The 142,498-nt window shown below is 49.3% G+C and overlaps 1 protein-coding gene across 3 annotated transcripts; it reads left to right on the top strand.

Moving 5' to 3' along the window:
- The first annotated feature begins 32,558 nt into the window (after positions 1 to 32,558).
- On the top strand, positions 32,559 to 136,567 carry NECTIN1 (nectin cell adhesion molecule 1). 3 transcript variants are annotated; one of them, XM_075116434.1, is made up of 10 exons: positions 32,559 to 33,118; positions 80,949 to 81,299; positions 81,951 to 82,253; positions 82,677 to 82,794; positions 86,961 to 87,112; positions 120,061 to 120,208; positions 122,238 to 122,325; positions 122,820 to 122,930; positions 130,538 to 130,582; positions 135,988 to 136,567. In XM_075116434.1, exons 1-10 carry the CDS (start codon positions 33,034 to 33,036, stop codon positions 136,204 to 136,206), a joined length of 1,620 nt encoding a protein of 539 aa, XP_074972535.1. In that variant the 5' UTR covers positions 32,559 to 33,033; the 3' UTR covers positions 136,207 to 136,567. The 3 variants fall into 3 exon arrangements, with proteins under 3 accessions (XP_074972535.1, XP_074972536.1, XP_074972537.1); XM_075116435.1 differs by lacking the exon at positions 130,538 to 130,582 and having other exon boundaries at positions 135,988 to 136,288; XM_075116436.1 differs by lacking the exons at positions 120,061 to 120,208; positions 122,238 to 122,325; positions 122,820 to 122,930; positions 130,538 to 130,582; positions 135,988 to 136,567 and adding an exon at positions 97,068 to 99,301.
- The last annotated feature ends 5,931 nt before the right edge of the window (positions 136,568 to 142,498 follow it).

The raw sequence follows: 142,498 nt of genomic DNA, 5'->3' as shown, positions 1-142,498 counted from the left end.
GAAGGAAGCAGAGTAGAGCAGATAAGAAAATCACCTCACACCTACAGCAAGGTGCAACTACAAAATAAAAAAACAGCTAAAAGCTCTAGCTCAAACAGAACATCAGACAAGAAGCAGCACCACATTAGCAATACAAAAAACCTATGAGGAGGCTGTGCTACTCAATAAATAGCTTTCCTGCAAAGGCGGTGCCCCCAGGTGCTGGTGCTGGTTGAGGCATCATGGCCCTAACAGAAACAGCTGGGTAAAGAATGCCTAAAACATGGTTTGTTCACAATCATAAGAGCTCACTCCAATGCCATGCATAGATCTCAGATGGAAGGTAGCATCTTCAGGTAATTTTTAATAGACTAAAGAAAATGATACATTAATATGGGAGAAAATATTTTCCCAAGGAAAAGTGTGAGGAGAAAGCTTTATTTTCCTAATTGCCTGAATCAGCTGCATGCCCAAGTGAGGCTTAGGACTTCTCATATCACTTTCACCTGATTCTCCATAAAACGATCATGCTCTCTGTGCTTCTGCTGGTTTGCTGTTTATCCCACAGAACTCCTGAAATCCCTGTCCTGTTTCACTCAGTTTACAAGAGACAGGACAGCGTGCAAGAGTAAGTTCTTATGGATTTCTGCATCTCAGGGCTGGAGGGAGGAATTGTTCTTAGCACTGTCTTTACTCAAGGAAAAGCTGCAGCATAAGTCCATTAGACACTGAAGAAGCTATGCAGATGCTCATCCTTTAGAACTATGAGTCCATAGGCTCTGTGGTGCAAGGACCTATTTAATAATGCATTTGGGTTTGCAAAGTGAGCAGGGTTTCCTTGCTCTTATTCCTTGCTTGGGTGAGTGGAAAATATTCCCCTATGCCGAGCTGATTCTCAGAGGTCCCTAGGGAGTAGCCGCAACTATTACCAAAATTGCACCATGATACAAATGATGAGCATTTGAAATGATGTGCGTTTGAAATTTTCCATCTATTAATGCCCATTGAAAAGACTTTAAATTCCTTAATTCCCACAAAAAGACCTGGGAAAATAATGGCTTGAGCAAAAGTGTCTCTTCCACTCTGTGTTGTACTAGCTGAATTCCTGAACCACAGCTGCAAAACTGGCATCTAGACCCAAGCCTCAAATGAGCTTCGGTTCATGCCCATCTTTTGATCAAGCTCTGGAGTGAAGGAAAGAACAGCCGCAAGGTCTAAATAACATTCAAAGCGTAGGGGTAGCAAGGGAAATGCTTTATGCTGATCACATGGAAAATAACATCAAAGCCTGCACAATAAAGTAAATTTATTAAATTGGTCAAAAAAAGTTTATTTTAAAATCAATTTGCACTGAACCTCCATAACAAAGAAATCATAAAGTCCTTGTGTAATGGATTTGAATTGACCTCAGCCACTCATCCTGAAAGATGCGAAGCCACTAGTCAACACAGACAGCCCTCTCACCTGCTTAATCCATACCCTGCTCAATTCATAAAAGCAGTAGCTCTATAACTCAGAACACAGTCTTTCCAATCTAGAAGTAAACAGCCCTCTAAGCAATCAAATTCAGAAACCACTAAACCAGTCCATTCCCCATTCTAAGTACATCACTGGTTTAGAACATAGTGACTGTTTTATCTATAAAGTAGTAAATGGTGTAAATCTAATACTCAGTAAAATACACTTTCAGAGAAAGGATGCTGTGCTATCAATTTGTACTGTCTACCAACTAGCACCTAGAGACTCTCTCTCCAGCTTGGAGTTTATCATCTCTGGACATTAGAATCAACAGATCTACCCTGGATCCAAACTAAAATCACAACCCACTCTAAAGCTTCATGTCTGACCTAGTGAAAAAATGCATCAGCCTGGAAGAGCACTCTTCCTTTTTTTTTTCTTTTTCCTGTTTGCTGAATCCTTAGAATTTTCTCCTGGAATTGCAAATCCTTGTATAGAAAATCTAAGCCTACTGTCAATGAGTTTGTTTTCACCAAACACCCAGAAATAGTCAGTGGGTTGCCTGGAATCCACAGTCTGCAGCTTGAAAGTCAGCACAGATCTAAACTGATGTGAGACACAGCAAAACATATCCTGGCATACCTGCTGACCTGCCAGCCCTGTGGAAATGCTCAGAAGGGACCAAAGCTCCTTGCTCAGGAATAAAAGGCACTGCTGGATTTGGAATACAGGATCAAATCAGAAATTTTTCCAAGTGGCCAGAGACTTGGGTGCCTGTCTAAATGCCATTTTCAAAATGGGGCTGGGACATCTAACAGTTTAAAAACGTGACCCCAGATTTAAGATATCCATCTGGCAAAAAAGAAGAACTCTTGGGAGCTGTGCAGCTAATATAGCTTTAGTTATTTTCTGAGGTTCAGAGCTGCACAGATTTCCTATAACAAATGAGTTGCAAGCTCTGACTGAAGGTTTTCTCAGGGCTGAGCAATCAGCGTGTCACTGGCCTCTGTGGATTCTCTGGTGCCTATTACTGCTGCTGTGCTCACACCACAGCTCTTCCTTTAGCTGAGGAAGTAATTTTGCTCTCATTCTCCCAGCTAGCAAAACCCATCAGAACTTCACTGGGGATCTGCTGAAATCAGCCGATAGCTCAAACTGATTAAGAACAGGACTGGCAGATAGACACAGAGAGAGAGAGAGAAGTAGAGGGATTCAGGCTAAAAAATGCTGCCGAGTTTGACTGTAGTAAAGAAAAAATAGAATATATAACAAATATCCATATACATTTCTATAAAAAGTCTTAACCCCCTTATATTCAAGAAAGTCTTTACTAAGCAAGCCTCCTAGACTGAAACCCTGTAACCTGTGTTTGGCTCTGGAGCACCCCAGGGACAGGGAGTACCACGTCAATACCAATTACAGGCAAAAGGACAGAGGTTTGCCCTGTCAGCACTTTTACATGCACAATTAGTCTCCCTAACTGTCTTCTGGATAGGTGAGGCAGCCTACTGCTCTCGGCGAAAGGAGAGGGATGCTGTGTGCATTACGAAAGGGCCGGACCTTGCTCTGGGCTCCAGCCTTTCACAGAGGCAAGTGGCTGCTTAGAACCACATTAGTGCCTCAGGAAAGTGCTATAGCAAGGGAAAACTGGAGAAAAGAAATTGGCATTGCTCTTCCCCTTGCCTCTGGGTTCCTGCATCGGGAGTCCATGGAGCATACAAGCCAAGCCCCCAGCTGGATGCCCCCCTCCCAAAAAAAAGAAAAAAAATATGAAAGATCCAGTGAGAACAGAGAGGAAGGACTTCTTTATCCACCTGCTGCTAGAACGATGTTTCTTTCCCAAGCCTTCAGGAAATGGTAGGAGACTTGGGTCTAATGCCAGCTGGGCACATCCCAGATGTGTGACCCTTGCTTCCAAGACTGACCTTTCTGCAGCCTTGCAGGTGCCCCAGTGAGCTTTCCCTTGCTCTGCAGCGCTGAGTGGCAGCACACTGATGCCCTGAGTGAGGGGTCTGCAGTGATCTCTAGAGAATCAGGGGCTTATGGACACTGAGAGGTTTCACAAAAACACCAGCAAAGCTCTGTGTGCAGAAAAGTACTGGAAGCAAAAATTCAACCACATGCCCAGAACAAGTGTTTAGGGCAGGCAGAGCTGTCTTTTTCCCAGATGTCTGCCAGACTTGGCTGGCTCTGCTTCCCAGGAAGTTGCTAAGAGTGGCAGGGAAAGCGGTATTTGATGTGACAGTTTGAAATTAAGCATTAGACTTCTCCACCTTCCACCTAGCCATCACAGATCCACCAGCACTATTCATTTCTATGACCAGATCCTGGCCAAAACCCTTGGGAAGTGCTTCTCTGAGGGCTGTGGCCAGATGGTTGATAGCTGCACGTCACTAGGGCCAGGGTTATGAAGAACTAGTTTGAGATGCTGATTTATTTTGCTACATCTCAGGTACTGGAACAAAACCAGCGTGCTTGGACAAATGGGATTTTCTGAAACTTACGGGAACTTCATACCTCAGAGATACCTCTCCTTCTGTAAGAGTCAGAGGAAAGAGGCCAATGACAGCAGAATTTATTAGTGCTGCATACCAGAAACACACAGCAGGCTGCATACACCTTGCTTCCCTTGGGAGTCAGGCTTAATTTTTAAAAAAGAAGAAACCAGCAGCCCAATATTTTCCCTACAAGCCCCTTTTTTTTTCTTAGAGCTGCAATCAGGAGAACATTTTGTCTCCAAATTGGATCAGAATGTCTGGAAATGTACAGGGGGCAGCTCGGCTCCTTTTGTCTTCTTTTATAAGTGGAAGGGTGGAAGCAGTGAAAAGAGTGGGAGGAAGGAGGCAAACGTGCACCTCGGTGCTGAAATGGCCCAGCGAAGCAATCGTGCTGTTATCAGCACCGTTGTGCTTTCTGTGAGTGTGTGTGGAATAATGGAGAGGCACACAAGGCAGAAGAAAAGCTTCATTTAGAAACGCATTTCATTTACATTTTTATAACAAAACTTCAAAGTTCTGATTGATCATAAGGGCTTCGCTTAGTACAAAGAGCAGAATGATTAAAGCTCACATAAGCAATGATTGTGAGCCAGAATTGAAGTCATTTTCCCTTACTGATGGAGGAATTGTTTATCCTGCTAAGGTTTACACCTTCTCCTCAAATAAGAAAAGAGCTTCTCAGCACTCTGTATTTATATTGAAACCACATGTGTGCAGGCAGGGTCTCCAAGACTAAGGAGACAAAACGCAGCCTCGTTTCCAGCTGTGTGTTTAATAAACAGCCCTGCAACCGGAAGCATAGATGAACCTGTGAAGGAAAAGTTTCCATACATGTTAACAAATGAACACTAATCTGTGCTGAGAAACAAAAGCCAAAGGGCCACAGAGACGGTGGGTGTGAGCAAGCATTGCCCATTGGTGCTGTGCAGATTTAAGCCTGCTGAAGTCCTGATCCCTTATCTGAGTGGGACGAGGAAAATCCACAGGGCCCTGCAGGGCTCCCACCCTGGAGAAGGAGTAAAGCACTGGACAGCAAGGCTGTGGGCAGAGCACTTAATCCTGCTGTGCCTCAGAGCCCCCAGCTGTACAACAGGGGGAATAACACTCCTTTCTGCACATCTTTTGCCTCCCTCCTCCTCTGAGATTCCCCAAGGCACCTCTGGGTGCCTGTACAGCACTGCGCACAATGAGGCCCGGGTTGCCATTTAGGCAAAAACCCCAATGTTATACAGAGCAGACACATTCTGAATTAGTCCTACCACACTGGTAGAGCTATCAAGATATCAGTATAGCATTCACAACTCTCACAATGGACCAACACACAAATGCAATTAGAAGTTGTCATCACCCAAATGCACAGACCCTTTTGCTTGTAAATCTGGCCTCTTCAGCCTCAAGAGAAATTAGTACCACACTAAAACCCATCTCATAAGCCTTATCAGGAAAATGGATCAAAGTTGGATAACAGCTCTCTTCAGATTCAGGAGTCAGGTATTTTAGAGAATTGGTTTGGAAATTATCCAAATGATATAATTAAGGAATCAAGATCAAGTTAAGCTAGACTTAAATAGCTCTGAAGCTTTATCAGATACATTCAAGTACAAAATAGTTCTGCATTGCGGCACCATTTGGAGGTCCTGGCAAAGAGGTCCATGTTCTGCTATAATGCTTGTCTATATATTAAGATAGGGCTTAAATTCCTCAAGCCAGACAGGTCTCTGTTATTTTACAGGCTGTCCAGACCTCTACTGAGAAGCAGTCGTGGCCACAGTGACTTTAGTGACTACGCAGCTTTCACCTTCCAGTTGCAGACCCCTACAAATGTACCAGTAGAAGTGTGGACCCAGGGTAACAAATTTAAGCCTGGTAACAATGGCTTTTGCTTTCCCTGATCACTTTGGCAGATCCTTTAAAAGTAGCCTAAGAACTGCCTAGACTTGCAGAACAGAGTTTTAAACCAGCAGATGAAAAAAAAATTAGGTGGATTGCACATATCAGAAAGGAGGTATCATTGTTAGATTGTTTTGGTGTTTAGGATAAACCTTCTTTTTATTGGCAAATGGTCATTTTGCCAGGAAACCTCTGCTCCACATCAGAACCTGCAGCCTAACCCATATACTAACCTGGAATAATAAGAGGTAAAAGGACGGATATTGTAGAAGTCAGGACCTCAGGCATGAAATTCTTGGCTTACAACCATCCTTGAAATTTTCAGCCTGCATCAGGCAGAGCAAGAGTTAAATCATCCCATAATGATAAAGTTCTATGCGTGGGGACAGCTTAAAACTGTTCAAAGGTGATGAGCAACACTGACTGCCTTAACTAGTGTGATACTGGAATTTAAGAAAGCTGGGATTCAGTCTCAGTATTTGAGGCACTCTGAATTACTTACCCCACTTAACAATCTTTGCTTGTTCCAACAGCTTCTTCCTTGAACATCAGTTGAAGAACTAGCATTTGGAGACCTGAATGATTTAGAAAGTGCCCGGATTTTTTATCTTTTTGATTCCTGAACGTAAGTCACATCTTGATTTAGAGTGTATCAGATCTTGAATTATACATATTTTTCTCCTGATTGAGAATACATTTGTGGTGAAAGGAGCACCGTGTATTTTATTTGCAATGCCATGACTGGGTTTAAGATTGGCCAAATACAGTGATATATGCCTGCTTTGTTCTCCTCATAACATTTTTCTGGCTCTTTAGTGGGAGGATTATGGCCTCTTTTTTTTTGTGCATTATGAATTCAGCAGCCTGTATGTTTTTTTTAAATAATAAATACAACGTTTACAAGAATGAAACCTCAATTTCAGACAGAAATATGCACTCGCATATATATATATCAGTGCCAGAGGCTCCGATCTCTTCCCATTGGTGAGTAAACTCACAGATGCACACAATCTTAAACAATGCTTAAACAGCTGTTCTTGCCTTGCAGGGAGCTTCACAGACCTGTCCCTGGTGTGGCTTACCCCAACAGAGTAATATTGTGCAAGACCTGTGTGAGAAGGGGGAAGGCTTCTTCTCTCCCGAGGGATCTGTCAAGTTATAGGCACTGCACTGCACACAGGGGTCACGCCTGGGAGGCCAACAGCTGGCATGTACCGCTTGTCACAGCACTCCTTGAAAGACGGGTCCCACGAGGTGACGCTCAGGCCAGCAGCAGCACCACGCAGCTGCCTGTCCCCTGCTCTGTGACCCAGGCACCCGGCATAGCTGGTCAGCAAGGTGACAGGCCAGCCCAGCACACATGAAGGCACTGGTGCCAACAGCCCCAGGAGGGATGCAAGCTGGAAGATGACTGCTAGCACTAAACCTGCCCCTTGGAGCTCGGCTTGGAGTGAGGTATATCTTACACCATGGCCCAGGAGGAGTAGGAGTAGCTCCTGATTCCACAGATGTGCACTGGTGCCATGCGCCACCAAAAGGCATGGAAAAGGGATTCAGAGCAGGTCTCAAATCCCCATGGCTTCATTAGTTACCACAGCCCAGCCAAAACACAGCAACCAGCTGGACACATCTCAAATGCAAGGCTGGATGCATTAGAGCTTTCATCAAGCTCTGAGCTAACACATTTCCCTCCCAGTTGTGGTGCCAGATAAAATTTCAGTTGCCAAACTTCAAAGGGGGTTTAAGGTGTACTACCACCGTGAAGGACACAGCCTGCTGAAAAAAGTTTTGTGTTTAGCTCACCTGGTACTCCGCTGCCCAGGAGCAGGGAACCCAGAACCAAGAAAGTACAGGTTTTAATACACTTTTTACTCCTAAGTGCAGTTATAACCCAGCCATCATAAGTGTGATTACCAAAACCACTTTTAAACCAAAACTGCAGATGGGGTCTTTTACTGCCACATCCCCTTTATAAATGTATTTGGAATAGTAAAGACAAATATACGATGCTGTAGAAAATTACACTGGAGAGGCTACAGAGAGGCTGTAGCCAATGATCAGAACTAATGGATCACTATTTAATAGTAACACTTAGAACTTGAATATGTTTGAAGCTTCAAAGAGCTGTGCAAACGGTACCTAATTAATGCACACAAAATCCCAGCCAGGTATTACCGGATTCTTCCACTCCTTACACAACGCTCAGAAGATTACAGCCACTAATTGTCCCCACAGTCACAGTGGAGAAGCGTGGAGATTGCTAAGATAGGAGGAAGCGCATTCATGCTGATGTGAACCCCACAATGCAGAAAATGAGAGGTTTAGGCCCTTGGGAACATTACTGGTGCTAATGATTCATCCCCTTCCAATGATCCTAAGGACTACTATTATTATTACACTAATTTTCACAGGGAGGAGAGAAAGGAACATCAGAAGATGAATTGCTCATATAGGAATTTGGTAGAGGAGCAGGGTTAGAAATCAGACCTTGATAGTCATTCCTATGCTGGTGAGCAGCAGCACTGCTCCACTGAGCAGCAGAGGCAGTGGTGTGCATGCAGCTGAAATTGTATACTGAGATCTGGCTGGGGAGGGGGGGACTCCATGTGCGTATTCCCCATCCACTTTGCTTGAATGTAAATATTTAGCCACGCTGGGTCCGAAACACCAGCTGTCCAGGTGATAATACAGCTAAATCCCTCCTCAAATATCCAGGCACCTCCTCCCTCCGGAAAGGCCATTTGGCTAATGCAATGTTTGCACATGTTAATCTGAAGCAGGCTGACACAGAACCACCCCCTCCAGGGCAAGGGCTGTGCAGATGGACAACAGGGTGCAGGAGCTGCGATTCAGCCGGGAACAGCGCTTGCGGGCCCTGCCAAGCCCTGTCTGGAGGATAAAGCAGAAAGCAGGAGCATAACCCTCCCATCCCCGGGGGTCTGGCAGCATGGGGAAGAGCAAAGGCCCCAGAGAAGAGGCTCCCAGCTTCTAGCACTGACGGTACAGCTGCTCTCCTTGTGGGGCTCCAAGGCAGGCACCCTGCCCAGGCACATGGGACTCTCTGTGGGGCGAGGGGCAGAAGGCTGCCCCAGCCTGGCCATGGTCACACCACTGAGCACCTGGGAAGGACCAGGGAGGAAGAAGCAAGGGGTCTTCACCAGCTCAGAGGGCAGCATTTGGGGTCTCTGGCTCATTTACTGACCAGGCAGAGTTTACATCTGTTCTGCCACTGGCACACTGGGGGACTGTTTCACCACTTACCTACTGTTCTCACCTTTTTTTATATTTATGGTATAATTTCCTGAAGGTAGAGGATGTCTCCTGTTAGGGCTACGTGTAGCACCTTCACTGTGGTCTGTTACTGATGGGCTCCCATCTCTCCTTCTCTACTGATACCATATGTGGCTGTGGAGTCACCGTCAGGGGCAGAAGCAAACGTACCAGCCAGGAGATTACAGACCTGACAGCTGATGTGGTTTGTTCCCTGTGCTGTGATCCAGACTAGCTGCTGTGTCCTGCAACTGGAAAACCCAGAGCAGGCAAACACTTCTGTCACACAGAGAAACTTTCAGCACATTTCCTTCCTGGCTGCTCTTCAGGACCAGCCCAGACTATTTCCATCTTCAGTCACAAAACACTAGGCTTGACAGATCTGAGCTCTCCTGAGTCATCACAGCTTTCTCCAGACCCCTCACTGTGTTGTTCTACAGATTAAAAAAAAAAAGCTTACCTTTCCCATTTTGCATGTGGTTTGTGACCATTTAGTTGGGGGTCACAGTACAACTAACTGATCTTCAGGCTTACAGAACATTTTGCCATCAGCAATTCAGCACGGGATGGAGAACAAAATTATTTATTTTCTGTCACTGTCCCTCACACTAATATCACAGTACTGAATGGGATCAATGAGAATGTGCTGCTACACTTCCTTAATGCTTTATTACAGGCACCAGAGTCCTGCTAAACAGCATAATAAAATATCAATAAATAGACTGTTTGCTGTAAAGGCTCTTTATGCTTCTGCAATTTCTCCACCTCATGCACGACTTCTGCAGCTTGGTATGTTTCAGCTTAGCCAGAGAGTACCCCAGTATGCTGGGAGAGATGGGAATGGATAGGTGGATGAATGAATGGACAGACTGGTAGCAGGCACAGGGGTGTCTGTTCTCAGAGGCTGGAAAGAAACATGCACGCTGATGCCCACTAAAATTGTTCTGCTTTCAGCTTCCTACAAACAACAAAACCCAAAATTGTTCATGAAAAAGCAAGACTGATTACCCTCACTTAATGACAATCCCAGAGAAAAAGAAACATAGCAGTTTTTTTCATCCAGTTTTTAAACCAAGATTTTGAGGATAGTGGTATCAAGGGACACTTCATTGGAAAGGTAGTTAATACAGATACAAAAGTAGTAGGGAAAAGAAAATAAAAAGTCCTACATGAACCTGAATCATTGTGATTAAGCACAGGCAAAAATGGGTTTCGATGATTGATGAAAACCACCAGGATTTTCATTTGGGAAAAAAAGGCTTTGACCTTCCCCCAGAGCAGGAAATCCTCTACCCATCCTGCTCTTCTAACCTGCTCCATTTTTGATATAATCTTTTCTTTAGTGCCTCTGCCTAGAAAATCTCAGCAAAGCTCCTCTGCTGAGAGACAGCTGGGTTTGTGATGCAGCATGGTATAACACAGACCTCCTTTTTTATTAATAGCTAGCGGTCTACCCAAGCCTTTGGGTTAGCGAGGGCTCCATGCAGCCCGACTCTGAATCTCAGCCAGTCTGTGCCTGAAAAATCTCTGCTGACCAAGGTCTGTCCTACAGCTTCCCCCTGGGGGCTTTGGCAAAGCACCTGATAAAGATGTCTTCATCGCGTCTGACATGAAGCTATCATGCTGTTTACAAGAGATCTGTTGCAGACAAGTGCCTTCTGTACAGAAGCTGTTTCCTCCCCAGGCAGAGAGCAGAGGACATTCTAAATTAGCTCCTGAGGATGGAGTTATTCCAACACACCCAGGCACTAACTAAGCTGTACTTCAAGCTGCACAGAGCTGCATCCTATTATGAGTTTGGCTTACGACCTGTAAACTCTCTCTCATTTCTGATCCCTTCCTTCCTTGTTTGTCTTCCTGATCTTGCAGTTTATCCAGCAGTTCAGCTGGAGAGAGGGCAAAATTTGGAGCAGAGGAATAGGAGATGGTGAGGCTGAGAAATGATGGCTGGAAATGGTTTGGAAATCACCCAAAAGTAGGAACACATCATAGTTTAGAGGACTGTTAATATGAAACAAAGCAGTCAGGAGCCCTGCCTTGGGCTGCAATTCACTCCTCCTCTCAGATATGCATGCAAAACCCAGGAGTCCAGCTTACAAGAGTGGCTTTAATGGGAGCTTGAAGATCCACAGGCAGAGTCCAGGAACTTGGCCCTTGCCTTTGCCAAATCCTTTCACTGAGGCCTTCATGAACTAGGGTCTTCCATGGCCTTTTTCTCCCCTATCACTGTCCCGTGGAGCTGCGAAGCAGAGTGATACGCACGCATGTGTGCGCGTATGTGTAAAGAAGTAGGGGCAGCACGAAGTGGTGAAGGGTTCATTTCTGTAATCATAAATTCAGCCACCTGTAAATTCAATTCTGTGATGCTGTGTCTGTGACGTCAGTAAATCACAGCCATAAAGAAGGGAAGGCAACAGCAGCATGCAAAGTGAATATAAACGCATCCAGAAAGCCAGGACCATCACTCACACTGGTTTCCGCTGAGCTCAGCCACGAGAGGCAGGTCTGGATGCTGCACGGGCAGAGATGTCCATGCCAGCTCCTATCCTGCGAGAGGGGCAGCACCCTGCATTCCCATCAGCTGCTGGCTTCACCCAGCAAAGGCAGCATCTTGCAGGAGATGGGAAGTGTCTCCCTGGAAGCTGATTCAGCTGAACGGACCTTTGGGTTCAGTGGAAGATACCTTGCATCTCCAGCAGGCTTTTAACAGCCGGGTCCCATCAGCTCTGTCTTTCTCCATAAAAGCTGATATTCTTATTGTTTCACTGACCAAATTTTCCCCAGAGGAACAGGATTTACTGCATGCTTGACACCTGTAGTACAGAGCTGGGCGCACAGCTGTACAAGATGGTGGATTGTTCCTGTTCATAACCCGTGAGTTTCTGCGTCCAACAGCATCCTGACACTCCCACTGAAGGTGCTCCTGCCCCATGTATTGCAACACATAAAATCCCTTCACATCTCACTAAGTGGGAAGGGACTGCAGATATTCTTGGGGGTGAAGAATGAGGCATTTGTGACCCGGAATGACGCTGAGACCTCTGCCTCCCCACGTGCACTGAAAACATCCTGATCTGTTACCATGGCTGAATTCACCCTGCACGGCTCTGCCCAAAGCACTTGCTTCTTCAGAAGCAGATCCCAACTGGCTTTCACATCCAGGTGACCTTCTTCAGGGACGTTTCCCCCTCCCCACCCCACTGCCTGGCCATCACATGCGTGGCTCTTGGCAGCCCAACGTGATGCTGTCCTGAGCTTCCCTCCTGCACAGGCTGCTGCTCTGCAAAGCGGAGGCCAGTCCAGCAGCGGCTTGCTGACAACCCCGCGGATAATCAAGATGAGCAGGGAGAGCCAGCCGTGCCCTCTGTGCGTACAGCACTCCGGCCTCCTCCACCTCCTTCCCGGTACCCCCTCTTTGAGTCCCCTGCTACTCCCGCACAACCTACGTGGGATTTGGCTCCCTCTGCTTTGCCTCCCCCCTCCCCTCCCCCGCCTTGCAGGGTGGCTTTGTGAGCCCCTGAGCTGTCACAGCGCGACTGCCGGCCGCCTCCGCCCCACCGAAAGTGAAGCTAATGCGGTGTGACATCTCACTCCCAGCACATCACACACCGAAGACGAGACCAGCTGAGGCTGCTCCCTGCTTCCTGTCCTGGAAACTTCCAGCACCAGAGACCTAAGTCTCCCTGCAAAGAGCTTTTCCAGGGTGATGGAGGGGGTTTTTAATACATCTAAAATCAACCTGTCACAGTCTTCTCCGCCTCCTTTCTCCCCAGAGCAGGGTGACTAACTCAGCTGCAGCAGATCGGGTCACAGGCTGATTCCTACTCTGATCCAACCAAACCAGGAGAGGCATTGTTAGAGGATATTCAGGACCACCAGGAACAGACAGTCTCAACGGCTTCTCCGTGCCAGCGGCTGGCTGTATCGCCCTTGGCTGTGCATGGCAAAAATCATCAATAAGGTCTGCTAGCAAGGAATTCGGGTAAAAGTTTCTGTCCTCCTCTCCTGCTTCTCTGCAAAAATCTCTCAGCCCTGAAGGCTTCTTTTAGCTGCTTCCATCCCTCCTCTGTGGAGAGACTTTGTGCAGGAGTCACAGACAGGCAGGGGCCATTTCTATTTGCAGCCATCCCACTGCCTGTACTTCATCCACTTACACCACAGAAACAAAGAGCGGCTTCTAAAAAAATACCCACCCTCTACCTCCAAATCACGCTTCACTTCTGATTGACAGCTGGGGAAAGTTCCTAATTATGTCCCCTGGACACTTTGGAGGCAACCCACCCCACAGCATGATTTGATGGCTCAGCGAATGGATGGCCTCGTTTGTACCGATTTATATTACAGAGCCAGATCTAGCCTCATCAGCCTGGCTTGACCTAGTTTTTCTCTTGCATAGGTCAATAAAAACACAGCAAATAGAGCTAATCATACACAGAGGATGCACAGTTAATTTGGGCTTGTACAAACTTACAGGAAGACTGCAAACTCTGCTGGCATGAGGAAGGAGAGGATAAATCGTTCCCTAACAAGTCAAAGGGAACTGTACAAAGACCATGCTATTTCCAGGACACATAATGCATGAGGCTTCTTTTTTTTTTTTTTTGCTTGCTTCCCTTTTGGTCTGTCTGCATCTGGTAGATGCTGCACGATCCTCCTTCCCCTGAAAGCAGAGAGGATTGGTCCCTTCTCTGCACTGGCGTTATAAGCAATCACCAAAAGGGCATGAAGTCACACAAAAACCAACCAAAGATGCGTGCAGCTGGCTCTAGAGCATCCAAATAAATCCTGGGTAATCGCCAGGCTGCCTTAGTCACTGGCTCTGGTGGGACAAGGACGACCTCCTTTAAACTGCCTGCATAGTGAGAGGAACAGTAGCCACATTAGAGGGCTGGCTGCATTGTGGCATTGTGCCATCGCTGCGGGCGTAGAGCCAGCAGGACCTCAGGCAGGGCTGGGCCAACAGCGAACAGACACATGGGAACACACACACTGCAGAACGTGCCTTAAAGAACAAACATGTGTTAGGCACATACAGCAGGGTAACCCACACACAGAGTCAGGGGCATCCTAACCAAATGCTTAGCTTTTGTGCAAACACTGACTCACATGGGACATATTAGAGATCTGCAGACAAACACGTATGCCATCCAGGATGTGAAGAGACGTAATGCCTTACAGCCACACACATGCCATCCCTCCTCAGCCCATCACACCACACGGATGTGATGTCTGCATTCAGATATCAGCATAAGCACGTCCAAGGCAGAATGCTTACATGTATCACCCCTGCACAGACGTGGTGTGCTCAGACCCAGCCATTTTCTGCACTTGTACGGCCATTGTGTCCCTCTCTGATCCCACTGCAAACACAGCACAGCAAGGGTGTACTCTGTGCAAATGTATTTCTCTGTATAGTCACACTTAAGCATCATAGTATGTGTGTTAGCCTGTGTCACATGCAACACAGCTGCATGAAAGAAAATCACAGATGGGTGTTACACAGACCACATAGGTGCATATAGTACAATACATATGCATTCCTATCCCACAAAGCCAGAGTCCACAACCTAGTCAATGGCTCTCACTCCGCAACCTGCATGTTTCGAGCACCTCCACTAGCCCTTTTCCTCCCCAAAGCAGCCACGATCTACCAGGAGCCCTGACAGCAGCACTAATGAAGGACCATACCTATTAAGGTGCTCCAGCCCTTTGCCCTGCTGGAGTGGCATACCAGCCTGTGCTCTTGTCCCTCCTTTTTCCTGGATCTCTCCTCATGTGGAGATTTTCATGCGTCAAGTGAAGGAGCCCATGCCTGAGCAATAGCCTAATGAGGGCATATCACATCCACCTGCTGATGATTGCCACACACAGTGGCTGGCGAGCGGAGCCTGCCCAGAGTTCAGGGCTGGCTTGGTCTGGGGCTGAGGTCAAGAGTGTTCATTTCCCTAGAAAAATTAATAGTTGCATTCTCCCATAGCAGACACGTGCAAGCACACTTTGCAAGGGGGGCGGGAGTCAGTGCCTTTGCCAGGGAACGCTCCCTGCAGGCAGCTGCGGGAGAGCCTGCCTCCCTGTCTGCAGCCGCTGCTGCCATTTCCACTCAGGGACTGCGGCTTCAGCACTGCAGGCACTTGGAAGCAGCCTCACAAGGGCAGGCAAAGGGGCCAAGGTCACCTGTACCCATGCTTGCACTCAAGTAAGAGCAGTCTGCGTGGTGCTCCCATGAGAATAAGAGCTGGCACAGACATGCCAGTAGTGATGAGGTTTCCACTTCTGGACAGAGCTGCCATGCTCAAACTGGCCTCAAACCACCCTGGGAAAGAACATCAATCCCTGCAGGCATTGAGCAGCTGACTCCCCAAAAAGAAAATAGCAGGGCTGTCTGCACAGGGGAGAAGCAGGGAGAAAAGCAGGGCTAGTGCGGGGTGGGCAGAGGCTGAAGTGGCCACTACAGGGCAGTGTGACCGACTCTGGTGAGCAAGTTGCAGAGGACTACAGGGCAGAACAGGGAGGGAAGGAAGGGCTTCCAGACCACCGCAAGGTGTGCAAAGCCCACTTGCATGCTCCCCTGAGCCTGGATGTGTGGGGACCAGGCACCATCCACCACCATGGGAAGAGGGTTTACATGCCACCAGAACTGCACCGAGTACCTTCACTGGAGAGAGGGGGAGAAGCAGCACGCTCCAGTTCTGTCTGTCCATGTGCTGGCTGCTCTCTCAAGGGATGCTCGCGTGCTTGCAGTGAGGGAGAAATGGCAGCTGACAAAAGTTATTCCCAGGCAATCAGCCCCAAGAGGCCCGTGAAGGCTGCAATTACTCTGCTACATTGCATCCATGTTTTACTGTACCATTGCCAGGGCAGGGAGAAGGAGCAGGAGCTGAATGCACAGAAATACGCTTCTGTATGTGTAGGAGCTCCCACTACTCTCTACAACGCGTGAGGGTATTTCCACATAGGGATCCAGTCCTCCTCCTGCTGCACAGGAAAACTGCAGCTCTGAGACTTGGCCCTTGGCTTCAGCTTCCTACGTCTTGGCCCACTCATTGCAGCAACTAGAAAGAGTACTCGCTCCTTAGGGAGGGAGTTGTGCAATCCCAGATGCTTGCAGTGACACAGCCTAGCTTTCTTTGGTTATTCAAAAGATTGCAGAATTTGATGTTAGCTTGGTAGGGGAAGGTCTATCAGCAAGGTTAAGTTCCTAAGCCACATCCTTGCACTGATGCAAAAGCAAGTGGGATATGTCCATCCAGAAAAGCAAAAATAGACCACTGTTTAAGGACATTGGAGATATCTGCATTTCCCCTATTTTACCACCATACACCCTTGGTCCCTTGGTAAGCAGAGCAGGGCCAGGCACAGAAATGCAAGAGCCTGATGACACCACCAGCTGATGCCAGCACCCATGAGAGGCTTGCTCTCCCCCCCCCCTCTGCCTCCAAGAAAACCCTGCTTCAGTGTGCCATGCTGCTAGGACTCCAGAGAAGAACCAGTATTTGCAGAGCAAACTGATCTTACTGCCTGCTGGCCCTCACCACATCCCACTCCACAACATTGTCCCTGTGTCTCTGGTGCTGGAGCATCAGTGTAATGTGATGTGACACCTTCCCCCACACATTGTTATAAATATCATGTTTCACTGTAACTGTGTCTGACACCCCCTTGGAGGCATTTTCTCATGCTCCTAGCCAAGATGTGGGCATGTGCAGATCCCCCCCAGCGTGCACTGCCTCTGATGGTAGGGGACTGCCGTCCATACCCCCTCCTTCCCCACCACCTGCAGCAGAGATATTAGTGGCAGCAGGACGGGGTCGTGTAGGGTGAGCCGATTGCAGAGATTCCTTTGCATTCAGTCTGACTCTTCAAGAAATAACGCTGCTAGATCACAGACCTCTCCCTCTCTTCTTCCATAAGATAGATGCCAGTGCAAGGGACAGGGGCACTGAAGTCTGTTATTTATTTGGAGAGCAGAACCATCTCCTTACCACCATGACCCACCTCTTCCCCGGGCACCTCCTTCTTAGCCATACGTGCTTGTAGTTATAGTAAAATGCCACTAGATGTCTGTCAGGGTCCTAAAGATTGCCTGCTAGGGATAGCCCTGGTAAACAAGGGAGACAAGGCTGGGATGCGAGTTGTGCAGAAAGCTGTGTCTGTTCCTCACTCCATTTTCCCAGTCAGGATTTCTGATATTTTTGCACCTGTGGAAGAATCTTGATTTTACATTTATTTACTTCCAAGAAATGTAGAATACCTGATTATTATATCTCTGTACCATAAACTTTTATCCAGTTTTCTTCCAGCTTTTTTGAGACAAGTTTTGGAAAGCTTCCCCTCAGGACATGACCTCTAGGTATGTACCTCCATTAGGACTGCTTAGAAAGGCCTTTTTCTATACCCCAAAAGGGGACATGGACGAGAAGAAGATGCTGTTCCCATACCAGCCAAGAGCAAAATCAGCTGTGCCACCGTTGAAAAAGCCCTTCCTTGTAGCAGGACTGGTCATCCAAAATCAGTGTTGCAAGGACAAAACGTTTATGCAGCTCAAGTTCTTTGAAGAGCTGAAGATGCCTTGCAAGGGCTACATCACTTTTTTGTCATCCCGCTCACAAATGAATGTGACCTGTCCTGAACTCGCCAGGCCTGAGCTGACCTCCTGAAGACATCCCTGAGTTCATCCCTCTCTCACCTCTCCAGTCGCCTTTTAACCCTGCATTTCTCACCTTCCTCTTGCCCTGCCCTGCCCAGGCCTGGGAGGCCTGTTTTGGTCGCGCTGGCAGTCACGTCCCTCCATGTCAATGGGGGAGATGAATCTGGCCTCACTCTGTTAATGCTGCTGCAGAACGTGAGCCACAGTGACAGGAGCCCTCAGTAGTTCTTTTGCAATTTACCATAAACCCTGCTGCCCTGAAGCCTCAACACCCCTGGGAGGGTCAGCAGGCTCAGGAAGGTGGCAGCCTTTCTGGAAGGAGGGGCAGCCACCTTCACACAAACACATGTGCCTATTTATTCCCCAGTCGGGTTCTCCTTCCTGCCTGCGGGAGGGTGGGAGCCTGGGAGCGTGTGGCAGGGGAGTTGGAGCTGCGAGGTGCAGCGCTCCCGGATAGGAAGGGGCAGTAACTACATCTGCCTCTGCTTGTGGAGTCACCCCTGGTGCTGGAAGCAGAGGTCAAGTCATGGAGCTGCTGCCCAAGAGCCATCACTGAGGCTTCTTCCAGCAAAAGGGCAGCTGCAGCTTTATGACTTCACTTCTTGGGTAACTCTGCAGCAGATGCCATGCAATTACCATCACTGATGTAAGTGCAATTACTGCTGGAGCTGCTTGAGAAATGTCAGTTATTTTTCAGAGGAAATTTGGGAAGGAAGTAATCTCTTTTTGTGTTTTGGGGAACTTTAAATTTCCACTAGCTTCTTTTTCTCTCAAAAGAAAAGTATGAGAAACGTGCTTTTCTTAATACTGTTGATGTAAAAACATATTAAGGAAACACATTAAAATAAAGAGAGATTTGTAAAAACGAAGCTGTTTTTGGAAAAGAGAGCATTTTATATAGTTTATTTTTTTAAACTTGTAACCAAAAATATTTTATTTTTCTATTCCAAGGGCATTTATCTTTAACAGAATCACAGAATGGCGGGTATTGGAAGGGCCGTGTGGAGATCTGCTTCTCCAACGCCCCCGCTTGAGCAGGCACCCCCAGAGCAGGGGCACAGGGCCACGTCCAGGCGGGGTGTGAATGTCTCCAGGGAAGGGACCCCACAGCCTCTCTGGGCAGCCTGTGCCCCTGCTCTGGCACCCGCACAGGGAAGAAGTGTTTCTTCATATGCAGGTGGAAGTTCCTGTGTCCCAGCTTGTGCCCGTGGCCCCTTGGCCTGGCGTTGGGCACCACTGAAAAGAGCCCGGCCCCATCCTCCTGACACCCGCCCTTTAGATACTTATAGGCATTGATGAGATCCCCCCTCAGCCTTCTCTTCTCCAGGCTGAACAAACCCAAGTCTCTCAGCCTTTCCTCAGAAGAGAGATGCTCCCATCCCCTGATCATCTTGGCAGCTCTCCGGTAGCTTTCCCTAGTCTTTCTTTTACTACTTTATTACACTTTCTGTGTAATAAAGGTAGTTTGAAAAAAATACTAACCAGCTTTACATCCAGGTCTATCCTGTAGATGTCAAGGTAGCATATGAGCCTCTGCAGTCAGAGCTGTCCCTCCCCATGGCCTTGCTGCTCAGCTCCTAGCCAAGGAGACTGTGAGTGTCACGAAGAAAAGCAAAATTCCTTTCCTTTTGTTTCACAGCTTCTTCCCCTTTTGCTTTGCAGCTCACAGCCCAGTATGGGACCAAAGTGTTCCCTGATAAAATCTCCCAGAAAGACAGCTGACTGAGCACTGGCTGGGAGAAAAAATGCAAAAGGCAGTTAAAAAATAATGGAGAGGACAGAAGAGACAGAGATAGGCAGTTGGCTCTCAAGGTCTACAACTGTAACGAGCACAAAGCATTTGGAAATGCTCAGAAGATGTGTCCGAAAAGCTCCCCTGGCTGATATGTCAAGGAGCTTCCAATTCCCTTTCAAAAGCTTCTCTTCTCTCTGCTGCCGCTTGCTCCCTTTGTAATGGGTGGCTGTTTCTAATTATCTGTAAATGTTAAATGTTCTCTAATTCAATCAGAACAACTTGTTCACAGATGGAAAACCCTTCATCTGCTCAGCTTTCAGTGGAGTCTCTGACTCAAGAGCCATTGATCCCTTCCCTCCCAGAGAAGCTGGCTTGAGGCATGCAAGGGTTCAGAGAGGAAAGGAGTGTGTAGCATACAGGAACAATTCCAGGTCTTTCCCTTTTTCCCTTGACAGCTCTCACGCCATTCTCTGCTCCTGTGTAACCCAGTACTCTCTCCTGTGCAGGACACTTCAGTCATGATGCTGGCAGGTGCATGCTTGGGTTCAGTCCCTCCTGCTCTCCCCACTGCTCCTTGTCTCGTCTGAGCGAGCAGTCCTGTTCAGTGCCACCGCATCCCACCTTGCAATAGGTACACAGTGTGGTATCCTGGATCCTGATGCAGTTATGTCACAGGCCTGTGGTTTATCTCACCATGTATCCCAGCTCCTGTTACCAGTACACTAGCTCATGTCAAGCTCATGCCCAGCTGATGCTGATCCCATTGGACTCTGCATTTCTTATCTTGTTGCCTGTTGGTGAATAGTACGTGCCAACGCTCTGTGTCCTTTCTCATTCCCTGCTCCTAGCACATGCACTCATTCACATCTATCCCCCTCAGCTTCAGCACTTTTTCCCTTGCTACTGTCCAGACTTGTTGGTTACGGCAGAAAACTACTGCCCAATGCCAAGGAATAACTGTAACATGGATCCTAAATCACGTATCCCCATTCATTAAATCATTAAATTCATTAAATTCACTAAAATTTGCAATTTACACTACAGAAGCCAGGGGGCATGGGGGACAAAGGAGGAGGGTGGTGAGGTTTTCTCATTAAACCCAAGGGAAACTCTCTTTACTGCCAATTCCTAATGATTTATTGAAGCATCTAGTCTTCCTCTCAGACCTAGAAAAGGGTCTTGCCTTTGATCAGCCAGTGACTCACCATCTGCAGCCGAGGTGATTTACGACAAATGCAAGCTATTTCTGCACATGGTAGGGGAGAAAAATAGGCCTCATCATCACTGAGAGGGTGGAAAGGATAAAAAACAAGCCACCCACAGGATAATGCTGGCTGGGCTGCTCCTCAAAGCTTTGCTGCTCCCCTGGCACCTCAGCGGAGTCCCTGGCTCCCCACAGCAAAAATGCTGCTGCAACGGGTTGTGTGTGGGAGACTCTTACGTCTCAAACAAATGGCTCCACGCCAGGGTAGGAATAGAACAGCTTAAATTATACTCTTCGTGTTGCATCGCAGGGCTGGGCACGGGTCTCCATCAGCCATGCCAATAGAGGGGGCTGCAAGAACAGCCCATGGGGTGGAGAGCATTGACAGCCACTAATGAGCATGGTCCTGATTCCATGTCTGAACTTGCTCTTTTCAATACCCATCCTTTCCTTCCTCATGGCATAGCCAAAATCTAATCACTTCCAGATCACGAAACTGTATTTTCTGGAATTTTTCTGATTTTTTTTTGCAAAGACCTCCAACCAAATCCTGGTACAAAAATGAAATCCTTAAAGACCTCTGAACCCTTTGCATGACATGCCTAAAGCCTGAAGTATCACCTCTACCATTCCCCTAGCCTTCACTTTCTGACTCTGCAAAAATGCCTTTAGCTTAAAAAAAGACTGTACCCTGTTTAGAAAAGGAAAATGTTTCGTTGTTCAGGACGTGAGCAGATTCACAGCTAACATCCAGCCACCCATGAGAGACTCCCGGCACAGCAAGCATTGCAGAATCACTGCTCCATATCCTCCAACAACTGGCTAAGGAGAAGCAAAGTCATTATAGTGCGCATTATACTTGCTGGAACAATCCTTGGGCAGAAGCTTCATGCAAAGCCCCACTGGGCAAAGTGCTCCACTGCTCAGGAGCAGTGATTAGGGAGTTTGTTAATGAAGCAGATTTTAGTGACTAAAGACAAGTGTAGAGAGAGAGAGAGCAGACTCTTCATCAAATGGTATAATGTGGGCTTGCTGCAGCTGATCTTTGGTGGACGTAAGTCAGTTCAGTTCTCCCAGCTTTTATCAGCTGAGGATCTGACCCATGGGATGTGCGAATTTTTGAAGGGCATAGCACCGATCATATCATAATAAAACTGCTCATTTTTGGCAACCGGCTGCTGCAGATCTCAAAGCATTTTGCAGACATCCAAAGCTGCTTCAGAGCCATAAAGGTTTTGCTCACATTTCCAAAATTGCCTTTTTCATACACTCCCTGAAGGTTCAGCTGCTTTAAATCAGGGCGATCCCCCTGAAGCGGAAGAGTAAAGGGACCCTGAGTAAAAGCATAGTCAGCCCTGCTGTTCTGATCTCACTGGGCTATCCACCTCTCTAATGAAAATCAGCATCACCCTGTGGATACCAGCAGAACATGACCAATTTATCATCTGCGGCTCCATTCCCAGCCCTATGGTACATGTTTTGCCCTGCGTGAGAGACAAAAGTGTGGATCAGCGCGCTTAAAAGACCCAACACGGTTTTATCAGTGCTCAGATGGTGTGTACAGGAGGACCGCACACACAGCATCCCCAAATGCAGAAAAATATGCTTCCTGTTCCCTTCTTCCTCTTCTGATTTCTCATCCTCCTCCCCACCTTCATACCCTTCCCCTCACGCAGGAGCAATGTGTCTCCACAGCCACATAGATAATTCCCATTTCCTGAAGCAGATTGCCAAATAGCCAGGTATGACCTTCTGCCCTTTACACCTTTCCCTCAGTAATGTAACTCTACCACTCCAAGCACCCTTGGAGTTGCAAGTCCCTGTGCATATACAACTTCAGCATGAGGCAGGGGAACCTGGGTCCCTGTTGCAGTGCAGAAAGGCCAGTGAGCTGGGACTGGAGAGGTTTACCAAAGGGAGAAGGGCAGAGAGGCAAGTGTCCCAAAATCACTGGAAAGTAAGTTCATGGGAGTTTGCTAGCCCAAGTGAAGGCAAGATCAGCATAACCCCTTCCCCAAAATAGGTCCTGTTGGATGCAGGACCCAGGCACCTGATGCAAAGCTTTCCAATGGCTTTCTGTTAGTGCCAGCCTTTATCCTCTGTTATTACCCATAGTGTGATTGCTTCCAGGAGCTCTAGTGTCCCTCCCTATACTGAATCATTTGTGACAGGAGGAGAATAGGTTTGATGGGAACAGGGATGGGTGGTTTTAGAGAGACATCTCTCCTTCCCAGAGAGAAACTGGGAAGGAAGGGAAAGAAGACCTACCATGGTGCTAGGTGGTGTGGTGTACAAGCATGGAAAAGAGAAGTAGAGAGATTGGAATCAGATCTTACACGGGCTTTCCAGGTGTCCTTCAGGCAAAAGTACCTCAGTTTGGCAAGCCCTTCTAAATCTCTGCAGTTAGCAGTAAAAATGACGCATTTTCCCAGCCACCAGCAGATCCTCTTTATCAGTCACTGCTCTGCACTGCCTGCCCACCCACCCATCCCTCCTCATCTCAAGGATAAAACCCACTTAGCCAAGCCCCTTCCCATACAGCCCTTCATCACTAGGAATTGATTTCCTATATTGACTGAGCAGGCCCCAGCCATTAATGAGTTCATTTTCCATCACTTAAATGCAGATGGATTCCCTCAGGAGCCCCAGGGTCACCGAAGTTTCATTAACAGACACTGTAAAAGTATTTAAATACATTAAAAAAAAATCACTTGACAAATGGAGTAAGCCCATAGCCCTACTCTTCTCAGGTTATCTTAGAAGATAAAAGAAACCTTTGCTGCCCGCAGAAAGATAGAAAGCCCATAACATCTTTTCCCTGATATTACCCATCTCACACAAAACATCACCTTTAAAGAGGCACGATTTCCCATAACGCTCCAGATGGAAATTATCTGTTCATTTATCCAAGCTCTGGCTAAGCATGTTCCAGCAACTAAGGGCTTTTGGCCTCCAAACTTTCCTGAGGCATGGAATGATGAAGAGTCAGACACAGACCTGGGTGCTTAGATACACTAGCAGCATACATACCATAGACAGGCATTGGTAGCTCTGCTGCAAAGTGAATTCTCATCCCAATTGTTCATATCAGGGCACAAAATAAACATAACTGAGCCCTATCTGGCCTTGAACACCACTCAGGAGATTACATGGGGAAATATGTGTCAGAAATACAGGCTGAACTAAGGAGTCTATTTCTGCTGCTAAAAGATTTCTGTCTTTTTGCCAGAGATCTCTAGAAGGCATGCTGAACTTCACTACCATGAAACTCCAGGTAGATGGTGGCTTAGCTGTCACTCCATGAGGGGGGGTTTGGAACCAGAAACACCACCAAATCTCCACCAAATACATGGCCATGGAAAATTCAGCCCTGCAGACAGTTTCCATTCTAAGCTCATTTATGTCAAGAACTCAAGCTACACATTTGAAAAATTTGCAAACAGAAATTTAATGTGACATTTTTCTCCCCGCTTGGAAAGAGATGACTCATTAAGTGAGTCTACAACTCTTACTGGGTGTCCAGGATGGCAGGGTCTCACAGCACTTTGAAGTATAGTCACATTATCCTCAAACACTAGGAGGAAGGGCAAATAAACCTGGCTCCCCTAAGTCCCAGGCCTGCATGAATCCCTTCTCCTCACGGGAAGGCTGTAAAGTACCATAGATCTACCAAATTTTTCCTAGAATCTTTTTCCATCATCACAAAAAAAGAACAACCCACCCAAACAGCTAGTAGGAATTAGCAGGCAGAGCCTGGCTCCGGCTGGTTGAGTGGAAGTTTGGGTAGACTTGCCATGGGGACAAAAGCTCACGCTCAGTGCAGGGCCAGCAGCTCTCCCAGGGAGATGAGCAGACTCCCTGTCCAGTGTCTTTGGAAAGGTCCCATGATCTCCTAGGAGCTCAGCATAAGGAAGGTGACCTCCTCCCTCCAGCATCTGCTGAAGAAAGCAGAATCTCATGGATGGAGGAGATAGATTGCTCCCACAATTAGACAGGAGGAGGAAACTGGCCCATGAGGAGAGGTTTGTCCTCTGAGAGAGAGGGGTAATGTCATTTCCCTGGCCCCTCTGCAGTTACTCCAGGCTGACAGAAACATTTCCCTTGGAGTCCCTCCAAATTCACATCGCTGACTCCTCAGGCTGCAGCAAAATTCCTCTGAATAGACATCAGCCAGATCCAGTTGGCATTTACAAAACAGGCTGCAAGAGGGATTACTCTAGGTCCACAAAATCACTGTTTGGAATGAAACCCCTTGCCTTCCCTGGGATGGTGGAGGAGCACGCACAAGAGACCTCCACTGCATGCACAGCCTGGCAATATTCCCCCTGCACACCAACAGGAGATTCATTAATGCTGACAAGGTAAACTCAGGCTGTGTTTTTCATATCTGTATTTATCAAGTATTTATGCTGACAACCTAGAGGGCGATAAATCAGCATCACCAGGATGTGTTGATTCCTGTGGCCGATTCTGATGCTGACAAGGCTGATGCCTGCTCTGCCTGGCAGAGGGGGGCGGAGGGCCCTGCTCACAGAGAACAGCTCGTTTGTGACAGACGGAAATTAACGGCCTGGCTAGAGGAGGGGGGAGAGAAAGGACAGTCTTTGCTGGATGTACCTCAGAAGCAAATGGCAAGGATTGAATGGGGAAGCTCCTTGTGCAGCAGAAATGTTTCCCCACCTAGATGTGGATTTTAACAAAGCTTCCACCTGTGTACCAGATGAAAACAGGTCTGGGGCTGCCTTCTGTGTCCAGCCACTCCAGCAAAGACAGGGAGGGGGCTGCCCTACTGTCCCGCTCATGGGGCTGCTCCATGTTGACAGCAGCAATTGTGCTCAACTCATTCCAGATTTACACCACAAATTCCCATGTCTGGGCTGGATTTGCTGCAGATTTGCTGAAGTTAATGCATTGGAGTTGCTCCAGAGGTACACCTTGACAGCGGGGAGTTGATCTGGTCCAACTCCAGGGAGGTCCAAACTCCAGGGACTCCAGCAGGGTGACAGTTACCCCACTGATGGCAATGTGCCCCTCCAGACTCATTGTGGTGGCTGCAGCGGTATTGCTCCCTGTTCACAGCAGCACTTCTACTGCCGTAGCATCAAATTTGCACTCCCATGCTATTGACAGCCTGCAAATGAGACAGGCCTGCAAACTTCTTGATTTTCCACCCTGTGATCCAGAGATCAGGTCCCAGAAGAGCTTTTGCAAGATAAGAAGCCTATTTGTCCAACTACTAAAAGCAAAGGGCTTATTTCCACTTGTAAATTTACACCAAGTTCTGGTCCTGATTCAAACCCGAAGCAGAGCATGTCAGTGAATTTCCAGTTCAGAAGAATCCTCTCTGTGGCTTTTCCCTCATGGATGACTGCACAGCAGCTTCTAAAACCCTCTGTCAGAAGGCTATTCTGGGTATTGGTTTGGGACTCTGTGTCCTGCCTTCCCTGCCATGCACGGGCACTGCCAAGGCACTCAGGAAGGCAGGGCTACAGTGCTGATCAATAATGCATGCTAATTTCTAATACAATAACTGCTGAGGCTTGTGCACGCTCTGAATGAGCTGTGCCAGTGCTGGAGAGTGTATCAGCTCAGACGTTGGAGCTAAGAGACAAGTCTTGAAGAGAAGAGAGAGCATTCCCCTTGCAGGATCTCATTAGCAATGCCAGGAACACATGCCTTTTGAAATATTTCTGTTGATTTCATGTCATATTTCTCCTCTATATTTTCTTTCTCTATGCCTATCTCTGTAAACGCTGTGTCCATTCTCCTGCCTAGCACCGGCCCTTTATGCATACATACGCACACATGCAACCCAAGTGCAAGGCTGCGTGTCTGTGTGCGTGTAAGACAGCCCTTCCAATTCCTTCTCAGATGTCAGCTTCATCAACAAAGATGACACCTCCTTCCATCAAGCATTTAAGCAGCTTTGCCCAAGCAATTGATCTTTGCCGACGTGGAGCACGCTCGCATACCCCCAGACCCCTCCGCGAAGCCGATACCCGGCGTCCGGGAGGCAGCGCTCCCCGGTGCTCCCCCGGGCCTGCCGGGGCCGCGGCGACGCGCCGGCGCTGGGACGGGGCGGCTGCACCGGGGCTCGGATGCGGGGCGGGCGTCGGGCAGCCCCGGCCGCGGCCTGCACGCCCCCGCGGGGCCGCCGGCTGCTCCCAGCGTGCCGACGCCGCCCGCCCGCCCGCCCGCGCTGCGGCTGCGGGGCTGCGGCTGCGGCTGCTCCGCGGGGCGGCGGCGGCCGAGCCGGCCCTGCTGACGCTAGGTGGTGCTCGGCGGTTGTGCTTGGTGCGGCGGCGCCGGCGGCCGGTTTCGCCTGCCTTCTCTCCTTGCAAGGTGTTCGGCCCGTCTGCTCCATTAGAAACGCTCTCCTGCCGTGCAACGGGCATGCATCTGCCCCCACGATCCCTGTCCCGGGACGGGTGGGATCCGCCGCGCCCACTCCTCCTGCCCCGGCGCTGCCTGCACCGGGAGACGTGACCCCCGCTCCTGCAACGTAAGCCAGGAGACACCTCAAGAGCACTCACAATGTTTGGCGCCCTTTTCCTAAGGAGCCTCCATCCCCTCCTCTGCCTGGCTCAGAAAAGACCCCCAATTAAAAACATCTCCCAGCAGTAACATTACTGTTGATGGCTGGAGTGGAAGGTGTGTGTTGGCACAGAAAGCCAAGAAGGAAAGAGTGGACAAAAGAGCTGCGTGGCACAGTTGGTTTGAGCAAGACACTGATGCTGCTTGCCGCAGTTTTACCCACGCAGGAGCACTCCAGCCCAAATTCACCCCCAATTTGTGGCTGATTGGATTGAAAAGTGTGGCTGATTGGATTGAAAAGCATTCAGATCACCCGTTGTTGGGCATTTCCAAAACGTGGGTCCTCCTAAGCTCATCAGCCTTGCACTTCCAGCCACTTTCCACTGAAAGCCCGTAGCAGAACTCATACTGCTTTCTGCAAGGCTGGGATTCCTAATCTCCTTTGGCTTCTTTTGTCCATGTATAATGAGGATTATGGTTTAATTCCTGCCTCACAAGGGGGTGCTTTGGGGACTGAGAGGGTTAAGGCACTCAGCATTGCAGCAAGGCTATTACAAACCCTTCAACAGAGGGGGCAGAAATACCCCACTGCTGTTTGCAGGCTGCTTACAACTTGCATCAGCTTCCATTAACTGGGAAGCAATTTTCTCACCAGTTCAGATTTAATTTCTTCTCCAACTGCTGGCCCTGTCCAGGGAACAGCAGGACAGGAGTGACTACCACCACTGAACTGTATTTTAGAAGGATGGTGCTTTCAGATTCAAAGGAGTGTCTGCTGTCTGTACAGTGTGTATGTGTGCGGATCTATGTGTGTTCATGTAAGCATGTAGGAGGCTGTATCAGGAGAGCTCAGAAGTGAATTCAAGCAGAGAATCAGCTCAGGAAGCCCTTTGCACCTTTGGTACCTCATTGTTGACTGCGCTGCAGACACATTATGTGTGTTTACAGATGAAAAAGCAAAAATAAAACTGATGCTGGCTTTAAAATTCTGTTCAGCACAGCCTTCTGCACTGATGCAAAATGTTTATAAACACAGAAGTTAATGTAATCAGCACTGCAGCAAATACACTCCAGGTATACAGCAGAGACAGGAGTGTCAAATGGGCTTCCAGCTCAGAATGACAGGCCTATGCTTTGGGGTCTTCGTCAAACAAAAGCAGCTGAAAAAACCCACTGAGGAACGTTTTAAAAAGCAGTTCCTCTCCCCCTTCTTCCCTCCTTCCAACCCCCTCTGGTCATCATAACTGTAAAAAATAATATAACATGTCCATTCCCACTGAGCCTTTCAAGTCACAGGGCCTTGCAAGACTGTGTGTGTGCAGGGAGCCACTGCAAAGCGGCCACTGCTCAGGAAGGGGAGCGGAGGCACAGCCCCAGACATCAGTGGAGGAACATCAGTTCACCGGTGTGGGGGAATTCCTGGGTGACGTTTCCTCCTCCATGGAAACGCAGTGTCCTTTGAGGGCTATCCATCAGCCCAGCCCTATTGTTCCTGAGGATGTGCTGTGCTCATCCCAGAGCAGATAGGAGCTGCATTTACAAAGATCTGGGGGAGCAATTTTGCCCTGACTCCAGCCCAGTGAATGTTCAGCCCTGGGGAAGGATGTGTATCAGCTTGCCAGGGAAGACCCCATCCAAAGGAGTTGCGTCATCGCAGAACCCTTACCAAACCCATCCCGTGTCATCCTGCACATGGCCAAAAGACCATGCTCAACCACGTTAGCCAGTGGGAAGGACTTTGGGAGGTGCGCGTGAAACGTGCTATTACAGCAGGTTGCTGCAGAGACATTACCTCACATGTCAGCATCAGCAGAAAACTCTTGTACTGGCTGAACAGCCAAAATGCTGGGCGGACAAAACAGTGCTTGACTACAAGCAAGCCTTTTGTGTTTTTTTTTCAGCCAAATGTTGTTTCATGCTTTAATTGCAATTTTCAAGAACTATATTAGCATGACAACTTATATAAGTGTCAGCCAAGTTACTACACCATTTCTAGTATTTGTGCCTAAACCAGATTTCACAGGGGTGTAGAGGAAGGGGCTTGCATAACTTTTGGATCTCTGTTCTGATGGCTCGTTGCCATCCAAAATGAGACTTCTGGCATCCCTAAAAGTCAAGAGGGGGTAAATATCACTTCTGTACAGTATTAGGAATTATTTTCCTTGAGGAAGGGGGGATTTGTCACTGCCCAGTCCTTCGGACTCTGAAGCACCAGGTGGGTTGGGGTATTTTCTCTTTGTTTCTAGTGGAATATATTTATAGATTTATGAAAATGAATTCTGAGCCTCAGAGTGGTTCATGTGTTCCTGTACTCGGAGTGGAAAGGATGGGCCACCGTTGGAACCCCCTCCTCTATTATTGCAGGCACCATGGTATGTAAAGCAGTTAGGGCTCCTCCTCCATGTCTCTGGCTGGGACGTACTTTAGAAACCTACTGCTGCGGAGGTTAGAAACAAGGAAAGAAACAATCAGCTAAACCAGCTGATATAGCAAAGCAGAAGGCAGCCCCATCAGCCCCTCAGAGGACATGCACAGAGATACCTCCCCAAATCAAAAAAATAAGTATGATGCAATTAAATATGTTACATATTATGACCTTCCTTCCTAGAAATAACAAAATTTGCCAAACCAAAGTATTCTACTCCTGACTCCCCTTGGGCTTCATGGAAATCTTGGACTCACAAAAAGCTGCAGAACAGAGGCCCCATGGCACAGTATAATAAATCTTAGAAATTAACAGCTAGAACTGTGCCAAATGGGATGGGTTTTGCTTTGTGTAGGATCATGAAAATAATACATTCTGGCTCAATAAGTTAGGCCTGATGCACCAGGGCTAATGGTCTGCTGCTGCTGCTGCTGCTGCTAATGGATTTACATTTTTGTCTCAAATGTTTGAGGTCTGTGATTTGGGAGGCCAAGGCCCAAGGCTCTATCAAATCTCCCCATATTCTTGAAGGGGAATCTCAATCGTACCCCAGAGGTAGCACTGAAATGTCACCTTGCTTAGATCAAGCTATGATCAATCCTGAGTTTTTCTTTCTGTGGTTGATTTCAGATCTGAGTTTGCAACAAACCGGCTGGGAATTTTGTGTGCTTACCATGCCTGTTCTGTGTCACCCACAAGCCCCCATTCACCTTCCTAGCCCTCATAGTGAATGACTCGGGCAATTTTGGTGTTTGCCAAACCATTACTGCTCCCCATGGCCAAGCAGTGCACCAAAAGGTTGCCAAGGGTGAGAACAGACGTGCCTGGTGTACTGCATAATCACAGCTTTGGCTATTCTCTTTCCTTTCACAGAGGAAAACCTCTAGCTGCTGGCCCTGTGAAGGAAACCCTGAACGTGTGAAGCAAGGGTAACCATCCCAAGATGTCTTTGCCTGGATTTGCAGAAAGCTTAAAATGATTGTGCTGAGATCTGGCCTGCCTCAGGCATCTCAGCAGAGGCTAGCTCAGGTGCCAGTCACAATACATTAAAAGAGAGACAGGAGAGTGTCACACTGGGAGAAATGTAAGTTGGAACATTGTGTAATGTGGGGGACTTGGTCACAACTTACAGAGGCCTGCCCAGGGGAGTAATGTCTCATCGGAGGTATCTCTTTAATGGAGTCGGGAAAAGAAATAATGAGATCTTATGGATTAAGGGTGAAACTAGCCAGATAAACGCTCCAAGGACAAGAAAACCAACCACTGAAACAACAGTTGCAAGGATGCTGGGGGCTCTCCATAGCTTGCCTGTCCACAAGGACAGGGGGTTGCGCTCCTAAGCTCTGGCCTGCAGCTTTACAGAAGAGGCAGGAGGCAGAAATAATCAGGGCAAGTTCAGCAGCCTTCACTCCACAAGCAGGATGACCAGAGCAATCCCAGTGGCCTTGAAGTCTGTGAATCTATTAACTAAACCTCATTACTACGTAATAACTTCTGTTATTTTGGAACAAACCTTGTATCTGGCTAATCCGCTTTGTTACAGAGCTGCCCATCCTTCCCTTGAACGGGAATTATCTTCTAAAGGAATTAAAAGGAGGAGGAGACTGCTGAAGGGGTCCTTAGAGGTATCTTTTTATAGCTGCTGGCTGCCCCCCCTTTCCCTTCTCCACTACGTGTGGTATCCTTCCCCACTGATTCTGTCCTTTTCTGCTTGCAGGCATTGATTTGTTCCTGTGTTGTTCTAATGGCGTTTGAAATCAACATGACTTTGTTATTGGTTGTTACCATTGTTGTTCACATCTTTGTTTGGGGTTCAGCATCCTTGTGGAGGCCAGGGCAGCTCAGGAGCTGGCATTAGCAGGCTAAATACCTCCTTTAGCAGAAGAGCCACAAAGGCTGTGTCTGTGTCCACATGCTAAGGGCTGATAGAAACCACGGCAAACCAGTGCCTCCCTCCTCCAGTGCATCAGCCCTTGTGCTGATTCTGAATCCCCTCGCTTATCAGTGCACGCGGAACACGTCCAGAACAAGCTGCTTCTTTCCGTAGGCCCCATGAAAAAGCTGTGTATTACTTAGGTTCTACATCCAAAGCATTTGTGAGGGTAAATCTAGGTTCCATGATAGCCATGTCTATTGACCAGGCAGTTTGCGCAAGGTATTTTTATATGTCGCAGCAATAGCCAGATAGGTAGGCTGCTGTCACTGCCAGCAGCCACGGCCCAGGCGTTCCACCACCCGTAAAGGAATTCAGAAAACAAGCTTCAGGTCCACAGAACCCGGGTGCTGAGGCACAGACCAAGAGCATCTCAGGAAACCTACGGAGAGGCGCGCTGGGCTGCCAGATTATCCCCTGCAAGCACGCCGGACGCTCGCCGAACAAAAGACAGCGGCCAGCAGCAGCCAGCTGGAGCGGGGAAGAGGCGAGGGGCGAGGCCGGGTCACCCAGGCCACCCCCACCCCTCCCGCACGCCGAGGCGGGCGGGCCCCGGGGAGCGGCGGTCCCCGCGGCGGCGGGGCGGCTGCCGGAGGGCCGGCGGCGGCGTGCGGGGCTGCGGGGCAGGCAAAGAGTTAACGCTGCGCCCTCCTTCCGCTGTGCACTGACATCACGCAGGAGGGCGAGCGCCGCCGCCGCCCCGCCCGCGAGTGTGCGTGTGCGTGTGCGAGCGGGCGGCCGCGCCGTCCCCTGCCCCGCCGCGCCGCCCAGCCCAGCCCAGCCAGCGCGGGCAGCCCCCGCTCCCCCCACCCCCCACACCCCCGCAGCCGGCCCGGCCCCGCGCCCCCCGCCCGGCCATGGAGCGCCCCCGCCGGCCCGCCGGCCCCGCCGCCCCCGCCGCCTGAGCGCCGCCGGGCTCCCGGCGCCCCGGGACGCGGAGGGCAGGCAGCGGGCGGGGGCTGCCGAGCCCCGCCGCCGGAGCCACGGGACCGCCGCGCTGCGAGCGGCGGCGGCAGCAGCCCGCGGAGGGCTCTCCCTCGTTATTTGTTTTTCCTCCCCCCTTCTTTTTTTCTTTTTTTTTTTTTTCTCCAGATTTTTTTTTTTTATTACGTTTTTCTCCTCCCCTTCTCACTCGCCCAGCTCTGCGGACGTGCTTGCTCCCGGAGGAAGGCGCCCGCAGCCGGCCAAAGCGGGAGAGGGGCCCCGCGCCCCGCCGAGCCCCAGGGCCCCTGCGGATGTGCGAAGCTCTCCTCCGGCCGCCTGTCCTCCCGCCGGCTTGCCTGCTGGGTGCACCACCTCTTTGTCCTCCTGCATCTACAGTTTTCAATTTTAAAAAAATTTTTAAATTTTTTTTTAAGCAGACCTGAGCATCACCGGCAGCGGGAAGGGGGGGGGTGGGGGTGGGGTGGGCCAGCGACGCTGCCAGACCGACCCCTGCCCATTTCTCCTAAGGAACTCTCATGGCTTCACAGCTGCAGACAAGTTGCCGTGCATCTTGGTGGACTATCGGAGTTTGCATCCTGCTGGCGGCCGCGCTCCTACCAGGTGAGCCGCTGCCGGCCGGTCCCCGCAGGAGGCGGTGGGCTCTGCCGGGGCGCTGCGGGGATCGGGGCAGCCCCGGAGGAGGGCTGCGGGGTGCCGGTGGGGGAAAGGGGTGCGGGGGGTGCTGCGGAGCGGCGGCGAAAGACGGCATCGGCTTTTTGGGGTGCGCGCCCGGGTCTGGAGCAGGTGTGGAAGCATCTGCGTGACGGTGGGAGAGAGTCGGGGCCGATTTCATCTCTGGCTTGGAGAGAACAACACGATCGTTTGTTTTGGAAGCAGCTGCAGGCAGTGGGCTCCGGAGTCCTGGGAGCTGAGGCGGTTTGTTTGCTTTTTGGATCGAGCAACGTCTAGCGAGGCATAGCAGCCAGGCTTCCCAGGAAAGGGAGCCACAAGGCTGGGTAATGAGCACAGATGTTTCGTAAGGAGAGATGGAAGGTTTCAGCTGACTAGCACCCCCGAAATCCCTGCTCCTCTCAACACACACGCTTCCCACGGGCTCTTTTGCAGAGGGACTGGACTGGTCCCAGGTTTCAGACCTTCCTTTCACTGCTTTTGCACTGGGATGCCTGATGGCATCTGATCCATCCCTTTGGTTCTGATCCATCCCTGGAAAGGAGAAGATGGGCAAAGATTTGGACTGACTTCTCCCCAGCTCATTCGACCTACCTGGGCGGCTGCAGAACAGCCAGCGTGTCCCCACCCCAGGGCTTGGTCCTGCCCTGGGCTCTAGCACAGCTCGGAGAAGCAGGAGAGTGACCCACTTTGTGAAGTGCCCCGGGGGAGACTTTTATCCTGCTCCAGTGCAGAATGGGTTAATGCCATCCTGGACGGCTCTCCGGAGTAGTCTGCTGGGGACATGGAAGGGGGACCAGCAGTCTGGGTTTACAGCACTGGGAAATGAACTGGGAAATGCGAATAGAACCGATTTTTGCCTTTTTGAGGCTGAGCTCCTGGTGGCTGGGTCTGGAGTGCGTGGCAGCGGGTGCATGTGCCACCCCCATGCTGGTGTCCAGCCTTCTGCAGGGGTAAGAGGCAGCCTGTGCCTGCAGAAGAAGGGGGGTCTGCAGCTGGAGAGGAGAAGTTGCAGTGAAGGCAGGGTGGAATTGCGTCCGCTGCCCCTCTCATCAGGCTGGGGCAGCATCCTAGAAGAGCAGCCAGGCTGTGATGCTGAGATGTGGCCACACTTAGCAAGGTCTGGGCCAAAAGACCGGCCATCCAAGCAAATGCCAGGGCCCAGGGCTCCCCATGCTAGCAAAGACAGAGATGATAACATCCAGGGCATGGGAGATCAACAGAGCACAGTGACTGGATGGTCCAGCTAAAATGGATAGGACAAAGGTGAAATGGGAGGGGGTGGTGCACAAGAAATCAGGGAGGCTCTGAGAGGGAAAAGGTTAGCACAGTGATGAGGAACCAGGTCTGGGTGTATACCTCTGTATTCCCAGGACAAAGGGATCTGCTGTGCACTGTGAAAAGAGCTGATGGAAGGGACAGCCTCGGGCTCCCTGCGCTTTGTGCTTCCAGGCAGGTGCCTGGCTGAGCTCTGGCTCCTCACAAGAAGCCTCAGAACTTTCCATGCCGTTCTTCACCTGGTCTTCTCACCCCTCCACCAGGCAGCCCCATGCAGGAAACCTTCCCCACAACCCCTGGGAAAGGCACTGGAGGCAGAGTAATGCTGTGGTAACTGTGCTGGGTAAACCAGAAGGGGTTTATGCTCCCCCAGTCCCTCTAGGAATTGCTTTCACCAAGGAGACACATAGACAGTGACACTGGGGCAGCCTGGCATCTCACCTTGTCCTGCCAAGAGAGACTTTTTTCCCCCACTTATTCTATTTTTGGCTGTTGCCAAGGCTTTGCTGCCAGCAATCAGGCAATCTTGTCTCCTGCCGCTCTGCAATAGTCTGGTAGTTCGTCTTGCACTGTCCCGCTGACAGCTTTGCCAGGATAAGACAGTGGTGCATCTAGTGGTGCCTTGCCAAGGAAAGAGTACGACCAGCTCTGCAGTGCTCCGGGAGGGTAATCCTTTCCGAACCCGGTCCATGATCACCGAGTACCCTGAAGGTTGTGTGGGCGAGATTCTCGGCTGGACCAGTTTAGTGGTGGATGCGCCACATTTGTAGGAATGGCTGATCCCGTATTACATATTTATTCATTTGTTTCATTCGTTTGTGTGCTTATTTGTACTGTGGATGCATCCCAGAGCTGCAGGGAAGGACCAGTACAATACTGTGCTAGGTGCTGCACAAAGCCACAGCAGACTGACAGTCCTTACTAAACCACAGATCTGAGTGCTGTACTGAGGCAGGTAGTTCCTCAAGTTTGCAGTGCATTGTGCCAAAATCAGCTGAGGGTGTATGTTTAACAAGCCATATGTAAGCTTTGAATGCAGAGAGTCTTGCTTAAAGAGAAGGGGAGAGGGGAACTTAGGATTCTATATTATGAACTAGTGGCTGTGGACTTTGCTGGAAAATGTGGTTTGGTACCTAGCACCCACGGATGGGAGGAAGGCAGGAGACACTACCTGCTTTTTGGAAAACCTTTCATGCTCATCTGATCAATGCCATTTCATTTTGTTCTCATCCACGTATACTACCTCCCCGTTCTGAAAATGTCAGCCTTTTTTCTGATAAGGAAGTAAAAGTTCCTTGCTGTAAAACCTGTAAGGAGTCCCTTATAAAAATCTGCTTTACAAATTCTCTTTCTGGATGATTGAGCCGATCACATTAATGGATTCAGTTCAGGGTTTCTGCAGCCTTCCATGCAAATCTGCCTGCCTGTCCGTTTGGAACCATTAGCCGGGCTATGGCATTAGGGCTTCAAGATATTAATATGAATAGGGCTTATTGAAAAGCCATGGGGTAGTAGGGAGGAGGGATCCAAGGCGGCTGATCTTCAGAGGTTAGGAACACTTGCGGTTAAATTTATGCTTTACAAGTCTTAACAATCTGTCTGTTTATCCCTGCCGTCAAACTCGGTACAGCTTGAGATGCAACCACACAGAGCAGAGGCATTCATCTTGTGCTTGGTCCTGCATCTGCAGATCGGGGCCTCTGTTTCCAAATGCTCTCCTCTGGGGACAAATTCCTGTCTGCTATAACTGGGCTGCCTCTTGGGCTCTGAGAGGGCCCTGTGAGTCTTTCTTTGCAAAGTGCTTTGAGATCCTCAGCAGGGGAGAGCTGGAGAGGTGTTTGAAGCTTTGACACAGGGTTTTTCCATCAAGGCGCTTGAAAGCAGCATTGACTGAGCTGTAGTGACCTGGAGGCCTTAGGTCAAACTTGGCTGCAGCTGGAGGGAGGGTTCCTTTTTGGGGAGGAGCGACCGCTCTCTGGAGTGCTGGGTAACAGTCAGATTTTGTCACTGCAGGATCTGGTCCATCCTGTAGTCTATAGAACTGCTTTAATATCCACAGCAGCTTCCAAAAGGCAAAAAGTTGCCAGAGTTTTGTTCAGCCTTTGGTTTGAGTTCTTAGTTGTTATTTTTTCTTTCCCCTACCTGTCCCCTCCCAAAACTCAGAAATGACAACATCAGTCTATTTCAAGAAGCAAAAGTGTGTCTTTGGCTGATATTTTCTCATTAAACCATGCTTGTTGCAGTGGAACCGACCCATCGAGTTTTAACCTGGTGTGAATTTATGAGCTCGTGTATGTATTGGTGTGGGTAAGGCGACAGGCTGTATTGAGAGCCAGCTCAGCCCACAAGCAAGAGGGTGTCTGCCCCGTGGCCAGAGCCAGGGGACGACCATGGTTAATGCTATTTGCTCTCTGAACCGGCAGCGTTAATCAAGCGAGAGCTCCCAGCCTAGTGCACATGGATCCATTTGCCAAGAGATGTACAGAAGCAGGGGCATTACCACATCCAGCAACACATCTAGCGTGACGCAAATGCTTGCAACTAACTGGTGGCTGACAAGATGCCGATGCTGGCGGAGCCTGGCATCTCTCCTTGCATTGCCCCTCCTCTGGGCTGCTACTGTACCAGCCACAAAGCCAAGTTTACAGGGAGGCACCAGAAGGATCCTTTGGGCACCGCTCACACCTCAGCTGAATCATGAAGGGAACCAGAAGAGCCGGTTGTCGTGACCTGCTTCCCAGGCTTGCGTTTCCACTGGCACCCCTTGCCCTCTGCTAGCACCGCTAAGGCTGGGGGCAGCGGGGACAGCTCATCGTAAGGTGGGATGAGAGCAGCGAGTGGCCACCACTAGCCAGGGTAAGGCTCTTTCCCACCTCCAGCACCCTGGGGAGATGGTGGGGCAGCACCAGCGGAAAAAGATTTTTTGGAAGAGCAGAAGTCGGGCTGCCTGTGAATGCTGCAGGGATGAGTAGGTAAGTCCTCAAATGGATGGTCACAACCTTCAGGGCCTCTGAGAAAAGGTTTGCGTCTTGCAACATCAGTGCTCGAGGTCGTGATGACTCCTACTTAGTCCTTTTCACAGGCCAGTAAGGCATATTGGTGCAAAAAGCAGAAACATATGAGAGAGGGGCAAAGGTAGTCCAATCTGAGCAACCCCTAGAGATCTTCTTGCTTTTTCAAATGTGTCAGATTGAATCAGGGCAGCTCTGATGCGGGGTGAGTTGGTGCCGCCAGCCACTGGAGCTGGGACCCAGTTTGCATTTGAGACACCTATTGTGTTAATTACCAGAGCACAGCCATCCCAGCACAGAGAATTCACAGCTCTGCGGTGAGGGCTCCCTAACCCAGATTATCGTTTCAGGTGAAAATTTGTTTAACTAAGGAATGAAACCTCTCATGATACATCCCCTTGCTTTTCCCCTGGCGGCTGTTGAGCTGAAGATGTTCTTCTGGCCTTACAATTTTCTTCGCTTCTGCCAGTGAAGGTTTAGTCCAGACTAGATTGATGAACAGATCCTCCCAGCACACATGCACGTACCCTCCCAGCATGGTTTTCAAGGGGAACCCCTTGGCTCTGTAGCAGAAGAGAGACTCATTCCCAGCTGCTCAAATGCAGAAGTATCATCTCTGGGAGGAAGGACACTTTCCCCTCAGTCTGCAAATGAGAGCCCGTGGCAGCCAAACAGGCGTCTCCCTGTCCTTCCACTGTGCCACCCTGCTAGGTTTAAAGTCCTGCGTTTACAGTCTTGTCTCATTACACACAGAAACGGGAAGCAAAATTTGCAGACGCAAGGGCTACCCTTCCCAGCACTGTGTTGTTTTATACGCCCCATGCTGTCACTTCTGTGTGTCCCTGCCTCGACGGGCACCCAAGGAAGCATGGGGAGTTTAACGCCTTGCTGTCCATGCGCTGTTTCTCCCTGTCTCTGGGGCTGATGCAGGCTGGCATCATAAAAGCTGCAGCAGCTCTCGGCTCTGCAGCAATCCGAAGGCAAACAGCAGCTGGTGGGCATGAGAGGGGGAGAGTGAGCTTCAGTCCCTTGCTGTTTGCCCAGAGCAGGAGGATGGGTTCCCAAGCTAGGGGGGCTGCTTGTGCCCTGCGTGCACAGGTCTGCAGTGGCTGGTCCCGCAGGGAACCTGGCCAGCGGTCTCCTGTCCCTTCAGCATCTCTGTGGGGTGCTGGGGATGGATAGGAGGAACTGACCCAACTTGATGAACTGTCTCTTCTCCATTCCCCCATGATAAAGCTGTCCCTGCAGGAGGTTTATAATCCTCCCTTGACATTATTTGGTGTGATGCAGGAGGAAAGCCTTTCTAAGCACTATCCGCCCAACTCCGCCTCTCTCCCTCACTCTGCTCCAGGCCTGCCCTCCCTGGCTCTAAGCCAGTCCAGTTGGAGACTGGTGTACAGCACTGCTTTCCATCTTTTTTTGACCTACAGGTAGGCAGGGGGAAGAGCTTAAGGAGAGGCAGGATCCGTGTGACTCCTCCCTGAAAGAAAACACAGGGATGGGGTTTTCTGTTCCCCATTCTAGCCTATTTGCCTTTCTAACTGCAGGAGATAGCTAAGTGCCTCCATCTGCTCCTGAGCATGCAAGAATGCTACAGAAGGACCTGCAAATCACATCACTGCCTTGAAGCAGCCGCAGATACCAGATGGACCACCTGGCTATGAGACAGCAGGTGCTCCCAAGCCTGGTTAGTCAAGAGGACTCTGCCTCCATCTCTCTTCCCAGCAGTTCTCTCTCTACCTGGGAACACCCTGTAATCAGACTGATCTTGAGTCTATTTTTCTTTTCCCATGGAAGATCCACTCCTCCCCCCATGCTACAGCGAGGCATCCAGAGGCATGGCCAGGAGTGACAGAGGGTCCATGCAGCTCCCAGCCAGTGGCTAGCATCCAGCGTTTCTGCTCTGGTGACAGGCGAGAGTGGTTCCCAGCACAAAGGCCCGTCTGTGTGGGAGATGAAGGGGCTGGAGCAAAGTGCTGTGTGGCCACCTGAGAGCAAAACCAGCCTTGTTCTTTGTGTGAGGCTAAAGACACGATACCAGAACAGGCTGCTGTAGCAGAGGGTCTGTAGCCACATCTCGGAGGGACGCTGGATTTCAGCTGGCGTTATAGGTATATACTTTTTGCACTCATGATCCCGCACTTGGCAAAATCAGGTTTCATTTCTTTTCCACTGGCAAGATACCCTATGGACTGAGGGGGATACTGCTTGAGAAGCTTTTCATTGGCCATTTTCATTGTCCCTAGGAAAGACAGCCCAAAGGGTCAGACCTGGGGGCAGAGTTCTGGCTGTGGACTCAGGGTCTAATGCTAATGTGTAAAAGAGGCTGGTGGGACCCAAGAGTTCAAGCAGAGGCCTATAATTAGAGGCTGTTGTGCTGAGTGTCCTAACAAAGCCAGGAGTTACAAACGGTCCATGACAGGCAGAAGTCATAGACCTAGGGTAGGGTTTGATATGATGAACAGGGTTTACTGGGAGGTGCATACAGAGAGCTTGATAGTTGAGGAGGAAGGTCAGGGATTCTGTCGCTGTCTTCTCCAGGTTTCTGTGTAGAGCAGCTTGATACATGATGGTTATGCTGGCCTGTGCAAGGCACTGTGGCACTCGGGGCAGGGGAGAGCAACAAGGGAGGAATGAACCCTGCCCCATCCTTGGAACAGCCCAAACAAGTGAGCTAGCCGAGCTCAGAGACTGGCCACGTGAGTTATCAGCACACTGTGGAGTCATAACTCACCCCTGACCCAAACCTATGGCCATGACAGAGGTTCCCCTGCCTTGAAACATATCCTCGCCCTCCCCTGGGCTGGGACTAGAAATAGAGACTGTCCCAGTGTCTAGGTGTGCTATGGCCCCAGCTTTCCTAACTAACTGCTGGAGCCACGCTGCTTCACCAGAGACTGATGAGTGCGACATGCCCAGCAAAGTGAACGCTGGCATGGGCAGGAGAAGGGTGTGCACTGCTGCTAGCACATTGAACATCCACACAGAGCCTGCAGTCAGGAGTGCACTGGTTTCACTGGAGAATTAAGCTGCACCAAGCTAGGCCTACTTTTTTCTTAGGGAGATGCATCTAATGGGCTTTACTTTTTTGCTTTTCCTGGGCTAAATAATCAGCACTGAGACACCTTGTAGGCAAGCCCAGAGTCACATTCCCACCAGAGTAGTTGTGCCAATGGCCTTCCTTGCCCGGGGGTGCCAAAACTAGAGGAAATGTTAAGGATGGATAACCAGAGTCCGCTTAGGGGCTGTAAGTACACACAAGAAAAAGATCACCTCTGTTCCAAAGAGGTTGCAGCACACGGTATTTCCTTGCTGCTCTTGCCTATGTCACCTTACTCACTTAGCCAAGGCCTGCGCTGTTTGAGAAGCAGTGTTGTTTTAAGGGCTGGAACAGAAGGCAGCAGCTAGTGATTTGATGGTGTACAGCAGAGACAACTGCACAGCTGTTCATTACTGGGCCTGTTCATGCTCTTCCCCTTGTCAGCTGCACCGGCGCAGTGGCTAGGGACCAAGCTGCAGAAAGGGGTATCTTCTGGGAGTGGGGCAGAACCACGGCTGTGCCCATTTATGGTCATTCAACATCAGGGATGTGTTGCGTAGCAGCATCCTCGACATGCTGTAATTTATATCAGCTGCCATCGTTTCCACTGGATACAGGACCCCTCTTGGCTCTACAGGCAGTGCTGCTGGGTGGTGTTAGTCGGTGCATTGTGCCCCACAGCTGGACACACTGGAGCTCTGTATACTTTACTTGGGAAGGTTGAGTTCAGTCTTGTGTACCAAGGGGCTGAGACCTAGGTGGTAAGTGCTGAAGAAAGGGCAGTCTCAGACCAGCCAAGGATCCAAATCTACAGGACACCTATCGTCACGACTTCAAAGCCAAGTGCTGTGCTTGTTGTGTCATATTGGTAAAGCACATGGTGTCTTACGAAAGGCTTTAGGAAAGGCTTCTCGCTTTTCTCTTCGAGGCCATGGTTATGAAAGACATTCATGTGCACCAACATGTGAATCAGCATGCATGTACCTGAGTGCCACTTCTGTCCTGGTGTTGGCCCCTGTGCAGGTGTGTCCACATGCTGCAAGCACTCCCCTCTCCCTGGGCTTGCATTGGTTTTCTGCTGTCTCCTGGGGAGAAGCAGGGAGAGGAGGGTGGTGAGGGGAAGGGACGTACTGCTATTGCTTGTGATATCTGTGGCAGGCCCTCTTGCTGCACAGCCCAGGTGGTGCACTCCAGCTTCAGGTGGGGATGCAAAACCCAGACCTTCAGGGCAGCAGCAATGCCCTCCAGGGCACGAGGGCTGGGGCAGCCTGTGAATATCTCTGTGTGCTGAAATGGGGGAGAGAGCTTGCAGAGGAACAGGGAGAGGCCAGGAGCTCTGTGTGTGCAAGTTTTATGAAGTGGCTTTTACTAGTGATGGGGCTGAGCTTGCCAAACATATCTCATGTGCTTGGGTTCAGCAGTAACCCAGAGAAAGTGGGGGAGGGCTTATTGGGATCTCCTTTCAGGAGGAGTGATTATAGTGTGCTCTGATCTTTAGAGGTGGCTTCTTTGGGCATTTGCTTGATGCTCTGGTGCTCAGTGGGTGTGCTTTTGTATCCCCTTGATACACATTGAATAGGATCCTTTTGGGAGGGTGGCAGCAGACCTGGTAAGGGGTAGGAGGGATGGGAGGGAGAGAGGTTTGCACAGAGCACAGCTTGTGAAAGGAGGAATGTTCTCTGTGCCTGAGGACCCAGGAGGGAATTAGGAGCAGAACTGAGTTTGGCAGGAGGAAAGCTCAGTGGTTCCAGGGGAAGGCAGTGCTCTGGCAGTTTGTATTTGGGTCCTCTAGGACCCCCTGAGAGAAGGGCTGAGAACTCTGAACATTATTACATCTCCTGTGGCAGACTGTTGCCGTGCAGTGTTGTTCAACCTGCAATCAGTCGACCTATGATCAGTCAGCCATTGACAGGATTTCCTAGATGACTGCCAAAAAAGGAGCTCATCCCACTCCCCACCTTGTGCAGGGAAGGAGACACTAACCAGTAAAGCATCAGAAAGGAAAACTGGCCTGGCAATCATGCACAAGCCAATGCGTGAATTTCCCTGCCCCAAAGCTCAGGTGGCCTTGCCACACAGAATGGCTGGGACACACTGCTCCAGTGGGCAAAGCACCACGTGGGGCTCTGCCCTGGCTCTAACTCCCAAGGCCACGTCCTTCAGTTGACATCCACAAGCAGGTCCCTGTGCCCCAGTGTCCCACCCGTGCTGTGTCTGGTTACATGCTTGGGCTCCTGGCCCAGCGAACCAGACTGCTGTTCCCATGGGGGTACTGCTGCATAAAGCCATGTCATCTCACCTCCTGTGGGACATTGTCCCAGACACCAAGTAAGCAGGGACAGTGCAGAAGTCACCCCTCAGGATTCAGAGGAGCCAATTTGCATTTGCTACTGATCCGGCTGGGAACTGAACGAGTAATTTGCCAGTGAGAGAACCTTTATCCCCTGACTCCCCCCAGTCCTTCTGGGATTTTGATTTCTCTCCTTCCAACAGAAGGATGGTGGTAGGGATGAATTCTCTGGGGCTAAGTTTTCTAGCTATCACACTATAGAAAGGAAATTTTTTCTTTCTTTCTTGGCATGGCAGGAACAGACTTTCAAAAATGTACCCTGATTTTTAAATACCCTTTTCGCCTGTGGTGTAAATACTAAAATGTGTTTTTTCTCTCCCGGAGTTTAAAAATATCGCTAGCCTGGGGAGGTGCATCTTTCAGCGAGATTTATAACGGCTGCTCTCAAGTGATGTGGAAAATGAGCCTCCCTCTGCCCCATCCAGCCTGGCACCTTCCAGGAATTTATTTCCTTTATTTGTGTGAGCCTAAGAATACTTAGAGGATGCATCTCCACCCGAGCACTCTAATTATTTAAGTTTTGTTTATGGCCAGTCTCTGGGGACCTGAGTAGGTCCAAGCTGCCGATCCTTCCGTCTTCTGGGTAATTCAGCCCTGCATTACTGCCATTTGATAATGATCAACAAATCACAGATGCTGCATCTATTGCCTGCTATGTATCACTCCGGCTCCGTAAATTGGCCGAGCCATCGGAGCTGGTGTGAGCAAGACGTGCATGGCCTCTTGTTGGCAAGGCTGCTGCACGTAGGCAGGGAGCAGTGAGCAAGATGTGGGCAGGGGTTTGCATGTCAGTGTAGTGGGGAGCTTGCTGGGGCAGGGACTTTTGCACAGCACCTAGCGTGGCAGGGATCCTGACCTAGCTGAAGCCTTTAGATGCTGTCCCAGCCTTGCTTGTACTAGGGCTAAGCAAGAAGCAGGCAGCTTCCTATGCAAGCACAAAGCTTTGTCTCATTCCTGTCCAGCCACCCGAGTCCTGGTCAGTGCCCATGCCATGCCCTTGCCAAGCTGCTGCATTACTTACCCCGTGATCCCCTGCTCACTTTATCTCTGGCAGCTGGTGGGAACCCCCTGCCGTGGAGGTGGCTGAGCACTGCTTGGGAGGCAGAAGCCGGGTATGTCAGGAGGCAGTGAGGAGGAGGCATCCCCCCTGTGCCCCGTGCCCGCTTGGTCAGCACTGGCACCACTTCACTGAGGAAGGCTCCTTCCTCTGCACAGCCAGGTGAGAGTTTGGGCTCTGCTGCTGGCCAGTGTCCAGCTCCACAATCAAGGTGTGGCTGCCCCTGGTCTTAGCCTGACTCTGCACCTCCTTTCCATAGCACCTGCTCTACCAGCACCCCTCAGTGCCCACTTCTGCCTCCCCGCTGTACCTGGCCAGGTCCCTGCCCAGCTGAGGGGCTGAGGCTGGCTCTCCCATTAACCTGTCTGGCCAAAGGCAGGCCGTAGAGTTTCAGCAGTGAGGGACTCTTTTCTTACCCCTGTGCCAAAGCTTCCCAGTCCCAGCCTGATCCACAGGAATCCATAGTCTCTGGAGGCTGTGTGCTTGCCAGCGCCTCTGCTCCCGTCACGCTCCATGATAAAGAGAGAGCAAGAGAGATTTTGATTATGTTATGACAAGCAACAGAGAGATGGAGTGAAAGCTGCCGTCTGCCTATTGTAATTCCAATTAGCAGGGGTAATGTGGCCAAAGCCTGACAGCTGTATTGATCCAAACTTTGTATGGGGAGAACCTATAATGCAGTTTTCAAAGGTCCCTGGGGCATGGGGCTGAGCACATGTACAGCTGTGGTGCAGGAGAGGAGAAGAAAGGCCTGTTTATAATGGGGTACATGAACAGGCAACTGCATCTCACCATCTGAAATGCCAGAGCCATCCCACCAGCTAAGCTCTCTCTCTAGGGCTGGATTTGCATCAAAATCTATGCTGCAAAATCCCCTTGAACCCCTTAGGACTTCTTTCTACCCACATGATGAAGCAGGTCTTCTTGGTGTGCATGTGGAATGAGTTTGTCAAGACTCAGTTTCTCCCGTAGACAGAATGCTCCCGAGTAAAATAAACCAGCAGTGATCACCCTGCTGGGGAACAAAAGCCCAGGGCTGCATGGGAAGGGGGAGGAGGAGGAAGGGGGAGTTTCCCTCTTGCACTTCTAGGCAACTCTTCAAGGTCAGAGCTGAGGCACGCTGGCAGAGACTGAGGGCAGGCTGTTTGTGCAGATGCTGTCTCAGCTGTACCCTTTCTGTGGCTAAGGGGAGGACTCCAATTTGCAGCTTTGCTGGTATTGATCTGAGACCTTTTGCTGGCTCTAAATTCACTTTGGAAATATAAGGCTAAAATAATTCTTTTTAGGTATATATTTTTTTGTATTCTTGATGTCCCAACTGCTGCCATGCCTTCCGAGTACCTTACAGTACCTCAGTGGAGAGGGGAATATTTGCTGCCTCACACTGACTTCTACCAGGAGTGAATCAGCTTTTACTTAAAGGGAAAGAATGGCCTGGAGGTGATGGCAAAGGCAGGCTGAGCTCTGAAGTGTTGGCATCATTTCTTGGCTTTGCCACAAGCTCCCTGGAATATCCTTGGCTAGATCACTTCACCTCTGTGTGCCTTTCCTTGTCAAAAGCTGCCGGTAGCAGTCCCTCTCTTCTCTGCTCACATTGCCCTGTGTCTGCAGGGCACCTTGCACAACTGATCTTGCCAATGTTACTCTATACAAGCAGGGGACCGTTTGCAAAGCACAGGGAAAGGTGACTCCCCATTATTTTGTCATTTTTCGTAGCAGCTGGGAGCAGACAGCTCCTTGCCCAGGGATATTAGAAGACAAGAAATTGTTTTGCATGGATCGATGTACAAATATTCTGTCAGTACAAACACTGAACCCAGTTTCTTACTGCTCTGTGTGATGTGTGGGTTGAAATCATGGAGGTGGGTGAACATGGTCCATTGGCTTCCCTACCTGGTTTAATTCAAAGGCCTCTTGATTTCTCGCTCCACTAGTTTTGCATTTGGGTCACTTCTGGTTTCCAGCCACTACCTGGGGGGGTTTGCAGGTAGGTGAGAGGTGTGGGCTGAACAGCCCTCCACACCCCTGCTGCCCGGCCAGCCCAGGGCAGCTCCACCCACACCCTGGCTCTTTGCTGGACAACACACCAGGCGGGACAGGTGGCAGGGGTTCACGTTGTGCCCTGTCTTTGCTGGTTTTGCTGTGAATGCTGAGGCAGGAAGGATGGCTGCATGCTGAGGACAGTAAGTCTTCAGATATCTGCAATGTGTTTTGCTTTTCCCACGAATTTCCTAGGAGGCTGTAAGCAAGTTTCATAACACCTGAGTTGACCCATTGTAGGGTGCAGTTAACAGAAATACCCTGCCTGTTGGATGAACAAGCACTTCAAAAACTCTGCGGTCATTCCGTAAGAGGGGGCAGGTAGCAGTGCAAACCCAGGCCCTATGAGCCATTCAACTTGTTTCACGTGTGAGCCATCACATGGTACTGATTATAGTTGCCTCAGACAGCAGATGGATATGAACAAGTGTCTTTATGCTATAAAAGCTTTCTAGTCTATCTCCTGGGTAGATTATGATTTTAGCCGTATGCAAGAGTCTCTGGTACTCCAGGGCTGGGGGAAACTTCCCTAGGAAGATGATGTGTACCACCACAAGCCATTTATTTTTGCGGCCAAAGGAGCTGTAAGATGCATTGAAGGAGGGAAAGCAGGTTCAAGCTGCATGGAAGTTTGGAGCTGGGACACTGCAGCTCAGTGTAGAAGCAAGGAAGCAGCAGGATCAGCAACTGCCTCCTGCCTGCGCTGGAGTCTGTCTGCATCCCCCTCCTTTCCCCTCCTGCCTCTGTATGCCCCAGCAAACCACGCTGGGATTGTTTCAGACTGGATGAGTTATTACAAAATCCTGGTCCAGACGGAGAGAGAGATGGAGGGTTTAAAGTTCGATAATGGTTAATTATTACCCAAGCTTCCCATGAGACTTTCTGGGAAAAAGACATGCCTCCCTTTTGCAAAGGTGTTTCATGGAACATTAGTCTCTGTCCTGGCCACGCCGAGTCCTTTCTCTCTGCCTTCTTTCTGCCTCCAGTGGGATTAATAAAGAGCTGCTGGAGAGCTTCTTATCTAGCAGCTGAATAATGTTTGTAATACAGGGAGGGGAGGCAGCTTTGATCTGGGAAAGAGAGCAGAGGGGAAAAAAAAAATGGGCTATTGGGGCAGGGGGAGGGTGTGGGCCAGGCTGGGTGCTGGTGTGTGGGAAGTGGGCATGGCTGCTTCTGCACCTAACCTGTTCTGCAGAGAAAAGATGTGGGTTTCCAGGGCTTGTTGGGCTGGGGAAGAAAGGGCTGAACCCAGACACCAGCAGAAAAATAATCTGAGAACCCCCTCTGAAGGGGAGAAAGCACAGAAAAGGGGTGCTGCGGCCAACCCTGTCCACAGCAGGAGGCTTTGCAGCCTCCCACGAGCTGGTGCCCGGGCACAGACCTCCCTGGCAGGGTGCTGCTGCCCAGCAGCTCCTGCTCCCCTTCTCTCACGCGCAAAAGTGGCTGCATCCAAGCTGGCACCAGTGCTCTCACCAGGCGGGAGCCCGGAGGCGAAGGGCCACACCTGAGAGGCAGGACCAGCTCTCCTTCTTCTCACGGGTGTGGGCTGGGAGCCGGTTGGGCCGGGCCAGGCCCCCGAGGCCAGTATCTCTGTGAGCCATGCCAGGGCCACGGGAAAGGGAGCAGCTTGGCACAGGAATGGTTGGCAGAGGGAGAAGTGACTGCTAATAGCAGGAGGGGGTTTATCTCCCCCCTCCCCACAGCGCTCCATGCAGCCTCCCAAAACACTCATCTCGCACCCTGGGACTACGTGCCTTCTGTCCCCAGCCTCTTATGGCCCTTAAGCCCTGAAAAAATGCTGCTTCCCAGGTGGGGCAAAAGCTCCCCAGGGCTCCATGGGCAGGAAAAGCTGACCCCTTGGATCTGGGGTCAGGGTTGCAAAACTCAGCCATGGTCCACAGTGACTGAACCTGTCTGGAGCTGAGGAAGTTGTGATAATGGTGGTAACCGCTCCCAGACTGGCTCTGGAGAGCGAGTGTTGCTTTGGGTTTTTCAGGAAAAAATGGGACTGAGCAGCTGAGACAGTCTGTGCTAAGAGCAAAGGTTCCTAAAGGAAAGGCCACTTGTGTTATTTTTTCTTTCTTAGAATCATAAAATGATAGAATTTTTTCTTTCTTGCAACAATGTTCCTCAGCATCTTTAGCCTATGTTTCCCCATAGAGAGTCCTTCCTCTTTGCAGGTCCAGACAGCTTTGTCGGACTTGAAGTGTAGTTTCACAGTTGCTGCTTCCCCCTAAAATGCAACCAGTTATGGGGCTGACCACACCAAGCTGAATTGGGTTTGCAGCTCACTCTGCAAATACAATAAGAGAAGAGGTCTGTGCCCCTGAGAAACATCCTCTTCTCTCCAGGTGCCTGGGGCATGCCTGGCTGCTTCTCTCAAATATTCCAGAGGAGTTGTGGGTATCTCCTGGAGGGCTTAGATATTGTTTGTCTGCTCCAGAGCCCCACACCAGAGCCCCACGTGGACAGTCTTGGCGGTTAATCCACAGAGAGATTAGTGGCTGAGCTTTATCTTCACCCACCCTGGTCCTCATCCCTGGGTCTGCTCAGATGAATCCATCTGGGGGACCCAGCAAGGCTGTGCCAGCTGAGCCCTGTGCCCACTCACTTTGCAGATGGAGAGGTCTGGCCCCTGGCCCTGCCTGCTGTCCTAGGGGGTGAGGTTTGCTAAAGGCTGGCAGGACAATGCTCCAGTTAGCTGAGGAAATGTGGCTCTTCCTGTAGCCAGGGAAGTACAGGTCATGGTATGGTATGTCTCAGAGGGTTCATGCCCCTGGGGAGGGGAGCGTACACGTCCCTCCCTCCTGCGACGCCACCCCGAGGTGGCACCAAGCCTACAAATGTCTCACCATGGCCAGAGCACAAGGGAGAGGAGCACGAGGGGGGCAACCTCCCTGTCCCCCCACAGTGTGTGGCCGGGGCCCGCTCCTGCCCTGCCTCATGCCCCTGCACCGCTCCCCCTCGAATTGGGATTTGGCTCGCCAGGACCATCTGTTCCTTTCAGCCCGTTGCCATGGTGACGGGGTGGCTTGAGATGGGGTTTCACCAGCAGTGGCCAGGGACGCTGGGAAAAAAATCCAGGCAGGGAAAAGTCTTCCGTTTTATTCCTGGGCAGAAATGAAGGGGAGAGAGAGGGATCCTGCCAGCGCAGGCTGCGTCCCTTCCTTCCTCCTTGTGCCCCCACATGGCTGCCCTGTTCCCAGGCTCCTCCTGCCTGCACCCCCTTTCCCTTCCCGTCTCTCCCTTTCCCTCCAGTTTGAGTCTCCTGTGCGTGCATGCAGCAGCAGCGAGATGGGCTGTGGCTGTGCAGGTGTGTGCTGGGACGTGTCCTGCCTCCCCCGGCATGGCGGCAGGCAGTGAGCCCGCAGGGTGCTGCAAGGAGGGGCCACGGTGCCTCCCTGAGCAGCCATGCCGGACTCTGCCTCTCCCCCAGCCCTGGTGCTCTCCCCATCTAGCGCCCATCGCCGGCTGGAGCATGCTGCTGGAGCGTGCTTACTGACCCAGCAGAGAAGCTGCTGCAGTCCCCTGCAAGCTGTGGCTGTGTCTATGTCCCACCACTTCCCCACTCTCTCTCTGGGCTGGTGGCTCTCAGTCCAGTGGTAGCTGAGGCTGAAGTCACCTGTGCATGCCGAGCGCACGGACATTCAGGAAGTCCGCTGGTGGGTGGCTTGGTTTGTGCTCACGCTGGGCCCAGGCAGTCAGAGCAAGATTTTGGGCTCCTGCTTGCTGGGCCATGGTCAGGCCCCTCCTCTCCCAATGCAAAACTTGTGGTTGCAAGGGAACACGTTGGCTGGCGAGCAAGTGTGGACTGGCAAATGGGCTCAGATCTGCTGCTGGCAGTGCAGACACAACCTGGCCTCCTGCTCTGCCTCAGCACCAGCTGAGCCCAGGTCGTGCACGGAAGCTGGGCTGATCCCTTCGCCCTGCCCGCGTATGCAACCAAGACGAGGCTGTGGCAGTCTGGATGTTGGTTTTAATGCAGAGTCACTTGTCAGACCAAGTTACTCCCAATATTTCTCACTAAATAAGCTTGGAATAGAGACTAAGACTGGTAAAAATGGTGTCCTGCTGTTTGTGTACATACCCCTGTGTCTGTGTGCGTGTCGGTATATTTCAAGTGGAAATGGCTTTAAAAAAGAAACCAAAAGAGGAGACAATAAGTAACTATCTGGTTGTAGACAGTAAGATCTGGGCTAATGTGTGACAGATGAAATGAACGCAAAATGACAGATTGACAGAAAGACAGACATGTTTTGGTGCTGGTTTAGCATCCTGAAAGAAACAGAAGATAATTCAGGTTGCGAAGGACCTCAGAAGGTCTTCTACCTACCTACTGGAGTGGATGGGTGTGCTAAACGCCCTCTGTCAAGAACTCAATACCCCTTCGCATCGCAGCAGACACACTAGAAGGCTGCTTTCAATGGCAGGGCTTGCAGGGCCATGGCAGGCAGGAGCTGCGAGGCCAAGCCCGGGGCGGTTCCTGCCCGCTGATTGCAAACGGGTGGTAATGAGGCCATGTGCAGCCTGAGCCCTGAGAGAGGCCCGGAGGGACAACAGGCAGCGAGTAGAACAGTAGCAAGCTGGGGGAAGCCTAAAAACAGAGCTCCTTTTGGGTATGGCACTTGCTGGAAACGCAGTCTGGGGTTTTCGATGGGCTTTTTGTTTGTTTCTACTAAGTCTAGGGAAACGGGATCGATGAAGCGAGTTATCACTGTATACCTTTGTGTTGGAGCCCTGCTGTGCTGGCTGCAGTCCCAGCCGGGAGATCTTCTGACCTCTGGCTTTACACTTGCACCAGACAGATCTCTGGACATGTCTGCTCCCAGGGCAGTAAGGCAGTAGGAGGCATCTGGGGCCAGGGTTGAGTCTGCTGCCTTGAAGACAAGTCTCGGTTTCTCAGTGAGAGCTGTGGGAAACGGACCATCAGACCTGAGGCTTCGCTGACATGTCCTGGGAGCTGAGAGGAGAAACAAGGGGCTCGCGTGGCCCTTGTGAGTGCAGAGCTGGCTTAAAGTCACCTTTCTCTCCCCTTGCATCCCAGATCTGAGTGCAGCAGGACTGAATGTCACCTGTTCCCTTGTGACTAGGAATTTACAAGCGCTCATCCTGCTTCTTGTTTGCTGAGCAAATGCCCTTTTCCTGTTGGCTCTGCCCTCCCTGCAGTGGGGAATCAGCATATTTTGGTCTTGAAGCTTCTCCCAGATTTATGAGCTTGCTCTTCACCTTGAGAGTAAGGCTCACTTGCCCTGAGAAAGCTTTGAAACCCAAAACACCGATTGCTGACTTAAGCAAACACCATTGATCCTCCAGCAAGTAAAATGTCTTCCTTTTTTCTTTTTAGGACCCAGGTTGTTGAGATTTTGTTGTTGCCCTCTGTATTTGCCTTTTTCTCTAGAGATGTGAGTCCCAAACTGTTCTGAGCAAAATCAATGAGATTTGAAAAGAACTCATCGATAACACTTACGGGGGATATTGCCTCCTTGCCAAAGACCAACAAAAAACCCACAAAAAACTCCTCTCAGTTTCCTGTCCCCTTGAAAAGCAAGGTTCTTTAATTGGCTTTTAATCTGGGGAAGACGAGAGCTGTTTGCATTGAATTGGTAATAAAGGATAATATCTTACCCTGAGTGATGGGTTATTTAATCTCTGTGCATCAGAAACCTGAGCATGTGTCTGTGAAATCAGGTGGGGGGAACACACCAGGCCTGGCTCAGGGCCCAAATAGTAGCACAGCTGCTTTTATTTCCAATAATAGTTAGAAATAAGATGGGGAACAATCACTTTTTGTCCGCTTGCTCCAGGGCATCAAATGATGCTGGGAAGCCTGGGGAAAAGCCTTCAAAGACATGCATGGGGCATACAAGGGGTGTTAACACTACCTAGCCGCTTAATGGGACAAAGCCCCGCCAGTGCTGCAGGCTGCCCCACGTCAGCCTGGCTTTAGCAAAGCCCTGACTCATTGAAGGCTGCCAATACCTGCCTGAGCAGATAGATGCACAGCAAAGAGGGCAGCTCCACTCCCCGCAACCCTTCAGCATTTGCTTCACTCTAAGCACGTGAGGAGCCCAAGGGAGAGGCAGAGGCGTGAGCCTCATGGGACAGTGCCGGGCAGGTGCTGGGGGTACAGGGGTGAGCAGACTTGCACACCCACTGCCCACGATCACGCTGCTGGTCAGTGCATGCCGGGCAGTTTGGAAACAACCCTCATGCCCACGCTTTGGCCCTTCCGCCTGGATGGAGGAGGAGGAGGAGGAGGAAAGGTGAAGGCTGTACTGTCCACAGAAATGGGCAATCATTTTTTTAAAACAGACAAATCTCTGTCATGGTGTGATCAGGTTTAATAGGGCTGCAAGAAACAGGCAGTTTTGGCACGGGGACATTGTTTTGACCTTGGTTCCCACCGGTGTCCTGTGCTTGTGCCCTAGCTGTCACCGCACAGGGCCAGACATTGCAGCAACAGCAGCCTCATCGACCCCTGCAGCTGCAGGCTCACAGTGCTGGCTGAGTGCTGCTCAGAGCAGCAGGCCTGCCATGGGGTCTGTGCCTCTTGCACAGGCTCACCTCCTTCTGTGTCTCTAAATGTCATCGTCGGGCCTCTGCTGGTCCCAAACTGGGCTTTGAAAAGGGGATGAAAGGGGGATAAATCAGGCAGTCACCAGTTTACACTCCCAGAGTGATATTAGCTCTGCAGGCATCACAGAGGTTTTGTAGTGAGATCCGAAGTGAAGACCATTGACGTCATTAGCCTATGGATTGGGCCTGTAGTCGGCTCACTCATGCGGTGCAGGGAGGAGCAGTAGGTGCTGGAAGGCATGTGGGCCTGGGAGAGAAATGCAACGACAGCGCCGGGTCCCTGAGCGCTGAGCCCAGTGAAACATGCTCTTAAATGCCTCCTGGCTTCAAGCTGACTCAAGCGAACATGGGAAACTTGATGTGGATGACACTGTTCATTCCTGGCTGGTTTTGTTTGTTTGGTTTTGTTTCTTGCTGCAGCTGCCTTTGGAGCAATAAATAGCTGTGGATCTTACTTGTGGTCTAGGCAAAGTAGTTAATATTTAATCAGAGGTCTGAAGCTGGATTTGTTTGGTTGGCAAAACATAAAAATTGCTTTTTCTGTTTTTAGAGCTAGGCAGAAAGGGCCAGACTTTCAAAAAACCTCAGGGTCAGCTTTTAATTAATCAACTATTTTAAGATTGTAGCATACTGGTCAGTGACAGGTTTTCTAAGCACCTCAGCTCCCAGCAAACCACCTTAATAAATGCCATAACATCTGAAATGACTAGCACTCAGCATACCCCTGGGTGAAATATTATTTATAGAAGAAGTCCTGCTGACACATGATAGCAAAGTGTTATCTGCATCCACTCCCCCTTCTCCTGTTACTTCTTGGGGCTTTCTTCCAGGTCTGTGCATGTGGTTGGATTCTGCTCCCCAGGGTACAGGTAGGAGGCGAGAGGGCTATCCTTCCTGCAACAGAATCTAGCTTTCTTAAAAGGTCTTCCCTCTGGCTTTGTCCGTACTGGGGATCCAGACCCTTTACAACTGTTAGTGTAGAAACCCTGCTGCAAACTCCTGAGGGAGAAAGTTTGAGCTTTGATTCCCCCATTAGCAATTCTTGCTGCTTACAGAAACACTTCTGGCAGCTGTTTACAGTTGGACACCATGGCCAGGCTATCAGGACCATTGCTTCACTTTTCTTCTCCTGACTCCTTCAGGCCAAGGTCAGAGAACAGAAGAGGCACACAGGCTTTTGAGGCGGCTGTTGTCAAACTGGAAGGTGGCAGCTATAGTATTTAGTGAGAAGCATCCAGGAATGCTCCTTGTCCCAAGCTCTGAGCCTGCTGGAGTACCAGAGGCAGAACAGAATAGAATCATCTAGGTTTAAAAAGATCTTTAAGATCACCGAGTCCAACCGTTAACCTAACACTACCAAGTCCACCACTAAACCATGTCCCTAAGCACCACATCTACACGTCTTTTAAATACCTCCAGGGATGGTGACTCAACTGCTTTCCTGGGTATCCTGTTTTAATGCTTGACAATGCTTTCAGTGAAGAAATTTTTCTTAATATCCAATCTAAAAGGAAGATATCACTCACCAGCTGGTCTGCAGCATCTTGCCTCTCCTGATCCCTGTGGAGTTTTTATTACCCCTTTTGTCCTTTTATTTGGGAAAGACACTGGCACCCCAGCCTTAGAAATCTGGCGTTCCTCCTCTTCACCTCAAAGTACACAGTTTCTTTCTGGGGAGTGAAAAGTGAACTCTGCTCATACTCAGAGCCAGCCAGACCCCACAGCACTGTGTTAGCAGAGAGCTCAGTCCCTGCTTGATGGATGCTGTCGCTCTGCAGAGTGCACCTCCCGGGTTGGATCCCAATTACCCCCATTTGCAACATTTCAATGTTGACTTTGGATTGCTGTAGAAATTTGGCAATCCATGGGGTTCTCCAGTACATTTTGCAATGCCAGGCCTCTGGATTATCATCCCTTGAGACTAAGGAGTGGGATGGCCAAGATTTAGCCAGCTGGTGTTTGCATTGTGTAGGAGGGCATGGTTTATTTGTGAGAAGGACCAAGCACCAGCATGTCAGCTCTGTTGCCTGATGATCAGAACATCATACCTGCTAGAAACCAGCAATTGTATTAAGTCATGGAGTCCAGCAGTCCACCTTCAGGGGCCAGTGCCTTGTCAGGTCTTGTTTGTGAGGGTGCAGGGATTTGTGTGCTGGCCTGTCGGTGGACAGTTATGGAAAGGATAGAGATGTTGGTTCTGACCCTGTTTATCAAAACACTCCCTGCTGGGGCTGTAGCACACAATTAACTGAAGCGTAGCTACCTTTGTGAGCTGCCTGGGGAATGTGTGGCAAGATGGGGAGCAGGGCAACTACCAGGGATGGGGCGTTGTTTGGAGGTGCGTAAGGTTGGGGATTTTACAACTGGCAAAGGGTCTTGAGTAGCTGCTTCCTACTGTCTTTGGAAGGGAATCAGGCTGGGACAGGCAGACCGTGCCAGACAGCCTGTGCCTTGATTTGGCCCATAATCTCCTTGACCTTACTCAGACCATAGAAAATGCAGTGGTCCTTTTGAAGCCAAGAGAAGACTTAGCACCCTTTATAGACCCAGCAAATTGGTGTCATGTCCCCTTAACTGGACAAAGCATAGGAATTCTGCAGTTTGGGACAGATGTTATGATCTTTCCTATTAATATTTCTGTTGCTGGTATCCAAAGTCTCCGGTTCTAGAGAGATGTAAAAGGAGGAGCTGGTAAGATACCTTACAGGTTATGAAGGTCATGTGGGACAGATCTTTTCCAGTCTGTCACCTTGCACTGCCACAGTCTACAGGTGACAGTCAGTGCAGGATCCAGCCCACAGCCCTTTTTCTGCACAAGCGCAAGGGGATGCAAGGGTTGCAGGATGGGGTTAATGCTCTGCAGAGGCATCCTTTGTTCTGGGCAGGCTGCTGAGGTTTGGAAATGGAGCGCTAAGAAGCAGAACACCACAAAATATATACGTCCGCACTTTATGATGCTGATTTTCAGTTTCAACAGCTGTTCCATTTGGAACGGATGAACGTGTACTCCGGCTTAGTAGGAGTCAATTAAAAATAAACGGAGGGAGAAGGATTGGTGTTGGAGCCCAGCGACGCTCATCGGACTAGAAGTTGCATCCTTTCAAGCCTGGATTTTCTCTCCAATTTGCCACAGGCAGCAGGATCTAACTTGCAGCTCTCATTAGCATAGAAATGCTTGTTGGTTGCTCTGAATTCCTGGCCCCATCGCTTTGTTCCTGCTCTTGGCAGGAGCCATGATAAAACCGCCTCCTGGCCTATAGGTCCCCTCTGCCTGCCCAGCCAAGCCGATGCACGCCAGGCTGGGGTGCCTGGACCAGCTGCCCCCTTTCCCCATGCTCCCTGGTGCTCCTTTTCTAGAGTAGATCTCGATAGTCAGATCTAGTAGATCAAGTCAGGTCAAGTAGATCTAGAGAGGCCGGGGCTGCGGATTGGCTTGGCCGCCTGGTGCGACACTGCGGACCGGCGCAGGGAGGGAGGAAGGAGCAGTGCCTGCCTACCCGGGAGGATTAGACAGCAGACAGCAGACATCTGCAGGGAGCGGCGAGGGGGCAGGGAAGGGCTGCTGTCTTTTGTTGCTGCTTTTTTACCTCACGTAGCCTGAATATGGCCATCGGTTGCAGCTTGCCGTGGGTTTTTTTTCCCTCTGCTTCCCCAAAGTGCTGAGGAAAGAAAACTTTAGCCCTGCATCTGCACAGGTGGACATCCTGCTGTTTCGGGTACTCAGGGGAGAAACACTTTGTGCAGGAGAGTTTAATTATAGACAGGACTCCTGCAATGTCCCTGCTCTTATTCCTGGTCTGGCCACGTATTTTTTGGCAAGAAACCTCGGATCTTTCTGCCTGTGTTTTTGCCAGCAACGAATTGCATGCAAGGTAGGGAAGTACAAGGTCATTCATGGGATGTAGGATGCGGTGTGTACTTTCCCAATGGAAAAGACGTGATGGCCTACAGTAGGATCTTATGTTTCCTCCCCTTCCTATTGCTGCTAAATGGATGGTCCCCTTGAGCCCCACTGTGCTGAGATGGAAAACATCGACAGGTCCTTGAAGTGTCGGACTGCCAGTGCCTCCTCCCCTGCAACAAATATCTACATGTTCCCACTGCCTGTCTTGCAGACTGGCCGTTCAGGAGGGGGTGGGAGAGGGAAGAGGCCAAGCATCATTTACAAAGGCTGGATTGAGCATTGGGCCAAAATGCATCATCTTTAAGTGATGAGTCAGAAATCTGAGCCACAAGCAGTGTCAGTTTTCACAGAGGGGTAGTTTGCAAAGGGAGAAGAAAAAAGACAAGTGCTTTGCTTAGAAATTTGGGCAGGAACTAGTACTGCCAAGGAGGCTCTGGAGGAGGAGATGGGTTCAGCTGATGTTCCCCTTGTGGCCTGTGACTTGGACTGTCCAGGTTAAGACCCGTTAAGGAGGCCAGCACTTCATAAGCCATTTTTTAAAAGAACAGGCTCTCATGAAATGGGGTTTTCATCTAGGCAGCCCCTTTAGAAAATGCAGGCCAGGGTACCCTGAACAAGTGTTTTGAGCAGTTGCTGGTTAAGCTGCTGAATGAGCAGAGCCCTCTCTCTTAGTCCTGGTCAGTGAGAAAGGCTGGATTTCAGTGGGGGTAGGTTCCTGCAAGATCCTGCTTTGACATCAAATGGGAATATGGAGATAATAATCCAGAATCCTTCATGTCCAAGGAAATAAATAGGCACTTTCAGGCTAAGATTCATCCAGCCCCAGGTAGATTTCTTATGCACACTGGGTGAATTATGGGGTAGAAATTTCTCTTCGTTGACTCCGCAGTTAGTGCAGACAGCAAGACAAAGTCTGCATCGTGCAATGTGAGCTGTATTTTTCCATGAGGGGGGCTGCTTGTTGTGCAGGCAGAGTTTCTACTCCTCTCACTTTTCTGCCACTGCAACTTTAGGAGCCATTTCAGTAGCTTGGCATCACTTTCTGGATGCCTCTCTCAATCACTCTCTATGCCTTCCAACATTTTTAGTAGTGTATTTATGTGACAGGAAAACACAGGGATGGGAAATTAAATCTGGAGAATAAATGAGAGGTTTATTAATTTATTAATATGACAGAACTATTTACTGTCTCTCCAAGATTCATCTCTTTGCCTGGGTTCCCACATGCCAGTGACTTGGTCCCAAGAGTTGCACTACTGCAACAGCGAGGCTGAGAAGAGCCTCCTGAGGGGAATGAAGAGCAAAACACACAGCCTGGGCAGAGAGGGCATGGTGGCATCCTGTCACTCAGGCTGGGTGTGCACGGAAAGCTGAGGATAAGACAGAGCAGGAATGACTGGAAAGAGCTAAGCCATTGCATCCCTTTCAGCTGCTTGTGTCACTGGGTGTAATTCCCAGTACGGTGCTTCTTCTGGGACAGAAGCAGTGGTGCTGCAGAGGACAACCCAAGCCAGTCCAACCTGGCTGCAAATTGGTGTCCGCACTGCCCGTGTTACTCTCCATTCATCTAAAGGAGGGGTTGACTCTGAAAGCTGAAGTCTCCTGAGTGTGTCTGGCAACAGATTATGTGGTTCTTTAAGCTGCTGGGAGGCCTTGCACTCCTGCTTGCACTTCTGCTGCTGTTAACATGTTATTTAACACTAGTATGGGCAGAATCCCGCAGTCGCACAGGATGCCAAAACACGCTGATGAATCCCCTGGCTTCAGCCCCTGGCATTGTCAATGAAAAGCCATTTGTCCTCAGTGTGTGCATTTTAAAACTACTGGTTCACTTTATTTTTCATCACCTTCAGCATATCAAGGCCTGGGACTCTATTTAGAATCTATTTGAACAACGGTTCAAGGGTTTCGCAATGTCTCGGTGAGGTTTCGTAGGCTGTGTATTCAGTCAGTGACTCCTCTGCATCCCTCAAGATCTTTTGCTCTATTTCCACTTCTTTGTAAAAAACAAAGGCAGTGAAGTGAGATTAGTTTTCAGACAAGCTCTCTGTATACTGCATGGACCCTTGGGCCTGATCCTTCCTTGGCAGGCAGTAGAAAATAAGGACAGTGTGGGTACTTTGCTGAGTTGTGGCTAGAAACTACTGTTGTGGTGCTTCCAGTTGCTGGATGTCTTTGCATTCCTGTTTATTAAGTGCAGATGTTTCAAGGTGGGGTCGGCAGGGAGAAGTTTCTGCAGTGAGACAGGGTCAAGTGAGCCTCCTCAGCTCTCCCCTTCCCACACACCCGGCTCCCTGTATGCTGTTGCTGAGTTTTGCTGCTCTAGATTGGTCAGATTGCTCTTTCTGGCAGAGGACAATGCTGTTTTGTGCAGAAGTGTCAGAAGGGCAGAGCAAAAGGCAGAGTGGAGGGTGGAAGAAAAGGAAAAGAAAGAAGGTGTAAGTCAGGTGCATTTGTGTGCATTTGTGCATGTTTCTGAGCCTGCCGCTCTGCTTCTCCTTCATCCCAGGAAAGCAGAGCTGGGAGACGGCGGGGGAGCTTCACAGCCAGTTCTTTGCTGGCTGCCCTTGACATGTGAGAGGGAAATCACCGTGCTGGCAGGGACCCCAAGGCAAGCAGTTCCAGCACAGCTTGCCTCCCGTGCACGCCATCCCCCAGGAGAAGGCACGGATGCTGCCAACAGGCCCTGGCACCACAGCTACCCTGAGCAGCTCCAAAGAGAGCCGTGGGCTTTCCTTGGTGCAATACAGCCCTGGCTGAGCATGCACTGAAGCTCTGGACCCTGCCTCTGGAAGGCCAGCCCTGGCTCCCAGAAACAGCTAGAGGGGAGCTGGAGCTCTCCTTCTTGGTACATCAGAGCTGAGCTGCAACACAGGTTGAAGTTAGCAAACAGAGGAGCCCAGCACCTCCTCCTTTTGCATCAGGATCTGCTGGCTCTGTGGATGCTGACATACCCAGCATCTCCTTCACTGCCTGCATGTGTTTGCAGGAAGCAGTGGCCTGGTGACAACAGGACAATTATTAAATGCCTGTGTGTGATCACAACTATGGTTGTTGCTGGGGGTTGCTCACCAAGTCATTCTGCACAGCAGTCTGCATCCCAACAGGATGGTGTGAGCTGCAGGAGCTTTTTGAAGTCTCTCCTTCATGGGGTGTAAAATAACCCAGTTTCTATCAGGCAGCAGGGTTTGAGCACCACTTCTGCAGGTATTGGCTTTTGACCTAGGCACTGACTGTCAACCAAGAGAAAGCAGTTGGTATTAGCAGTAGGAAAGAATGGACAGTAGGTAACATGCCTTGAAGGGGCAGTTCCTCCCTGGTGTGGCAAGCCATGATCAGCTCCTGCCCTGAAGCACAAGGGCTGAAATGCTGTCTGTGTTCTCCTCCTGAGCTGTGACTAAGGGCCCCACAGGTGGCCTGCCTTGAGGGACAGAAGGAACACCACCCCTTCTGCACCCATGGGAGGTCACCCTGGAAGGAGGCTGATGCACAGTTGTATGGCAGAAGCCACTTCCAGTCTCACTCTTCCCTCCTTCACCAGGCTGGGAAGCAGGAGGGCAGAGCAGGCTGTGGGAGCGGGACCCTAGGACCTGCTGCAGGAGCACCCTTGCAGAGCGCATCTCTTTGGTTGTGGGGGTACAGGGGATGAGCTGGATATGGCCAGCAGGGACAATGCATTGAGCCCAGAGCAAAAGGGGAAGCCTACCTGTGACTGTAACACGTCTGTGATGACAACAGCGATGGCCAGCTCCCCCCACATCTGCCAAATCACCCCTTTGCTTGGTTGAGGGGTGCCTCCTGTGTAGAGGGTCCTCTCCATATGTGGTCTGAACTAGGGTGTGGGTCCTGTGGGGCAAGACAGGTCCACCGGGCACCCCAGGGGCTTTGCCACCAGGGCAGTCGGTACAGCCGAAGGTGCCGTGCCTCCCGCTGCGCTCCAGCCCAAGGCAGCTCCTGCACAAATGAGGTCAGTCCAGGAAGCACTGGCCCTGCTCGCTTCCTGCTCTGCCCAGCTGCTCCGTGCTGAGCTGTGTCTCTAGGAAGATTTCTCATTTATGGGCTGGGTTTCTCTTTTGGCTGCTTTGTTTACAGGGGAATAAATGACACAATCAGGCAGCCTGGACTTATGTGTTGGGAGGGAGGAGAGGATTGATCCAGATCTTCATTGCTGCTGCAATCAGCTTAGCTGTTCCCAGAATCAGGGTCTGTAGAGATCAGTTTGGTAGGGAGACTGAGCCCGTGCGCTGCCTGTAGGAAAGGGCGTTTTTGTGTATGCACAACTGACCGCAGTGTCATGCTGCCACCGTAGCCAGATTGCTTTTGCAGTTTTCCAGCCCTCTCCTTTCTCCCCACTACAGTGCCATGCTTTTCAGGGTCCATCGCTGCGGACAGGCCCCAGCCAGCCTGTAACTTCCTCCCCTCCTGTTCTCTGTGCATTTGTGCTGGCTTGCTCCTTGTCCCATGTTTCTGGGACAGCTTCCTATGCAGCTCCTGGCGCTCTGCCACTCCCCGTATCTCACATTTAATGTTCCTATTTGCTCAGTTGTGTTATGGTTGGAGGGGTAAGGCAGAGGGAAGAGGCGCACTACCTGCCTGCCCACCTGTGCCTGCCAGCACATGGACACGCACGCCTGACAGGCTGCCGCGGTAGCCGTAGCTGAACGTGGGACAGTGAAGGCGGGTAGGGAGCGAGCGTGGGAGAAAAGGGCCTGTGTATTAAATATTCCAAGTAGGGAAAATTGGCGTGTTTGCTAATACTATAAAGAAGGCAACCTTTTCTCAAGCCCTGGGGCAGATAGGTAGGCAATAAAAGAGAAAAAAACACTAGAAATGTGAGCCACCAAGCTGACGGCCCAAGCAAGCTGAAACCTGCCTAGTGAGGAGGCTTGTTCCAGAATGGGAAGGGGCAGATTCCCAGTCAGGACAGGCTCCGTGCAGTCACCTTCTCATGGTTACAGAGGCCAGGGCTTCCAGGAAAAACTGGGCTTTCAATATCTGGAGGGGAACTCTGCCCCCAACCCTTAACCTTGAGTTCGGGCTGCTCCAAGCTTGAGGAAGCCTGTGAACCCACTTTATGCCCAGTTTGAAATACGAGCGCAACCCAATAGTTTTTCTCTGCAGGTCACAAGTCACAGAGCTTATCTGGGTCCCATCTGAAGCCACACTAGGGCTAATTTACAATGAGACTCTAAAAGCAGGCTCATTCTAGCACCATGCCAGGACCTTTGACTTGTGCTCAACCCTGGAGAGCCCACCAGAATAGGAATGAGAGAATAAACCTTTTTGGTAGATCCTGCTGTGACAGCTGGATTTTTCCTCTACAGCAGACTCATGCAGTCCCAAATATCACCCCACCCCAAGACTCCACAGATCCTTCCCCTGGTTCATAAGAAGTATTTGCATCTGTCCTCAATTCTTGCACCAGAGCAGCTGCATTTAGTGTGCCCACCCTTGCGGAGACTGGAGAAGGGGAGGGCAATGGTTTTTCTGCACTAAACTATCCCTTGTCATTAGGGCTGGGAGCCAGAGCACTTTCTTCAAGAAGCTATCACAGAGCCCCCCTCCCAACATGCACAGGTCTCTCTGCTTTGCACACCCCTGTGTTTATGATGGCCCTTGTCTGATAGGACCCAAGCGACGGACTAATTCCATGGCCCTCTGCTTTCCCGCTGACGTTTCTAACTAAAGCTGCATTTCTGGGGCAAGTTGGAGCAGGCAGCCCAGTTTCTGGTTGGACAGGCTTTGTTTGTGCTCTGGGAGAAATGGAGAGGTTGGCTGCAGGCCTCAGCTGGGATGGGAGTTGCATGGTTGTGGCCTGGGAGAGGAGATGTGTTGCAACTTGCTGCCCATTGCTCCCCCTCTCCCAGGTTCCCTCACAGGCTTTTGAACTTTGGAAATGTCTTCCTGCAAAAAAGGGTGTGAAATGGTGCCAGAGGGAAGCAAAGAAGGAAGAAGGGGAACGGCCGAAACAGGTGATTCTGTCTTATGGGAGTAAACTTGCTGGAGTCTGAGCACTGGGTGCCTTTTGAGGCTGTACAGTTTGGAGGCATAGGGAAGACCAGCCATCCCCCATGAGCTAATGCTCCAGGCTCTGGAATTAAATGGCTTGTAGTCTCCTGTTCCCTTGGGAAATGCTGCTCCAGTGGCGTACCACTCTGGTAGCTCAGGCAGGGCCATGTGAATCCAGGACGGTCCTCTGAGCTCCCAGGGCCTCCACACTGCTGGATCTCTTCTTTTGGGGTCTAGGCTTCAGTGGTGGAAGCCAGCCTCCACCTTGCCTTGCTGCACCTGCTGAGAGCTCTGGGCATCTTCAAGCTATTTCACAGATAGCTGGACGTTTGATGGATAGCTTGCAATAAGGGCAGAGGAGCATCATGGGTCACCTTGAGTATGTGGCTGAGGGACCTGGTTTCCTTCCATCATATGAATCAGCCGTGAGACAGGGCAGTGCTCACATATGATGAGAAGGAATACCATTGTTTCCATTTCCCTACTTCCCTCTTTTTTGTTCAGCTCCTTCTCAATTTTAAATGTGGGTTTTTTTTCCCCAGCCCTTTCTCTTTCCATCCCTCTCCTCTTTTTACTATCCTTTTGTCTTTCTTTGTTTCAATCCCCTTCCTACGTGTCTGCACGATGCCTCTGTCCAGACACAAGAGATGATGAAGGGCAAGACTGGAACTACTCTAGATGCAATCTCCATTTTGCTCAAGGATTATTAACTACCTTGATGATTAAATACAATTAAAGATCCATAAGACCTTTCTGATATCAGAGCCTTTAGCAAGGGCAGCTTTTAGGAACCTTCACCAACAGTAAAACAAAAGGAGGAGATAGACGAGTAAATCAGGGAATCCCAATTAAAATCTGTGCTTAGCTCATTAACCTAATTACACATCGTGACTCACTAGCCTCAGCTCCACTGAGGGGGGAGAGAGACAGCAGTGGGGGCAGGCTAGTTACCCATGTGCTAACCGTGCTATGTTGGTTTTGTTAGATCTTGATTATCTCTTTGGCTGAGAAAATGGCCTTTGTGGGGGATTTCTAGCTGGGCTGTGGAAGTTGAGAAGCATTTGTGCCAAGCCCTGAAAGGCGGTGTGCACGCATGTAATACAGCATGTATTTCCTCTTCCTTGAAATGTCCTTTCCACATGCGTCTCGCTCCTTACCCCACTTGTCAGATGGCAGCTCCAGTGCTGGGCAGGAGCCTTCCCACACCCAATTCACTCTCATCCCTTACCCTTGAAGAGGCACTGGTAGAGCTAGTGGAAGAAGTAAAGCACCTGAATGGGATTATAATGGAGATGGGGAGGAGAGAGGGTCTCTGAAAAACAGGAAAATGGAGGGAGTCAGTGCTGAGCATGGAGAATCCTTCAGCCAAGGCAGGCTCCGTTGCTGCGGAGTCGAGGCTGAAGCACACCAGGCGTCTGTGAATTGTGGGTTGCTCTGCAGGGAGCCGTCTGCTCTAGTTAGCTGCTGTGGCACCCTGTCCGTCCTTTCCTTCCTCTTTCTCACGACAGGGACACCTTCACCCTTCCTGAGCTCTGGGTCCAAGATCCTGCTCCCAAAGCCCAGCACAGCCTAGCAGGCAGAAGTCTGTCCCCCCCAGGAGCTCATGTCAGTTACTGGGGTGGGAGGAGGGAGGCATGATGTCTTGGGAGCACGTCTGTCCCACCAAGAAAGGGAAGAGAACAGGAACATTTGCAGTCCCCGTCTCTGCTGAATCCAGGTGACTCATGGATTTGTGGTTTTTCCACACAAAAGTCTGAGGGCTGGATCCTGCAGCATGCAGCTGCATTCAGCGTGCTTCACTGCCTACGTGTCTGTGTTCAAAGGGACAGGGAGGAGGCAGCAGGCCCCAGCATGTCCTACCCATAACCAGTCGAATTTGGGAAAGCAAGTCAGAGCTCGAAGAGATCAGGGTGCGGCTTCCCACATGGCAGGGCAAGGGAAGCGGGAGCGTACTGGAGACCCCGAGTCCTGTGGGACCAAGCTGTGACTTTCCTAGTACCTGTAGACATGGAGAGAGAAGGGAAGGAGGCGGGGAGCCAAGAAGGCACGCTCCTCTCAGCAAGCAGCTCCCTGTGGGGGCTATGCAGCAGAGCCATTGCCAGCCAGGAAGGGGTAGGTTACCCTGGGGAATATCACTGGATTCCCTGGACTGGCAGGGCTTGAACTGCTCTGCAGAGTGCTTGGGAAGGAGGCAAGGGAAAAGCAAAGGGGTTTAGGCATTTGCAGCAGTTTGAATGGAGGCACAGCACAGCTTGCCAAGCAATATGCCACATACAGGCTATTTGAGGCCCTGATAGGGAACACTGCCATAGCCTAAGGTGACTTCACACAGGGCCAGGGCAACCCAGCTGGCAGGGAATTGGCCATCCCTCCATTGGGAAGAGCTCCTGTTCAGCATTGGTTCCCATCTTAGTCTCTTGGGAAAGATCTGTTCCTTCCCTTCCCTTTGCCCACATGAAAACACACCCAAACACCATTTTCTTTCACATGGCTATGCTGCAGGCATGTGAGGAAGATGGCAAGGATATGAGGGGACCAGAAGCCATGGGGAACTACTGGAAGTTGGGTAGGGCTTGGTGGGTTGGGACAGATAGACTCAGGTAGACAGATGGTGCCCAGGAGTGCAAGCAACCTGCTCAGTGTTTGAGAGAGGGTCATGATGGAGCGAGTCCCCTTGCACGGCTCAGTTCCACGTCCCCGTTTAGTTCTAGGCTGAGCCACGGTGAGGGTGTTTGGCCTGGCAGCAGTTTACTTGAGCACAATGTGTATGAGAACAGCTGTTAAAAAAACTTCCACAGTGGGTGCCAACCTGAATTGAGACTATAGAGGCAGCCAGGAGGCATAAAGGTGATCAGAATCCTTTGAACTTCAAGAGCAAAACAAATAGAAAACAGGTTGGGAAGTTCAGGATGCAGCCTTTTTTTTTTTTTTTTTTTCCTTTTTTCAGATTCATTTGTCCTTACTTTGGAAAATAAAAAATACCACTCACTTAAGAAGCTGCGTATCAGTTTTGTGGGGTTACTGTCCTAAACCCTAAGTCCATTGCCTCTGGCCCAGCAATGGCTGTTTCTGGGGAAGACACACTGATCTCCTGCTGAAGCTCTAGGGCTCTGAGAAAGTGGGATCTGCCTCTCTGCAATTATAGGAATGGAAAAGCAACAACTTCAAACCCTGCTGAAGTCACGGTTCCTGGGGTTTTGCAGGGAGTGTTATAATCCAGATGGGAGGTTTGCTCTGGGATCACAGGCATTGCCCCAAACCAAACAGCGGACTCCAGGGTGCAGGAAAGAAGTTATCCCCATTGCCATAAAACTGTAGGCCAGCTCTCACAGAAGAATTTAATCTAGCAGAAGATCAGCAGGCAGCCATTCCTGAGACATCCCAGCCCCACTGGGACAGTAGGGCTTGCTTTACACATTGACCATTCTTTGGCTGGTGCTCTGCTTCCAGGTAATTAAAATGGATTAACCCTGCAGCCCAAACAGCTGCCTGCAGATAACTTGTCTTTATGCCCAAGGGACCCTTACCTCATTGTCTGCTCCAGAGAACCCCTTAACTGCAAGGCATGTTTGAGGATACAAGGATTTCATTACATAGTGAGAGAGTGAAGGCAGGAACTCAAATACCTTTGTCTGGGATCAAGGCAGCAGAAAGAAAGAGGGCATGAGAGAAGAGAAAAAACAGATCCTAGGGATGTGAAAGAGCAGAGGATTTGTAGATCCTACAAGGGAGAATTTGGAGTGTATTTCTCAGTTATGCCAAGTGTATCTAGAGTATTCCCAGGGCAAACAATGCAATTACTTTAGATTCACACTATGCCAGTGAGTTGTCAGGCCCGAGGTTCAGACTCCCAAAGGGTCCTGTACAGACTTGCATATAAGCTGCTATGCTTTCCTAAGGGATATGGAAGCTCTGAGAGAAAAGGCCACGTTCACTTTTCTAAGGACAAATGTAAACTTCCTCTTCCTCTTGGGCTTCCTGTTGCTTCCCTGTCTGAGTCCTTCGCTTGAGATCTGCAGCCAAAAAGCCCAGTCCTTTTCTTAGTGTTTGTTGAACTTGTATAGACCATAAGGTTGAAAATAGCCTTGGGGATAAGATTGGGCTCTTCTTTCAGGTTGACTTCAGTCCTGCAAAGAGGTAGTTATTTCCCGTTTCAGGGGTATTACTTCTTTCTGATGGGATCTTTCCTGAGGAAGGTGTGTCTCTCCACTAAATGAAGTCTCTTCATTTCTCTTTGGGGCACATCATCATTCTTATCCTTTTGTGCTCTGTTTCCTATGTCTCACTGCCCATGTGTTTTGCTAGGTCTGGGCACAGGGTGACTGCAGATGCAGAACCCATCACCTTTGCATTCCTGCATGGGCAATTCCAGAGTGGACTGATCTGCTCGCCACACTCTTGATCTGTTGATCAGTTCAAGTCCAGAGATCTATTTGCTATGACTGTCACAGATTTGGTGCTGTGACAGCATCAGAAACAGGAGATTCTCAAGTCTGGTGCCTTTCCAGAACTAGGAAGAAACTTAGCTTTTGGTTTAATGAATTATTCTTTCGTTTCCTCCAACTTGTGGATATACTGGTAAGGCACCAGTCTGTGTCTTGCAGCAGTATTCCCTTGCTTAGATCAACCAGGTTGCTTAAATAGAGTCCTTTACCAGAGTAGCTATACCTTTTTCCAGTGCCCGAGCTTACTTTTAATGAGCAAGTTAATCTATTTCTGCATGACACTGTGCTGTGCTAGGAAGACATGTCCGTCTCCACTCTGCATTCACAAAACATGCCTTAAAAGTAATGTTTCTGTCCCCCTTTACCTCCTCCTCTCGGAGTTTCTACAGACAAGCTGTTGCCAGACACAGCCCCTGATACCTCTACCCTTAACTGAAGATTGACCCTTTGAACTCTCTAACCCCCACGCTAATAGGAGTTAATGACATTTATCTATATCCTTATCTTTCTTTTCCATTGCCTACTTCATTACTCCCCACACTGAAGTATCTGGGTACCTTACCAACAGTAACAATTTGTAGTATCCAGATGACATTAACTCTTTTTCCATGATGGGAGAATTACAGTTCAGACAAATTAAGAAGCTCCCTTTAATCTCTTTTCCCTGGTTTCATTTTTCTTTCTTTTTTTTATTGCCCCCATTTGCGTTCATTCAGTATCCATCTGGTTATTTCTGGAAGCCTTTCTCCACTACTATTCTGGTCATTTTTACAAAATGGGAGACAGGACTTTTTGTCCTCTTTTCTCTTTCTGTTAGCTATTTATATCCTTCCATCCATCTTCTTAGGTAGTCAAGCATCCAGCTGTGTTATATCTGTCACCTTGGTACCTAAGCAACAAGTAAAGATGTTTCTTAACAGCTGTGTGCTCAAGAAATGGCTGCTCTAGAGCAGGGGTGGCAAACAAGAGACACTCGAGCTGCTGTGCCGCTTGTGAGCAACTTAAGCCCAGCTGCCATGCCCAGAGGTGGTGAAGCACCAAGGAGAGCCCTGGCCAGGCTTGTCCCATCCATCCGTGGAGCATCAGGACCCCAAGAGAGGTGCTCTTGTCTCCTAGGGATTCATTCTGCACAGCTCCTCCTCTTGCTGCCTCACTTGTGTGATGGCCCTCAGCTGTTGTAGGACCTGGCATGGTAGGTCAAGAAAGTCCATCACATTTGACCTACAAGTCTCCCTGCTTCTGCCTTCAGTGTTTTGGCTCCAGAGCCATTTCCCCCATCCTGGGGCACCTACGTGATGGGGGACGGGCTGCTTCTGCAGGAGCGTTGGCTGCACAGTGCTGTGGCGTTGGGGAGCGTCTGTCCTCACTCCAGCCCTCCAGGGAGGTGGCAGACGAGGGCTGCTGCGGTGGGAGGTGGCAGGGTGCTGTCGCAAGGAAGGTCTGGCAGCTGGGACGCTGGCTGACATTGGGGCACCGCTGCACAGGAGCTTGCGCTTGGCAAGTGAGGGGTGCTCTGCAGTGTGTCGAAGAGCAGCTGCTGTGTGCAGTAGCCGAGCACTCAGCCTCCTGACTATGCAGCCAGGTGCTGAGAGATCTTGCCCAGTTGTTTTCAGCTTTCCGAGAAGAAAATATAAAAGTTCTGCTGGAAATCTGAAGGACCCTTCCTTTTCTTCATTTCTCCTCCCACCGGGGGAGATGGCTGACGTTTTTTGGGTGAGGTTTCTCTTTAAAAATGTACAACGTTCTGCAGGAACTGTGTCCATGTTGTCGTGTCTGCTAAAAAATGTAATAGTCTGATTTGTGTTATCTCTTTTTTTTCCCCAATCTGAAAAAAACATGAGTTCTCTTAAATAGCCTCCCATGTAGCTGTTAGCAAGTGGGAAGACACAAACAGCAGACGGAGGAGGAGGTGGGCACACCAGGCAGGTGGAGGGTGGGAGCAAATCCATCTGTTGGGGAGGAAGAGACACGGAGTCCAGAGGGATAGGCGCTGGAGCAGTCCCATCCCAGGCTACATCACACAACTGTGCGGGTTGGCCTGAGGCCCCAGAGAACTCCTAACCCAGGGATGAGATGGGCTGAGACTCTTACAGAATGAATCCAGATGGACTGGAGCTCCAAGTGGGCTGGAGAAAATGAAGGTGGCGAGATTCACAGGCAGGCAGGAGGTGCTTTCTCTTTGGGTGTGAGAGCTGTTGGAAAGGTCAGCTGTGGAGATGACTAAAAGGCAGAACGGGCTTGCAGGTGGGGACGTTAGGCTTCTCAGAATGAGTTTTCCATCTGCTTTGAAAGAAACTGGCATTTGAAAATTTCCATAGTAATGAAATTTCAAAAGAAAACTTTCATCTGGCTTAATCCAAAACGTCCCATTGCATTACAACCAAAGAATTTCATTCTGGTTGCAGTTCTGGTCAGTGTTTTACTGTATACCATTTAAACAAAATGAGAGTCCAAAAGGAGAAGTTAGTCTACAATAAATTTAACAAGTCCTAAAATGGGAAAAGCCCTTTTTTAAAATGGGAAAAACGAAAACTACAAAAAAGGAAACATTCTGTTCCAAGATTAGCACAAACCATTTCAACCTTATCAAAGGGCTTTTTATTTTTTTTAATTGAACCTTGTCAAAATCAGCACGTTCCAGTGGATAGTTTTGGCTTGGACTAAATGGCACTTTCCATCAGAAAAACATGCCATGCTGGAAAGTTTTCCACTAGCTCTAGTGTTTTTTTCACATGCTTTCCATTTTTGTGGCAACTTCAACAGTCCCTGGTTTCAGCTAGGACGAAGCACACAAGAAGTCCCAAGAGAGCAGTCGACCTCCTGGTCTTTGAAGACTAGGATGACTCACTGGAGCTCTCCCCAGTGGCACAGAGGCAAACACGTCTGCTCCACTGAGCGGCCTGCTGTTCCTGTCCATGTAGCCAGCCTTTTGAACATGGCTCTTTGCTACATAAGAAGGAAACAGGGAGCCGATTGCTGATGCAGTTTCAACAGAAGTCAATGAAATAACTATGAAAGTCGATGAAATACGTCAGATAAGGCCAACGGAGCTATTTAACCCTCAGTCTCTGGACCTAGTTTCTCCAGCATAAGGCTGGAAATGGCATGCTGACTGTCAGTTTGCTCCATCCTGTTGCCTGTTAATAGATCTTTCCAGGGAACTGATTGCTTTTTGGTTCTGGCTTGTCTCTCATGAATCTAGACTTTGGGAACAATTAGGTTTAGAACAAATATGTGATTCAAGCCTGCCATAGGGATTTGGGCCTTGTAGTTATTCTCAGCTCCTGTCACAGTTGTTGGTATTCCAGCCTTCCTGCTCAGGCATCCCCAGATTGGGGAAAAAGTGAAACATGCTGAGAGATGTCCCCAAAAACCAGCCTAAACAGCAGCAACCCAGTGTAGATGCTTGCTGATGCTGAGTCCATCAGACTCCGGGTGATGCATAGCTGAAAAGCCTCCCAGGGTGTGTATGAAGGGACTTCTTTGTACCTGGGCATAAGAGGCCCAATGAGTCACTCAGCACAGCATGTCATTCCACCTCCTGAGTGACACTTGTCATCAAATTCCCCTAACTGTTATATTACAACCCAGCTCCTCCCTGGGGCTACCTGGAAGCGCAAAGCCACCTTGTTGAGCAGGAGATAATAAGGCATAGAGAGGCCCTTAGATTCTCTTCCTGGAAGTTTGCTTGCCTCCCACATTGCACTACAATCACTAAATACATACAACTCATAAGTCAAAGTCCCCTGTTTGCCCCACCAGATAGAGCAAGGTTTGCTCCCATTGAGAGGTGTCCAAATGGAAATGCGATGTTGTCCCCATTTTGTAAACTCCTCTCTGCAGGACAAATCATCTTTCTGCAGAAGTCCTTTTGAACTCCTGCTCCTCATGATTTGCCCTCTGCTCCGGGCTAAATGCTCTCTGTCTTTACAGCGCAGTGAGTCCTTGCTGATTGCCCCCACCTTTCTGGGCATGTAAGAATGGAAATAACTACCTTGGTCTCCCTTGCCACCCCCAGAAAAGCAAAGCCACAGCCCCATGCATCCCAGAGCTGTGCACCAGGCATGAGGAAGCAGGGAGCGTGATCCCTGGTGGGAGATGTCCCCACAGGGCTCTGACCCTCGCTCATTGTCTTCCTCCCTTGCTTCGGATGCTCATGACTGGGGCCGGCACAGGCTGCCTTTAATGGGTGGTCTTCTCACTTGTTTACAGTCCTGAATCTTACAAGCTCAGCAGGCTCCTCTAAGCCCCCACCTGTGCAGCTGTTTTGAAGCTCAGCAGTCAATCCCAAGACAGCCTGGATGGAGGCTGTGACCTTAATAGATATGAGAGCTCCCTCCAGCATGGAGTCAATCTGCCAGCTGCCCTCTGCTCAACCCCACCAGCTGCTGTGAGGTCTGGAGTCAAAGGGACTCCTAGGCACCCTAATCTGCCGTGTCAGATCTCTCTCCTCGCGGGGGTGCATTCCTGCTGAGCTGTAGTGGGCCATGCCAGATCTAAACCTGGGCTAGAAGGATCACAGCAGCCACTGAGTTAGCAAGCGAGAGAGATGAGGCAAACCTGGTGTGCATGTCAGCACCTCGGGCCAGTGGGGACTGGAACTGTGGAGCTGGCTTTGCTCAGACGTTGAATGGGACACTCACTTCAATGTCTCTCATAATTTCTGGCATGTTCTTAACACAAAATGTCATTGATTTGGTCGCAGCCAGTTTGCTCATTGTTGAGAAAAACACGAGCCACATTTTGGGCACTTTTAGTCTAGCTGTTGACATGGATAATGTTTAGTATTGCTTCCAGGCTTTGTCAATAGAATAGTTTTTCCACTTCATCTCCCTGTGCCTCAGTTTCCACAGCCATAAGAAAGAGGGTGACCTTTTCTGTTTGAATGAGTGGTGCATGGTGCTGTGAGGCCTTACCACAGATGCCTCTATACCTGCTTCTTTGGGTGAGAATTGTCACCATAATATGCAGATACCCACATCTAAACCAAGCCATTCAAGTGAGATTGTCAGTGATTGCCTGGGTGGCCTTGGGCACATCTCTTTGTCATTCAGCACCTCTGATTTCCCCATCCCTGAAAGCAGGGGTAATCATACTTTCCTGCCTCTCAGGGTGCTGGAGGATTAATTAGTTACTGTTTGAAAAGCCTTTTGAAGATGCAAAGCTTTTCATAAATATGCAGACTTATTCCGATGGGGCCCAGGTAGGACTGAAGCCTGGTGGCTGTTACTCTCCACTGTGGAGATCATAAATCCAGGAAGAGGTGAAATTTGTAAGATTAGTTCCCTGCACAGGGACTTGATGAAACGAAAGCTGAGTAACAGCAGGCTGGAAATCAGGCAGGGCACTGAGTTTTGCTTTATATGTACACACTGTTCTTCACGGCCTGTTGTCCATGGGCAGTAATCCTTAAACAACCCGGAAAAAGTTGGGAGGTCTGAGTCTCTTCTACTTTCGTGCAGAAATATCTCTAGGGCAAAATAAAACACATTATGAGAGAAATCACAGGCAGTCAGCCAGCAAAGAGTGTCTGTCCATTGCATCTGTTGCGTGCCACGTTTGCATTCATGTTGTTTGCAAAGATTTTTCCTAGTTGTCAGCTCTGGCAGGTCATGAGCCGCCAGAACATATATCACATTTTTCAGATCACAAAAAGAATTTGTTGTTTCTATCTTCAAACAAATTATAGAAGAACAGAGCATGGCTTTCCCACTTGCAATAGTAGAAAACATTTCTCTTTAACTTAAGGAGATAGTGAAATATCAGCAATACGTTATATACTAAAAGGATAATGGGAAGAAAGACAAGAGGAAAGCAAGACCAGAGTCAGAAAATTGTGACTGATTAGGATGCATTTAAACTACAGAAAAGTAGGAGTTTTGATCTTCACAAAAATTGCAGGTCTGGCCAATACCAGCATGGTTTGGCAGGGATGCATTTTTCACCATGTCTTGGACAGTAGACCAGAGAGTTTGTATCCTTCGGTAATTTCCCATGACCTGGCATCTACCCCTCTGATAAAGGAGGCTTGATACGAGTGAGGACAGAGAGACTCAGGGGGTGGTGAGGCTGCTGGGGGCAGTCAAATTAGGGCTGCCAGCTATTAACCTTGGTGCTGAAGTCACATCTGAGTCAGCAGAGTTTCGGCTTTGTCGCGTTCCCATTGTAGAGGCGAGTGAGTCACCACCAGGCCGAGCCCTGAGAGCTCACCAGTTTCCTGCTCCAGCTCTGAGCTGTCAGCCCAGGGAGGGAAGGAAGGATCTGATGTTCTCTCTTTCTGTGCCATCAAGTTTATTTTTGTTTCTATTGCATATCTTCAGTCTCAAGTTCCTTCATTTCGGAAATGAGATGCTCTATGGGTTACTATCTTGATCCCCTCTTCACAGCTCTTAATTTAATCCCTCCTCTTTAGGACCTGGAGAGCTCTAATAGTGAGAATATTTAGCCCTGGTCCAGGGCTCTTTGAACAACATCCAAGGCAACACGGAAGTCCAAGAAAGAGGCAGGGCAAAGAAAATACTCATCTACATTTGAGGACTCGGCCCATCAAGATAAGGTCTCAGGACAGTATCAGCTTAATTAGCTTCCCCCTCCTCAATGCTTCAGCTTCTTTCCCCACCTCCACACTTGATTTTCCAGCTGTACTATTCTTTTCTGCCCTCACTTCCCCACCCAACCGCCAAATAAGCATTGGCTCTGAATATGGTCCCCTTTCTCAGTCTTCCCTCTAGTTTACAGGTCAGAGTTGGTAAGCAAGAAGACCCTGGCTTTCTTCTCTGCTGGCAGGCATCAAGATGACTCTTGAGAGAAGGGTCTTTGATTTTTTGTTCTTTGTCCACCCTTGTCTTTGCTTGGCCAGCTGCCTGCTTTTCCTAGTGCAGAATTATGATCCCGGCCATATTCACTGGTGCCCTCCAGAGGAAAGAGTGGCTAGGAATGAGGAGAGGCAAGTGAGTGGCCTGGGGAATGGTGATGGTGTTGGAGAGACACAAGAGGGGTAGAAAAATTTGTAACGCTAAAATGGAGGGAGGGCAAATCAAAGAAACCAAGCATTGTAGGCAAGGCTGGGAGGCAATCCTCTCGCAGCTTATGAAGACAGGTAGCAGGGGCAGAAGGGAGATGTGACTTAGCTGTAATAAGTTGTGCAAGGCCACAGGGGAAGGGAGATGAGAGTCTTCTGAACCCAGGCACTGGGCAGATATGCGTAAGAACACACAGTGGGAAAAGAGCTGAGGAAGGAGCTGGAGTAAAGTCCAGTCCAAAAGGCCTGGAGGGACAGGCTGCATGGAGGGGAAAGTGGGCCAAGTACTGAGCACTGGTGCACATCAGGGAGAGGCAAGGGGCAGTCTGGTTTGGTGCTCAGGTGTGTGGGAACTGGCAACTCTTGCCAAAGGATTAGCTGACATGCTTGCGGGGTGGGGCGGGCAACAGGAGCTGGCTCCTCTGCGGTGACTGAGGAGCCTTTGTGCTTTGTTGCTGAGCATGGGGTTTCATAGCTTTATTGCAGGAAGGCCTTTCCCAGTGCTGTGTCAGCTCTTTCAGCAGGAGCCCTGCTCTGCCAGCCTTCCTGCTTTTGCCATGGGGCATGTTCCCCTCCCCTTGACTTGGGGAGTGAAGCAAAGCAGCTGTGTGAAAGTCAGGAAAGGTACAGTGAACAGTGAAAGCTGAGAGCAAAGGCAGACATGATTGTTCCCACTTCTCTGGTTGGCAGCCCTTCTACAGAACTAGAAGGTTGGCTGCAACTGAGGCTGTTTGCAAGGTTGAAGCACAGACAGCAAGAACTAGTGGTCTAGTCTGGTGTTTGTCTCTGTTTTTTGCTGTCTGTTTGATCTGTGGCTGGTCTCACCCTGGCATCTGCTTTTCTTTCATCTATTTCTGTGAAGAACACTTAGAACAAACATGGCCTTGGTCTTGTTTAGGGCCTTTGTGTGATTCCCATGGTGGCTTAATGAATAGACTTTCCAAACCTTAACAGAGAACAAGCAGAGCATCAATGGGTCAGGCCCTTTGGGAAAGATCTTTCATTCAAGTGGATCCTGAGGCTGCTTTCTGCTCTGTTTATCCAAAGAGGAAATACTGCATAGGCAGGTGAAGGCAACCCTGCTTTATCCCAAAGGCACCTCCACTGTCCTATCCCAGCAGACAGCCGATGAAGGGCTGGCTAGACACCTCACTCAACACAAGCCATTGACTGGTCCTCAGATAATAACATCTCTGCTGTTGCTGCTATGTGCTGGCTCTGGATATGAACCAGTGACCTAGAGTAAAGGCCCTGTGTTTCCCATTTGCAAGCCAAAGCCAAGCCCATTCTTTCTTTTTTTTTTGAGAGGGATTTGGATGAGAGCCAGATGGGCCATTGTACATGCTGCCATTTCCCGTCAGCTCCCATAAAGCTCCCAGCTCTCAGCTGGGGGAAGGGATGCTTGGGCTTGCAGTTTCTCTTGGTGTGCTCCCACCTGATCACAATGTTATCTCAGGCCTTTCACTTTGATGTGCAGCCATGTCACCTGGAGCTATAATCTTGCCACATCTCTTACTCTTATCTTCTTTCTAAGCCCCCCACCCCCACCTCTTGTTGGATATTCAGTCTTCCTCTTCTAATCCCTTTGGTGTTCAAGCTCCACACTTAAGCCTGGCAGAACCGAATCAGTGCATGATAGAGAGACCTCCAGTAAAAGTCTGCTGCTGCAGAAAGTGCATGTTGGTGAGTCACTGGAGACCACTCCTTCATTGCAGTCAGCTGCAAGCCATTGACTAAGCAGGGCGAGGCAGGCTCTGTGTTCTTGTGAAAGAGCAGCTGATTTGAATGCCTGGCAATCAATACAGAGTTTCTCTGGCAAGGGGAAAGGTATTAACCCCAACATCTTGGCCAAGCGCCAGCTCAAACCTTTGCTTCTTGCCACCTGAAATTCCCCTGCTGGGATTTAGGATCTTCTTTCTTATTTCTCACCCTGCCTAACACACCTGTGGCGTTCCTTTGGGCTGTTGGAGGCTGGTTGTGTTCTATCCCACAGGGTTGCATTTCAGACCTTGATTTCCACTTAAAAATAGGGAAGACTTGAAAGATTAATTCAGAAATACCAGGATAAAAATTTATAAGTGCCACCAGCTGTAAAGTTTTGAGCTCCTGTTCCATCTCATTTTTCCCCTCATGAAAAGTTCTTGGAGATCTGTTTGAAGTGTCTGTGAGGCATGCACGACCATGTACAGGACATCATTGCCCACAGTCAAGTGCAATGCAAGGGGCTGTCTTAAAATCAGGTGCTTTGTGTAGGGTATTTTGTAAGTTGAAGTGTGATGCGTTGATTTGTCCTTTTGTAAAGTCTGGCTACTGTGACCCTTCAGTTTAGTTCTGAATGATGCAAAGACTGTTAGGACTGATTCCTCTGACATTTGCATCAGCCATGGTATTGCCACACCAAAGGGAGGCTCATCACACTTCTGCCAAGGGCTGTTTCAATGCCCTTGGGGTGAGATGAGTATCAGGGAACAGAAGGGAGAGAAATTGGTGAGAGGCTTATCAGAGGCAAGGTTGTGCAAAGCAGTGTGGAGTTCACATGGTTCTTAACAAAGCAGCATTGATTGGAGGCTCACTGTTGTGACAGAGCTCACTAGTGCCCGGAGATCATTTCCAGAGCTTTTTATATGGGGAGGGCAAAAACCAGATTTGCAAGTGTGGGAGCCTCAATGTAACAGCACCTCCCAGGCTTTTAGGAGTTTCAGGTACAAGAGCCACCGGCTGCCACTTAGTCTGCTCCCTTCCCAGTGCCCCCCACGCCCAGGGAGTCCAGACCTTCCTTCCCAGTCCACTGCCTGTGCCGCAGGGCACAGTGAGTTCTGCACGGTGCCCCCGAGGCCTTGCATGACCTAGTAAATATCTCGGTTTGGGATCGTGGGGAAAGGCATCAACACAAACCACTTCAGAGGCCAAGGTAGAGGAGTAGGATCTCAGAGGTCTCCACTAATGAGGTCTTGGCACCAAGATATATTTGGCAGCACTGAGCTGGGACTTTTTTACTGCATTTGGTGCTTAACAAAAAATAACACCAAAAGACTAATGAGTAAAATGCAACTTGGCAGGCTTCAACCAATACAGCTAATCCTTCCCTGTGTGCTGGCTGCCCACAGTGGATTGGTGGGCACTGGGAGATGTGGCAGGATGTATCCCAAGCCTTTTCTCTGCCATACTGACCACACACATGATTCAGCAAAGAAGAAGCAAGGCGAACTCTAGCACTGCACATGCACACATATATCCTGCTTAATATGTTCAAGCCTCTCCAGAGACTGATTAGTGATCTTATTTCCTCCTCCTCTCCAGGCCTTGCATGCTCATTGCCATCAATTATCTATGCATTCGCCCTGATGAATTATTGAGTGTATAACGGGGCAAGGGAAGACCTGACATCCCAGCTCAGTCACCTTGCAAACAAATGCTCCCCAGAGTATGATGGCAGCTAGTTTATCCTCTGGCTTCTGATTTAGGATGGGGAGCATGGGAAGCTGATCCAGTAACTTGCAAACCCCGTTTACTCCATCTGTTCCCCTTCTTCATCATTGCTGTTGAGATATGGGTGTTATTGCTGTGGTATGGAGCAGAGCAATGGGTGTGTTATTTCCCTGATGAGAGGCTTGGAGGAGTGGAACATAAAGAGTTTACCCTGTCTTGCAAAAGAGCCATGAGTTATTCAGTCACCTGGAAAGGAAACATGATTTCCGCACAGTGTTCGGGGTTTTTGGGGGTATTTTTTCTTTGTTTTGTTTTGTTATTTCTTCTGTTAGTTTTTTTCCCCTTTTCCCCTGAAGCCTTTAGAAAGTTTGGAATGTGTTTTTGTTAAACCTGCTACATGTAGGGGCCTGAATCCCAGCTTTGGCAGCATTTTGTTACTGGCAAGCAGTCCTCAACTGGCACCAGCTTTTTGCCTAGGTGAAAGTCTGACTGTTTACACCTGGGCAGAGGAGGGTTCTTCAGGCCCATTCTGGGGTCTGGTTCAGGGTCGAGTTCGTCAACACCAAAGTCTGCTTTTTCTCCAATTTGTGTCCAAGTACGGTCTGCACTGATGCATGGATCCCATGGCAGGGGTAGGGTAGAAGGGGAAGGTAGAACTGGGAATTGTTACTACCACTCAAGGTCAAGAAAAATCGCTTGATTTTTAAAAGGGTCATTCATTAATTTGCAGGGAAATCATAGAGTAAAGATAGGGCATAGTAGTGATGAAGTGGGGGATTGGACTGATCTCTCTCTTGTGATATATATCGCATTCTCTGCCAGGTTGGCTGACAACATCTTTATTTAAGAGGCATAGTCTCCTGTGTGCAGTGCTTGTCCGTACACCCTACTAGAGAGACAGGGCTGTCCTCACAGCTGCCCTGCAAGTGCAACTCCTAGGGGCAGCTGGTGGCTTTTCATCCTCTCTTCTCTGGCGTTCAGCTCATCTCCCACTTTTCTGGCACTGCAAGGAGGTGCTGGGGCACAACTTCCTACTGTCACGAATGAGGCCTCTCTTACTGGGATGTTGAAAGCCTGGTTCAAAGGGAACCGCGGAGGCCTGTGGGGGGTCAGGGAGCTTGTGTGGGAGCAGAGCCAGCTGTGCCATCGCCCCAGCCCCGGGCAGGCTCTGCTCCGGGGCACGGGCCCTTCACAAAAGAGGTGGGGACCGGTGCTGATGAATCCGCTCTCCTCCAGCCTTGGGAGAAAGAGGGAGTGCTGAGCACACCTACAGCCAGGCAGCAGTGAGATGGGCTGCAGGTTGTTCCCAGGGCCTTTGCTACGTGATTGCTTTTGCTCTCCGGCAAGCTCCCACATGCTTTGCAAGGCTCTAAAGGTTTGAGAGCCAGACTGCTTGGCAAAGCTGTTGCTCACCTCCGCAGGCCTGGGCAATTCTGCAAGAGGCTCTCTCACCTCCAGGGTAGAAGGAGCAGCATCTGCTGCAAAGCGTGTTGGAGACGTCTCCCCCTTCCCCACCCACCAGTTCTTTCCTCAGAATGCAGCATAGCATCATCTAAACCCAACCCTGCTCTGCACCCGGTGCCCTCATTTCATCAGGAAGGCCACTGTGGGCCATGGGATCCCATAGGGCACAGGCCAGACCGGTGTCAGAAGTCTTTCACTGTGTGTTACTGCCTGGACATCCTTCTCCAGTGGGGCAGTGCCTCTGGTTGGCATGGAGGAACATGGTCCAGCTGTGATTTTATCAGAGCAGGGACATCCCTTCCCTCTGGTTTCTGGAGGGACATGCACAGCAAAAATGGCCCTGGCTATGCTGGGAGGGTGAACAGGCAACCCTGCCAACTCAGCTGACAGCTTATAAGGACTTGATGGCTTCATGCATGCAGGCACATGAGGGCACCAGTGCTTTGCTGTGGCTGTAAGCAGCGCTGAAAAACATTCCTCAGCACCCAGCCACAATGCTAGGGTGTGGGGCAAACCAGCACTTGACTCAGGGAAGGGGGCAAGTTCGCACAAAGCTCTAGAGACTGAGTTTCGGTCTTAACTGCTGATGACTGTGGTCAGCTGATGGCGTCTCATGGCCAGCCTGGATTGTTGAGGCTTGTCCTCAGGGTCACAGGCTTGGCGTGGAGGGAAGGAGACAGGGAGAAAGAAGAGGCTCAGACGAGATGTGGGGACTGAGATTAGGCTGAGTACAGCAGGCATGGAGTGAGGAGGCAGCATGGGAGTGTGCCGAGAGAACAGTAATGGCGGTCTTTGTGGGAGAGAAGACTTCTGTGTGCCTGCACTTCTGTGTATGTGAAGCTGGAGGAAGGAGGCTCTTGCTCAGGTTCAGGTATAGAAGTCACAGGGCACATCTGCCAGGGGTGTGTGCAGGCTAAGACTGAGGAGTTCATTTTGGCCTTGACACAGGGAGCCTATTCGTCCCCTGGAAGAACAGGGTGGGGATGACGTTTCAGAAATGCTCTGTCCCCTTAGTTAGAAGATGCTTTCCTGTTTCTCTTGCTATGCATTTTTTTCTTTCCCCAGCCTCTCTCTCTTTCATTACCCTTTCATGTTCCTCACTCTTTGTACATCTTTCTTTTTTTATTACCCCTTTCTTTCCTTTACTCTCAGTCTCCCAGAATACATCCAATTTCATATTCTGCCAGAAGCAGTGAGGAAAACCCGCTTTTCTTGTTCTTACCACCTTGCTTCTTGATTGTATTTATCATATAAATACTGGCTGTATAATTACCAGAGCATTATCTCCAAACATACAGATTAGGGAAAGACACAGTGGCAGCCAAAGATGAATTTCAGGGTCAGTCTTGTGGGAGACATTTTTCTGCAGCTGTCAGGGGAGGAATCAACTGAGACAGAATAGCAGTCATGAAGACCAGCCACCGCTTTTCCCAAGCACCTTTCATCTTTACTCCTCAGAATCAAGATGGAAGGTTTCTAAATGCAGCCACTTCTGGGGTTAGAAGGCCACAGAAATGATCTAGATCATGCAGGTAGATCGTGCAAAGGTGTATAGGCACTGCTGTAAATCTATTCTTATATGGGAACTACTGCTACTCTGAAATCAGGGCTGAGTCTTTGCAGCTTATTTAATTACTGATGCATTTCCAATAGGATTAGATGGATGTCTGAGTGTGCGTTAGCATATGTTAGGATATGCTCTGCTGATAAATATCAGTGCTTTCATATGCCTCCAGAAACGCATGCTCTGTATATTTACAAGAATTGATTTAGTGTCATCCAAAGCTGAAGACAAAAGGAAGGAAAATATTATTGATCCAGTCTTGTGCCTTTTGGTTATCATGAGCCCTAGGTTGGCTGCAGAGCATTAGGGCTGGTTGTAGTGAAGTGTGGACACCAATTGTGGGAAGGAAGGTATTTATGAACAGGAATAAAGCTGCAGGAGCTGAAGGTGGATGCAGGTAGTTGCAGAAGGTACTGAGTGCCTGTAGCCATAGACTGTTCTTGTGTCACCCAGCCAAGAGGAAGCAAATGGAATAAATAAAGGAGTTCATGGGCCCGATGTCTAAGAACTGTTCTTTTTCTCTCTTCTGTCTGAGAAGTACATGTATATTCATGTCTTTCCATTTTTTTGCAGGGCTGCAAGCTCAGACTGTCTTAGTCAATGACACAGTCTCAGGGTTTATTGGGACAGATGTGGTCCTGCACTGCAGCTTCACTAATCCGCTCCCCAATGTGAAGATCACGCAGGTCACGTGGCAGAAAGCCACCAACGGCTCCAAGCAGAATGTTGCCATCTACAACCCTGCCATGGGAGTCTCCATCCTCTCTCCCTACAAAGAGCGGGTGACTTTCCGGAACCCTTCCTTCAAAGATGGCACCATTCAGCTCTCCCGGCTAGAGCTGGAGGATGAGGGAGTTTACATCTGTGAGTTTGCTACCTTCCCAACTGGCAACCGGGAAAGTCAACTGAACCTCACTGTGCTAGGTAAGGTACTGGACAAGCTTTGTAGTGTCAACCATTGCCTCCAATTAAACATCTCTCATGTCCTGAGAGCTCAGGGCAAAGCTGAAGCTTGGGTGTAAATTTTACTTAAGATGATCTTTCAAGTTGACTGTAAAGAGGTGAAGAACAGGGAACGCCTCTTCCTCCTTCCAGGCCTCAGTTCCCCTATCTCTTAATGCAGGTGCAATAACAGTGACTTGTTCCCTAAGGGAGTGGTGAGTTTTAATGATGTTATGGCTGTCAAGTGAACAGAGAGAAAAGACAACAGAGAAATCCTAAGCACAAGTAGAGCTTGTCCATGGAGCTTAGGGTTGTGAGTGAATAGACCCCACCCAAGGTCTACACGATTCATTTGCTCTCCAATTTCAGATTCTCAGTCTAACATAGGGCTGAAAACCTATGGCAGGAAAGGATTGATTTCCCATCATATACCTGTGCATTTAGGGCACCTCCACCATTCTCTCCCCAGAGTAGGTTGCTGGCAATTTGCAGCAGCTCTGGATTCACCACAAGATCAGTCACAGACTCAGTGCTGCTAGCTGTCTCTTGGGTTGTAGTAAGAGGGGGTAGCATTGCTTTCTTAACCATCCCTTTGCACCCTTTTCTTGTCCTCCTTTTCGCGCTTCCTTGCAGCCAAGCCCACAAATTGGATGGAGGGCACCAAGCGGCCACTTATTGCTAAGTCTGGCAGGACAGAAAAGATCTTGGTAGCTACCTGCACCTCCTCTAATGGGAAGCCCCCCAGCACTGTCACTTGGGACACCAAGCTCAAAGGGGAAGCCGAGTTTCAGGAGATCCGGAATAGCAATGGCACCATCACAGTGATCAGCCGGTACCGGCTGGTGCCGAGCCGGGAGGCGCACCGGCAGCAGCTCATGTGCGTGGTCAATTACCAGCTGGACCGCTTCACCGACAGCATGACCCTCAACGTGCAGTGTAAGTGAGCATGGGCAGGGCTGCAGAGCGACGCTTTGTGGTCAGTCCCTGGGGCGGGTCATAAGGTCTGGCAAAAGAGGGTTTTTCTGAACGGAAGATCTTGGTGTGGTGGTGGGGCTGAAGTAGGGGGCTGCTCTCTTTTTCTGGAGAGTAAAACCTGAAGTGATCCCTTGGAATAATCATGTCTTTTTCACACCTTCTTTCTCTCTGCCTCTGCCATGTGCCTTTGTTCCTCCCCTTCTCTCTCCTTCATTTACCCTCTCTCACATTCCTTGCCCCATCATCTTTCCCACCTTGCAATCTCTCTCCTTCTTCCACCCCTGCCCCCTCATCTCTTCCTATTTCATTTTCTCCCCTTCTTTTTCCACAACTTGTTCCTCTCCCTTTTCATCCTGCTTTTCCATCATTTTTGTCCCCCTGCAGATGAGCCAGAAGTCACTATTGAGGGCTTTGATGGCAACTGGTTTCTCAACCGGAAGGATGTGAAGCTGATATGCAAATCTGATGCCAACCCCCCAGCTCACACCTATGAATGGAAGCTGTAAGTGCCTACAATGCTTCTGCTCTCAGCAGCACGTATGATCTTCAAAGAGGGCCACAGAGTCTCTGTAGAAACATCAGGCCCCCTCTGGTAAATCAGGGCCCACTCCCATTACTGTCAGCGGTGTCAATCCAAGGTAAAACCTGTACATGTGAGGGGAGAGTTGGACACTTAGAGCTGCTGGAGCTGTGCTCCTGTAGGATGCTTGGAGCCGATTCTGGTTCCCTGGCACAGCTCTGCCAGGAGGTATTCGCTGCATGGGGACCGGAACTAATTTCTTCATCTGCAAACCTGGGAAGCTGCTGTCTTCAGCCTTGGCCCCTTGGCTCATCCCCTCCCATGCTGGCCATCCTCTCAAGCTGAGCTTGTCAGATCCAACACAAGGCTTGCTGCCTGGCCAGCCCTGTCTAGAGGGCAGCCTGTGATTTTAAGGCAGTCAGTGCAGTGTTTGCAGTGACTAGGGCAAGGGACTTGTTTTGGGCGGATGGGCTTTATCAGAAGTTTCATGTGGCCTATGGCCCCAGCTGACAGAGCTGGGACTAGCAATTTAGTTGAGCCGTACACAGCCACCTCACCTTGCAATAGGCAGAGGTTATCTCCTGTCTTTCAGCTGGGTCTTCCACAGCATCTACCAGAGTCGGGACAGAAGGGGAGTGGGTAAGGATCATACACACCCCTCTCCACTAGGCTGGGATGGAGCTTGCTACCAGCACAGTGCTGCCTCAATACCCAGGATAACTTCCTATTCTCACTTTGCTGGAATAATATTCTGCCCTGGTGACATGAAGCAGCTGAGATATGAGAAGGTGAATAATTTGTCCAGCACCACTAAGTGCTTCAGTAGCAGAGCTGGAAAAGAACCCAGGGTTTCCCTTCCTTAAAGGGGCACAAATGGCACAAAATTTGTCTGCGTGTGAAAAACCCTTTCCCTGGAACCAGCCCCATCTGTAAGCAGGAGCTCCCCTTTGGAGCACTCATCCCCATGCGACTGACATTAAACAGAAGCAATTCCTTGTCCTCCAGGGTTTCAGCTTTTGGCTGAACACACTAAAGGGACTGAAAAGTGAGCGAGGGGTGTTTGGGGAGTAGGATGGGAACTGATGCAACCTGATGTGGCTCTCTCTCCGTCTCTTTCTTTTCTACAAGCACTCATGTAGCTTTAAAAAGGAAAGATCAAATGGATCCTTTCTTCTTTTCTGCTGGCGTTTGTCATCAGGAAAGAGGCTCTCAAAATGGCTTTGCAAGGAGCTAGGCATATTCTCTCTCATTCCACTTCCCAGATCAAACTGTTCACAGTGAAAGTCTGAAGAGGACTGTTTTTCTTGCCTTTTTTCTTGTTCTTGTCCCCAGCTTTCTCCCTCTGTTGGTTTGCCAGTTCGACTTAAACTCCAACAGGGTTCCTCACAACATTGCCAGGGAAGTATTAGAAGCAAAGATGTCCCTTGTGTCACCCAAGGCAGAAGAGATCCCAGTTTAGGCTATCTGTGTAGCAGGGCTGGCAAATTGAGCTGAAGGAAGCCTTGTGAAGTGGAGCTGGGGACAGGAGGCAGGTTTTTGCTCTGCTTTTGGGCAAGTCATTTCATCCCTTTGTTCTGCTATGGCTCACATGCAGGGCTGGAGCCTGAGTGCTTGCTGGGCTCCTGGACATCAGGCTCTCTGTGGCAGGAGCTCTGTCGCTGTGTACAGACACAGCCAGTGGCAAAGGCAGGCCCTGATCTCTGCTGGGGCAGTCTGTTCCTGCTGTGATAGTGATGCTGAAGGCAGGCTGAGAGCTGAAGCACGGGGTAGCCAGGTGCCAAACATCTCAGCTAGGTGATGTTTCTGTAGCCCAGGGCAGGAAAGAGGGTTAGTTACCAACACCAGGGGATGCAGGTGTAAGAGCTGAGCATGGCACTGTGTGACTGAGTATGACGTGTCATTTGCACCCCTGGTTTACGCACTGCACTGGTAATAAATTCAGCTCTGGCGGAAACTATTATTGGAAACAGCACATCTTTGAGCCAGGCATTGAGTTGGTCCCTATGTGCTTGCATGATTGATGATCTCTTTTTGTTTAACACTGGAAAGAGTTGTTTTCCTGTGGATTCTCTGTGAGCTATGTGTATGTCCATTTGTCTGTCTTTAGCCTGCAAACGTTTCTTGACTTACAGCTAAGAGGCTGGGAGTATCAATACTTGGCTTTGAGAAGGAACTGCAGGGACAAAAATGGAGAGAGAGAAATCATGGAATTAAAGAGTACATGTTCCTAAGTCCAATAGCACTTCAGTCTGATTCACCAGCCTCTCCCTTTTTGCACACTTGGTGGGTCAGTTAGGACTGAGTATAGGATTATTGACCTGATTGAGGATGGAAAGGAAAGATGGAGTGCAGCTGAGAGTGGAGGCGGTAGAAGAAGAGGGAAGCAGAGAGTGAGAGAGAGCAAGTGAGACCTGGGGAAATAGAGGCAGAAAGGGAGGAAGAAGAAAAAGTTGGGGCAGAGAGTTGCCTGCCAGCTCTTTCAGCCCAGACTCCTGCTCTCCCATTCTTGGCTCCAGGCTGCCTGTGAGCAGGGCCCTGTGAGGAAGAGGCAGACCAAGCAGATGGGATGAAAGCCTGATAAATAATTGTACTGCAGCCAACCACCTAGGCATGCAGCATGTGTGTGTGTAGGGAGGTAAGGAGTGGGAATAAGATCCATGGCCATCCCTTTCCTTCCCACAGTGCCACTTGGGTAATATCAAACTGATTCCTCATTTTTTTGGTGGGGCAGCCAGAGAAATAGCCACCAGTGTCTTTGGTTTATCCATGTGCTCATATGTGCCGCTTCCCCTTCCTGGGGGTCAGGAAGCAATTACTGCTGCTGCTGTTTTGCTTCTGCCTGGAATGTAAAAACCAGCCATGCTTTCCTCTCCTCTCATTTGGATGGTGATGAGCAACAGTCAGGGGAGCTGTTAGAGGAAGCAATAGCCTTCTTTAGCATCCCAAAGCACAGTTCTTAGATGTGCCCTTGTCTTTGTAGATTCGGGGCCCTAATTCACCCATAGGCAGAGGGCCAACTTTAGACTATTCTGTTCTTCCATCAGCTTGGGATCATTGGCTTGATGTAGCTGGGAAAGAGTGATGTGTTTGCTCTACGTATGTGCCTATGTGTATATGTAGACATGCAAAATATGTGTGTGTGCATTTAGGCACTTCTTTCCAAACCTAATTATACACCCATTATTCCCTTTTGTTTCTTACAAATTGCTGACAATACATGCGCATTTTTGTTGGGAGGAGGGGAAAGAATTACTTGAGTAATTTTTAATTGCCTGAGAGAAGTAATTACTTTACTTTGCTTCAGTAATTAAGAATAACCAGGCCATGTGTGTCTTTTCCTAACACACATGGGTTTTTTTGTTTTGTATCTGCCTTTGTTCATTTATTCTGTGTATCCCTAGACTTAGTTTTGCATTATTTCAGTTTCACACTTACCTGACTATTCTGACATGGGCAGGTCATAGATGGCAGGGCTCTAAATCAGCGCTGCTTTACTCAAGCTTGAGTTGCAATTAACACTGCTTGATCAGCTGCCCAGGAGAGTTACACAGGCAGGAAATTGGAGTAAAGCAGGGTCAAGTTGGTGTCCCATTCCTGTGTTTTCCATCAAATGGAAAGTCAGGGATGGAGGAACACTCTGAAGACGAGCCTGCTAGAGGTGAGCCACTGAAACAAAAGAATGACCTGGCCATCTTACCCTAAGCTTGTACCTACTTGGGGATTGTGCTGGAAAATAGACCACTTTAAGGCTCTGAGTCTGTTTTTTGGATAGGGGAGAAGAGAGACTGAAAGTGCTCCACATCCTGTTAGTCAAATCCAAGGGGCTGTATATGACCCAAATATGTCCAATCTCCCTTGTAATCACAGCGAAAGGGAAAAAAAAACCCCAATCCTTGTAAAGAACCTGATCCTCATCATGCAGTGGATTTACCCTGGAGACACTCTACTGACTCTTTCCTGTAATGCTGCCGTCTGAGGGCTTGGGTTCAAGGCTGACTCGTTAATGGGTATTTTCCAGCCAGCACCACTGGGTTCCGGACCTGCCTAAGGGCAAGCACAGAACCAGCATGTCAGTGTCACCTCTGCAATACTGCTTGACCGTACTGAGTATCATCTCTGGGGTCAACCATGATCTTTTTCTCCCCTAGGCCAAACGGGACTCTGCCGGGGAGCGTGGAAATCCAGAACAACACCATCTACTTTAAAGGGCCTGTCTCCTACAGCGTGGCTGGCACCTATATCTGTGAGGCCTCCAACGCCATTGGTACACGGTCGGGCTTGGTGGAAGTCAACGTCACAGGTAGGAAAACACTTGGTGTGCTTTGAAAGACAGAAGAGGAGGAAGAGGTGGGAAGAAGAGAGTGTGAGCGGCTGACAACTACCAGTCAGTTACATCTCCTTAACGTCTGTCTTAATCACCAGTGTCTCCTTCTAGGGATGGGGAGTTTCACAATGCAAAGGGTGCAGTGAAGTTCTTTGCTTTGCACTGGTTTCGCACTGGTTTGGCTAGGATTTTTTCTCCCCTTTCCTCTTGTTGTCTTTTCCTTTCTTTTACCAAGATACATTCAATTTGTTTCCCCCTTGTCTTCTGCTTTGGATTCAGAGATATCAGTGGACGTGTTAACAGCAAAGGCATGGCAGGGGGATATTTATTAAAAGGTAGAAGAAGGAGTAGGATGAGGATATAGACTGCCACTGAGGCAGTAAAGCATGAGATGGATGAGTCATTTGTTCAGGACAATATCTAGTGTTTCTTATGTTAGGCCCTTCTCAGGATTTTTCATTTGTGCTCCTTCCAATGCCATGTTGGTCTGTGCACTTGCTCACCTGGCTGTCACAGATTACCGAGACACTGTGAGCACTTGAGTAGCTTTGTCTGGGCTCCAGAAAGGCATAACATCACAGGACGCGGACAATGGGAAGTGATGCTATGTGATGTCATATGGGACAGAAGGAATTTGATGAGTTGCAAATCAGTAGCCACAGGAGTGAGGAAAAGACATGTGGATATGCTTAGGTAGTGTCAGGGAGAGAAAGTGATGTCAAGAAATAGGTTAAAGAGAAGAAATAACATATGGCAATAGCCTGATTTTAGAGAGACAAAGTGATATTGCAAGGTGTCACCAAAGGGGAAGGGTGACTGTTGGGGCTTTGAGAGCAGGGAAGTGAAGTTTACCCCATTCCTTTGGGGTAAAAGGAGCAAATTGTTTTGTCAGCCTGTTAATGGCCAGCAGCTGTGGGTCTCAAGAGAGAGATGGAAGTACCTCTTGCAGTAGTGAGTTAGAGCACTGCCATGCTGCAATGAGCTCTGGGCTCTCACGGGACAGAGGAGGGAGTGACCATGTGATGACGAAGCAGTGCTGCCTGTCTGCGAAACATGCCTGGCAGCTGGGGTGACTTGCTGAGGCTCTCCTCTGGCCCCCCAGCCAGTCATCAGCACTGTGAAGGCTCAGCACTGGGCTCATTCAGGTGCTCCCCCTACACCCGAGCTTGGCAGCACAAACCATGGCACACAACCACTTTTCCAGCTGGGCTCACAGCAGGTACTGTGGGCTGTTGTAGCTCCGGACTTGCTCTCTGGGGAGAGCAGCAGGGCTGTGACTGCAGCCAGGTGAGCAGGAGAGCAGCCGGCTGCCTGCGTCCTGCAGATGCCACAGGCAGCACGGATGCCTCCAAACTGGGTGGGCAATTAAGTGTGCTGGGGGGTCCCACGGCATGGGAAATACCGGGGAGGTGGTTCCTGGGTTTGTTAGCTCTTCCTGCTGTCCAGCCTCAGGCAAATCAGACCCCCTGCTGTTCTGATCGTGGGCCACCTTGATGAGCCACCCCAGTCCTTGAAGAACTGTCTAACCTGAGAGTGATGAAAAGGGCTTCTCAGAGGGTCTGAGTTCCAGCTCCCTCCACCCACTCTCTACAGTGGTAAATGCTGAGGAAATATAAAGGCGAGGCCTGGGCAGCTGACCTTCTGAAATCAGCAATAACACTGTGTTTGGCACCCTCACCACCTCAGTTTCCCTCTTCTGTAACATGGGTAAACCAGGCTAATCTTCTGTCCAAGTGCTTGGAGGTCAATGGATGAGATGTGCTAATTAGATGCTAATTACCAAGTATGTATTTATGATTATTATCACTGTAGCAGGCCTTTAATTCACACCTCCTGTCCTGGATCCTTGCCTGCTGAGTTGCTTCTGGTATATGCTTTTCTCTGGGGGATTTTTCATTTGCCAGTGAAAGGCCCCAGAATAACAAAGCTCTTTGTTCAGGACAGACACAGGGCAGCACCCGCCCTGCCCAGCCCTGCCCAACAGCCAGAAGCAGGGGCAAGGTCGCGGCCAAAATCCATTCAGCTGCTGGCCGTTTCATGGGAGTTGCCACCAAAGACACTGTGTTTCTGGGACAGTGCAGGCACCTGCCTGGTACACACTGAGCAGACTTGCTTCCCATTGGCAATACAAAACCATCCCATGCAGTAACTAGCACCTTGGGTCACGTTTGAAAGAGTGATCAGAGGGAAAAAGTCTCCAAGCTCAGTCCCCAGTCACAGAGAAGGAGGTGGGATAGGTATTGCAGAAGGCTTAGAAAGGAACCGGCTCTCTTCGCTATGTCTCATTTTCCATTTCTGCATAGCCTGCATGTCCATTTGTTGCCGCTGTTCTTGTCTATATAACCACCCCGTATCTCCTGTCATGTCAGGACACATGTTCACAAGCACCAGATACAGCCCTCTCTTCATATTTCCTGCTGCCACCTGCCAGCGTTTTATCTGTTTCAGCACCACATAACACCAGGCTCCACCGACTTGCCTGCTCAGGCGCGGGCTCCTCTAGGGACGAGGGTCTGTGGGTTCCCCCTCCAGGCTTCAATGAATGCCTCCCTTCCTGGTGGTTTTTCAGAGGAGTGGTAGAGCATCATTCTCAAGCTCCATCAGTGCAGTGCTGGCAAGGGAAGTGGTGACTAGCAGGATTTCTGGGGAGTGACTTTGGGTTGATGTCTCCCACCTGTGATCTCAATTTATTCCCAAAGGTCCGAACTGTGGGGTTGAGGTTAAATGAGAGGGAAGGAAGGACACACCAGCAGCTGCCCTGCTAGGAGGGATTAGCAGCCAACCCGTTAGGCCAAGCCTCCACCACATAAAAACAATGCTTTTAATAATTCATGGGATCTGAATATGTTTATCCAGCTCTCCCGAAGGACCGATTAGGCCAGTGCTGGGAGGGCTCAGCCATCCTCGCTCAGCTATTACAGGTACATTTGTTTGGGTCTTGCAGGCAATTTAGGGATTGTCAGCGGACCACGAAACCTCTTTCAAGAGTTGCATACAATAAATGGAGTTCAATCTAGTGAGCAGCCAGACTTCGGAGAAAAAAAACAGAAGGCTGATACAGAGAAAACCCTGCAGCGGCTTTGCCCCGTCCTGTCTCTGTGGGTACAGTCCTCCCCACTCCTGCGACCTTCCTCCCAGCCCCAGCCCCAGAGAGGAGGAGCGCAGGGCTAGTTGAGCCCCCTCATGGGGAGGGTGCTTTGTTCAGAGGGAGAAGGCGGAACGCTTCTATTAGAGTTATAGCGCATTAAAGAGATTGATAAGTGCAAATTTAATATTTTATTCCAGCAATCTGTTCCTATAATAGCTTCTCCTGCCTTGCAGGACCTTTGTCAGTCGCAGCCAAGACATGTAGTGTGACATGTAACTATTTATTACAAGCGGTTGGGTGACATAATAAAAGGCTGTGGTTATAGACTGCATGCGTGTCCCTGCGTGCCTGCACACAGGTGTGGTGGTCCTGCACAGAGAGCTGGTCACATATGTGTTACACTGATCTGCATCCTGGCACGCAAATGGGCGTCCCAAACCGGCATGCCTGCATAGGGATGTCCTGCTGCACAGTCTCTTGTGCTTGCAGGATGCAAGAGCATCAGTGCATTGGCATGCATGAATATGCATGTATTTATGAACATGTGTTTGGCTGTATGGGCTTGTGTGCAGCAGTGCATGTGCATACCTGGGCTTTGTACATGCGTGTCCATATACATTTGTGTGTGTATGCAGGGGGACGTTAATGCACTTGTGTACTGGCTTCAGCCAGAGGAAGCCCAAGGAGAAAGATGATGTTAAAATGTCTCTTCTCCCGATGGGCCTTCAAGCACCAGGCAAACATCAAAACTGAAGGAGAATGACAGTGCTAGAGCTGGGGAAGCAGGGGCAGCAGAGCCTGTGCTGAGGCAGTGACCACTATCAGCCTCCCAGCTGCAGGACGTCCACCTGTTTCCCAAGGTCTTTTCCTCCAGGATCCTGCAGGCTCCTACTGGTGCAGCCCCACCTCTGCACCCCCTGGGTTTCCCGGAGACATGACACAACGTGCAAGAGCCCCGGGGAGGAGCTGTGAGGACAGAAGGCTCCGTGTGTTCCCTGCCCAGGGCTGTGCCGGCTGCTTTGCAGCCCTGGCCTTGAATGTGCTACAGGCTGTGGTAGGGAGGAGAGGCTGGCATGGGCTGATGGTCCCCCCGTTTGCTTGGCTTGCAGCAGGGAGTTATTTTACACACCACCAGTGATCTTGTCCCAGCAAGGTCACTGCAAACAGCCCATGGGGCTCACTGGAGCTCTGCAATGCAGCCGCAGGCCTTTGCTGAGGCTCAGAGCACAGGAGAAGGCCCCTTCTGGGAAGCGTTAAATCCTGAGCCTAGAGCAGGTGCACCCAAATCCCAGCCACCAGCCAGGGCCATGCCATGCTGCACCAGCAAGCCCTTGTGGCTGCTTTAGGTAAGAGGATGTAGGGCTCGGGGGCTAAAGAGGAGCAAGCCTGGGGGGAGCCTGACTGATGCTAATCTTCCGGATGGCGGTAGGAGTGTCTGTTGCATCCTGTCTGGTGGCATCTCTGCCAACGGCCCCTGCAGGAGCAGTGCTTGATTGGCAAGTGGTAGGTGACCTGACAGAGAGATTAAAACCTAAGACATGTTTGGCATCCGGCCTAAAAGCTGTCACTTTCTGAAATGCCAGTGGCAGCTGCTAAACTTCTGGATTAGTTGCCAGTGGTTTTTCCACCCCCACTGCTTCCTCTCCCCGCTGCCCTGCTCTGCACAAGGAGAGCAGAAATTCCTGGTAGGGAGAGGAAAGGCAGGATCCCTTGAAGATGGAGGTGGGCATGCATAGGTGCAAGGGCTGTTGTGAAGGAAAAAGAACAGCAGTGCTACCAACTTCTCAAATTGCAGCCCTGTCTGGGCTGAGGCGGGTACAGAGGTATTTCCCTATCTTCACTCATGACATGTCTGTAACTCCGTGGGTCAGAGTCCTGGTATAATTTGGCATGGACTGTACTGGCAGGGAAAGTTTGCCATCTGCAATCTGTCTTGTAAAAAATCCACGTGATCACCACTGTATTTGCTGAGGCCATCTGGGAACTGGGAAGCTCTATGAGCCCATGGGAATTAAGGTTCCTGCTCCACCCCGGAGCTGCTGCTCGCCCTGGTTAGAGCCTGCCAAAGGTTCCTGCTTCCCATTGCAGCAGGTGTTTGATTCTGCAAGGGAGAAGGAAATCCAGGGCCTTCCTCTGGAGGAGCTTCCTGCAAGGAGCAGCTTGGGCTGACGCATGTTCAAAAGGTAATTCCTCATGGAGTTTGACATTTTCCTCAATACCCATGGCTACAGTGAGAATCTCGTCTGGTGCTAGGTTTTTCCTTGGCCCTTAGGATTGAAGGGAAAAGGATGGAAATAAGACTTCAGGAAAAAATGTGTCCACAGGAAGTAGTATCTTTTAAAATATCTAAGCAAGTGTGATGCACAGAAGGGCTTTTGACAGCTGGTTTCCTGTGGATCTGCATATCATAGAAGAATCATTTGCTGTCTAAAAATACGCTTTTTCTGATCTGGTCCCTTCCTGCCCTTAGGAACAGCCTCTTGTCCCTGTGGGCTCTCTGATGTCTAATGAGGTTTAGCTCCGACCTTGCCAGGGATCTCACTCCAGCTCTCTCCGAGAGCTTTATGATAGGGATAATTTTGGCTCAGTCTTCTGTCAGATAGCACTGAAATTGGCCAGCAGGTTCAAAAAGCATTAGATAAGGGATTGATGGACAGGCAGGGTGATTTGCATACATCTCATTATTATTGGAAACCAGCCACTAAAAGAAAGATGTGATTTTTAAAAATGTATATTTTTGAAGGCACTCGTGATGGGGATGGCCTGGTTTGCCTCTGCAGTGGCAGCAGTGCTGTGCCCCCGGGTGCTACAGGGAGAAGGCAGGAGCCAGGTCAGGGAGATGCTTGAGCCCTCCGCTTTCATGGAGGGATCAAAGAGAACCTGTGGGCTCGGCTGGGTGCCAGAGCAAAGCCCAGGGTGACCCCCTCTCTGCGCTCCCAGCTGCCGCCCCAGAGGTCCGGCTCCTGTCACAGGCACAGGAAGCTGGGCTGAATGCAACAGCTGGCAGAGCTGGGCAGCGAGCAGATAGTGTTGCCGCTTTAATTCCTATTCATACAGCACTCCCTTTTTTTATGAGGGCTGGGGGGTAGCAGGAGGGGGGAGGCTTTCTATGGCGGCATTAAAGCCTGGCTTGTTCCCCCTCCCTCCACTCTGCTGTCTCCTGTTTCTCCAGTCCGCTTTTCACAGTGGCTTTAATTCTCTCCAGACTCTTCCTAATGGATTTTTCACATGGGGCCCCCAGCACGCTCAGGCATCGCACCGCTTTCCAGAAATTTCACGCACCCCTTAAACACAAAAAGGGGATCCTTTTCCCACACTTCCCCCTCTCTCCCCAGGCTGCAGTTCTGCTCTCTTTTGCACCCCGGACACAAAACTCGGTGTGCAGAGGGGTAAATCCCCCTTTGTGGGGCTGACAGCAGCGGCTGCGTGTGGAGGGCACCCTCTGAGAGGCGGACCTCTCCCGAGTCAGTAATTAATCTGGCTGCTGAGCGCCGGGACACGGTGGCACCGTAGCAGGAGGCTGCGGGGCGCGGGGACCCCGGCCCGGGCCTGGCTCTGGGGCAGGGCTCTGGGGCAGGGCTCTGGGGCAGGGCCGGAGGAGGTGGAAAGCAAAGGGGGCGGGCTGCGGGGGCAGCCGGGCCGGGGCGCAGGGTGGCAGGATGCTCCCTTGCCCACCGCCCGGCCCCGCCAAGGGGGCCTTGTCGCAATGCAGAGGAACGCCGGGGCAGAGCCCAGGCCGGGACCCCGCTCCGTCCCCGGCTCAGCCCGGGCTGAGCGGCCGCGGCGAGGGGCTCCGGCAGCGCCGCCCCGGCTCCGGAGCCAGCGGCGGTCTGCACCGCCATCCAGCGGCGGTGCCGGGCGTGTGCCCTCCCCTGCTCCGGAGCAGCCTGTCCCCTCCTCTCTGGGTCACTCACGCCTCCTTTGTACCCGGGCCCCCCACCCGGAGCGTAGCCACGTTCCCCCGCTGCATCCCCAGAGCCACTCGCTCTTCCAGGCTCCGGGGGAGGAGGGGGAGGAAACTATGTGGGTAGGGAGGGGGTGATCTCGGCTGCTGGCTTGCGATCTTCCCATCTTTCTTTTCCCTCTCTTCCCACAGTTTGGTTTTGTTTTCTCTGGCATGGGAACTGGGCTGCTGCGAGGAGGATGGGGATGGGACCCAAGGAGAAAATAGTTCTGTCCCCGAACAATGTGTGAAATCCAACACAACGGCGTGTTAATTTTCGTGACCACGGCGTTGGCAGTGGCAGGGGGGTGGTGTGTAGGCGAGTGCTATCTCAGTGGTGGGTAGCACAAAGGGCAGGAAAAAATAAATCTAGATGAGAAAGGTAGAAAAACATTCCCCCTTTCGCTTCCAACAGTCCAACCTGGGCTGTTAATAAGGCTTTTAATAGAAAAGTTGGCCAAGCTCCTTTTGAAACTGCACGGACTTCCCCGCTCAGGTCTGTCTTCCCAAGCTGGGAGGCAGAGGGGATCAGTATTGCTTTAGGAACCCTGTGCCCAGCATGCACAATGTATTTGGGTCTTTTCAGGGGTGGGTATCGGGACCCATGGTTCCGTGCACAAAATCAGCCTTGCTGTGGGGAAAGCAAGGCAGGAAGAGGTGTCAAACTGGAGGTGTGGGGTGGAGGAAATCAAAGATATAGCCCCTGGGGTGTGAACCAGCTTGCTGGGCTTTCCCTGCACCCACTTAAACTCCAGGTGGACCCCTGCTTTGTGCACAGTTTTGGGAATTGGGCACCATGGGGTTGCAGAGGCTTGATGGCAAGGAGCAGGCCTGGGGAGGTGGCAGGGGCAGGGGTGGCAAGAGCTCTGTGGACGCTTGTGTGGTTGAAGTTGAGCCCAGGGGATGGATGTGACATTTCTTGCTATCTCTGCGGAGTGGTTTTTGCGTTAACCAGCTGGCTATGACAAGCTGTCTGTTGATGCAACATGTGGTTTTGGCTTTCCAGAACCCAGCCCCAGCTCCCTGTGCTGAAATACATGTCCTCACTCCTGCTCTGAAGGCTGTGTTTGGAAAGAGATGCTGGCTCCTGCCTGCACAGCATCTTCATCCTCGTTCTCGTTGCAGAAGGGAGCCCCTCCATCTGCCTGTCCCCCAGCCCGTTCTGCCCAGTGTGCTGCTCTGTGCATGTTTTCAGGCTCGTGAGGCTTTGCTCAAGGCAAGTCAGCACTGCAGAAACCAAGATGCTGTTGTTTGGATGATGTCTCAGGGAGGGCAGGAATGAAGCAGCTCTCGGACACAAGCAAAATGTTTAACATTTATGCCACAAGGATCAGGACAGCAATTGCTTGAATTCAGTACCCTTGTTCAACATCTGCAGCTGTTTCAGGAACTGCCTGTACATGGGGGAAGCTTTTTCTCCTCTTTTCCTAAGCGGCTGAGCTAAGCTGTACTGCAGGGAAACCCAGTCCCTGCCCAGCTCCTGCTTGTTCAGAGCTTCGTGCCCTAGTGCAGAAGCGTGGCTGCCAGCAGCAGACGGTCCCTCAGGTGCGTGAAGAGGTGTCAGGAATCAGACTCTGCCTCATATCCCTGTTGAATTTGCTGCCTTTGATCCCCTCCCGCCCCATGACCCTGTCCTGGCTGCTCCTCTGGGAGGGTGTGGTGAGATTACTAGTCAGTCTGTGCCTCTCCTTGGCTGCCGGGGTAAAAAGTGAGGGCCAGGACGCTCCAGAGCAGTAATAATGGCTTTCAGCTATGAGCAGGGCTGGCTGGCAGGCAGGCCTTGGGGGTGCAAAAAGCAGTGTAAGGGGTCTGAGCATGGTATGAAAAAGCAAGGCTGCTGGGGCCGTTAATCAGGCACCTGCTGCCTAAATTTAGAAGCAGGTGAAAGACTGAGACAGCCATGTGGTGTGTAATGCTTCATGGGCACGGATGCTCAACAGGCAGTTTGTGAAAGCTGAGTTTGGCCAGGGGCTGTAATTGTGCCCAGGGAGTGTTAGGGAGGTTGATTTAAGTCCTGGATCAAACTTTTTCTGTGCCAAAGTGTAGGTGTTGAACTGCATGAAAGAGAAGAGAACTTCTTTCTCACCTCTTTTTCTGAGTTATTTAATTTTTCAAATAGGTCAGGATAACCGTGGGAACAAGATTAGCATGAGTAGTGGCACTATGCTGGCCACAGTAATAGCAGAAGAAAAAGAAACAGTGAGAGGTCTGTGTCCCTGTGCTGTAGAGCATGGCTGGGTCAGCAAGCTGGTTCAGGAGCCAGCCATGACCCTGAGCAGCACTGTGGAGCCACAGATCACTTGTGGGGTGGGTGGGAGATCACAATGTGCCGCTGCCTTCTGGCCTGACCTTGACTGGTTGGGGTCAGGCCAGGCTGGGATGTCGAGGAAGGGGGGTGCAAAGCTGGCAGGTCCAGCATGGCATCTGCGGGAGCAGTCATGGCAGCCCAGTGCCCACTGTTGGATGGGGTTTGGGTCTTGCTCCCCAGCAGGAGCACCGTGGGGCTGCCAGTATGCTCTGGCAAACTGGACCTGAAACATCACCCAGTAAAATGGAAAGCATCTGGACTCAAGGCACTGGGCTTGTGGGAGCTGAGCACATCTGGAGAAACCAGGTGGGGTGGGGAAGGAAACGCTGCTTCCAGACTGATGAGCTCCTGCATGAGGCTTGGCGAGCTTGGCACGGCACGCTGTGTCCCCCTTGCTACAGCAGAGCTCCCATGCGCTGACCCCTGTGAGGATGCACCCTGTTCCCCTTTCCCTAGCTTTTCCCTTCCCTGTTCCTTACCCTCATCTTCCCACCCCCTCACCCCCCAAAAATGGCAATGAAAGCATGGAGGGAGGGCGCGTTTCCGCATGGTTTGACACTGTTCCCCCTTCCATCTGTCTTTTCCTACCCAGAATTTCCCTACACCCCGTCTCCAATCGATGATCGCAAATCCATGGTGCAGCCGAACATCCCCACACCGGTGATTGGGGGCATAGTGGGAGGAGTCTCGCTGGTCCTGGTGGTAGCCGTGGTGCTCTTTGTGGTACTCCGGCGCCGGCGTCACACCTTCAAGGGTGACTACAGCACAAAGAAGCACGTGTATGGCAACGGCTACAGCAAGGCTGGCATCCCACAGCATCATCCCCCCATGGCCCAAAACCTCCAGTACCCTGATGACTCGGATGATGAGAAGAAGCCTGGCCCGCTGGGCGGCAGCACCTACGAAGACGAGGATGAGGATGCGGGAGGTGACCGCAAGCTGGGTGGCCCCAACAAATACGAGGAGGATGCTAAGCGGCCTTACTTCACGGTAGACGAGGGGGAGGCACACCCCGAACCTTACGACGAAAGGACACTCGGCTTCCAGTACGATCCTGAGCAGCTTGACATAGCGGAGAACATGGTCTCACAGAATGACGGATCTTTTATTTCCAAAAAGGAGTGGTATGTGTAGCTCGGCACCCCACTGCTGCACACACACACACACACACACACACACACACACACACACACGAGTGATGCCCTCCCACCACCCCTACATCCCTGCCGAGCGGAGCCGAGCGTGCTGCGGCTGCTTGCACACCCACTGCCCGCACGCTCACCCCCAGCACACGCACGCACGCCCCCGGCCAGCCCTGGGCGCTCGGCAGAGACTTTGGACGCTTCCAGCACTGGCCGAAGGGCGGGCGGGGGCGAGCGGGGAGGGAGGGCAGCTTTGCTTACGGATTCATTTTTTGGGGCGTAAGGGAGGTGGGAGGTTGGGTAATTATTTTCTTGGTTTTGGTTTTGCTTTTTAATTTCTCTTGATGACTTTTGTCCCCTCTGTGGTGTTTGTATTGGTCGGTGGCTTAGGTGTTACTATTTGCTTTAATGACTGTTGCCCAGCCTGTATATTACACTCTGTTTGTGTCTTCATGTCTCAGAGTGCCCTTCAGCCCCACTTCCCTCCCTGAGGTTCCTCCTCCCAATTCTGCACCCTCGAAACACTGGAATTTGTTTGTATGTTGTCTTCTTTGTTTTTTTCTTAACCCTGGGAGGGGGTCAAATGGGCTGTCCATAGAAGGACAGAGGCCAGGAAAGCTTATGGCAATGGAAACATAGCGGCCATTGATGATGGTGATGATGGTGAACTGATCTTTTTTTTTCCTGATCACTTTCTTTTCAGTGTGGTCTGGGTAGCACTCCCATTGCCCACTGCACGCCTGGGGAGATCCACTCCCAGTTTTTAATGACTCAATAAAAGGAAAATGAGAAAGGGAGGGAGAAAAAGCCCTAGAACAAACCCCAGGTGCATGGGCTGATAGCAGGGCAGGGAAACAGAGCTGCCATTTTCCTCCTACAATTTATTATTTCCTGGCTTTTCATTTTCTGTCTTTGTTTGAGTGTTCTTTTAAAAGAAAGAAAAGGAGTGTTTATTGCTGACATTTTTTCCCCCGTGATGGCTCAGAGAAATGCTGGCTCTTTTTGTTCTTGTTGCTGTTGCTGCTAGTACCAGCCACAGAGCAGTTAACTCTGGCACAACGGTGGTGCCTGGCATGTCATGCACACACCTTGCTGCCATTGCCTGGGGACAGGGACCAACCAATACCACTTCGCTTCTCCCACAGACTCACTGCCTTCAGCTCTGGTCTGCAGTCCCTGGCAGGGCAGATCTCCCAGGGTACCATCCAGTGTCTTTGAGGGCTTCAGTACAGGATCAGGCCCCTGAGTTCTATTATACCACTAAGACTTAATTGTCATGTGTTTACACTTTTTTTTTTTCAGGTCAAAGCATGGGGGTGCTTCTCTCTAACTCTCCTAGCAACAACCCCAGCCCTTAGATATACTGCCTAGTCTGTATTGATTGCCACTTTTTCAATATCCCATCCCTCTTCTAAGCAAAGGCTTTGTAGACTGTGCAGGAGTGAGTGAGCCTGGGGTATTGATCTCATCCTCCTCCCCTTGAGCCACTGTGATGTGTTGGGGAGGCTTGGATTGCTGCTATCTCTGCTCCGTGGATAAATGGGATTCCAGACTTCAGGGCCCTCTGTCTGACACTGGCCGTATCCAAATTAGATTCACTGGGTTGGGGCTTATTTTCCTTCTTGCGGCTTGGGTTTTTTTTTTTTAATTTGATGTATAAATAAATCTTTTGTTTGAAAAGAAATCCCCAGTTTTCTGAGCTGTATTATCATGCACATCTAAAAATAGCAGGACTAATTCTCCTCCTGCCTTACCCGCTGGGTTTTGTTCCATAGCATCCAGCGGTTATCCTGCTGCAAAAGGGAGGGTGGAGAGTCAGACCCACGCAGATGAGTCAAGATCAGATCTCTGATCCAGACAGCCTCCAGTGCTTTCCTTTAGCGTGTGGTGCTTGGACCAGAAAACATGAAGCTCGGCCTGAGCCATCCACAGTTTGTAGCTTGCTCTTACTGCATTAGTGGTGTAGGGGAGTGGGAAATCCAACTGTTATGCTGTAATCTTTCTGCTATTCCTGCCAGCCCTCCAGGCTTCCTGGCTTCTGGCAGAACAGCCAAATGCTGCAGGAAGGCTGCTTTATGTCCACTTGAAGCAGGGCAGACAGAGATTCCCTTGGGATCTCTTGGGCTGAACCTTAAAAAGTACATCTAAACTCCTCGTGTCCATCCACTGCTAGCAGGAGCACCCTGCTACCAAGCAACCCCCAAATAATGCAAATGAAATCTCTAACATCTCTCCATACCTCTGATTACTAGTACGGGCTGATTATTAGGGGCAGTTGTAAACCTGCAGAGGGAATGACTTCCCTCCAGTGGCTTGGGATAACAGCATACACAGGGCTTTAATTCCCCAAAGTGTGAACCCTGTAATCTGGATCAGGACTGAGCAGCATTGCTGAGCCCTGTACCTTAGCCACAGCTTACTTTAGTGTTACATGGGCTATGCTGCAGAGCCTGCACAATTTGTGATTCAGAGATAATTCTCAACAAAGTCCATCTCTCAAGTGACTAAGCCTTTAAATCTGAATTTCACAACTAGGCTCTAAAAAGGGTTGTGACCACATCTCTTAACACCAGACTCTGGGTGGTCCATGACCAAGCGCAGAGTGGAAATCGGTGGCACAGGCTGTCCTCTGCAAATTTCCCCCAGCACAGATACATACTGCAAGGAGATGGATTTGGAAGAAAACAACCTTCTATAAAATCTGCAGGGTCCAGCAGCGATTCTTTCATGTTCTGCACTAGCCACAGTCAGCAGCCACTGATCTGATCTGTCAAATTCACACTGCACTGACTCCACGGCACTGCAGGGCCCTAGCCCACAGTGAAGTTGCATCCTAAAGACCAAAGGTACAAAGCCTTGCAAATGGAGCAGACAGGCCTGAGAGAGAACGGGACAGTATGACTGTTCCTGTGTCAAGGTATGGCTTGCAGGAAATACAAACAAGGAGACCTAAGAAATAAACTTTGTTAGTTATTAGCCTTGCACTTAGAGGTGTCATTTTTTGAGATGTAGCTTCCTTGGCTTATTCACTGTCCATTCACACAGTGTCCACATAGTTAGCTGAATCGGGGCTCAAAAAACCAGTGGGACTCCGAGAAAGAAAAGGAGATAATGAAGCAATATGGTATTTCCAAGCTAAAGCCTATATGCAATTCCCTTTCTGCTATATCACACTTTTGCTCCCCAGTACTGCACCAGCACAAGCCTAGGAAGAGCTCAGCCACATAGCTCATCAGTGTGGTTCAGAGGAGAGGTCAAATGACAGTTTTTCATCCAGAACCTTGGCAAGCCTGGAGTGGAAGATCCTTAGACAGTACTGCCTGGCACAGCAGTGAAGTACCCTGCAAGTTCAATGTTCAGTAGTGCATTCCCCTCGTCCTTGGGCCCTTCAGCATCGCTCCATTGGTACAGTTATCCCCATAGCCACAAAGAAATGCCACCTCTGTGCGGTGACTTGCTTCTTGCTGCCCCTTGCAAGGTCAGCTAATTGGCCAAGAGACTCTTGGGGTGGTAATTAGCCAAGTGATTAGCCATTAATCCACAGCAAGGTAGGAGAAAAAAGAAGTGTGAGAAAAAAAATCAGATTGATGTTTCATCTGAGAGCCGTTTTGATCCAGTAATAGCATCACACCCTTCTCTGGGTTAAATTGTTCTGAGGGGGCCCTTGAAGGTAATTAGATCAGGTTTTCCACCAGCATCAGGAAGAAAGTGGTACCTGTCTCTACCCAAATGTGAGAGTGAGCTCAGTAGAGATGCAAATTGAAGACCATGTGCATCCTGCATCCTGGGAGGTTTTGCAGGGGAGTAAAGGGTCTGGAGACCGTGTAGTACTCACCCTGGAGGGGCAATCTGCCTGGTGGCCCCAAGGGCTTCCCAGTGCCTGGGCTGGGAAGGGAGGCAGAGGGGCAGTCTGTTCTTTCCTCGGGATGGTTGCACTTGTCCCTTTGTGCCTCAGTTTCTCTCAGTGGGCCAGATTATGTCAGGCTGGAGTCAAGCTCCTGATTTTAAGTGGTGATGCACTTTTCACAGCTGTGTACACGAGCTCCCAGGCTGGACTGGCTGGGCCACCTCTCCAAGTCACTTTCAGGCTGCCTCAAGTGAAAAATCCCGTTTCTTCACCCCCCCTTTCATCAGAGATGCTAAGAAGGTGTAAAACATCCCTGTGGGACCCAGCAAAGAGCAAGCAGAAGCTTCCAGTTGCAAGCTGGAAGCTGTTTGTTGTGGCATCCCTGCTTCACAGCCAGCAGCAGAGGATGGTGTGGGGACCCCCAGGCTACTCCTCTGGTCAGGGTGAAGCGTGTCCCCATCCTCTCACAGATGCCCCATTTTTTGCTGGACCTGAAGTGGTGTGTCACATACCTGAGTTGGCTTTCTGCCTGGGAAGCGCCATCACACTGCTTGGGGACTGGGTGTTGGCAAAGTGCTTTGGGGGCACCGGTGGTTGCAGTGCCTCCATTTGAAAGGACCATTGTCCAGATCCCTTTGTTGTTGGGTTCTTGCCACTGGAGAGACGTGTCAGCGTGGTGCTTTTCCCTTCCCAAACCCTGATCCTGGATGGCACCTTGAGGCAAAACTTGTGATACCTCAAGATTAAGATGGGCAGATGGGAAAGCTGAACAAGTAGGTAAGAGGGAGGTCAATCTGAGCCCCGTGGTACATTGCTCTGGGTCTCACCACTGTCTCAGCAAAGAAAATGCAGGTGAATTTGGGCTAAGCCCCCAGCTCCTTCCCTGTGTGTATTCAGGGAGCTGTATGAAGCAGACACATCTGTGTCACAACCCAAGATAAGCCTGTAGTTTATGTACAAAGACACCCCAGCTGTTTTTCTGCTGGGGCTTATCACTAGGATTATTCATTGCAATTCACCCTAGTGATGTTATTTTCCCTTATTTAATTACCAGGTTTTTTTTCCTCCTGTTAAATCATTTTCGTTCATCCAGGGGAAAAAAACCAAACAAAAAACCTGAAGATTTCTTCATAAAAAGAATCAAACAAACAGAAATGATAGCACCAAATTGATTGCAAAGACATAAGGGACAAAGGGAGCCATTTTCCTTATGTTGAGTCAAAAAAGAAACACAACTGTTCAGCAGAAATCACTGAGGGTAAGAGAGAGATATTCAAAAGCGTGATCTTCAAGCAATTAGAGAAGGGAATGCAATTAGAATGGGGGCTGCTGCTCTCCTTTGCTCTTTTTCTTTCCCATACACAAGCTCAGAAACACACACGCGCGTGCACACACACACACACACAGATTTTTGGAGTTTCAGGCACCGGTCACGCTCAAAGAGCGGAGGAGAAAACCCCATTGCCCAGCTCAGTGCGGCAGACCGGCAGATGTGTCATGCCTGCAGGCTGCACGAAGCTCAGAGGTTTCACATTGTAGAAATGAAGGGGGTACGGCAGGCCCATTTTGTTCTGAGAGGAGAGGCACTGGGGCAGGTTGTGGCCTTTTGCCAGCCCATGTTCACAACTGCTGCTGCTGTAGCAACAAATTTTTGGGTTTCTCTGCTCTGCTGGGCTGCGGGCAGTGGGCTCCGGTGGGGAGAGGAGACGCTGCCAGCATGGTGGGCACTGATGTGTTTTTTATTCTGCCGGGCTTACAATAGCACTTTACCCTCCCCTAGCCTGCAGTTTCACCCCCCTCTTTCCCTCCCCTTCGTATTTGATGCAATTTGCTGACAATTTGAGCGACTTTGAGAGAGGCAAGTGAAGCCTTGGGGCAGGGGAGGGTGCGAAGGCCTGAGGGTCCAACTGCTGCCTCACCATTGCTTCTAAAACTCCCTGGTCGGCAGCACCGGGTGGGGAGAGCCAAGGGCTGGACCCGGCCGAGGGGCTGGGGCAAAGCACAGCCAGGGCTGGGGTGCCAGGATGGGGGGTGCTGCCTTCTGCAACAGGGCAAAGGGGAGGATTCAGTCCACCAGCAAGGGAAGGAAACCCAAGCCTTAGAGAGGGGGCTTAGGACCAGCGTGACTTTCCATATGAAATGTACCTGGGGTGAATGTAATAAGCATATGGAGTCAGATCCTCCACTAGCATAAACTGGTTTTGGTGGAGGTAATCTTGTTGAGGATCTGGTTTTTCTTTTCTTTTGCCTTTCTTGTTTTTTAAAACATGATTCCTTAACTCCGGTGATTTTATCTCTCTTTTTCTTCTTCCTCTTGCTGTAATTATCATTGTGGAATAAAGACTACAGACAGACAAACAACCCCAAGCCCACTTTTTTTTTTTTTTTGTAATCTGTGTTGTAAGTGCTTTTGTAAAAAATAAAAAATAATAATAATGTAATGGACTTTTATGATTTTTTTTGTTTTTGTTTTCCATCCTTTGTAATAATTTGTTTGGTTGGGGTCTGGGGGGGCATTTTCATGGTTATGATTTGTGTGGCAGGGTGTTGCATCACCCTTTTACTTGTATAAAAAACAATAGTGGCTCAGCTGTGGAAAAAAAATGTACTTTTTTATAAATAAAGAATTTTAAAAAAAGGGACAGTCTCATTTTTTTTTTGTGCATCTGTGACTGCGTCATTCTGCAACCTGTGACTGGTATCTGTAAGAGTCACAGTAGCAGAAATGGCATCTGCTTTCCAACAACCTAGGTCTGTTCCCGTGATATGCAGTATTTTGTAATGGGAGTTGGTTGCAGATGAAGGGTGAAGGCTAAGGGTTAAGAGGTCTGCAAAACAGCAAGTGGCCTGGACAAAGTGGACAGGGAATGACTGGTTTTGCCACTGACATAGGTGGTGTTGTGTGAAATTCTTGGGCAGCAAATTCAAGATAGACAAAAGGAGGTGGGAGTGTTTCCCTGATCGATGTAAACAGTGAAATTCCTTGTCAAAGCATGTTGCTGATGCCAAAAGTTAACCTGAGCTAAAAAAGTAGCTAGCAAAACCTGTGGAAGAAAAATCCATCAGAAGATATTAAAAATTAGGACACTGTCTCTAGCTTAGGAAGTTTTTAAGTTGCTGTTAGCTGTAGTGGATGGCACAGGCTATTGGAACAATGTCAATACAGACTTGCTCTCTTCTTACATTTTCTCTAGGCATGTGTAATTAGCTGTGGTCAGGGCCAGGATACTGGGCTAGGCCAATCTTTGATTTGACAACCTTTGATGTTCCTATAGGGCATCACTTGGCTACCATGACGATCGCGCATCAAAACCATCTACATGCTATAGGGATGCTAAGGGTCCATTGGGAGGCAAGATCAGTCAGACTGCATCTCTGCATCCCTGCATCTCCGTTACTGATCTCTACATTGGCCAGAACAGGTTGCCTTTCTCCTTTCCTCCAGCTTTCTGACTGTGAAAGTATGCTACAAAGAAAGCCTTGTTCCCAAAGATCAAGGCAGACAACTCTGCAAGACCCAGACTTTTGCAAGGGAGGGAGAGACCAAGCAAGAGATCACAGAAAATGTGCATGTTCTTCCTTGTACTGACATCAATGGGCACTTTGCCATGCCTCTGGCCTAGAGAGCAGAACGCTCCTGGGGAAGAGATTTTTGCACCCAACTTCAGCATGTTGATCTGTTGGAGATTTGAACCAAAACCCAGCACACCCCATCACAGAGAGAAAGGGAGAGGGATCCTCACCTGAATCTGAACTTGAACTGTGAAGAGATGAGCTGGATGGAGAGGGAAGTGTTCAGGATTAGGCTGGAAAGGAGTGGTTTTGTGCAGACTGTTCATTCCCTGTCAGCAGCAAAGCAGGCATGGAACATGTGCCAGAGCAGCAGGAGGCTCTTTGACACCGGGCTTGATGATCAATGCATTGTGTGCTGCTTGGCAGACAGGCTCCCTCCAAACCCCATGCCACTAGTGGAGCCAGTTCTCAGTCATTCTGCTGCAAAAGGAGTGTGCTGGACACCTCACTTTGGAAGGCATCAAAGATAGCCTTGGGGAGGCTTTCCTCAGATGCAAAGGGGGGAAAGCCAGGAACACTCTTAGTATCAGGATTCAACATGCCAAGGGAGTTGTGACCACTATTTGGGCTGTATCTATAGGTCCACATATTTTACTCCTCTCGTTTTCCCCTTTCTGTCAGCTCCTCTTAGTAATGACAGATGTTGGAAGTGTGGCTTTGCTTCAGCTGCAACTGTTGCAGTCAGTAGCCCTAGAAGCAACTGTGACAGCGATGCAGATGAGCAACATCCTACAGAAATGAATGCCCAGCAGCTGGCTTAGCCACATCAGCCAAGTTTGGGGGTGGGGAGAAAGGGGAGAAAGAAAAGGAGTACCAGGGATCTGGGATGGGGTCTAAGATGGAAAAAGGGGTAGGAGGGGCTATCTTTGCCCGTGGTCCTGCTGTGTTGAACCCCTGGGAAATGCTGCGCTGATTTCCCAGGCCATGTCTTACAGTTAAACAATGATGGATAAAACCCATTGCATGGGGCCTCTTCTCAGCAGCTCAGGTTGCAGAGAGCTGAACACAGCAGGAACTGACTCCCATGCAGTGCCCCTAAGTATTGTGTTTCTCTGGAACAAAACAGAAACATGTTGGGGGCGGGAATGCCAGCAATGCATGTAGCCCATGGAAAAAATGGCAGCATGGCTTGGCTTGGATCTATTCTCAAAGCCACATCTCTGCAGGCAAGCACTGCTGTCCCCAAAAGCAACTTCACAGCCCTGACAATCAGCAGAGGTGCTGGATCATGGCAGGAGGATATGAACAAGAGGCTCATGTTTGCTCTTAGGCTGTATGCCCACTGCTGGGCATGGTCCAGCAGCAGAGAGCCAGTCTAGACCAGAGCAAACACTGTAAGATTCACCTCCCTGCAACTGGGAGATGTACACAGAGTTCAGGGCCAAAATGTCCACGATGAAGATACAGTTCCTGGTTGGTGCAAACACATCCAACTTTTCTGACTGCAATGGAGTTATGCATATTTCCACCCACACAAGTGAACATGGCCTAAGTAGGATTTGTAGTGAGTGAGAATGAGATGCACTCCAGTGTAATCAGGGAGTTACCAGGCAACCTGCTGGATATCCCTGGGCACAGGCACCTGGGAAGGGGATGTCTCTCCCATGCTGGGATTAATGCCTTGCACAACGCTCAAAACCAGATGGATCTCCCAGGGATCTGCATTCACAGCAGAGTCAGAACTGGAAGTGCAAGAGCCAACAGACTCCAACAGGCAGAGAAAAAGGCAGTGTAACTCAGAGATGTCAAACCAGGCTGGCTATGAAGGGGTGGGAGCTCAAGGGGCACTGGAGACAGGTCAGGTCATGGAGCATCAGTCCAGAAATATGTGACTTTCAATCCAAAATTCATTGTGAAGTAAGAGATAATCTGTGCTTGAATTCAAGTCAGAGGACTCACGGCCACACATATCACTAAGTCTCCTAGAGCTAGTGCTGGAAAAATTGAACTGAGAGAAACTTGCCGGTTTAGAACAGTGCTGGGTGAATTACTTGTAGTAACAAATACGTTTGATTAATTTTTTTTCATGGATTCAGATTATTTGCAAACTTGAGTTTGATTTGTATGAACATATTTGTTAGAGGAAATTGCTTTATGCAAATTCATTCCAGCTGGGGGACCTGTGACACAGAGAAGTGCTGTTGAGCCTCAAATGCCCTCAGTGGTGCCTGGCAGAAGGCAAGGGAGACTGGTTCACTCCTCCTCCAAACAAGGCATTTCACAGCCTTCCCAGACGTGTTTAGATGCAGGCTCCCTCTTATACAGTATTTGCAGAACAAGGATCAGCCTGTAAAAAAAAAAACCAAACTGGATGTGTGTTGCATTTCTAAAATTTTACATACTAACTACCAGAAATCAGTCAGTCAGGCATGGCTGTGCAGGCAAAGCAGGGGCACAGCAAGATAAATGTGTACATGATTAAAATGTTGGTTTAAAATGTTGTATCACCCCCCAGGGGCTGAGTTATCGAAAGGTAGTAATTTATGGATACCAGCTATTGGAGTTGCTCCCTTACCCTCAGCAGTTGAGGTGAATGTGTGGCCTCACCTAAGCCCAGCACAAGGTGAGTTAGGGAAAAACCCTCCTCTGCAGATTTCACAACTGCTGAACCAAAACCAGATCCTTGTAGGAAACAGGCAGGGGTTTTTTGTCTGAACTGCATGGAATTTGGGGAAGAAAATGGTTTGCATGCAAAGAGGCGCTAAATGTTCTTTCTGCCCCTTTGCAGAAAACACTGTCCTGTAGTTTGCTGGTGAGATCAGGAGGAGCAGATCAGTGCTGGCTAAATCCCAGGACATGAATATGGATCAAACCTTAGGAGATCAAAGGGACCACCTTTTGAGGAGCTGTGAGAGGAAGGGGTTTCTCTTTTGCATTAGTGCCTGGTTGTCAAACCTTTTTCTAGCCCAGCACCTGAGTTCCTTGTATAGCTGGGGCTTTGCAAAGCAAACGCTTTCCTCCGTCCATCTGCCTGTGAGCCACTACTAGCCCCATGGAGAGAGGGTACCTGAATGTTTCCATTTCTTCCTTATCTCTCTGTTTCTCTCAAACTCCTGCCAGCCTGTTTATCTCACAGTTTTGAAAAGAAAATTGCAAACTCCACACCTGTCAGGTTTAACTGATTGCTTGTCGCTTGGAAGGAGGGAGTCCATCCGTATGGCCATGGCTGCACAGGCTCTCCTCACCAGGGTTAATGTCTCCATCCCTTGAGGGAAAAAAATGCTTCATTTGCCATCTCCTGGCCGCATCTCATTGTCCTTCTGTAGCCCCCAGCCCTTTCAATTACCACTTTACAATAATAATGAACAGGAGCTTTCTGCTGGCCCACAGATTTGTCCACCCAAGGAGCTGATCCCATCATGAAACGCTCATCCCCTGAGGTCCATAATTTACCTGCTGTGCAAAAGAGTGCCCTTCCCCAGGGTGGGTGATACAGAGAAGTGAAATTACTTCAGTGAAGGTAGGGGAACCAGGGAAAAGGCTCAGGGGTGGACTCAGGAGATCTAAAACCTTATCTTGCTTGTCAGAGCATACTTCTGCCTATGGGATATATACAAAATGCTTGCTGTCGCCATCCCCAGCAGGTCCCGTGCATACCCCTTCCTCTACTCACCCTGAATCTGGGGGAGACTTAATTCGGGCTGTGCCCTTCCTAGTAGCTTAGCCAAGGAGGAGATAGGAGATGGAGCAACAAGTAGGAGGGGCACCCAGTCCAGCTGCTGCCAGCTGTGTGAGGTCCACGGCTGTTGATCTGAATGCTGCAGCTGTCTGGGATTATGAATGGATACTGGAATGGGAATGCCAAGTCTGAATGGCTCGAGCAAACACTGCAGAGGAGCCAGAAATAATGGCGTGGGGGCTTTATAATAGGAAGGAATCATAATTAAATAGAAATTAGTTACTTAAATGGTCACTTCCTGGGGTTTTGTTGATGTCCGATTAACTTAACTTTTAATTTGCATAAGCAATAAATGTTTAATTATGTTATTAATGTATTTGAGTTGAGGAGCTTATGGGGTTTTATAATTGGCATTTAACTAGATAGTTCCAGCATATTAACTGATGTTTTATAGCTCCATGCAAGATTTCCCAATTATAGCTGACCTAAAAATTTGCTTGGATAACCTGTCTTGAAAGTGTTACCTGAGCAACAGAATATGGGGAGCTGCAGAGAAAGATGTGTGGAGCCCGTCCCCACACAGAGGGATGTGCGGAGGCAGCTCTTGCACCTTCCACAGAGGCTTTGAGACCCCTCTCCCCTCCCTAGGATGCTCTTTCCTTACTGCCCGCAACCTTCCCTGTGTCAGAGAGGGGATCACCTCCCCTCTCTCAGCATGCAGCTGACTGTTGAGCCAAAAAGGCTGACACACAGCAGGGGATTAGGGTGGGGAGAAAGAGATTTAGAGATGGGGAGCGCTTGTCAGTGGGTTACAGCATGACCTTGTGACTGATCAGCTCTGGCAGGCTCTGGGACTCTGTGTTCAATTCCCAGCCCTTCCCTGTTCCTGTTACTCTGCTACAGGTTGGCGCCAGTTTCTTTTTCACTCAGGAGGTGTTAAGAAACATCCTTTAAGGTCCACTTTCAATAGACTTACTGAAAAGCTATACTCAGGCATTTTCTGCATTCTTCCCTTCTGGGTCCTCTTCCTTTTAAAAATACTGGTGCTTCATCAGGGATAGAGAGTATTGCAATGGCTGAATTATAATGGTCTATTAATGAGCTTCTTTACAAATACACTAACCTCTGTCTCATCTAGGGATTGCTAAGGCACTGAGGTTGTCATTATTTCCACAAGCCCTATGAAAGCATTGAGTAGCATCAGGCCCACCACCTCTCCCTGTGGACTCTGTAGAAACATGCCCAGTGGCAGTGATTCCCTCTTGACAACTCCTTCTGAGACCTGTCAGTTAGCCATTCTTAATCTATTTTCTATTCAATTTCTACACTTACTTTGATGAGATGACTGGTTTAGTAGGCAAAAAATGACATTGTGCTTGACAAGACCCATTTCCCACAAACCATGTAGACTAGCATTGATTGTATTCCTGCCTTTTCATTCTTTATCAACTGGAACCTGTGTTAGCTTTTTCTTTGGTGCCAGCAATCGCCCTGTGGTATTCAAGTCATTCCCTGTGTCTTCTTCCAGTCTGCTAGATTTAACCTTTCAGAATTTAACTATTCCAACAAATAGAAAAAACTAACAGCAGTGAGTTAGGGATCTTTCAACCTATCTGTTTGCTTATACAAAGTGGAGTATCCAAGGAGATGGTGTCCAGCAAGCTCCTCAGTCTTCTCATCCTCACACATGCAGAAATGCGTCTCAGAAGCCACAAACAAATGTCTTTTGGTCTCCAAAGACAGATCATGAATAGTTATTCAAATCTTCTGCCTTTTCTGAATCATTACTGCCCTCTTGACCATATCCATCTGGCAAAGTGCCTATAGAGCATTGCAGAGATTTTGTTTATTCCTGTTGTATTCCTCAGGGTAACCCTAGTTTTTGTACCAATCGCCTGGCCTTCACAGCTTCTCTTTCATACTGACTGATGACTCTCCTTCCAGCTTTTCCATCTGATCTATATCAGAGATGGGGGAAGCTCCCTGTGTGCCAGCTAACAAATACCCAGCTGAATAAGGTTACACAGCTAAATATAGGTGGTTCCATGCTAGGGCAGAGACTGTCTCACAGAGCTTGCAACACATTTGAGAAGGTAGGAGGGAAGGTGTGTTAGGAGACTTTAATGGCCATTAACAGGAGGGAGAAATTAGGAAAAGGGTCAGGAACATAAAGTCTGAGTTGCCTTCTGCATCATTGTCCCTCTCCTGGAGCAGGACTGAATAAGGATAGCCGGGGACATGCTGCAGCTGCTTTCACTCAGTCAGTGCAGGCACAGTGACCACCCTGGCTTGGGAGAAGCAGATTTCTACCCTCAGCAATGCCAGTCAGTAAGATGCTTGTGAGGAGTCGGAAGGGAGGCAGTGGCACTAGAGTCCAGGTCAGAGCCACATGAGCATCCAACAGCTTCGTTCTTGCACATCACTGCAGAATGGCTGGCAGCTCCCTCCTTGCTCCAGGAGGCTGAAGAGTCATTCTTTTGTGTGGACTGCAGCAGGCCTCAAGGGTATTTGGGAGGTTGTGGGAGAGGAGAGAAGGAAAGCGTGTGTGAAGAGGCACTGCAGCCTCGAGCCCTCCTTGCTGCTGCAGCTACCAGGGGAGATAAGAGAACGGTAGTCCTGTCCACCTTGTCATTTGCACAACTGTTCGTGCACTTTTGGCCAGATGACAGAGAAGCAGAGCAGTTCCTCCTCGCCTTGCCGCACATGCTCTGCACCTAACTCCCAGCAGTCTCCCTGAGTAGACGCAAACAGGGAGCTGATCTCATCCTTTGGGACATTCAAGAAACAGCTGTCCCGTGCTGTAAGCACCCTGGAGGCAACAGGAGACAAATACAGCCCAGGGCACATGGCCAAGTCGAGTGAGACATTCCCAGGAGTGCTGCTGAAGACTGCTGAGCAAATTAACTCTATTAACGCAAATGATAAGAGTCTGAGCTGCTGTTCTTGTACCTTCTATCTGACAGAATTCATCTGGTGGCTGCTTGTAATAGCATGACCTTAATGGACTCATCAAGGGAACAAGGCTGTATCTCTGGCTAAACATGGATTTGGGACCACGCTGTGCTCTGGGCAGGCTGCTAAGATCGAGGGAGACACAGTCAGGTGTAATGGGCTTCAGGATCTGGCCCCTTCATCCCTCCAGGAGAGGCAATTTCAAGTGTCATCACCTCCTCAAAACTGTACAGCAGAAGAAATAAATTACTAAAGGGATTTGATTGTTCATTACTCTGTTGAGCTGCAAGGAAATGAAGCAGAACTAAAATTAAGGGCTGGGAGGCAGAGGAAACGTCAGATAATATTTCCCATCTTCTCCAGGGCCCATCTTCTCCCCCAGAACAGGCTAGGGCACTCTCCATACTGCTGCACTGAGCTGTGAAGTCACTGGTTCTGGGAAGGCAGGGGGGTCTGTGGTGTTGGCCAAGTGGGGTGGAGAGAGGGCAGGGTGAGGTTTGTGCTGGATTTGGATAGATGGGTTAGAGACAACCAGATCATGTCTTGCCCCTCTTTGCTAGAGCCAGAGTAGCACAGAAAGACAGGGACATCCCAGAATCTGGAGTTAATGCAGACATTCCTTGGCTGAGAGGAAAGTGCAGGGATGTAGCATACGTGTGCACATACAGAGGGGCTCAGTTTCTATGAGTGGACACTGCTGCAAAAGACTGCTTGCTGTTGCACCCTCTGAACAACTGGCCCTTTCTGTTGCACAGTAATGACTTTGCTAAGCTCTGTCTTTTCACACAGAGAAAAGGCTTCCTTACTAAGCTCTCAAACCATGTTCTCAGGTGCTGTTTAAAAACTGCTACTCTTTGCTTCAGGAGTGGAGGAAAAACCAGCCCAGTGAGAGGTACCTGCAGGAGTGCTCCCACTACAACAGCTACTCTGCAGCAGTCAGTTCTCATCTCTTAACACACTGCTCCTGTTGCTGCTCTCCAAACCCCATCCTTGTTACTGGCCACTGGGAAGCATTGCAAGGGAAGGTCACCAGGGGTTAAAGCTGCATTCCAGACATGCTTTTGCAGCCAGCAGCTACTTAACCAGATGCTACTTAACTAAGGATGGCTCCGCTGCTTCCCCTGCAGGAGAGGAAAGGGAGAAAGCTGGTTATTACTGGAGAGAGCCTAGATGCCTCCACCCTTGGTGAGTGGCAAAGCAATTGCCTTTGCTGCAATGTGTGTGTAATCTCCACTAATACCAAGCACATCTATGTGTCCACTTGCAGTTGGGCATGCTTTTCAAAGCAGGCACCCCAGGGAGGGCTGGATCTGCACAACACACTGCCAAGCTCTCCCAAAACCTCATCAGAGACAGGCAAGTGGTTTGCAAAGTCTTCAAGTGCCAGTCGGGATAGTAAAAATTACAGAGGAAAGCAAAGTGGGCAGGCATCTTAAAGGGATGTTGTGATTAGTACCTAGACAGTGGGATACCCATGCTCCGAATGCACTTAGGACCCAGGGGATACCCAGTTGGCTGGTCTTTAGCAGAGAGGAATAAGAGAGGGGATATATCAGGGCTCTCATAGAGGGGCTTGGCAGTTGTGAGGGATTCCCACTTGTGGGAAGGAGAGGAAGGAACAATTCAGAGAGCGATCAGGAGCATTTGTTTGTTTAACTACCCTTGGTGACACTGGCTTTTGGCTCCACTCAAAATATACAATATAACCGAGGCCCTCCCAGCACCCGTTAGCTCGGACCAGATGCAGGGAGGCGCAGCAGCAAGGGGAGTAGCCCTGTGTGGGAGGCGAGCAATCCTGCCTCACTGGGGCCCTACGGACCCAGCCTGTGCAGTGGGGGATTTCCAGGGAAATGAGGCTGAAGCCCTGTGCGGTGGCAGTGTCAGGATTGCAGCCATGCCTTGGCACTCGCATGTGTGGTGGCTCATTGCGTAAATGAGAGTTACATCAACAAACACCCCAACGGGAGAGGCTGTGACGGATTTTAAAATTCCTTCTGACTTACATCAAAGCAGCTCTGCCTTCATTTTGGTGTTTAACCTTTGCTTGGCTGGCTGCATCTCCAGCTCCTGAGGTGACACAAGACCAGAAGCACCTTCTTTTGCTAGCAGGTCCTGAGCTCCTTCTGTAGCTGGAGGAGTCTCTGGGAGGCAGGGATGGGGAGGGCTGCTGGATCAGCTCTGCTCTTGCTATGCTTTTGTCACCAAGTGAGGCCCAGATACTCTTCCGACCCTGAAAACCCGGCCAGCCACCTTTGCTAACCAAATCACTCCTCTTCCCCATGCTGAGGTCTAACTCCCCCTCTTTCTCTCGCCACATGTCACCAGATGAAGAGCACTTGGTAACAGAGCTGGTTCTGGATACTGCAGGGGTTAAGTGGTGCTGCAGACTGCAAATTGACCATAGAAGGTTGATCTGTGTTTGCACAGGGACAGATTCTCCTCACTGTGAAGTGCTTTTACAAGTGTTTCTTGCAGCCTGGTCACCTCCACTTGAAGTTAGGCGAGGGTCTGAGCTGGAGCAAGGTCTGAGCAGGGCCTGGGTGAGAGGAGACCAAAATGTTGTGTTGCCCTTCTCTCCACTTCAGGCCAGGGCAAAGGGAAGGGTCATGAAGATTTTGAACCCGGCTCTGATGGATGAATGAAATGCTGCTGCTGAGAGGCAGGACGGCACATTTCAACCTCACACGCTAATGGTCCAGTGCCAGCTTTTCAAGCAGTGCCTTTCCCTTCTTAATCCCTTTTATCCTCTGGATGCTTAGCTGTCCCTGCAAGGGATTCTCTTAATATACACAGTGAAGGGAACTGCCCTCAGAGAAACCTACCCCACCTCTCCTCCCTCAGGCTTAAGATCCCTTTAAAATTTCCAGTGACTTACAAGCCCTGCTGTTTATCCTACCCTTCGGCCCACCAGCTCTGCCAGCTCACATCTCTGGCTCTCCTGGGAACAGCATTTCATTAACCCTTTGCAAACACAAAGCATCACGAAGCTCTGAACCAGCTTGTGCCTAGGGGTGTGCATGCTATTGGAGTGTGTCTCAAATTAGCCAGTCCTGCTCTTGTCTTTAAAACCAAACTGGAGATGTATTTGTTCTGCCAAGCTTTTCAACTCAGTTTAATTTAGCGCTGTGAACTTGCTGAGTCTCAGGCTCCCTGGAATGTGTCAGGTGGGATGTATTATAAATATGGATCATCTGATCTCATTGTCTTGCTCAAAGGTTCAGCAGGCAGAAACAGTCCAACAAGCGCTAACACCTACTGGATCAGGGTGACAATCCAGGTCACAGACGGGCTTACTTTGAGCTGGCACTGTACTAGGACAGGCTGCTTTAGACATGCAGGCTGTATATGCCTGTGAACAGGGATGCAATTGAGCACGAAGGTAACATTAACCCTAGCAAGGCTGGCAGCTAGAAGAGCTTCAAAGCTGCTAGCATAAAGGAGAAGAATCACAATTCCTTCCCATTGATTTGCAATGTGTCTGTGAGCAAGGCAGCACATCGCTGAGTGGCTTGGCTAGCCAGCCATGAAATGGATGGGGATTTGTTTTGTGTAGGGAAGAAATAAATGGAAAGGGAACCCTACTTTGTAATTGGTTACAGATGCAGGCAGATCTTTGCACAAATGGCTTATCAGGGGTGTTGTGTGTTGTTATGCTGGTTTTCTGTGAAGCACTGAGGGATGAAGTTGAAGTTAGGAGGCAAAGACAGGAGAAAAGTGTACAGCTCTCTTTGAGCAAACTAGCTTCACTCAGAGCTGCAGTGAACTGGGCCCAGAGACTGACTCGGCTTCCAGATTTACCTGGGGGATGCAGGTTAGTGCATTAGCTATTAGGTGGGGCTCAGGCTGCCCCTGGGTCAGCTGAATACATGGCAGTCAGTCAGGATAGAAAGAAGACAGTACCAATATGAGACCCAGCGCTCTCATCCAAATGGAGCCTTCCTGCCTGCCAGGACCTTTGTCCCACACCACAGCTGTCTGTGCAATTCGTGTAGGACCCCATTCCACAGATCTGCTCCTCCCTACCTGCCCAGGCTGGATGTCACTGTGCATATACTGCAGCAAGTGCAAAATTATCTGGCTGATCACAGCTTTACATAAAAAGTCAATCCCAGGCAGGCACATGACCTTGGTGGGAATGTAACATACCCCACTCTCAAGTCTCAAGTCTTGAACAGCCAGGCTGCTTCATGATGAAAATATCCCAGCCACACAAGTAGCTTTAAGGAGGGAAGAGGCCTTACTTCCAAAAGCATGACAAACTCTGCCTCTTACCTTTCCTTTTGCAAAGTCCCCCACATCACTCCCCCCATACCAAGAGCAAATGAGTCATTTTGTCTGCTCTGACATACCCTTCTCTGGAAGCTTTCCAGTTTATCCGTCTTTGCCTCCCTTCAAGTCCCCTTTGGGAACATCTCTCTTGCTCTCCTGCAAGCTGGTTCTCCAAAGCCCTCATTGTTCCTCTATCGTTATTTACTATTGCGCTCTGCAGCTGCACTATTTCACCCTGTGGGCACGGCGCGTGTGGACAGCTCCGTCCGTTTGTCTCTGTGCTTTGAATTGCTACCATGGCTGTTTGCAGTAGATCTGAGCCACGGCTCTGTCCATACAGACTCAGTCATCAGCCCTGCAGCTGTTTGGACAAGGGTTTTTTCATAGCCAATGCTATGAAACTATGCATCAGTAGTGTACTGTGATTATGCCTGATACATTTCTCCGGGATGGCCATTCTTGTCTAGTGGACATTCTTCACTTATCTGGGAGATGTGAACAACTGACATCATTGGAATGCTGCATGTGATTTAACTGAGCATTGGGACTGGTGGATTACAGTATCAGCACCTCTCAAAATGTTTTAATTGATCTTCCAACTTGGTAGGAAGATCTTAATCTGCTACTGGTTACTTTTGGAAACTCAGACACACACCCCATCAGGTGACCGGGAAGGATCTTTACAGATGGATAGCCACTTTTCTTCCAGGAAAGTCTGTTTCCAACTCCAGAAGAGCCGTGGGAGAACAAAGTAACAAACAAAACTGCTCTGAAAGACGCTGGGGGTGCGGTATCCTTCTTTTCTCCTTAACTCTAGTACTGTGAATTAATTCTGTTTCCAGTAAGAATGAGGAGTTCCCAGCAGCCCTTAGACATCCAGATAAGGCTGAGCTGTTCGTTCAGCCCCTTTGGGTTCTCTGGTACCTGCCTCATTGACAATTGCTTTGCACAAACTTTTTGGAGAGTTTTAGGTTATTTGAGCATGACACAGAGCAAGGGGTTTTGCATTTTTAATTGGCAAAGCCTTTTCCCACTCCAGTCTGGAGGCCCCTGAGCTGTCCTGCGAATTTCTTCTGATCCTGATTCACAAGCCTTGCAAACATCTTCCCAGGCCTGCCCAAAAGCCCTGTCAATGTAACTGAATCCTCAGCTGCCAGTTCTTACCATCTTGTCCTGAGGCTTTCCCAGTGCCCTCCTGTTTGAATTACAACACCATTTCTTGCAGCCACCCTGCCCTCCAGAAAAGCCCAGTTGGTGCCTCTGACTTTACCTGTTAAAGAGGTAATGCACACAGAGGAGGGAAGGAAATAGGCTGGGTTGCAGGTGAGCCCTCCGAAGAATACTAGCCACAGCTCTTCACCAGGAACAGGAGACTGAGGAAATAAACAGGAGGGGATGCAGATGAAGGAAGGTTTATAAAAGGGGCAGGGTGGGGGGAGGGAAAACGAAAGACGGAAGTGCCAGCAGAAAGAAAGGTCCGTTTCCATCTCTTCCTGTTTTCTTCTCTCCTCTGCACTTTATTGCTCTCTTGGGACCTTCATCTCTCATTTGTCTTCCTTGTCTCCTGGTGTTTCCTCTTATTGTCAGCAATTATCTCTGTTGGCTTTCACAGTTTCCTAGTTAGACTCTACAAAGATGTGACCAACGATTTTGCAGGATGGGTCAGCCTGTCCTCAAGAAAGAGACCTGCACATGTAGGGGCAGGGCTTGTTGCCATAGGATTTTGTCATTGTCTGGTACTTGCCATTCTGTGGAAGCACGGCATTGCCACACAGTCCTGTCTCAGGCAGCTTGGATGGGTGCCAGCACCAGGATGTTTATACCATAGTCTTCAGAGCTTGGCAAGAAGGAAGTACTCTGGTAGACACCCCAAAACATCTGCATTTTCCTTTGTGCTCCTCCATTCTTTCCTTCTCATCTGCACTGCCCTATATTTATCCCTCTCCTGGAAACGGATGGCTGTATTTTCCCACCTTTAAATTTTCCTGGCCCCTTTCCACTATTACACAGCCCTGTTCAAGTTCCTGGAGATGAATTTTAGCTTTACTTATTTCCCTTTCCCTCTTTCTCCTTCCACCCTTTTCCCTCACACACATATAGACACCTACTGATTTACAGCGGTAGCAGGAAGCTGATGTTCTCTGCTCGCTACCTGCCATCCAGAAAGCCATTAGGGGACAATTCATCATGAAAATGCCCCAGCCAAAGTGAGTGGAAGATTCTTTATAGTCGCTGTCCCTGCCACAATCTCGAATGGTGTCACGGGGTTTGGATTGCAACATGTCAGCTGTCTGCCTGAGCATGGCTGTAAGTGAGCTGTCTCAAGGCAGAAATATTATTTACAAGGTAATGTGGCTCATGGAGAAGGGAATAGAAATAAAAGTAACTGCCACTGCTGAGGACAGTGGGGAGCGGGGCCTCATGTTCTGATGACTACAGCATCCTGCCACTTGAAGACACACAACTCTGAGCTCTTAATTAAGGAACAGGGGAAGGCAGCATGTGGGATGCAGACTGATGGAGGCTCTGGGATGTCCTTGCAAGGCAAGAGAAAACCAGGTTTTCATGGAAAGGGATGGGGGATCAGTGTCAAGACAATTCCCAGGGCAAATTCTTCATTGGTAGCAATGCCTCAGCATGGTGCTGGGAGTTCAAGTGTTTTGTACTGATGCAGTAAACATGCCAGTTCTCTGCTGTGCGATTTGTTGGTATTGACCAGAGAGGGGATTTCCCTGGGAAATATTTATACACCTCAGTTCACTTCTGGATGACAGCAGCAAATCTGAAAGGTGAAGAAGGCTGGCTGTTGAGGTGAGATCTGGGAATAGGCTGTTGGCAACTATTCAGCACATTCAGCTCTGCAATTGCACCTGGTACGTAGGACTTCAGGGAGCCCAGGCTTTGAGCTAAGCAAGTGCTGAATCCATGGATGGGAGGTGGGAATAAATGGCAGGTTTTCACCCTGAAAAATCCTGTATAAGTTGTCCTTTGTGGTTTGGGAATGTGTGCATATACATTTTATAGCCATGCACGCATGTAAAGTGGGTATAATTTTGAGGCCTTGGGATGGCCAGTTTAGTGGAGATACTTGCTACCACTATAATACCCAAAGCCGTAATTGTTTCAGAATAAGGTCCATATAGTCCAATATCTAGTCTCTAAGAGCAGCCAGTAGCCAGTGCATTAAGAAAAGTATAAAAATTAGGTCTGACAGACAAGTTCTACAAAGCACCTTGCTCCCTCATCCCTGTCTCACTCCCCTCCCCTGAATTTCTTTTCCTTCTCCTCCTCCTTCTTCCTCCATTCCAATTATCTCCTTCTTTCATCACTGCCGGAGCTGTAAGTACAAAGTACCAATTAGCTAGTTTTCAAGTTTAATTAGGTTGGAAGGTAGAGCAAATTAAATCCTTTTATCGTACGTTTCAAAGCACTTTCCCATCAGGCCCATGGGATAGGTTTCCTTTGAATGAGGTCCATGTAAGTAACCAAGGAGCTGGCCCAAGTCATAGAGCTCTCCAGCCATGGGGCAAACAAGAGATGAAATGCAAGATACAATATATCTCCCCCTCACCCCTAAATCCTACACTCAGGGCATCTTTTCTGTAAGGGTTAAGTGTGCACATACCTCTGGTCCACCTCAATAAATTGAGCATTGGCCTCTTCTAAGGTCTACATTAATAGCAAAGTTCTCCTTCATTTCAACAGCACCAGGAATTCAGTGAAGACACTGTGACAAAGTTCTGCAGAAGGCTTTCAAGACAGTTAAATAATATCAAGTAGCAGGTCCACATGAGTCCCTCTGCACCACATAGGGTGGCTGCTTAGAAGCACCTTTGTTCCCTAAACCCTTCTTTCTTCAAGGACAGAACAAAAGCAGAAACATGGACCCAGGAATAACCACCTGATCTGAGGGGAAATTGCAACTAGATTAAGGAAGCAGTTAGCTCTTGCAGTGGGCTGCAACTGTAGCCACAGACTTCTGTTCCTCTTCAGCTCAGACTACTACATTTCAGTATGACCTGTCTTCCCTCCTGAAGCTACCCACAAAAGGCTACCTGAGACAGTTTCAGAGCATGTTGGCATCGTTGCTCCCTGAGTCCCTGGTTCTACTGGTCTTCGCTCCTTACTGGTTGTGTTGTCTGATGCTCTAACCCTCTCTCCTGTGCTTCCCTCTGTATTGCAGATAAGCCACTACCTCAGGGTGGCCCGGGAGGCATTATTGGGATCGTGGGAGGCGTCATTGCAGGAGCTCTCATCATCGGTGTGGCTGTCACCGTAATTATTGTCTACAGGCGGCAACAAAAGAACCGCACTGGAATGGACAATGACCTGTAAGTAGCCCCATGCTTGCGGAAGTACAGCACAGTGATGGTGCAGGTACTATTGGATGGGGCAGCAGACAGAGCACCACCGGCCCTTCTGCTACCTGCACACAAAAAAAGCCTGGTGCCAAACTGTTTTTCCTTCATTTCTTCCTGTCTGCCACCATCTGGCTCACTCCTCTGATTTTCTTCCCTTCCTTGGGGCCTTCTAGTGCTTTCCATCCTGTTCTCTCCCATTTTTGAATTCTTATCACAAGCCTTAAGTGGAAACTGGAGCACAGCAGCGTCCACCCAGATGATGCTTTTTCTTGGAATCGGTGCAACTGCTCAGTGGCACTCTCACCTCCAGTGGCAGGACAGGATTTTATTCCTCCTTTTTCAGGGAAATGGCTTCAGGCTCCTGTTTTAGACTGAATCATGTTCTGTCATCAGAGGGGGGTCTCTGATAGACCCTGAGCACCTCTGAATGTACCCCAAAGAGTCCAAAAGGATTCACATCAACTCAACATTCCAGTTTTGTATATATTGTGCCAGCCTGAAGACATGAACTCTGGCAATACAAGAGCAGGGAGAGGGGATGCCCCATGGGCTCCTCTTTGACAGGTATTTTTTCTCTGCCCTGCACTGTGCAGCACAGATCCCAAGCAAGGAATTCAGTGGTGTGGAGTTCAGCCTATGCAGCATGAACGGAGCCCTCTGAAGAGATGTTTACCCGGCCTCTTCCTGAAAAGCTCCATCTTGTCACTGCCTTTTCACTAGAGCACCCCCTCCTATCCTTCCCACCTCATAGGCGAGGCACAGAAAGCCCAAAGGCTAGAAGTTGCTTTTATCTTCCACAACCCCCCACCTCACTGTTGTTACATCTTGGTCACATTTTGTGCTCCTTTTAATCCCATATGAGAGAGGGCATTGGAGGATAGTGGGAGAGAAAATAAAGAGAACTGGGGAAAGGAGGAGGAGACACAGAAAGGCACACACAAAAAAATAGCACCACAAGTTGAAATTGTATCATCATCATTGGCCCTGTGATAGAGATGCATTCAGACAGTCCGCTTCCCACAATGGCCCTCCGTGCAGGTGCAGAGAAGAGCCACTTTAGCTGAGAATAGAAAAACAATGGTGCCCTAGTCTCCAGCGGTACTGCCGCTGTTGTGGAGTCCGCTCCAAAGCCTCCAAAAGTTAACAGCATTTATTTTCTTTAGACCCATAAAGTCAATGTTTTGCAGAGCCTCAGGGACCCATTTTACTCTCCCCTGCACCTGTTCACTCTGGCCCCATGCTGGAATCCATTGGATTGCCAAGAAAAGTCACCCATCTCTATCAGAAGATCTGGTGAAGTCTGTACAGAGAGAAGGGAGGGGCACCCAGCTAATTAGCGGATCAGAGTTTTAATAAGTTTTGTAAAAGGATTAGACACATCTGTGCATATGAACAGAATGTGCAGAGACAGTCTCTAGGCTGGGATTATAATGGCTGCCAATCCTTACACTGTGGGGCAAAAGCTGATCCCCTGACTGGGGGGTCACGCATAAATGTCCCTGTGTGGCACAGCACATCTATAAGGAAGATCCAAACTCCTACTGGGAAGCCTGTGGCAGGGGCTACCTTTCCAGGTAAGCTCCCAACTGGGGCTGATATTACCTTGTTGATTCGCACTGACCACTGCCAGACACTTTCTGGTACCCTACAGCCACAAAATGAGCCACCTCCCATTCGGTGATTTGGAGCCATTCCAAAACAGCACCCGAAGTCAGGTATCCCAACTGCACCCTTGGGATCTGCAGTCCGACATGGGGATTTGCTTGGAATTAGGAACAGAATGCTAGGAGGGAGTTTATTTCTATTAAGAATTCTAATCAAGGTGAGAAAGAGGGCACAGAGGGTGTTACTGAGAATAATTTATGCAACGATATTGGCAGTTCAGGGACAAACACAGTCAAAACTTTGGTGCATGCAGGATCCGGCTTGTTACATCACATCAAAGCAAGCAGACCCCTTTCTCTTGCTCTCTAATCAGCAACTACTTCTTTATCTGCAGAATTGACTTGCCTCCATCCCACAAACCTGTCCCTCCACCAAAGAGGAAACAGGAGATGAAAAGCCACCTGAATGCAGAAGACATCCAGGTATGTCTCCCCAGCCCAGCTGCAAGTTCCTTCCTCTGGCAAGGAAAACTGATTCCAAGCAGTATCCACAGTACCTAAATTTTGGAAAACTGGGTTTGCAAGATCAGAGAAGTCCATGGCCTAAGATTGAGGGGCAGCAAGAAAGGACTTGTCTGCCCCAGAGATCCCAAAGATTGGCACTAACTGAAAGCTGATATGTGGATCCCGCTTACTCCCTTTTGTAGGGATTGAATGGTGTTCAGATGGGCTTTTAAGTATGAGGACTTTTGAGCATCCCCACAATTTTGAATGTCATTAGTGGTACTGAGTGGTGTGACTATGAAAGAAAGAGAACAGGAGGCAAATAGTGTGGTAGGAGCAAGGGAGAAGGTAAGATACAGTGCCCTTCATAGTGATACCTTGAGGTGGTGTCCCCTGAAGCAGGTGTTGCCCCAAGCTGTGACAGAGGGATAGTACTTGCTTTTCTCATTCCTCTTCTCTCTCCTCTATTATAGGTTGTTCACTTGGACAACATGAAACATGAGGAGGAAATCAAGAAACTCCCTTTGCAGACTCCATACTATGACATGGCAGCCACCGAGCCCTCCCCCTACACTGACAAACTGGTAAGGAGATCAGGGTGCTAATAGTGCTGCCTGGCCTCATCCTTACACCCCGCCTCACTGCCTTTTGCACGGGATCTCTCACCCTAAAAAACAAAAGAGCCCTATCATCCACAGGGGTGAACAAGCAACCTTCACAGTCTGGGAGTATCCTCTCCTGGAGGAAGGCAACCTCCACGCAACCTCTGATCTCAGCCTATATCTCAAATACCACTGACCCCAATTCAGCACTTGTCCCTTTTGTCCTTGGTTTCCATAGGTCCTAAAGCTGTGCCTTTATGGGTCATTCCTCAGTAAAACACTATGCTTATTCCGAATCTTTATCAGATGACTATCACAACCTGTGGTAGTCTCCTCTTTACCTATGTATGACAGCTAAGCCTACAAGCCACTTATCCCACCCTGGTCATTCTTCACCTCCTGCAATCGAGCCCCTGTTAGAGTTCTGCAGCTGAACAAAGCAGCTCTTGAAGAGCAGCGTGTACTGCAGTGAGAGCTTCACAAAGCAATTATCTGCAGGGCAAAGCGTGCCAGCGTTTGACTCTCAATTGACAACAAGTTCTTTAAACCTCCTTTTTTGGAGTGGATTTGTTCAGCCTCAGACAGGGAGATGCAAATGTGAGGCAGCAGCAGCAGAGAGATTAACAGTCAGGCAGAGATATTAGCAGCCATGCAGGAAAGGCTGGTTTTCAAGGACTGAGGCTGAAGGAGGAGATGTTAGATGAAAGGGCAAAGACAGAAAACAGAGAACAGGTAGGATTAGAGTCCTCCGCTGATGAGAAAATGGAAAGATTTCCTCCTCCCAGGCCTTGGACAATATCCTTTCCCTCCCTCACCCCATGGCATGGGGCTCCTCCCCCCCATTCTCCATAGGAGACACAGGATCTCCGTGTAAATGCTGCAGGTCTCAAACTCTTCCTTCACTAGAGCACTACACACCAGGCCTCACGTTTCTAGATCTCAGCAATGCGAACCCATTTGTATAAATATCAGCCCATACTAGAGTAATACTTTACGAACATAACTAATTATAACCCTCCCTCCAGTTCATCCCGTTATGACCCTTTAATGTGTATTCATGTGCAGATAATCAAAGGACAGGGCCCAGTGACCTTTAGCCAGCAGAAGTCTGCAGCGACACAAATGCTGAGGGCACTGGAAATAAAGACACAGTTCTCTGCTGAGCTGTGTTGATGTGACCCTATTTACTTCATCCTAGCTGAACGTGGCTGATGTCCCTAAAGAAAAACTTCCCTTTGGAGCCCTCCCTTGGTCCTGGGGCTTGTCTCCAGCTCTTTCTAATCCTTGCTGAGTTTTAAATGAAACAGGATGCTAGAGGCAGACAGGCTGCTCTGCGTAGAGCACCTGAGAGCACAATCTGAGGCAAGCAGGAGGATGGAGGAGCTAATTTCAGGAAATAACGAGCAGTCAGTTAATTAAGTGGCAGAGTTACTGATGTGAGATGGGGCCTGATGGGTAGCTAGCTGCTCTGTAACCATGGGAACCAAGTTTGCTGCTCTCAATCCTGGTCTGAGAAGATGCATTTCTATGTTCCACACTTGGCACTTTCTGCTCCTTACCCATGGTTTTAGCCAAGAGGCGATGGACTGTGGAGCCCTTGTTTCGTATAGCCCATGAAGAAACTCCCTTTGCAGTAGGGATGCGGTGTCTGGGTGACTCAACTGCTGCTGCCACAGGGGTACCACTCTTGGCACAGGTCTAGCACAGCTGTGAATCGGACCTGTCCTCTTGTCGGCTTGGCTGGCAGTCCCTGTAAATGGTGTCAGGCCGCCCCATCACACACATGCACCATTCTTTGGATTTTTGCCCCAAGAATGAGATGACGGTTGCCCCCATTTTTTCCCAAGTTGCTGTATCCTTTGGGCAGGCAGCAGGCTATTCAAGTTCGTAACTGGTAAGGGGAAGGAAGGTGTCACTTTGCTGCCAAGGAGTGCTGGTTTTGCTGGATTCTTCCCAGATAACACAGGCAGTATGTGCTGCCAGGGCCAGGTGTGCATCACATTGCCCAGCCATGCTTCAAAGGCAGCCAGCTTTTGCCCTCCTCCCTGAAGGACCACCCACAGGCATCATTTTTTCACCCCTAAAGCATTGCAGAGACCTCCTGTTTGTGTGGCACACATGCACTTCACTGCAGAGGAGTTGGTAAGGATTGTCTCACTGTGGTAGCACTTGCATGGAAACCTCCGGGGAACAGCAGCAGGGATAATGGTGCTTACCAAAACCAGCACATTCAGCTCAGGCCCAGTCACCACTCTCCAACTCAAGGCATGCTAAGGGGCTGCCCAAGGCAGGCTAGACCTGCACAGTCCTTCGCCTGAGAGATGGGTCGGTTGGAGGATGAGGAGGGAAGCATATTCCTTTCAGCTTCACCGGGTCTCTGCCAACCTCGCTTTGATACAGCCCCTCTCCCCTGCATTCAGGCGCAGATGGAAGGAGCAGCTCTGTTGTATTTGTGGTTCTGGGATCCTTTGGAGGGGAAGGCACAAGAAAAAGGCAGGATATTCTTGTTCTGCTTGCACTTCATCTGGAGATTTGGCTTCGGAGGGTAGTGAAGATGAGTTGAAGGGAACATATTTTGCAGGAAAAGGGGACGGGTGCATTCAGCTTTAAATGAATGGTGCAAACCCACATAATTTGGGATAAACTAGATTAATCACAGGGCGGCATGAAAGCCACTGCCTGGGGTTGACAATTTCACAGCACTAGAATGGGATTCAGAAAGTGATTAGAGGTGGCAAAAAGCAAGGGAAGGGGAAATGGGAGAGGTGCCAGGAGAAAATAAAAGAGGCAGGTGGATGAGAAATCCACAAAAAGGGTGTGCAGGTATGTCTGTGCAGACATGTGCAGGCACGTGCTGGCAGGGGACCAGCTGAAGGGGAGAGGCTGGGGCACGTCTGCAGGGACAGGATACCTGCAGAAGGGAGCAGGGATGGGCCCTGTGTCAGAAGCTACAAATGATTATGTATGTTTATGGGTTGCAAACTGTGGGAAAGATAAGATGAAGCTGACAGTGCAGAGTTATGCAAGAACAGTGTAGTGGACAATTAAGGGTACAGAAATGGGGATACGGGTGATGGGGTTGCCTGCAGCATTTGTCTCTGAGCTCTTGTGGGGTAAAATCTTTGGTTTATGTGAGGATATCTAGGCAGGAGTGAATGAGATGGAAAGGTGAGCGTGTGTTTCAGATAACATCTACAAAGACTATGCATGTCTGAGAGTACCAGTACCCATGCGTGTCAGTGTGCAGAATAACAGGTGTGGGTAAAAGCGTCTGTGTGCTCATGGCAGTGCCTATGGTAGATGCTGCGTGTTTGTGTGAGAGGGAGCATGAGCGAGAGAGGTGGAGGTACGAGTGCATGTAGGAGCAGAAGTATGATTAGTGTACATGTCAGCAATACTCATTTGTGCAGGTAGAAGGGAAAGTTTCATTGCTGCAGACAGCAAAATAATTCCTTTCAGTTTACAGGGCAATTACCAGGGTGCCAATGCTGATGATTAACACAGAGCGCTTGCATGGGGCAGTACTAGACCTTGTATACAAGTCACATTATTGATATTGTAATAAATTCTGCTCCAAACAAGCAGCAGTGAGCAGGAACAAGCCCAAGAGCAGCAGAAAGCAGGGGAACTCCATGGAGACAAAACCTCCAGTGGGAAGGAAGCACTATTTTGGAGAGGAGTGAGGCAAAGTAAACAGCATAGGAAATAGGAAGTAAAGATTTAGCCTGCCTTTCTCTAGGACTAGAGGGGGTACTGAGATGCAGAGTCCACAGGGAAAGAGTTCTGCAGGGCATAGGTTTAGGTTTAAGACTGGAGCTGGCATTACTAATTTTCTTAAATGTCCATAGACACTGTCTGGATTCAGACATTAAGCAGAGAGGCCACAGGATGCACAGCTTTCACGCCAACAACTTGCTACTGCCATCTGGGCACCTGCTCAAGGGCAGGACAGAGGGTGACCTCAAACGACCAGACCCTCCAGCATCCAGCTGTGCTGAGCACCATAGGGGAGCCAGATGCTGGATATGCCAGTTCAGCTGTGCTCGCCTTTCCCCTCATCCTGGTGGCTGAGGGACACCAGCAGGGAGACAGCCAAACCCTGCCACAGAACAGCACAGCAGTCACAGTTAATCACCCACTGAATAACCTCTTCCAGCAACAGGCACTAAACCAGCTCATTACAGGGCTATAAACTTCTGAAAATGGCTCTGCCACAGCTTTTACGTGGCTGAGGACACTTCCAAACAAAGAGAAGAGAAAATAGTTAAAATTAAACACCTTTTGCATAATTGCCATGTGATACAGCCATTTTGGAAAGATGATAGAGAAATTGGAAAGCTCTTTCTTTTAGAAGAGACAAGTCTCTCCTCTCAGAGAGGCTTAGCAGATGCTTGGCTAATGCTGGCACAGAAAGCAGGCCCAAAAGACAGTATTAAAGAAACTCCACAGGGCAAGTAGCCAGGGTACCCCCTCACACCTTGGTTACTGACACCAGGGCTCCTCCTGGTAACTCATTTTCCCCACTGAGCAGTGAGTTTTCCAGGCCACCCTGTCTTCCAGGGTTCTCTGACCGTTATTACTTGCAAACCATGAGAGATGTCTGGGTAGGAATGATCAGACAAATTGGATGATATTCCATTCATGCCGTTCTTGCTGATAAGCTTAGTAAGGGAATACCCATAAATGTTTTCATGCCAAAGGAGGATGCTTTTAGCATCTATTAGACATTTTTATAATGACAAAATCATGCTGCATAGTTAATCTGCAGTAGCATACTGTGCAGTCAAGCCTTGTGTTAAAATGTAGCACTTAAGAACTCTACAGCCTCCATGCTAGGGCAAAACAACAGTATTGTCTAAGGAATGTCATTTCCCTATGGTAATGTGTCTGCTGCAAACCTGTCCTGGGACCTATGGCTTTGAAGCCGCTCCCTCCAGGTATCTCCTTCCTGACACCCAAAAGTCAAGCCTCCCCCATTTTCACTCATGCCCTCAACTCTGCATTTGCCTCCAGTGTGCTTTGATGAACCTCAAATTCCTGGGTCAAAACTGACAGCTCGGGTATCCAATAAGGTTTGAATTCACTGAACCACCCCCAGCTAAGGAAAATGCTGGTCCCAGAGGGGTTGATGGAACGATCAGAGCAGCGAGATGCTACTGGGAGCATCCCCAGTAAAAGGGGCAGATGGGGCAGTTGCTGGGAATGCTGCCCACCTGGGCCAAGTCACTCAGCTCAATGGGGGATTTGGGGAGCAGTGCCGTTAGGACTTTTGCTTTGATTTGGAATTTTACCTGACTGACTGTTCATTACCTCCCTACCTCCCCCTTTTTAACTGTTTTTTCTTCCTCCCCCCTCTCACCCTTTTCTTCTTTCTCCCTCCACCCTTCACACACTCCCTCTCTTCTGTCTCATTCATTCACTCCCCACATTCTGCACGGTTCCTCTGTTCTCACTCCCCTGGCTCCCCACTTACACCCCAATTCCTCCCTCCTGTGTCCCCATCGCCTTGCTGCTCTCTTCTCTCCAGAACTCTGGCAACAAGGACTGTGATGTCCACTATGCAGAGCTGGACACTTCCGCTCTGGCCTCGTCACCCAGTCCTCGGACCTCCATCCATGCTGGCGGAGACCTAGTCGAGTATGCAACCATCCAGCCCAACTTAGGCTAGCGCATGTCACTCTAGGCCCCTTCCCCTCAGATTCTGGCCTCAAGGTACATGATCGCACTCTGCCTTCCTCACTGTGCCCCCCTCCTGACTTCAGCGGTCCCCACTCCCCGCATCTCCTCCTCTTCCTGTGGAATGGCCCCCATGCATCCAGTCTGTCCTCCGCCCCACACCCTCTACCTCCTGCATGCTGCCCGTGATAGCTGCTCTCTTCGCTACCCTTATTTCTGGGGGTGCTGACAGGAATGCCTTTGCCTTGTCTTGCCTTCTGTGCATGCTTTTTGCAGTGTTTTCCTTTGCTTTCTACAGTGAGGCATGTGGGAGGGGGAAGGGGTTAAGGGATTTGTTTCAGAACCAGGATCTGCCCCCTCTGCAGTTAGTGTGGCTGGAGACACAGGGAGAAATGAGGCGGGTTTGAAGGGCCCAGCTCTTGCTGTGGGATTTTGTTTGGGGAATTTTTGTAAGGCTCAGCAGCATGGAGCAAAGCAGCCATATTAGAATGTGCAGAAGCTGAAGCCAAAACCTCATGGAGATGTTAAGAGGGCCTTTCCAAACTAGTCAGTACAAGAAGGGGAGGGAAAGAAAAGGGGACTGTTTGAAAGAAAAAGAGAAAAGTTTGTGTGCATGGAAGCAACTATAGATAAGATGGAACATATGTGCATGTGTGAAAGAACAAGGTGGGAGAGTATGTGAGAGAATATGGGAACACGTAAATGTTCCTGCATTCGAAAGAGTCAGTGAATAAGCGACAGTCAGAGGATGGCTGCGTATATGAAAATAAAAGAGCTTTCACTGCATTAAGTTGGTGCAGGCAGCATGTATGGAAGTTTGAGAAAGGGAGAAAGGTTATTTTATTTGGTGCTGTCCTTCTCAAAATTAGAGACCAAACCTGACCATTTCCCTGTTCTCATGCTTGCCTGACCACTTTGTCATCAAGCTCCTTCAAGCTCAGGTCCTGTGGCATGGACTGATTAGGACTCAGCTTGCATTTAAACCTACAAGTGGTTATTGTGGGCCTTTCCAACGACCAGTGACCCTTTGATATGGAATTGTGTTTGCCGTGGAAAGAGGCAGCTTCAGCTCTTCTTACAATCCCTTACCTATAATCATACCCTTTTCTCAGGTATTAAAGCCACCAGGTCCCTGTCTGAAAGGGAGACAATTCTCCTTTCCCACCCCTTGGGAGATTTGTTGGGAGGTGCCAAGAGTTATTGGCCAAGGAAATGCCATTGGCAGCCCCCTCCCTGGCTACAACTCTCCCTCACTCCTATGTATTCCCTGAGTTGTAGTGACTGCAGCCTCTGTCTTGCTCCTTCCCCTTTACTGTGCTGCCTTTTAAATGGGAGGAAGGGGCTGTGGGTTTAATGGGGCTACAGCCCCACAGGGGTACTCAATGAAGAGGTGTGGAGAAGTGTAGGTAGACAAGGAAGAAAGCAAAGGGAGAGAAGAGGTGCTCTGCAGCTCACTGAATCCCACCCCTGTCACCCAGGGTAGATCAGAGTAGGCACACAGAGAAGCAGTAGCTTGAGGATGGAGAGAGGCAGGTTGGAGAACGATATCAAAGGGCAGGGGAATTGGACCCCTGGGAAGGAAAGGAATAGTTCCATGGAGGAGGATAAACAGGAGAAAAACAGCTTTTTTAAAAAGTCCCACTGGACAGCCCTGTTGACGTAGTGTCTCCTTGCAGACTAGGAACATCCATGCTAACAGGTAGGTGAAGGTGGAGCAGAAACACCTGGGTGGAAGGTGTGCCAGGGTTAGTTCAGTTCGCTTTTATCCCTGTGGTCCCTGGTTTTCCTGTGTTGGAAGCAGCCCTGTAGTTACCTTGCAAAAGCCTCTCTAGGTAAGTGTCTACAGCAGGCCTGGCCCGGACCAGAACGGTAACCTCTCTCTCTTGTGATGTCTCACCCACCCCTGCTCCCAGAATGAGGATCAAGGTCTTCGTAGACGTAACGAGCGAGACTGGACAGTAAGTTTTGGATGAGTTTCATTTTTCTTCATTCTGGTGTGGGATCTGTTTGTCACTGCAGAGAGGTGCTGATCAGCTCCCAGTCACCTGCCTGCCTGTCACCAACAGGCAGCAGCGCTGCCAGCTTCTTGCACACAGAGAGAGGTTGAAAACACCAGCCCAGAGGAAGATGTGGTTGAAAGCAGTCACCCTCCTTTATACTTTCACCTTTAATTCCCAACAGTTTCTTGGGCTGCACTGGAGGACTACTCCCACTGTTACAAACAAGGCAAGCACTCCCTAATGCATCTTGGGAGGTATCACCTTGTCCTCCCTAGGGTGGGGAATTTTGTCGTCACCAGAAGGACAGTAATCCTCCAAATCCAAATTTGGAAATCCTCCCAGTTTCTCTGAAGTAAAAATAAAGCCAGTCATATGGCGCTTTGAAGGTGTAATCTCACCACCACAAGATCTCCCTGTTAAGGCACACCACAGATCAGGGCGATTATTTTTTTTTAATGCTTTTTAAATTATTTCCTCCCCCTTCACCTCCCCACTCTCTGGCTGTCAGTTTTGTTTGGGAATTTCTTGTCCCTGTTACAGCAAGAATAGCTCAAAGCCATGAGACTTGCACCAAAACCCCAGCAAATTACTGACCAGGGTTCAGATTCCCAGCTCAGCTTGCTGAATGCCTCTATAAAACCTGCACCAGTTACACATTTGGTGCAGACTGAACTGGGGATATTGGAGAACCATCAAAGTAGCAGCCTTGACTTGGTTCCTGATTTCCTTCCGATCAACACAAGGTTGCCTGAGTACCCCCCCATCAATAGCCTCATTTCCAATTTTCAGCAGAGATAAAGGAAAGATCTCATGTGATTCCTTACTAGTTTCCCATTTGTAAATGAAAATAAGTCTTGCCCTTACTCCAGAAGGTTAGAGAGAAGGATGCAGGAAAGAAACAGAATGGAGGAAAATGTTTAAGAGTAATGGTCTAAGACGCTATAGGAATGCAGAATGGGTACGTACTATAGACAGTGAGAGAAAGCGTTAAAAGCATGCTGTAAGAAGGAATGCAACTTTATAAGCAAGTTTTCTGCATAAGTAATATTTGCATGTGTCTGTAGATGTATTCATCACCAGAGGTCCTTACCCTATACTTCAGAAATTTCAGCCTTTCTCATGCTCAGCCTTTTGTTTTTCTGAACCCAGGGGTAAGCCCCTCTGTCCCACCTGCCCTCAGTTTTGTCCTCACAGAAGTCCGCCACTCCTAAAAGCAAGCTCAGGGCCACTGGTTCCTGCTCATCCCTAATATGTTAATGTTTGTTCTTTACTCAGGACAGCAATCGTTCCAGGAGCTCCCTCATAGATAACACGTCAAACAGAGCAGGAGCATGCCAAGAGATAACTAAAGTTGTGGCTACGCTTCGAAGTTGAAAAGCAGCACCAAAATGCTGAGCAGGGAGTTTAGAAACAGGGAGGAGAGGATGTGAGGCTCCCAACACCATGATGAAATGTGCTTATTTTTGGCTTCTGTTATATTTTCTATCTTCCAACACCTACATGCTCTCCACTGGTTGGTCCACACAATGACAACAGTCCTCTCTTGCTGTCACAAAACAAAACTGCTTCTTTCTATTCACCAGCCTGTGCTGCATCCCAAAATTCAAAGCCAACTGATGGAGAGGGTCAGGGTAGTGGCAGAGAGGTTATTAACTGGCTCTTGGGCTTTTGAGCAATAGCAGAAACCACAGTCCTCTGTAGCAGTATCTGTCCAACTCTCTCATGTAATAGGGTCTTCATATTTTCCAGAGGAAATTATAGCAGAGGAATCCTCAGGACCCTGAGAAGGAGTTTTTCACTTTTAGACCAGTTAGAACTCATTATTTAGGGATGATTAAAAGTATAGTATACGGTCAAATTGGAGGGAAAGCTGTCTGCAGCACACCTAGTTTTACCAAAGAAATTACCTGCAAATAGAAGCAAAGCTGGAACAGCTGTGTAGGGGATGGAGAAAGGTTGAGAATAAGTCATGGCAGAAATGAATGCTCTCTAATTCAGTCAAATAAAGACTGTTTAAAGGTAATCTTCCAGGCTGTCTGAAATGGGTAGATTGCTGACAACCCCTTTAATCAAGCTCTTGAAAATAAAATTGAGAGGGGAGGATGTAACCCAGATAATGAAGAATTGTATGGAGTCATGCTGGAAACAAAGGCAAGTGGGAGAAGGCAGGTGGGGGAAGGTGGCAGAACTGTGTGCCAGTTCAATTTAATTAGTTCATTATCCCTAATTTAATTTCAAACTTTGTTAAAGATAAATTAGATTTGGGAAAAGTCACATTGAGACTGGGGAAGGAAGTCAAAGGGCACTGGCTGCTACATATGTTAAAAAACATCAGGCTGATATTGTTCCCTTCCCTTTCACTACTTACAAATGAGATTGGGGAACAAAGCCGGAGCAATGTGACTCCTGGCTTCACGTGCTGAAGAAAGGTGAAAGGAGACAGGGAAGTCTTTCCCTTTGAGATGATGCTGGCATTCTCCAGCCGACCTGCTTTGGCCCCACTCCCACCTGTGAGGAGTAAGCACAAAACACTGGCCAGAAAGAAAAGGAGAGCTTGTTCATGTTCACCTGGCCAAATAGAAGCACTGCCAAAATTGCACTTATTTTCTCTAACCCTTCTTTCATGCCCATATGAACTGACTGATAAACAGAAAGAAATAGGTTTTGCTGACCCAGTATATTGTCAACAGGCAGCCCATAAAATACTACCTCATGACCCCTTCTGCTTCTTTCAGTGTTGGATGCTAACAACCAGCTCAATTTACACAAGATGTCTACTTATATTAACCAACAATCTCTTTCTTTTCTGCCTATTAGACCTTTTCAGTGCACATATTACTACGAAGTCCTATGCTTCTCTGTTGCATGCTCAAAAAGCAGATAAACCTACCTGCCCATGTAATTGATAATAGATTGCTAACCTTGCTAAGAGACCCTCTTACCTGTTATGTCTCACTAAAGTTCAACCACTGAGACAACTCCTCTTTCAGGTTAGCTTTATCCAGAAAGTTGAGCTATCAGTTAATTACCTACCTCTATAAAACAGGAGGAGAGCATGGCTAATGTTTCTTTTTTTTCCCCAGTTGCAGGTATGGAAAGGAGTTCTATAGTGTTTGAGATTTCTTGAGAGTAGATCATACAGTCAGAAGTACCCCACTCACTCAATACTTGGTTACACTCTCCCTAGCTGTTAGCCCTTCTTTATCCCTTTTTATCAGCTGATGCAATCAGAAGAATAGCAATCAGCTGTTCTTTGTTCATTCCTTCCCTTATGGTATGGATCCCTGTTTATGCTATAGAATTTGTATGAAGATAACTGCCTCCAGGCTTGAAGTATGTGTTGCCACTGCCTGCCCAGTTTTCCAGCCACAGGGTCGTGCATGGTGCAGTGTAAATCTGAGCCTTGAATTCTGTGGAAGCCTAAACTTTCTGTGTACATATAGCTCCCTCCTGGGAACGTGTGAGTTGTAGGTCAGGGCTGCCTAAAGCAGCTAGGAAGAGATTGTAAGGGGTAAGGTAGAGTTAGTGAAGCATCCTTATGTCCCTTTGCTTGGGTTCCTCCAGTTAAACAGCTATAATGCTGCACAGCACGTCTCTACCTTTTCATTTTGCAATTAAAAGCCAGAAGTGGACAAAAACCTCATGAGGTAGCTGTGGGAATGGCCCACCCAAATTTCAGATACCAACACAGCAATTCTAAATAGAAGGGGCTTAGAGCCTATTTTTCTTTGCTATCTGGCCCAGTGAGTTCACTGACTTTTAAAAGCTTAAGTGGTGGGATGTACAGTTTTGCCAAGAAAAGGGAAATGAAAATCACATTGACCTTAGCATTGCTGCTGTTTTACTGGTGCTCAGACAAACTTTCTGTCCTCTAGTGGCCTTCATTGCTCTTAGTGAGATTGTTCCTGAAACTGTGTTAAGACTGTGCAGCCCTCCAACTTGCTTGTTGTCTCTTCTAGCAGTCTGAACCATCAATACGTTATTGTCGATGCTTTGTTTTCTATATGATCTTTTAAAGCATCCTGGTGAAATATTTATCCAGGAACCGGCAGCACATGAGCAGAGTAGATTGTTCTGTTCCTTCAGGCATTTTCTCCTCAGGGTCAAATCCTGTCCTTTCCACTAAACAGACTGTTTCTGGTATTTTGAAAGAGAACAAGGAAGGGCTCAAGGGCAAGTTACTTGCTACAACCAGCCCCAGTTCAAACCACAGGCATAAAAGGTGATTGCCAGTGCATTTGCTCTCTCTTAGAGAAGAGATTAGCCCTTGGTGAGAGCCTATGAATATGGGTTGTTTTTAAAGACAAAAAGCACTGTCCTCGCTAGATGTCCCTCCTGCTTGGGTCATCTTGCAGGGCTTCAAACCTGAGGAAAGGGTCTGTGAGCAGGGAGGAATCCTTCCCATCTGCTGCCACCCTCTGGGGAGCCAGATTCCTGGGCTGTGGAAAAGCTCTGCCCTCCTGTGGGCTTACAGAAGCGTCCCCTGCAGGCACACCAGGATAAGCGGGGGTGGGGCGGGGGTCTCTCTTCCAGTTGCTGCTGTTTGCATGGAGCTTTCTGGGAGAAAAAGAGACTCTGCGATTTTTGCATTCGAACAAGCAGTGTTTCTACAGTATTGCTTGCTACACCTCTGCAAAATTATCTCAATAGACATCAAAGTACTTTGGACTCCGAGGGGTTTTCCTTTCATTTGGCACTTAAAGAAGAATAATCAGATTTTGCAAAGCATCCATAAGAATACACTCCATCAGAGGGAAGATCATGGGACCGCAGAGCAGTCTAGATCTTGGAAGTGTTTTAGATTCTCTGTAGTTGATTTGACTTACAAAACTGGCCCCAGGGCTTTCAGTGGAACTGCTCACACAGGTAAAGCTTAGTACATGCACTCCTATCTACTAGGTAAACATTAGACACAATAACCTATTTTGCCTCCAAAGCCCCTGGTCAGACATATGTGCCCTTTAAATAAAAAAGAATGAGCCTGGATTAGATTAATGATGCATAGAAGCACTGCTATTTCAAACCTCAGGTGTGGGAGAGCTAGGAAGACTGAAAAAACCCTGTTCTTTCTTAGGCGACTGCTTATTTTATCCAGAGAGGCAGAGTGTTTACAGACAAGGGGCAAACGATGCAAAATCTATACATATTCATCAGCAATATGGATATTTTGGGAAGTGAGACAAAAATTTTGAAATGTGAGGATTTAGCACCTGAGTTTCTATTTTTCTGAAGCCATAAGCAGAACTGTTTAATTTTCCATCCTATTTGTTATATGTGTGTCTCAGCAAGGAACTGAAGAGTTGTATGTTTTATGGCCAATGATCCCAGAGTTTTCACCCATTGACTTTTGTCTCTACTTACAGAACTTTGGAAAGTGTCACTCAGAGATATCGAATGCGAGTGATTACCTGAACCACTGTTACTCACATGAAGATCGATATCTGGAGAAGATCCCTCATGTCTATACCCCCTTGTCAGACCTCCCACAAGATCTTTATCTTCATCATTCTGACATCTCCTTCTGCTGCCCAACTCCCGGTTCCCGGGCTCCTTACATCTGTCCTAAGGAACAGTATGTTTAAAGTGTCAACAGAGCAAAATGAAGAAGCTAATGTTTTTCACTTCTCCTGATCCTGTTGCTCAAAAACCGAGGCCTTTTAGATCCCCCCTTTGCCATTGCCTATTTTATTTATTGATTTCTAAATTTTGGTGCAATTGTAATTGACATGATTAGGTTAAGTATCTGCCTGGCTTGCTAATGCTCAAGGGAACACTCTGCCTTTGCCCACGTCTCATTCAGTACTCACTTCTTTTCTCATCCTGGCCCTCCTGTATTAAGCTGGCTATGTGTATGCATGTGTATGTGGGTGACAGCTGCCCTGTATTGGATGGGATGTGTCCAACCTGATTAAATGTCCGTAGGTTCCCTTGTGTCAATTTCTACACTGTGCACCAAAGTAGCTGGGTGTGGATTTTCACAGCCCTTGTTCCAGCTTGTGTGAAGTTTTACAGCACAGCCAGTGCTTAAATCTGAGGCTGTATCTTTTTTTTTCCCTCCTTTGGAGAAATTTGTTTCCCCCTTGGCAGTGGGGATAGGAAATCACTGTTGTGAAGAGCTAAACAGTCAAGATTGCTGGACAAAATAATAAGATGCTAATAATGAAAGATGCTGAAAACCAACCCAAGAACAGAGAAAAACGCTTGGTTTAGGGGTTTTGTTTCTGTCCTTTTTCTCTCCTGCTCCCACTCCCAATCTCTTGGATTGACTCTTTTAAATCCAGATGGCATGGGGACATATTTTGAAGCCAACACATTTGGAGAAAGCATCCTTTAAATAGCTGTCTTATAACCTGAAACCCAAGGGGGAAAAAAATTAGAAAGAAAAACATTCTCTCTCTAATTTTCCTTTTCAAAGCCTAACATGACCCCCCACTAGCTTTTCCCCCCTCTCTTCCTTGCATCTGTTGATTGGAATTTTAAAATGAACTCAGGCAGAATATAAAGAAGAAATCATGATTTCAGGTAATCTTCTTGCTCCTAATGAAGGATAAAAGCCAATAGAGGAATCTGGCCTTTTAACTTTTTTAAAAGCATCTTAGGTTTGGGGCTACAAATTTTTTGCTATTGGAAAGTGTGTGTGTGTTTAAATCCAAACATGTACATTCCTGTGACCACAAAGTGTTTTAGAAAAGGGAATTTATCTTCACGTCGCATTTGTATTCACCTGTATTAGACAAAAAACAATTATAGATATACGCTTAAATGTATGTAAAAGCAAAGAAGAGGTATGAACATCGAATATAATGGCTTGGTTTCAAGGATAACTTTCATCTGCTTCACCCAGGTATGGCATAGAGGAGATGGCAGCTGGGACAATTCTGAACAAGGGGATAATCCTTCTCGGCCAATGGGCATTTACTTTCCTTTGTCTCGGGTTGGGTATTTGGCATTCTGCAGACATTGCACACTTAACGTCACTCTGGAAACCGTAAGGATGTTTGAGCAAAGTGCGTGTGGGAGGGAGAGATGGGGACCACATCATTATCCTGCTGCCCAGACACCAAACAATGTTTCAGTGCTACTTGTACAAATAAGAAGTGAAACTACCGTCAAGATGAAAGCCTCCCCATAAGAGGAGGTATGAATACCATGTTGGATGATACTAGCCCTGCTCCTGCCATGCCACACAGACCAAGGCACCGTTTTATTTTTGTATATCTGAATCTAAAGAGCTATAGTTGTTCTATGCACTTTCTGTGCTCCTATCACCTAAAGCAGCCTCCAGACTCACCCTGCTTTTCCCTCTTCCTCCACAGAGAAGCACATCTGTGTTCACACTACCTCGTGGATTCCCTGCAGGCTAATATAATAATAATATAGATCTGTATATAAGAGAGAAGTTTATACTTCAGTTAGTACAGTCTGCACTGTGTGAGGATGATGCCACACACACTGATCCCGCTGGGCCCTTGCATAACATACAACACACCCTTGGAAAACCAACTTTTTCCACCCCTCTTCCCCTGCTTCTCCGGTGCACGTTGCCACTTTGTGCTTTGTGGAGACAGCATGGTAGCTGGTCGCAAGGACAAGATCTCATCTCTGTGGTAGGAAATGGCTGCACAATGTGGGGAGGTGGTTCCTGCTGGGAGGTGGTTTCCCACTAGAGTGACAGGTTGTTGTATCAGCTGGGTGACCTGCTCTGCGTGGCTTGGTGTGGATGAAAGGGCACTGATGTATTTCTTGTCCAAGCTGAAATGGCCAGTACCTCTAACAGGCATAGCAGCTTTCATATGTGCTAGAGCATGGAGCGCTCTCATTCCCGGAGGGTCAGAGGACTATAGACATAGCCGTAGAGTATGAAACAACTTTTCCAATACCATTCTTTTGGTCTTGACTGATGGAACCCTTTTTAAGTCATTTGGATTCACATTTCCTCTGCCAGACTCCAGAGAATTCAGCCAGTCACTTCCTTACACCAAAAGACTCAAGTGCTACATGTCTTGATTCATATAATGTATTTACCTCTCTTGTTTTTTAGTCAACATACCTTGGGGTACTTTCTGGTTACCACAGAGCTGGAAATTGGCTGTGCTCTGAACTGAAGTCACAGCTACCACATTCAACCCAGCAAGGGAACCATGCTTTGGAGTCTGCCAAATCTGCCTTTAGTCACTCTCTTTGGAAACGTAACGAGGTGCTGGAAAACCCAGGGGTTTCTGACATCCTGGAATCAACCCAACGCCACTGACCAGGGAGAAAAAGCAAGCAGAAGTCAATTACATGCTTCCCTATTCTCATGCCTGTAATAGCAGGATGCTGTCTGCACAGCAGCAATTAAAGTAGATTTGATTTGGAGCCTTCACCTGATGCAGTTTCAAAAAGATCTAAGAATTTAAATGAAAAGTGGAATATGATCAGGTTTTCAAATACATAGGGAAACAAGCTAGATAAAATGGTTCTTGGCCAGAGGAGGCAGAGAACATGTTGCAGGTAGTTTTCTCTGCTGCCCACGGCTGGAGGAACAATGCTTTGATGAGGAAGGGGAAGGCAGAGATACAGACTGTGGCATTACAGAGAAACTCTAGTTGCCTTGTGCAGATTTGAATTTGAGCTGCCTAAAGACGACTGCCACGAATAGTTTTACTGTGCTTTTCAGCAAAGCAGAAGTATTTCCATCTTCCTTAGAAAGTGAAAAACCAAGAAAATCCTAAATTCAAAGCAGTAGTTTGACTTATGCCAGCACATATGTTAAGCTTAGGAATGTCTTGGTTCTCTTTGCCTCTTAATGTTCTCTCTTCTTAAGAACAAGGTTGGTCTCAAAAAAATGGCAAAAGAGAGTCTCCGCACACCACCAAATTCCTTTGTACCCTAGGAAAAGGGGGAAAACCCCTGAAGAAAGAGATGGTGAGATTCAGGTCCATCATTTTGGTTTTACAAAGCTGCATTAAGAAATGGTTCTGATTCAGGGCTCTTATTCCTCTCTCCCTTTCCGTACAGTTGCACAATCTTTGCCTAATGGCTGTTTCCAAACTTTGCTGCACCTGTTGCCACAGGCTTAACACTGGCTTTGCTCTATGATAAGGCTACCTATGTCTGCGGTGACCTTGCAGGCACAGAAATCCTTCTGCAGCAATGCTAGTGAGAGGTGTTCTCATGCCATGGTGGAAACTGATTTTAAAAGATCCCTTCTCCGGGAACAGAGCCATCCAGTAACATTGTTGGGTGGAGATTGCTGAACAGGTTGAACTGGAAACTGGTGCAGTGTGGTCATGCATCCAGTGGGCTAGTAGTGGGAGGGAGGAACTGGTGTTTTATTCTGTGTCTTACTGGTGGGAGACATGAGCTATTCTTCCTGTTACTGGGGTGAAATGCCATAATTTCTGGTCCATATATTGGTGGCACTGACACAAGAGCTCTTGCCGATGGAAAAGACTGATCACAGAACTTAAATAAAAGTGAACAGAAGAGTTGTAAAACTTCTCTCATAGCTGTGAAACTTGTGAGAGGTGCTTGATCTCTTCCTTTCTCCCAGTGCTGACTCCTTCCTGAGTTGTTCGCTACATCCATCTTCCTCGCACATTCACACCCCAAAATGTACAGACACACACGTGCACTCCTGCCTTCACACTGGGCCCCAGGACTTACTGGCTGAGTTCTGCCTGTTCGGGAAGGCTGTCCTCAGGACTAGGTTAACCACCTTTCTTGTTGCATCCTTCACTGTCTGTAGCACGGGCGGGGACATGGGACTTAAATGTAAACAGAGAAGCAGTGTTCAGGTGACCTGCAAGGTGATGCCTGGTGCACATTACTACTATAGCTCTGCCATTGGAGCAATACAAACATAATTATGATGCCCAAATGCTCTATGAGAGATGCCTCTTTCACTTCATTTGTTTTACTTGTTACCTTTTGGGGAAGCCTCCTCCCAGCCTCCCTATGTAGGTGGGTGGAGTAGATTCAGAGTCACAAACAGACGATCCTCTGGGTGAGCAGCTATTTAGAGAAGATACAGGTGAAGTCACCCCCAAGGCCCACTCCTCTCTAGCCCGTTTCTCTTGCAAGTGCCCTGATTTCCTTCTGCAGGCAATCAATGCTTCTGGTTCCATATGAAGGTGGACACTGAAAAATATTTTAAGACAACAAATGCATTGCAGCTGCCTTTGCTGCAAGGGACTGCTAGGCAGCCCCTGTTGCGCTCTGGTGTGCTGTGTGTACATTCTCTGAGAGGGACGGAGGGCCCAGATACCCCTCTGCCCCAACCATAATGCAGGGGGAAGGAGACTGCTCCTCTGCTCCGGCTTAATTACATGCTTTGCTGGCACCCATGAATCATGGTGCAGTGAGCAGGCAAACGCTAGTGTCCTGGATGTTTCCTCACCAGCAGCACATGGCGATGAAATGTACCTTGGTCGGGCAGGACCAGGCCCTGCACCAGCTGGTGGGAAGTGCTCCATGGTTAATCTGGGATTAGCAATAGCTGGATTCACAGAAGAAACAGGCAAGAGAAGAAAAACCTGTCTTTAAAGGAGGTCCTCTGGTTAAAAAAGAGAGAAGCAAGTGGTCTGGGGAAGGTGCTCCTGTCTGGGGTGGGGGTTCCTCTGCAGCCCTATGACTGTGGGCAGGACCCCAGGGACAGGTGACCATGGTGCTGGTGGCACAGCCCCAGCCTGGCTGCACGCTTCCACAGCCTCAGCAGCTCAGGCTTAGTCTGGGATCCATGGCAGGAAGAGGAGAGGCCAGTAGGCTGCAGGATGAGGGCTTCCCAGCCAGAATCCTGCCTTTCCTCCTTCCAGGCACTGCTTGCTCTAAGAGGAGGCTGCACGGGCTTTGCAGGGAGTTATGTGTGAGCCTGGCAATCTGCTTCTATGGGTTCGCCTTGCTGAACAGGCAGACCCCTGCCCTTGTGCCTGCCTGCCCTGGTGAGCATGCCAACACCCCGCAGTGGGCGGAAGAGCTATAGGCAGACAGACACATTGGCGCGTGCATGTGCAAGCATGTGTGCACATGTGGGGGCGTCAGTCCGGTCCAGCTGAACATGCAGCTCATGCTTACTTAGGAGGTGCCCTATCAGACACATTTGATCAATACACCATTACAGAATTTTTAGCACAAGCCACTAACCCTGAGAATGAAAAATCCCCAGGATATTTTTTAATAAAAAAGCTCCACTGCACAAGGATAGAGCCTCTGCCTCTGGATAAAGACATTTCGGAAAAATGTAGCCACAGATCTGGGCCAGCAAATGGCAGAGGGCTGGGTGGGGGGTCACGAAGGGAGGGTAAGAGGGTCTCTGTCTTGCAGTCAGTGGGTTGAATACAGCCTGTGTTAGCAGCAGCCAAGGCTGGTCATTACCAGGTATGTGTTTATTGGATTGCATGAGGTAAGCTGTCATGACCATGGCACATTTTCCTGAGAACTCGAGTTTCTCTTGGTTGTTTCTCAGAATGGTTCGAGGAGAGCCACAACTCATCCTCAGGGCCAGTGTGGCCCAGGATAGTATGCAGATGCAAGCACTAGTGCAGGATGGTGAAAGCAGACTGCTGGCAATGCTACCCTCCCTTTGCATGAAGACAGACAAGTTTATGCTGTATTTCTGGAATGTGGCATCTCCCCCCAGGACTGTATGTACTTTCTGAACAGGGGAAAAGAATCTGGATTTACCTCCTGCATGGCAGTTTATAACACAGGTATCATTTGCATGGAGAGTCCCACCACTGCTCAGCTAGAGCTTTGTTCATCTGAGTTGAAAATGCACACAAACACCCAGGCTAGTATCGGAGACACTGCACAGATAAGGCAGGAAAGATGCCCGCTCAAACAGAGGTGCTGTGCAACACATCCATTCCTGCTTTTTTATTTCCCCACAGTTAT

Source organism: Phalacrocorax aristotelis, chromosome 22 (assembly GCF_949628215.1).
Source record: "Phalacrocorax aristotelis chromosome 22, bGulAri2.1, whole genome shotgun sequence".
NCBI classification, from domain to species: domain Eukaryota; kingdom Metazoa; phylum Chordata; class Aves; order Suliformes; family Phalacrocoracidae; genus Phalacrocorax; species Phalacrocorax aristotelis.
The sequence above is the reverse complement of the archived record's forward strand: the minus strand, read 5'-3'. Positions and strand labels throughout refer to the sequence as shown.

Bases quoted from the DNA above. Each gene is read 5' to 3' on its own strand.
- NECTIN1 (XM_075116434.1), top strand. From the start codon at position 33,034: ATGGCTTCACAGCTGCAGACAAGTTGCCGTGCATCTTGGTGGACTATC. The intron at 82,254-82,676 runs GTAAGTGAGCAT...GTCCCCCTGCAG, and splicing joins CATGACCCTCAACGTGCAGT to ATGAGCCAGAAGTCACTATT. The intron at 120,209-122,237 runs GTAAGTAGCCCC...CTTTATCTGCAG, and splicing joins ACTGGAATGGACAATGACCT to AATTGACTTGCCTCCATCCC.